General features: G+C 41.7%; 5 protein-coding genes across 10 annotated transcripts; 4 read left to right on the forward strand and 1 right to left on the reverse strand.

Moving 5' to 3' along the window:
• The first annotated feature begins 9084 nt into the window (after window positions 1-9084).
• Window positions 9085-39387, forward strand: pkn2b (protein kinase N2b). 2 transcript variants are annotated; one of them, XM_048252842.1, is made up of 22 exons: window positions 9085-9475; window positions 17285-17585; window positions 22568-22728; window positions 25631-25754; window positions 26822-26970; window positions 28231-28444; window positions 28957-29142; window positions 29474-29583; window positions 32225-32368; window positions 32530-32605; window positions 32754-32928; window positions 33188-33314; window positions 33661-33803; window positions 34168-34243; window positions 34336-34427; window positions 34826-35002; window positions 35275-35337; window positions 36010-36086; window positions 36499-36641; window positions 36813-36920; window positions 37031-37111; window positions 37309-39387. In XM_048252842.1, the coding sequence occupies exons 1-22, from the start codon at window positions 9455-9457 to the stop codon at window positions 37510-37512; spliced, it is 2952 nt and encodes a 983-aa protein (XP_048108799.1). In that variant the 5' UTR covers window positions 9085-9454; the 3' UTR covers window positions 37513-39387. The 2 variants fall into 2 exon arrangements, with proteins under 2 accessions (XP_048108799.1, XP_048108798.1); XM_048252841.1 differs by lacking the exon at window positions 9085-9475 and adding an exon at window positions 14582-14804.
• Window positions 39388-43195: 3808 nt separating this feature from the next.
• On the reverse strand, window positions 43196-58522 carry LOC125301032 (kynurenine--oxoglutarate transaminase 3-like). Of its 4 annotated transcripts, none has more exons than XM_048253283.1 (14): window positions 58504-58522; window positions 57520-57611; window positions 57336-57400; window positions 57105-57249; window positions 54906-55055; window positions 47777-47863; window positions 47546-47671; window positions 47084-47204; window positions 46457-46533; window positions 46168-46257; window positions 45127-45313; window positions 44830-44903; window positions 44524-44610; window positions 43196-44015 (listed from the first exon to the last, which is right to left on the reverse strand). In XM_048253283.1, the coding sequence occupies exons 2-14, from the start codon at window positions 57607-57609 to the stop codon at window positions 43962-43964; spliced, it is 1353 nt and encodes a 450-aa protein (XP_048109240.1). In that variant the 5' UTR covers window positions 57610-57611; window positions 58504-58522; the 3' UTR covers window positions 43196-43961. The 4 variants fall into 4 exon arrangements, with proteins under 4 accessions (XP_048109240.1, XP_048109238.1, XP_048109237.1 ...); XM_048253281.1 differs by lacking the exon at window positions 58504-58522 and adding an exon at window positions 58341-58472; XM_048253280.1 differs by lacking the exon at window positions 58504-58522 and adding an exon at window positions 57963-58187.
• Window positions 58523-58832: 310 nt separating this feature from the next.
• On the forward strand, window positions 58833-66340 carry LOC125300967 (volume-regulated anion channel subunit LRRC8B-like). The gene is made up of 3 exons (XM_048253177.1): window positions 58833-59038; window positions 63597-65687; window positions 65793-66340. Exons 2-3 carry the CDS (start codon window positions 63606-63608, stop codon window positions 66165-66167), a joined length of 2457 nt encoding a protein of 818 aa, XP_048109134.1. The 5' UTR covers window positions 58833-59038; window positions 63597-63605; the 3' UTR covers window positions 66168-66340.
• Window positions 66341-74220: 7880 nt separating this feature from the next.
• Window positions 74221-91388, forward strand: LOC125300968 (volume-regulated anion channel subunit LRRC8C-like). Its single transcript, XM_048253178.1, has 3 exons — window positions 74221-74317; window positions 83656-83798; window positions 87330-91388. Exons 2-3 carry the CDS (start codon window positions 83661-83663, stop codon window positions 89613-89615), a joined length of 2424 nt encoding a protein of 807 aa, XP_048109135.1. The 5' UTR covers window positions 74221-74317; window positions 83656-83660; the 3' UTR covers window positions 89616-91388.
• Window positions 91389-100842: 9454 nt separating this feature from the next.
• On the forward strand, window positions 100843-122595 carry LOC125300585 (volume-regulated anion channel subunit LRRC8D-like). 2 transcript variants are annotated; one of them, XM_048252602.1, is made up of 2 exons: window positions 100843-101004; window positions 117535-122595. In XM_048252602.1, the coding sequence occupies exon 2, from the start codon at window positions 117537-117539 to the stop codon at window positions 120063-120065; it is 2529 nt and encodes an 842-aa protein (XP_048108559.1). In that variant the 5' UTR covers window positions 100843-101004; window positions 117535-117536; the 3' UTR covers window positions 120066-122595. The 2 variants fall into 2 exon arrangements, with proteins under 2 accessions (XP_048108559.1, XP_048108560.1); XM_048252603.1 differs by lacking the exon at window positions 100843-101004 and adding an exon at window positions 101014-101775.
• The last annotated feature ends 21584 nt before the right edge of the window (window positions 122596-144179 follow it).

Raw genomic sequence — 144179 nt, forward strand, 5'->3', positions numbered from 1 at the left:
GCCTTACGCTAAATAATACATTACTGCTGTGTAGGCTAATGTCATTATTCTGTGGCTAACAGCACTGGTAGTCGCAAAGTAAAGTGACGCATGCGCGACTCACATCCGGTAGCGACTAACATCGGGGAGTGACAGCGCCTCGAAAATGTAGTCAGATTGTAGTTTAGAAAATGCTTTACGGCAGACACACCCCCAAACATGGGACCGGCTACTGTAGATATAAACAGCCAGTTGCAAGGCAATTGTTGCATTCATCATGGATCAACCGACAAATAAGAGACCCAAGAAGCGACTGTCAGAGGAACAGAAGAAGAAAAGGGAGTTTGACAAAAAAAGAGACCAGACACGAGTGAACATAGGGCGAGCTTTTGAGGAATGGCGTCAAGTGAAATGGTGCATTCAGAGCACCTCGGAATGACAAGGACCGCCCCCATGGCTACTTTGTTTTTCCGACAGCAAGTGTTCATGTGCTTTGCCATTGGAATGTGTGACAAACACAGATGCCACAACAAAGGTTAAAACATACACTCACTAATCCTAAACAAATAACTGTATTTGCTTAAAATATAGTGTAAGATGCTCGTGAAAGAAAGATATGCAGCTTTCAAGTGACAAAAACGGCAAATTCCCAAGTTCACATTAAAACTGTTGGGCATGAAAGGCCACATGGACTACAAACGAACTACAAGCGTGGCGACAAAAGTGATGGCGAGCCCCTAACTGGGCAACTCTGTTAGCAAAATCTAGCCCCAGTTTCCGACCTCTGACTCACACATTAAGTGACGTGAATGACGCAGAATGATGATGTTTTCACTCTGAGAAAGGTTTTTCCGAAGCCCATGAATGCTAGGAGAGACTCTGAAGACTGCAAAACGGACACCGATTTGGCTTTGTTGCTGTTGAAATTGTAAGTAGTCTACCCTTGGGTGAACTCGTAATGTGGTTTGATAGACCGTTTTATTGTGAGCCCTGTATGTGTTTAGCTTGGTTTCTTGATGGCTAGCTCGCTAGCTAGTGGGGGTTTAGCGTAGCAGTCACTTGCTACCAAACATGTTTGTTTGCGTTCTGAATCCAGGTTCTCGTTGTGTATTTAGATATCTAGATCAGCCTTCGAATGTCGCCTGATCATGCAATATGTCCGGCTGAACATTCCGAAGCTGCAGGGGGAGCTGTGTAGTGAAAAATGAGAGCCCAAATCTTGTTGTGCTTGATGGTGTTTTATGCCCCCAACGTCGTCTTCCAGGCAGCGCTGCCACCGCTGACTTAAAGGCACCTAATCCTAAACCTAACCCTAACCTTATCCCATGCCTAACCCTAGTACCTTCCAGGTAGCGCTGCCTTGAAGACAACGTTGGGGGAATAAAACACCAAGAAACGTTTGGTGTTGTCAAGTGAACGCTCTCAGTTCGGAAGTATGGAGTTCCAAAGTGGGGACCTTCCCACTTCCCAGCCACATGAACGCACTATTATCTGAGGAGCTGGAAAGAGTACAAGATCATTAGAATCCTATCTTCCTCTCTTCCTAATGACATGATGGAGCTACTCTCACCAACATTACAGGACAGTTCTTCTCCTCTCCATGATTTCCTGCCTGTAGCTCCTACACTCTATTATTCTCTGTCAGCATTGGGAATATGTTGTGCCAATGAGTAGCATACAACTAAAAGACAAAAAGATATGAATTCTCTGACCTTCCAAGAGCTTTTAGTTGTTTTATAAATTATCCTTATTATAGTATTTTTTTCTTTAAATTTCATGTTTTGCTATTCTTTTTCCCTCTTGTTTGACACAATTCAGGTTGCACTTTTCTTTTTAAAAAGAAAACTATTTAAAACAAAACTATGTTGTTGTTGAACCCTGACATGTCAAACTTTAATAAATTATTCTATTTAAAGGCGCAGTTATGGATTTCACAGGAAGTCATGTTTGCTTGTGTTTATGTTTATATTTACATTTATTAGCAGGCACTTTTGTGCAAAAAATAGTACATTGTAGGATATTTTAACCAAAGACCAAACAAAACATGCTAGCCAGATAGCTCACCCTTACCTTCAGTATTCCTAGAGAAATTCAACACAGGGTTTTGTTTTTGTTTGGAGGTCAGGCTGCCCCCATTTTGTTGTTTTTTTTACGCTGTATCTTCAAAAGTTAGGTATCTACTAATTATGTACACAAGTTATCTACATTTCATAAAATTTCTAAATATTTTATCTGCATTTCATAAAATGTCTAAAAATTTTTCAACATTTCTGAACATGTAGAATGTGCCCTGTAATTTCTGTGAGTATTCCCCAGTGCACGTTTTGAAGAGTGGGTGCGCACATCCAAAGTAAAGTTTTTCTGCAGGTGCCAGACAATAGAATCAGACAGTAGAAAAAGTGTGGTCTGCACACTGCAACTGCTCCAAAATAATTACATAAATAAATATTCCCCAGTGCCCACTCAAACTCCACAGGATCCCCTGAATACCCATCACCATCCCCACCCAAGCACATGATGTTCCCTGCAAGAATGGAGAGACTGCTACCAGTAGCCATGCAGAGTTTTACTAGCCCAAGATCTTTAGCACCAAAGAAGCGAAGGGCACCTCCACCCCCTTGCCCTCCCCGCCCCCTTCAGGTTTAGAAGGATCTCTTAAGCAGCAGCAACCTCTTAGTTTATTTTCTCAGCCGGCATATAGCATGGAATGTGCAGTGGAAAATACAGATGGCAGCAGCAGAGGACAATTATATGATGCCTGTATTGCACGATATTCTCAGGGTCCCTGCAATATAAATGGTACTGACAGTAGTTTTGAGAACATGCCGGGACCCAGTAAGCCCATGACATTCTCTATTCCTGTATTGACAAGAAATAGAACACAAATGCATCGAGCTTATAGGGTAAACCAGTCCAATCTCCTACCCGTACCACATCAACCTCAGATTTCCCCCATGGATCATATTTCCCCAACACTTACAGCAAAACTAGCACTCCTAAATATCAGATCTCTTTCAAACAAATCATTCTTAATTCATGATCTAATTTGCACACACAACCTTGATTTTTTACTTTTGACTGAGACATGGTTAGATCAGGCAAACAGTGCTGCTATTCTCATCAAATCAGCTCCCCCAAATTTCAGTTTTTTTAGTGCTACCAGAGCAAATAAAAGAGGTGGATGGATAGCCACAATTTTCAAGACGTCTTTTAAGTGCAATCAGTCGTCATTCGGTGACTTTACTTCATTTGAATATCTGTGTGCACGCATTAAGTCTTCTCCTCAGATTTTATTACTGACAATTTACAGGCCTCCAAAACATTCAGCAAAAGTTTTTCTTGAAGAGCTAGGTGAACTGCTATCAGTCGTTTGCATTGCAGTTTGACTGTCTTCTTATATCAGGGGATCTAAACTTGCATGTGGATAATCCTGAAAACAATTATGCCAAGGAATTCATTGCACTAATCAATACTTTCTTCCTAACACAGCATGTACAGGGGCCAACACACTCTCTCGGCCATACCCTCGACCTTGTTATCACAAAGGGCCTCGATGTCTCTACAGCTGTTCAAGACCTGGCCTTATCTGATCATTTCTGCGTGTTCTTTGATGTGTCTATGTCCCCACACACTCAAAACACAGCTATGATGGTAAAAATGAGAATCATAAATGATCAGACAAGTGCTCTCTTTGAGCAAGCACTTTCACTAAAGTCAAGTCAACTGCCAGACTCTGTAGAACACTTATTTGATGCACTTTAATGCAAAAATGGCAAACATTATGGATGACATTGCTCCATTACAATTCAAGAAAGTTAAGGACAAACAGAAAGCACCATGGAGGCAAAATCCAGCAGTTAAACTTCTAAAAAGAGAGTGTAGGAAGACTGAAAGAAAATGGCGTAAATACAAACTTCAGATCCACTATGAAATCCATAAAGAGATGCTCCGCACATATAACTCCGAAATATGCAAAGCAAGACAGTCTTTATTTTCTAACATTATCAATAGAAGTTCAAATAACACTCATATTATATTTTCAACTGTTAAATTAACAAATCCCCCTTCACAATTAGCACCTGAACTTCTCTCAACTAATAAATGCAATGAGTTTTCATCTTTTTTTAAAGGTAAAATTGACAAAATCAGACTCAACATATCTGCTCAATTACAAATTCAACAACCTGAACTTACAGCAACAAACAGAGGGAAACTAAACTTGATGTCAGAGTTCAGCTTGATAGACTACGAAACACTTGAAAAAACAGTACAGAATCTCAGCTCTTCCACATGTGTCTTAGACACTCTGCCCAAAACCACCTCACAGCGGCGGATGTCCTTCAAATTGTAAATGTATCACTGCTGTCTGGCACTTTTCCTAAGTCACTGAAAAAAGCTGTTTTAAAGCCACTTCTCAAGAAGAATAACCTGGATGCCTCCATGCTAAACAATTACAGGCCCATATCCAATCTACCTTTTATTGGCAAAATTATTGAAAAAGTGGTCTTTAATCAATGAACCACCTTCCTAACATCAAATGGGTATTTTGATTACTTTCAGTCTGGTTTTTGGGCAAATCACAGCACTGAAACAGCTCTCATCAAAGTTTCCAATGACATACGCCTCAACACAGATCCAGGTAAATCAGTCCTAGTGCTACTGGACCTTAGTGCAGCATTTGACACTGTTGATCACAATATTTTACTACACAGACCACTGGGTTGGATTTACAGGCATAGTTATCAGCTGGCTAAAATCATATCTACAAGAAAGGAGCTTCTTTGTTGCCATCGGAAACTGTACCTCAACACCAACGTCCTTGACCTGTGGTGTTCCCCAGGAGTCGATCTTGGGACCACTATTATTCAACCTCTATATGCTCCCACTTGGACAAATCATCCAAAATAATTTAATTTCATATCATAGCTATGCAGATGACACACAAATTTACTTAGCTCTGTCACCAAACGACTATGGTCCTCTTGAATCCATGTGTCAGTGTATAGAACAAATCAACACCTGGATGTCTCAAAATTTTCTTCAGCTGAACAAAGGAAAAACTGAAGTAATTATATTTGGTAAAAAGGAGGAAAGACTTAGGGTTGCCACTCTCCTTGACACAAAAGGGTTGAATGCAAAGGATACAGTTAAAAATCTTGGTGTATTAATTGACAGTGATCTAAATTTCAACAGCCACATGAAAGCGATAACTAAATCTGCTTTTTACCACCTCAAAAATATTGCCAAACTCAGAGGGCTGATGTCAAAACATGACTTAGAAAAACTCATTCATGCATTTATCTCCAGCAGGGTTGATTACTGCAATGGACTGTTCACAGGCCTTCCTAAAAAGACTATTAAACAGCTTCAGGTGATACAAAATGCAGCAGCTAGGATTCTAACAAAAACTAAAAGAACTGACCACATTACTCCAATTCTTAAGTCCTTGCACTGGCTTCCAGTAAGTCACAGAATTGACTTTAAAGCACTATTGCTTGTTTATAAATCAGTAAATGGAGCAGGACCTAAATACCTGTCAGACATGCTTCTCAGGTCCCAGGTGAAAAACCTGCTAGTAAAACCTACTGTTAGAACTAAACTTGCGAAGCAGCTTTTATCTGCTATGCGGCTCAGCTGTGGAACCAACTTTCGGATAACATCAAAAAGGCCCCAACTGTAGCCAGTTTTAAATCTAGACTTACATGTAAGACCAAACTGTTCTCAGATGCTTTCTGCTAACTGTGCCGAGTTACAAATTCTGAATCTGCCATGGTAATTATTCTACCTTGTCTTTTATTACTTTTTTACTACTTTTGCCTTTGTTTTTGCTTACTAATTATTCTTTATTTTTAAATGATTTTTCCTTGTGTTTTATGTTTTCTTTTTATTATGATCTTTACCTTGTAACTATTCTTTGACTATATTGCCTTTCTATGCTTTTACAGTATTTGTTATTATTGTTTGGTTTTGTTTATGTAAAGCACATTGAATTACCTCTGTGTATGAAATGCGCTATATAAATAAACTTGACTTGACTACTGTTTCTGTTGCAGGTAATCTTTCATAATTCATTTGTTATAGACAAATAAGCATTTGTCTTAATTGTTATTCTATGTAATTACTTGTTTGTTTGACATTTGATGTACTTTTGCTCTGCCACCAGCAGGTGGTGCCATCATACATTAAAACGTAGGAGTTTTTCTCCAACAGAAAAGTCCTTTGTTCTCCCCACTTCAAACAGGATGTAGATCCCACATGAAGGCCTACCTTTCTGAACTCTAAAAGCAAACACTGCAGCTCAGTCTGCTTGTGAGAAACATCAATACCCCATCAATTACTGTCACTTCAAGCCCATAAATGGCATGGGCCCCTAGACCCCATCCCATCACCCGGGGTCAGTGCTGAAAAAAAATATATACAGCTGGCTAATTATTAGCTTTCCAAAGAGTGCCTAAAAGCTGTAGTTAGCCATTGGCTGCTGAGCAGGTGAGTTAGTGCGCTAGCTACAGGTGTGTGGGGTAGTGTGAGACAGTCTCCCCTTGGGCAGACATTCTGAAGGGATGAGTCAGGCAGCCAGGCTTCCCCCCAGGGTCTCTACGTCACTACTGGCAACTATGAATAGGAGGGTCTGATGGCCAATACCACAAGCAGATGCTGTGGATAGAGCCAGTGTGGGTGATGGTGTTTCTCTTTCTTTACTTCTCTCTCTCTCTCTGATTATGCTGCACTTATCCATGGAATTGTTTCCTTAGGGGGAGGACATGACAGTACCACAGCTGTAGATGTTGAAAATTCCTGTTGATTATGCACGCATGATCTTAAGACCTTGATGCTACACCTTGATGCTACACCTTAATCAAAACTACAACGATACCCGCAAGAGATTGTAGCGGGACTTGAAAAGTCTTCCCATTTTTCCTTTGTGAATGTTGCTTACTCTCTGACCTTTCCTAAAGAGAGCAGGAATGTGGTCATATACCAAATATGGCAATGCGGTGCTTGTTTCATAAAAGACACTGATGGCCTTTCAGACAGAACGTCAATATCATGTTATTTAGAAATCTAGGTTTGTGTAACCTACCAAATGAAAAAGCCTTGGGAGATTATCACCTCTGATACAACAACACGCAGTCTAGCACAGGAAGCTCGATTGTTACCACAGGAAGTGTGTGACTATGGCTGCTGAGTGCTGTGTGTTGTGGTGGAGAAAACCAACAATGGTGGTTACCGTGGTTTCACACAAAGAGGTTTTCACTGCCACAGGGTTCACCAAAATCCCTCACTCAGACTGATCAGTTTTGGTGAACGCACATTCCATGTTCAAATTCCAACCGTTTGTGGTCCAAACATTTAGACAGTTCTCTCTAGCAGTTAACCATTTCTTACCTCTTCAGTTCATCAATGACTTTGGCATTGTTTGAAGCTTAACCATGCTGAAGTCTGTGTGAACATTAGGGGGAAAGTAAACAGGCAAAAGTGACTATGGTAATGGTGTGACCTGTTTGGGGGGAAAAAGGCCGGTCGTGTCAAGAGGGAACTGAGGCGAGCCGCTGACCTGAAGTACACTGACCTTTAAGTAAAAAGGCTTTGTTACAGAATGCAAACACGGGACCACAAAGGCCACAGCAACATCCACTCAGATCCAAACAGCCACATGTTCACTCTAACTCTGGGCCCACAGCTCTATGTATTCACTCAATAATCACAACACAACTAGAGGTACAAAAGCTAGGCATTACTAAAGTAATATTCGACCATATGAACTAAAAACATAGCTGGGAATTCTATGCAGCTGAACAAAAAGCATATTATGACACATTTGACTCGCCCTCAATGTTTTATAAAGGGAACTGAGAAAACGATATTGTGATGATGCCCTCTCCCTTGAAGTGCATGTCAAGCTAAAAACCCATGGACCAAGACATCTCATTTGTTCTAAGGCTTGAGACAATGTAGAGTGTCTGACTTGTCCTTAATCTTCAACAACAGAACGGAGCCTTATCAATGTCTGACTCACGTTTCCAGCAGTGACCAGCCGGCCTGCTTAAGCCTCCAAAAATAAACACCCTCGGGAGTGGACAGAGAGCCACGGTCTACTGATAGCTCATTAAGAGAGGGGCCCTGTCTACTTTGAGTCACTGGCTGATTTCCTCATACTCCACCACAGGGAAGGAGATCATGCAAACTAGACACAGCACAATGTCAGCCTCGTTGTGGCTAAAATTATTCTGATCTCGGGATCGGAAGGCATTTTTGTCTTTCTGTTAGGTAACACTGCCAGTGTGGTGTATTAAACTGCAGCTGAGCACGAGCTCCACCAAATATCTCAGAGTAGTGTATTATATACATCCAATTTTAAATATCAACTGTTAAGATGAATGGGCTTCATTGTGCTAGTGGAAAGGAAAACAAATGCCCATTCAAATCAAATAACTGTGTCAAATAGGTCAACAGCGTCTCTAAATCATTCATTAGCCACATGGATGGCCAGCCTTTAGAGATGGTTAAAAGTGGGGTCTGATTTACACAAAGTATCAAATTTCCCTAAGCAATTCATGAGTGGGGTCAAGCCCCCCTTGGTGGTCCAGGAGATTGCTCTACTACAACACAAAGGTAAGAAAAAGTCCCACAATACATTTCCTTTTGACATGAATGTCGACAATGTTACTATATATATATATATATATATATATATATATATTGGCAAAAAACTTACAAATGCAAACATGATTTTATATCATGGTATAGTATAGGCCTATGTATTATATTACACCCAACCATTTAATAAATGCCTTCCCCTTAGACACACATTGACTTATAGCGTAAAAACATATTTACAACATATTTAAAGCAGATTATTTTTGCTATTATTATTATTATTATTATTATAATGCCTACATGTGGATCCTCTTTTCCTGTTTCCATGGGTCTACATCTAAACTTTTTTTACTGCACGATATGAACTAAATAAACACATGAGCACTATATTTGGCACCATACGCGAACTGCTCCTCCTGGGAAAGTGTCTGCCGCATGCTTGCATAGGGTTTATGATCACATGACTAAAAGTGGATGAATTGACTCTAGCTGAGAGAAAAAGCTTTCCAGAGCTGGGCGCTGCGTGTCTCGGGTGGAGTTCCCCGCGAAGACATTTATATCACCAGCACTCCTTCCCAAAACCATACTTGTGGACTGTTTGGAAAATAACTTTTTATTTTAACGAGTGTTTATTCTTTATTGTTTTACCTGTTTACATTACTTTTATAAAAGGGATTACTGTGAAGGTATTGTCATGGAAGATCTCAGGATTCTCAGCTGAACCATGGACACGTCGCGGGAAAGCTGATGGTCCCGTTTTTATCATTAAAAGAGGAGCCGAAAGGACTAGTTGGAGAGAAGTTGCAAAGCTCCTACTCTCCTTTGTGACTCACCTCCCATCCACTATCCCGAGTTTGATTCAAAGTTAGAAGGCAAGATGGCGGCCGATTCCGTGCAGGTAAGAAAACAAATTTATTTCTATAAACAGAGTTTTACACGTTTAACCACGCGAATATGTGCACACGGAAGTTATATGAACTTTAACTGACGGTCGCGTAAGAGGTTTTGTTCATATTTGTGCGCTATTTTAGAGACGGGATAACCGATACTTCCAGCGCGCAGTTGTGAAGGGTTAACTGGGACGGGGGGATATCTACTTGGGCCTAGGAAATAATCAAACAGCGAACAACTGTTGCTTCACCGCGTTCACTCGAACAGGCGGAAGAATATAGGGCCTATAGACTACAATTACATATGTAGACAAAGTAAATTTATTTTTGCTCTTGAAGATATGTTTGTTTTAGATACGCTCAACAGACATTTAGGTTGGTTAGCTCACCCGATGTTACAGAAACATAACGTAAAGCGTTGGCTATAACGTAATGTTTATGACTTAATGGTATTTCTGGTAGTTTTGGTTAGGCTACTTGTTGTGTTGCAAATAAACTAGTTTTTTTGGGTGTTAGTTAAAAAATGACCATGTCCAGTTTACTTATCGGGTTGTTTTTGACAGGGCTGTCATGGCACCACGTTTCATGAACGAGGCGATACTTTGTTACTAGCTGAGATTGTTTTCCCTTTCTTGCTCATGCCGAGGAAAAGTATCGCGCAGCGAAACATTTCAAAGGAAATTGTTTGTGGTTGTCGGAAACTTCTTCAAAATATTGTTCAAATGCATAGGCCTGTGTTGCCCTGCTCTGTTGTAGAGCAACTGGGCGTTGGTATATTTTTACCCTCTGTCAACGGATCAATATGTTAGTCTGCATTGCAACATGCGTTCGAAATAGCAATAAAGTTGCTTATAGAAATTCAGGTCGGAGATATGTTCAGTCACGCTTAGTTGTGTATGAATACTTCGACCTTGGTGAGAGGAAATCGATGGTCAAGTGGCGTTTCCCTTCCTTTGCGAGGGTATACTGCTGCTGGAATTGGCTAGCAGTCCCCTGCATGTATAGCCTACTGTATTGCTCTAGAATTAGCCCAGTTTTTAAGTTTTATGAAAGACAAATGCATCTATTACAACACCATGCGTTATAATATTGCTGATGTCATCATGAAATGGCATAATTTCTCATTTTAGTAGAACAGGCATCTTCAAACGACATTGAAAGTATTAGGCAAGCAATTATTTTCATTTTTTCCCCAGTGTACACCTTCCTTTAGAACCATGTGGTGTAGTCTTAAACAGGCCCAAGTCTGGTATAAAAAGGTCTACCTCTGCACCTGTGCTGGAGTTGTAAACACTGATTCAGATAAAGTCCACTACTATTCAGACACCCATCATGTCAGAGATGCAAGTGTTGACTGGGACCTAAATAGAACAGGGCTCGCCTTGTGAAGCTTTTATGGTCCCATTACAATTATGTATTACTCACTTGGTAGTGATGTTTCTGCCTGGCGTATTTACATTTTGTACGGTACTTCAACACTGACTCACCCTTTTTTTAGTATCAGTTAACTTGTTTGTTGTCCTGTAGCTATTATGGGTTGATTTGATTTCTGCTCAACAAATCACAGTGCTGTACAGCTTGACATTGTCAAATCGTGGGCTTCCCCTCTTCATTCACAACTAATTTCTGGTATTTTGTGTTTGGTTTATGGTGTAGATCAAACAGTTGGTGCAAGGGGGCACCTATAGAGGCACAAAAACATCCTCTCCTTTTAGCAACTGGTTAACTCCATCCAAAATAGCAACAGAACCAGTCATTAGCAAAGACCATGAAATGGCTCTATACAGCAACGAATTCAAAAGCTTGTGTCATCTCATTCACTGGTGGACAATCATTCTAATTGCATTGCCATGTTGGGCATATTTCATACCCCAACACATTAGCTGATACTCTTGGCGTAGGTTTTCTCACAGTGAATGTGTGCTTTCTGCCCTCTGGAGCTCTCTTCAGTAGTGGTCCTTATCTGTGGCGGCGATCACCTGGGTTACCTAAAGACTGCGGTTCATTGACTTAAGATGGCCAGACCCTGAGGGTGGGAAGCAGGCGGGTGTAGGCAGTAGAAGTTCAAGGACAAGGAAATGGCTTGTTAGCCTCTTAGAAATTACATTGGCCAGTCACTGACATGGGAAGGTGTACGTTTTCAGTCTGGCTGTTGTTGCTGGATTTGTTGTGGAGTTTCGTGAAGCAGATGTTTAACAGTGGCTGAACTGACATGGCTCAGTGCATGTTGGCTGAAAGAATTTGTAAAACAGCACTGCGTAATTGTATCATTTGTGACAAACTTTGTATAATTTTAGAACAGCTTTTCCTGAAGCGGAGGCTGACTTCTGTCTGACACTTCCTTTTGTGGAGATTCTTATCTGCATCTTTTTCTTATGATGGCATAGAGAGAAAAAACAGAGGTCATTTCAAGATGGCAGAAGAGAACTCCAACTGGTCATGTGGTGGTGAAAGGTGATCAACAGGTCGCTGCCAAAACGTGACCCTATTTTTGAGAACTACATGGCTACATCTTTTTATGGGCTACTACAGTTCAGTGACATAGTGATCCTGAGAGGGAAATGATTGTCCCCAGATGGCTGGTGTAGTCCTCTTAATTCCATGCTAGGGAAACATTGGCATAAGGGCATCACAGTACACACACAGTGCTCTTTTGGGGCAAGATGGGCCTACTTTGTTTATACAGCATGTAATGCAAATTATAGCAGTACCTTTATCTGTATATCATGACAAAAAAGGTTTCTCTTTTTTTGTCAGGAAGAGTGCCAGAAATGCGTAAGCCTCTTTGATTGGAAGAGTCTTTAAGTCGTAAAGAGTGTGTAGAGCTTAAACTCCGAGTTCATTCATGCTGTGCTCTTTGCTGTAATTAGCTCATGTGTATGGTGTTTCACTTCACTAGTGTTCAGGGTTGTCACGAAAACAGAAACAGCTGCTTAAAGCTGCAGTAAGGTTTTGTCAAAAACCAACTCGGCCAAACCTAGCCTAGCCAAAAAACAAGAGTTGTCAAACAAACGGCAACAACAACCCAGTTGGTAAAGTTGATAAAGCTGTATTTGCGCAATTTTGGTAACATAGTGCTGGAAAAGTTGCTCTTACTCAGATCACAAAACTACACAATAAATAGCCTCAGTAGCTAGAGAGAACAACAGGTGTTTTTAGCTGACTTTGATCATGTGCCATTAAAATTAATTTTAATGCATTATTTCACCCAATACACACAAACTACATGACCTCTTTCTCTTCTCTCTCTCTCTCTCTCTCTCTCTCTCTCTCTCTCTCTCTCTCTCTCTCTGTCTCTGTATACTATCCATGTGACTGATTGTCTGTCACCACAGGCATTTGTCACCATGCCACATTCAGTTTGCCACTGGAGAATTACAAACCAAGGTGAAGGTCCTCTCTTGAACGTAGCCGTTCTCTGGCAGGCTGTGGGCTTTATGGTCCGAGTACGTGGCCACCTGTTATCCCTTGTGTGGGAATTAGCCGGTTATGCAATCCCTGCTCTGTCCGCTCCGCTCCTGGATCTGTGCGCTGGCCAGGCCGAGTTGCTGGGTGGAGTCGACAGGACTTTTGGGGTTTCTGGATTGGGAGGGAAGCCCTGGCTAACACAATCAGCCCCCCCCACACACACATCCCCTCATCTGTGCTCTGTTCTCTACTCGGTACAGAGGAGTGTGAGTCATGGTTGTCTCAGCCTTTCTAAGAGCCCCAGCTAACTGCTGCAGAGGTAGAGAATGTCAGTTTGTCTCATTTTGGATTGTGTCAGCATTGCCCCATTTGTAGGCATTGTGTTTTCCCCCCTTTTCTCTCAGGACCTGTGGAGTCACGTATGGCTTAGGGGAAGAGTGACATTCAGGATGAAGGAAGTAAAATGCAAATTAGTCTAAGTGGGATTTACCTTATCTTTAAGGTGCTGAAAGTTACATTCAGGTTCCAAACTTCCGCAGGACCATGTTTTGTGTACTGTGTAACAGGTAGCCAGGGATACCTCTGAATGTGGAACTCTCCCACTTGCTTTAGTAAACCAGACTATATGGACATTTTAGCCAAATACTGGTCTGCACAGGAGATATAAATTGTTCTCTTGGCATTTATTTAGTAGTGGCAATCAATGCCAAAGAGTTCAATCTAAAAGTTGTTGACGGTTCAAAATTTGTGTCACTTTCCTTGGAAGCTTTCCATGCACCCCCCACACTGTGTGTTTATGTGCACAATACAGTACACCTTCTATTCTTGACATCAAGATAGGCCTGGAAAGAGCTTAAGACGCCCTGGAGGGCTTGACGTACACATTGCACACAGGATGTTCAGACACATGGACACGCAGCAGTGTTTCCCATACATTGACTTATTTGTGGCGGCCCACCACAATATCAACATTGACCACCACACAATGATATTTCCAGGTTGTACTAAATTGTGCTTAAATCTGATTAGCATAATAACCACGCTCTGGTAATTTGTTAAAAACTGTTGCATTCAAGTTAATTCTGCAAACCAACCACCACAAATGGAATTCAATTCTGTGGGAAACACTGCGCAGTCAGTATGCACATGAGGGGTCACAAATGTGCTGTACCATTTCCTCTATGCAGCTGTTATGACACTAATAGCATGGCATCTGCAGGACGAGGGTTGCAAAGGGAGTGTCGTGTTTTTTTGTTTTGTTTTGTTTTTCAAAAACGAAATTGCATTGTGTGAGTGTGTGTTACAGAAATAAAAGTCTCCTAGACCTTAAAGAGTTCAAAATATTCCATATGTTCAAATATGCCAGCCTTTCAGAAACTCCCAATGTAGTATACTTGTTTTAGAAAATTCCCTGCACTTGCAGCTTCGAATCTCAATCTGCTCCACCCTAACCACTAGCCAGAGCCCCCACCGAACAGGAGGGTCACCTATCAGGTGGGCTCTTTGCCAAAAGACACCTTTGTTTACGTCAGGTAAGGCGATAGAAGCCAGGCACTGCCATACATCCGAGGTCTTTGGCTGTTTTTATTTTAAGAGCCGTGTTAACTTTCCAGGTTCTCTCGTCACTGATGTCCTTAACTAGGCCACGGGCCAGAACATAGGCTTAGGAGGATTTGTGCTCTCTAAACTGTTATGTGGTCATTCTGATGTCTAAGGAACAGCCAGTGAGGATAGCCCAGCGCAAGTCTTCCCTCTTAGTCTGGCACATAGTGGTTTGTATGGGACACTCTGCAGATTCATAGTGAGATTGTGATCCTAAAATCGGATCTTTGCGGAAGCCTAGGAGACGGTTGACGGTTTCAAAGAAGGTTTGGAAAACGACTGAAAATGCGCGATGCTGTTTGTGCAGCTGGAGTAGTGGAGGTGTTGGTAAGCAATCTGACGTATAGGCCATTGTGTTCATGCTCTGCTGAGCTGCCCTGGGCCCATTGTTTATCTTTTAAAATAGTTTGATCTTGGAAGTGGAAGTGCGCTATTGTATGCTTTTGTATGTTCCAAAACTCTTGGTCAGATTTGGAAAGCGTATAGAATACTTATGGAACGGTTTCCAACTTTTTATCCCCTATCTTATGCATAATTACAGCATTCAGAGCGTCTGAAATGTTACACTTCGCCTGCGTTGTCTGAACACCTATTATTTTTGAACACATAGCAAATTTGCCTGTTATTTTTAGTGTGCTGTGGTCGTGCGGGGTCAAGTTTTCTAGTTGGTGTTTTACGCCTGGAGTCAGAAGCCTGAAGCCTGTCTGTGCCGCACCCTATTGATAGCAGAGGCGGTGGATGCCAAGTGGAGTGTTTGCCGTATGCCTGTAAATCAAGCAGAGAGTTGGCTGCTTTAAGGGGGCTCTCTGTGTGTTGTGGAGGTGGGCTGTGCACTCCCAGTTCAAGGAAACTACATGTTTGTGCAAACTGCAGTGGCAGGAGGAGAAAGGTTACAGACCAGCAAATGCACTGACAGGAGTTCTAGCAAGAGATACAGTTGTGCCTAAGTGCTCTTAAAGTTAAAGTCTTCAAAACCAAGTTGTTACATTTAGTTGTTCCATACAGGTCTTGAAATGAAATAACTGAAAATGTGTTGGGATTAGGGTTGCAAAGGGCGGAACATTTCCGGTAAATTTTCCGGAAACTTAGCATGGAAAGTTAAGCTGGGGAATTTTGGAAATATTCCAAATTGGAAACTTTCATTGAATTAAAGGAAATTATGGGAATTAATGGGAATTTACTGGGAATTTTGGGTAATTCATACAAACTGTTTCATATACAAACATTAACATTTTGTTTCGTAATAAGCAATATGATTTGTATGTTTGTATGTTCGTATTTTTGCTTAGCTTAGCATACAAAGCAAGCTAGCATGCTAGCGGGAATCCCATTCTCTGCCTATGGTTTACTAGAATGCTAAACTAGCAACACTGAACTGCCCAAGATACACCACACCACTCCACAACAAAATCCGATTGGTTGGAACATTTTTTCCCCATGAATATGAACGCACCATAGGTTTCTTTTATGTCTAGCAGCCTATGCCGATTGCTGTGTGCATGTGTACAAGGATACAAGGATGTTGATTGTCACATGCATATAGTGCAGGGTAGTGAAATTATGTCTGGTGTGAATTTTGCATTAAATAGAGGAGGGTTTTAACCATTATTAGGGCTGCATAAAAAGATGGGGGGTTTTGTCCACTACATTTAATTGTTCAGGGTAGTTATGAAAGATTAAATCAGGTTGGCCATATTAGAAAATGGGGTTTTGTCCCCATTTAAGTTCCTGTTTATTGGCCATGTTAATCCCCATAATTCCTGTTTATTCCTGTTAATTCCCATATATTCCCGTTAATTCCCATGGAAAGTTTCCAACTTTGAAAATTCCCGGAATTTTGCAACCCTAGTTGGGATGTTCCAGGGTGAATTACACTGAACCAAACTATTGTTAGGTGCACACCTTACGTGTTTGTGTGTGTGGTGTGGGTGCTTTGGTCATGACGTGTGGAGAGGGACCGCATTCCTTGGCATTGTCTGGTCACTGCTGGCTTTTGTTAAGGTCACCCGGTGTGTTTGTGTGCTCGGCCTAGAGCTCGTTGTGGCACTGACAGAGGCCCCCCTGTGCCTTCCCAGCACACAGATTAGCTGTCCAGCTTTGTGCCATTACATAATGGCTCCGTGGCTCCAGACGCACACAAGGCTGCCGTGTCAAGGGCAAAGTCGTCAAGAACCTCTAAAGGGGTCCAGAGACCTGCATAGACTGGCAGCCATGTTGCCCACTCATGAGATCAAACAGAACTACTGTTTGGGTGGGAATTACTTTGCTATGGCCACAAACATTTGTGAAAGATTTAAATGTACACTGACTTCATGTTGTTTTTTTCTTGAAATACTACTTTTGTGTCTACTTTTGCTACCACTTTGTTTGTTTTGTTTCTCTAACATCAGAAGCCTAGTCTAAATGCACTGGCCAAGGACTTCAGCTTTTAGCATTGCAGGTTTATTTTCAGTTGCGGTTATAGGCTAGTTGTTTTGTACATCATTTGGCTCTGTTGACAGTGCAGTGTAATGTGAGTTTAAAGTGATTGCATGTGGACAGAAAGTGAAAGCTTAATATAAACTTTAAAAAGCTTTTTCTGGCCTGTATTTGGAGTTATATACAATGTTCTGGAAAGGCAACATTAAATTAAATGTTCATGAAGACGCATTTAGTCGTAGCATAGTTGCTATATACCTCTTTGGTGGTTTCAAATGATTGAAACGGTTGACTGGTACATCATAAAAAAATCATTAGTTCCTTGTGGTTTGTTTACGTATATTGTAGCTGTTCAGTTGATATACCTTGTTGTATTTCATAATCCATAGGGGGACACATTGGGTCACCAAGTGTCCGAGCGCCTCGGCCTGGGCCACAACCTGGACCTGTCCGACACCATGGTGCAGCAGAAGCTGGATGAGATCAAAGACCAGATCAAGCGCGAGATCCGCAAAGAGCTAAAGATCAAAGAGGGTGCCGAGAACCTGCGTAAGGTCACCACTGACAAGAAGAGCCTGGCCTACGTGGACAACATGCTGAAGAAGTCCAGCAAGAAGGTGGAGGAGCTCCACCAGGAGCTGCAGGAGCTCAACGCCCACATTGTGGTGAAGGACCCCGAGGAGCTTCTAGGTAAGGCTGTGGGCTGCGTCACTGCTGATGGTTCAGGTTGATGTGTTCAGATTGCAGGTTTCATCATAAGTGCCTTTAGTTTACACGGCGACCCCGCCATCGGGGCTTGAAGACGCAAAAATCTGAAGACTCCTTCCAGAGTGTAGAGTTTTGAAGACGACCCGGGTTGCGTCTCCGTCTAAACGGCTAAACCAAAGATCCTTGATCACCTCTCTGGCTAAACTGTCAAATTAGAATCAAATTAGTCTGCGCGTGACGTACCGGGGTTCTATCACACCACCACCCAGCGGTCTGGAATGCATATCCAATTGAATATCACATACTCTTGCGTCTTCATATAAACAAAGATTTCCCCCTGAAAATGCTCATCTAAACGCGAATAAACGCCACTTCTGCGTCTTCTCTTTTTATCGTCACTGTATAAACGTAGCCTAAGTCTGAAGATCATAGTGATGTCAATAACTGTATGTTTTGTTGTTACTTTTTGAATATATTTAAAGGTATGAAAACTGAAATATTTCACTTATGAAAGTGGAAGTATCTCACATTATGAATACACCGTGGGTTTTTCTCAAGTTTGGTTTGCAAGGTCCAGGGGAAGTGTGCAAGTTTGGGGCATCAACAATTAATTGCTTAGTTGTCAACTGTTAAATTAATCAGCAGTCATTTTGGTAATCGATTTATCAGTTTGTCATTCTAAGAAAAACACTTAAAAATTCACTGATTGCACTTTACTGACAGTAAGTGAAATATCTTTTCCATGTGGACAGAAAGCACGAATGTAATTTTTTTTCACCTCATCGATTAATCAAGAGAATAATCAACAAATTATTTGGCTATGAAAATAATCGTTAGTTGTAGTCCTATGCCAGATATATGAAAACATGGGTCTAGTTGACTAATTTCTCTTTTAACATTTTCACCTTGGCCAAATGGAGCAGAGAGAGAGAGAGAGAGAGAGAGATGGCCCGAGTGTGTTTGTGATCCATTAAGCGAGAGCTGGCTATGGGTGGGGGAGAGTGCTGTGTCTGTTAGACGTAATGAGGGCGTGAGTGAGGAGGATCCCTCTGGGAGTTGCAATCAGTGCCAGAGTGTTATTATCCAGCCCTATATGTTAGTCCATGTGTGTTTGCCTTTCTGGGATTGTTTGTTTTGGACACCTTGTGTATATCTTTACTTATTTGTTCACAAGTTCATTTGGTGTAAATGGATAGCTATTGGAGAGTGGACATGCGCTCTGAGGGGTCAAGTTTGTATGTGAGTGTCACGTATTAGACCTTTGATGGCCTATTTCTCTGCTAACGTGTGTGTGTGTGTGTGTGTGTAATTACACATGTCTGAGTTTCCCAGCAATAGTTGCAGTCACAGTGCACAGAAAGGCTGTTGTAATTGGCTGGCTAAAGGCAGGAGTGTACCACTCCTCTCTTCAGCCGGCTGTTTACCAAGAAGAGGAAAGAGGAAAAGAAGAGGGGGCAGTAAAGAAAAAGAGGAGGGGAGGGTCAAGTCAGGAGTAAGAGGTGGAGAGTTAAAACATGGAGAGTTAAAACATGGAGAGGTGAGTGAATGAGAGAAACAGGGCAAGAGAAAGGTAGAGGGAGTATGCCAGAGAGAGGGGGAGAGAGGAGACTTAGGGAGAGGAAGGTTGGGGTTGGTTGCCAGCTGAGGAGATATCTCGCAGTCACAAGGCCTGGCTGGCAGAGAGGGTAAGTCCTGCCTTGGATGTCAGCTGTGTGTGTCAGCCCCGCAAGGCTGGAACCCTGATGAGGAAGTGATTGCATTGACGTGAACAAAGCCACTCCCCCACAAAACCACTGTTTTGAAAAGCACAATTCAAGTTACATGCTGTGGTGTGTGCCCTTTAGCACTTCTTGATGTAAAACTATAAGGCCCTATTTCTACCCCCCGCCCCCATGCAAGTCAGCTGCATTTACATCATGGATTTAATTACTCTAGGCAGTGATTTCAGTGAGTTTGTCTATACTTACAATTGAACTTTAAAAACTGCAAAAGAGTAGTGTAAAATCCTATCCTTGGTGTCGTATGCCAATTTTAAACACACGCACACAGACACAGACACACATGCACACGTATGCTCTCTTTCAAAGGCTGCAGTAGTATGACGAGCTGCTTCTGCATTGGTGTAGTCTGGATGTAGTTAATCCCTCTGCCCACCACAGGGCAAACAGGGTACTTATTAGGGCCACTTTATGGCACACCTGCCCTTTGAACAGCACACGCTTAATTGGGAACTTGTAGCACTTACTTCTCCTAACAGGCTGGCAGACACAAAGCCAAAGCCTCGTCGCCGGGCAGAACACTTCCCAAGCCCACGCCCAGGGGAAGTGTGAAGCCGTGTCATCAGTGCAGAGCCACTCTGAGGAGATGGCTCAAATTCACTTTAGCTTGAGAGAAATCCAAACTTGTTAACAATGTTTTTGTGAATGTGCTGTTCTTGTGAATGATGATACAGACTTAATTTGTAACATTCAGTCGTTACGTGTTCTCAAAACAACAACAAAAGAAACTACTGGAGCAAAGGTTACTTATTTCAGTGTTAAAGCATGTTTTTTGTTTTTACAGTACGTCTCTGACCCCAACATACTATGCGTTCTCCACTCCGTTGTTTGTCGTTCTGAGCACGGGCTGCCTTTCATTTTATAACCTCCAGTTAAATCACAAGCTGTCAGTCCCTTCCCACTGAAAACGGATTATTAACCGGCGTAATGATGGCTTGGCCTGGAGCTCTCATCCTTCACGCAAGAAAACAGCCAAGCAAACTCTATATAGCCCCTATGCCTTAAACTGTAGGCTCCAGCTTTTTGCCCTACATTTATGTGTTTTCATTTTTTTTTTTATCGTCGCCCAGATTACAGGAAGAAGGTCTGAAGTGTTTAGATTTCAGGGAGGTCTCACGGAGATAATGAAGATGGGTCCCGCTCCATTTATAGTTCACTAAATCTGACTCCGATCTCCCGACGGTGATTGCGGTTAAGTGTGTGAAAGGAAGGAAGGCGCGGGTCCATACACGGTTACTGGTGACGACGAGCAACGTGCTAAAACAGAGGCCGAAACTGCCGTGCCGTGTTGCTGTTGCGTGCGATTGTTTCGGTTTTGAGATGATCCATTTCCATTGCGTAGTTAGGCATGGCGACTTGGTCTCCTGGGCTGTGGTGTGGGAGTAGCCGAAAAATGGGAGAGAGAAGGGAGACTCCCATTTCCCTGTCCATGTGAAACTCTGCAGTGGGACACTGACGTGTTCAAGTTTAACAGCGGACCTAATTGAAGTCTGATCCTTTTTTGTGTGATTTTTGTGGTTGCGGGTAATGAATGATTCATTGCCCGTATGACACGGTGTGTAAATGTGTGTGTGTGTGTGAGTGTTTTGCTGGTGCTGGTGTGCCTGTCCTGACACGAGGAGATGATCTCATGCATCAGTACTGCGGCCCCTGCGGAACAAGCTGCTGACTGAAGGTGCACTGGAAGCCCCGTGAGGGCCGAAACAGTGTGCACACACACACACACACACACACACACACACACGAACGCCCTCTCCTCTCGTCTCCCTGAAGACTCTCTGTCCCTTGCGTGTCTCAGGACTCACTCCCTGATTTATGACTTCAATACTCTCTGTCCATCTGCGTGAGCTCAGTACAGTACAGTACACCACAGTGGCTTAATGGGATTTTTCATGGAGCAATTGTCAGCGCATTGGTTTAATAAGAATTCAGTTTTGCTGTTCCACTGTTATTAATAAAAGTTAATTATTGTGATTATGCATTAGGTATTCGTGTGAATTATATAAAGGCATGTCTTGTATTATATGAATTTTGTTGGCATGGTGTGTATTTTCTCCCATTGCATCATCACTGCAGTGTTGGGTTGTGTTGCGTTGCGATGAGCGTTGTGTGGCGTTCGCAGCAGTTTGTTTGGCTCAAGAAAGTTACTGTTTACCCAACCCTCGCACGAGTCATTCCACCCTGGCCAGGACCAAGGTGGTTGTCGGTTCACATAAAGCGCCTTTCACAAACCGGCTTTGGCTGTCGCCTGCAAAGCCGCACGCGCGGGTCCTGCCTGCACACGTACACCCTCCCCCCACCCCTCCTTCACCCACCATGCACACACACACACACACACACACACATGCGCGCACACACACATACACAATATACAGATACGCATGCATCACCCCATCCTCCCCTCCCTTGAATACCAGCTTATTAAAGCTGTCACGTATTGTGTTTTTGTTATGCAATCTCCGTTTTTCTACTTCAAACAACAATGGAGGTGTCGCCCTGAGGAAAGCCCTCTTCTATCTACTGAGGCCCAGGAGGCAATTGTTGGAAGTGAAGGGAGTACGGAGTCGCTGGGTTTAACCGTTTAATGGCCCTGTGGTTTGGTGGTGTTCTGGCAGCTTAACTGTTCAGCTTAACTGTGAAATGTTTTCTTAATTTTTATTGGTGAAGAGCCTCTCTCTCTCTCTCTCTCCCCCCTTGCTGGTCCTTGTTGGATGCCTTGTTTAGACTGTGTTTACTTTTGTTTGGACTTAGTTAGAAGGCGGCTCATAATGCCGGGCGTTTTCTTTATTACAGTTGATCATAATATAATGTGTGTCCCCATCTATTTGCTTTTTGCATCTCTGGTTTTGATTAGTTCTCTGTATAATGGCCTTGTTGCTTTGTAGTGTCAAACAAAGCCTTATTGATAATTAGTTCAAATAAGTGAAATAAACAATCTGTGAGAATCATACTGCCTTGGTGGCAGTTTTTTTTTTACACAGCTGAGTCTCCGTTCCATTTGTCCTCATTTTCGAGAGCTTTGTTGTAGTTGTCGTTCCAGCTTCATGTGTATCTTCATTAGCTATTTCTGTGTGCAGTAAGTGCTGCTTTCATCAATGTCAAAGTATGCTGCTTTTACCATAGAAAGTTTTTTTTTTTCTTTTTTTCTTCTGACTCCTAACGGAGCTCTTGTCTTTGTCCTTGTAGTATCTGAATGTCCCATGACCCCCGACACCCTGAGCAGTGAGGCCCGGACCTGCACCAACAGTAGCCGCCTGGCCGCCCTGAAGAGGCAGAATGACATTGAGCTCAAAGTCAAACAGGGGGCTGAGAATATGATCCAGATGTACTCCAACGGCTCCTCCAAGGTAGACTGCCTGGCTTTGTGTATCTCTGGGTTTCTGTGTATGTCTATGTATGTGATGTTTGACTGAGTGTTTTCACTTTGTATATGTGTGTGTGCATGTGTGTCTTCAATTTGTGTATCTACGTCTTTGTGTCTGCCCATGCATGTGAGGTTATTTGTGTGCGTTTATTTTTCACATGTTTATGTCTGTGTATTTATGTCTGTTATGAGTGGTAAAGGGCCACGATCGTCTGCAGAGGCAGCATGATTTACATAGAGCAAAATGTCTTTACGGGGAATAAAAAGGATCAGCAGCACTTGAAAGCCATTCTGAGTGCAGAATTGTAAACACACACAGCAGACACTGGGAGGGGAAGAAAATCTAAAATAGCAACCTTAAATGTGAAGAATTCAGTCCAACTCAGGAGCCGTCTGTACGGAGATGAGTCCTTTGAAGTGAAGGGGAGATTGTTTAAGTTCCATCCCAAAGAAATGGAAACAGATGGGAGAGAAAATATCCAATAAACCTGGAGAAGTGGTGGAGGGACCTGGATATGTTGGAGAGATAGCAAGTCATCAGTCTGAGCCTGAAATGCTGTGCTGAAAGTGTCTCCTCGTATTAGAAGTCTCATTAACCCTGTTGTACTCTGTGGTTCCTGCAAAGGAAATCTGAGATGAACCCTATATGTCCTCGTACGTGTCTTAGCGAGTGGATCATGAGTATTTACCTCATTTTTATTTTCAGTGTGCATGGAGCCGGTGTTGTTGTTGTTGCTGTCACTGTTGTTTTTGTTGTTGTTTACAGAATGATGACTTGCTCTAGTCCTGTAAAGGGAGGCCACTGTGAGACAAGAAAAATAATATGTGAAGAATTTTCCCAGAGTAAAACCCAGCCTTGACCTGTTGCTTCCTGTAACTGCGACAGCAACCCCCACCCCCTCTGACTGCATCTCACTCTCTCTCTCTTGCTCTGAGCTTTGTTATAGCGTTAGAAAGAGATGGAGAAAAGGCAGCAAGAGTAAGCCCACAGGCCCAGACAGTGGTCTAAAATTAGCCTCTCAGCTTGAACTCAGGACAGAGGAAGTAGAAGAGGACAGGTGATCAGTTAAATCTGTTTACACTCGTTTTTCCCCTCCAGCTTTTCTCTCTCTGTCTTTGTCTTTGTCTTTCTCTTTCTCTCTCTCTCTCTCTCTCTCTCTCTCTCTCTCTCTCTCTCTCTCTCTCTGTCTATCTTTCTCTCTTTCTCTCTCTGTCTATCTTTCTCTCTTTCTCTTTCTCTCTGAGGCCCAGAGCTTCTCCAGCGAAGCTGCCAGTGAGGCATGACCAGGGATTAGGGTGGATGCCACTGTCCCAGAACAAAGCAGTGATCACTCAGGCTGGGATATTGAACCAGATCAGTCCGTGGATCCTTTATGACGGATTAGGATTGTGATCGGGGTTAGGGAAGCCAGATTAGCTGCGTATGACATGAGGAAATGTCGGTCAGTAGGCTGTCAAGCAGCCCATTCGTTTTGTTTTGTCGTCGTATCTTTTTCAAATTAGCTCACTTTCTGTTTTTCTGTGCTCGGCATGTCAGGGCTTTTTCACTCTGTCTCGCCTGCTATCAACAGAGCGTCATTTGTTGAGGAAGTGATATAAGTCAGGAATGTCTGTCATGCATGACTCTTGAGCACCAGGAAGAGGGCTGAGGCAACAGGAAGCTCTTTCCTACCTGACTGTGACCCGAGCTAAGTGACCCGTGGCCGCTTCAGTCACCGTTGCACCGCCACGCTGTTGACAACACACCTCACTCGCCACAAGTATCTTTCCTCTGTGTTTTTCCCCCCATTATTGCCCTGCTGTTTTGGGTTTCTGAATGGAGGCTGTGGGTGAGGATGTGGGTGCGGGAGCGGGAACATGCAGGCTGCTCTTCCCCTCTCTCACTGCTCCGCTGCACGGGCTATTCTAGGTTAGGCCGGTCACATGCTCGGAGAGTTCCTGCAGCGCGTCCTGCAGGAAGTGCCTCCCAGCTGGCGTCAGCAGACGAACTCGCCAGCCTCAGGAAAAGGGCCCACTTGCTTGTTCTCCCTCCACCCCCGCCCGGCATGCTCTGCTCCACTCTGTGACACCGACCGCTCAGCTCCCAGTCAAAACAGAGATTGGAGGATTGGGCCGGACATGAAATCGGCCACTTCTGCCACTAAATTCCATAAGCTCAATGGCATTGTTCAGCAATGCTGTGCCCGGATTGGAATGTTGACCTTAGTCATGGGTTGGTTCCCAGAAGCGGGTATTTCAGTGCACTGGTGAATAACAGACAAATGACACATTTTCAGTGTCTTTCCCATCTGTGGACCGTGGGACATGCATTGCCATTGTTTTGAAATGGTGACTTCTCAAAGATGTTTTGTTTGCTTAGATACCATAACACTGCACTAAACATTATGTGGATTAGCCATAATTAAGATGACTGGATGAGTCATCTGTCTCATAACAGTACTTAAAGTTAGTAAACAGTGGTCTTTTAGATATAAGGGATTCATACAGTTTGTAGACAGTGCTATTTTAGATTTAAGGAATTCACAAAATTAGTTGACAGTGGGGTGTTAAATTATGAATCCCTCATATTTATCAGCTTCTACATTAACTTGTCAGTGAGGCCCCATGCAGTAGTTAGTATGACACTTGTTTAGTAATCCATGTTGTTTTTTGAGTAATTTTATTTTCAAATCAACTTTGAAGTTGAAGTTTTTTTGCTCTGTCTGGTATCAACTCAGTATTTCATGGACACATGCAATTATCATTTCTAGAATATTTGACTGGGGCTCAATGTTGTGTGCACATAAGATTAGATAGTCAAACTAGCATGGCTGACAAAATGGAATATCTTTCAGTAAGTGCTTTTGTCAGAAATTAAAGCAATAATGTCCCCGCTTTTGTCTTAGGATCGCAAGCTGTTAGCTGCAGCCCAACAGATGCTCCAAGACAGCAAGACGAAGATTGAATTCATCCGCATGCAAATCCTCAAAGCCACCCAGGCTAGTGAAATGGGCTTTGAGAGTAATGATGGTACGTATTAGTCCTCTTGCTTCCTGTTGTAACTCGGGGATCAAGAGAATTGTTGAAATATGAAATGACTTTCTACACTCTGATGCTTTACTCATTAGGATAATTGATCATAATTACTGTGTTGGGATTATCAGAATTATTTCTGAATTTTCTTTCAGAATTTTTTTTCTTCAGAAATGCATGCATTCTTGAAACAAGAACATATTTCACAAAAGAACATTGCATTAGCCAGTTATTTAATTACAGCAAAACCAATATCCCACTGTTTCCGTATTGAGAATATTTAATAATGTGTGATACTGCACAATTCAACACTTGATGCAGTAAAACATTCAATAGTATGACATTATCAGATAAAGAATAGACTCGTATGCCTACCTTGTAGCCTGGGAACACCCAGACCTTCACAATTGTACAATTGGGTGTGGGTCTGGAAAAGGTTCATTGACTAACGACTTCCAGCAGGGGCATAACTAGCAGTGAAATTAAACTTAAATTGGTACATTAAACTCTTACCAAATCGTTTCAAAAGTGTAGCAATCTTGTAAACGAAGGTTTTAAATGCAGTTGTTTACGCAGTTCCAAGGTAATACACGTCCATGCCAGATTAGCGATTGTATTTGTGTGCCCGTGTTTTAGGGACATTTGAAATGGGCTTCAATGGCCTCTTGGCCAGACGGACCTGCAGAGCAAATCCCAAATTTGCCAAAAGTTTTTATGGGTATTCCCAGGCTACCTACCTTCTGCTCAAGGCCACGGTCACCGCTGCCCCAGGCTCTTTCCCTAACCTGTATTTAGAATGAATTATCTATGTATACTATTGCGTAGTGCCTGGCAACACCCCTAGTTGTTCTAAAGTCACTGTAAGCTACAGCCTCTTGTGGCTTATTGCTTAAACACACACACATTAACCTAACTGCTGTCTTAATCTCAGTGGTTTCTCAAAACCTCATCTACTTGAAAGAGAGAATCTAGATGGAATCTAAGGAGAATCTAGAATCTAAAGGAGAAAGTCTGTGAGTGCTTTTGTGTGAGTTCTTCATGTGTGTCATGTGACCCCTGTGCAGTTCCTGGCACCAAGCCCATCATCAGTCCGCTGGACCTGCGGCTGGAGGAGCTGCGACATCACTTCCGGATAGAGTCGGCCTTGGCAGAGGGCGCCCGCAATGTCATGAAGCTGTTGGACAAGGTGGCCGAGAAGAAGGGACACTCTGAGGTGAGAGGTCATTTGGATCTGCCCTTAATCAGTTCTCTAATCAGTTTAGATCAGCCTCAGTTCTCCGCACTTCTGAAAAAGGGGCCATCCTAGAGAAAGAGAGAGGGAAATATTCAGGAAACAGTTGGGCATTGATGTCTATAAAATATTGACAGAGACTGGTGACTTTGCTGAGGCTGGGTAGAATTTGTGATGCAAGAGGTCAATTGTAAAATTTAGATCCTTTTCCTCCAGGTTTTCCCCAATTAATTTTGGCACTGGTAGCTAATAAATGTCATGGAGATATGTAGCTTCAGTATCTACATTATACCAAGTGACCGTTCTCGTGCTTGATGTTTATGAGAAGTAGGAGGTTTTATTTTTGTTTTATGGCGTTACCATTGCTGGGTCTTCCCTTGACCTTTAGGATAATGAAGATGAATATTGCATGTGTGTGTCACAAAAAAACTGTTCCCCACCTTAGTCGGCTGCACTGTAAAGCCACCGGTCAGACTTTGGTCGCAACGCCGTGTGAAATGTTACAGTCAGGCTTGTGTAGGTGGGTGTCGATGTCGCACGCCTCCATGGAATGTTCTAGAGCGAGTGCAGCATACTGCAGCCCTCTGTGTCCCATAGGCTCACCCCAGCCTGCCAGTTCTCTATCTTGGTCTCAGCTGCCCAGTGCAAACGGCCAGGGCAGTCAAACGACCGTGCAGTGTGTGTGAGTTTGCACATGCCAACGTGCAGAGGGTGCCTTCAGAATCGTAACTGCAGTGAGATGAGGCTTTGTATGCAGGCCTTGTAGGCTGCTTTCATGGTATTGGTTGATCCAGGTGTGACCTGGAGGGAGGGGTCATTACTGTTGGTGCCTGTGGTTGCAGTTTTAGACCTTTGACCATCACTTCATACACACTGTAGGTTGAAGAGATAAAACATTTGACAGACCACAGACGACTGTAGGTGTGTTTGCTTGCCAGCAGGCCTATAAAACAGGCTGCCTTTAGCCATTGCCTAGTGCTTAATCTGTCTAATCTGATTTACTTACTGTAAGTAGCCAGTATGAAAAATTGACCGCTTGGGTATGGCAGGTATATGAGTATAACTGTATTAGTGTTGGGTATTAGGAGTGAGTTAGTTAGATAGATAGATAGATGGATGGATACTTTATTGATCCCCAGAGGATCTCTCTTTCTCTCTGTATTCAATTGTATTTCAAACATTGAAATTCAAAGTTTTTCTTCATTTTTTCTTCCTTTCCTTTCTGTCCTGTCCTCTCCTCAGGCCCAGGCGGTGCTGAATGACTCCAGTCAGAAGCTGGACCTGCTGAAGTACTCCCTGGAGCAGCGGCTGAGCGAGCTGCCCAAGAACCACCCCAAGATCAGCGAGGTCAAGGAGGAGCTGGCCATGGTGGTGTCGCCTCCGCTCAGCCCACGCCAGAGCATCATCTCCACACACACCCAGTACAGCACGGTGGCCAAGCCGGCCGCGCTCACTGGTACGACACGCCAAGTCACCTGCACGACACGCCAAGCCACCTGCACGGGCCCGTGGGCATGCACACACACGCACATCCTGTCACACAGCCAAAACTGGTGCCTCTCACCTGTGCAGCAGCACACAGAAGAACACACACGCGTGCACCACACACACAGAGTTTTGAATGGCCAAATTAAGCTTAGCCATTTTATATCCACCTTTTGAAAGGCAGGGAGTGGAAAGGAGACTTCCTGTTAGTTTTTATCTTATGATCCAGTTATTCATTGAGTTATATAAACGCTAAAGAGTTAAACGTTCAAACTTGACTGGTATTTAGCAGACACCTTTATCCAAAGCGACACAGACTCACAGACACACAGCAATGGTGTGTTTGGGAATCAAATCCACCAGGCCTGCTAAAAAAAAGAGTGTTAATACCTGTATATAATGCGTTATTCATACACCTGTAAGGCAACACAATAAATCAGTCCTTTCATTAAGTATTGGATACTGTGTGGGTTTGCACAACAGGTACATTGGATGTGAGGCTCATGGGCTGTCAGGACCTGCTGGAGACCGTTCCGGGCCGCGCCAAGGGAGGGACGATGACGCTGCCAGGCTGGAGCCCCAGCGACGCCCGCTCCTCCTTTATGAGCCGCAGTAACAAAAACCGTGGCAGCAGCAGTCGTAACCTCTCCAAGTCCGACGAGCTGACCAGTTGAGTGACCACCCGTCTTTCTCTCTTTCCCTCTACAGTATTCATTTAGATCATTCTGTCTTTCCTGCATGTCTAGCGTAGAGTATATCTTAACGTTACTCAGTAACTGGGTTTTTAAATAGATTTAAATAATTTTTGTAAGTGCTCAGTGGGAAGGATTTTGTGTTGGGGAAAGTGGTGACGACAGCAAGGCCTGAGGTACACATAGCTGTAGAGGGCTTTGGCGTCCTCTCAGCGTGAGCCCAGGCTTTTCTTAGAGACTGATCCTACCCTCTGCTGCTTTGGGGATGGTTGAACTAAACTGTGTGTGTGTGTGTGTGTCTCATCCAGATGAGATCAGTGCTGTGCTGAAGTTGGATAACACCGTGGTGGGCCAGACCAGCTGGAAGCCTGTCAGTAACCAGGCCTGGGACCAGAAGTTTACCCTCGACCTGGACAGGGTATGCGTACACTCATTCTGCTGTGCATATTGACTCCATTGTACTTTATCTCTCCCTCCCACTCCCTCTTGAGCACTCTTGACTCTTCTGCACACACATAACATTTTTGACATTCTGCACACTCTCTCTCGCTCTCTCTCTCTCTCTCTCTCTCTCTCTCTCTCTCTCTCTCTCGTTTCATTTCTCTCTTTCTCTCTCGTTTCCTTTCTCTCTTTCTCTCTCACTCTCACAAACACATACACACACTACTCTTTCCCTTTGTTCCTCTGACCCATGAAAAGCACACTACTACACAAAACTCCCAACACTTTAACTCACACAGTGAATGGAACAACCACGGGCCCTTCTCCACAATTAACTTTGGCAGTGTTAATCCAGGCTTTGGCTCACCCCTCTCACATCCCACCTTCTAAAGGCAACTTAAAAAGGAGTACCGCCGTCGTCACTCCTAATCTGTTTGTTCTCTATCCTCACCCCCGCGCCCCCGCACCCTCGCACCCTCCCGACGTTCTTAAATCCTCTGGCTTGGACAACAGTTTGTGTTACCTGAGCGCAGGACTGTAAAAGTAAACTCCCTGGACCTGAGGCAAACCGCGTGTTGAAGAATAGATGCAATTGGCCACCTCCCACTGGTGTGTCTGCTTTGATCAGCTGGCAGGAGACAGGCAGGAGTGAGGGGTTTTAAGCATGGGGGGCTGGGTGGTATAATGGAGAGAAAAATGCATAGTAATTTTCCATAAAGGTGTCTGCTCCTGGAGAGGGGATGGGCGGGGGGTGGGGGGGTCAGATGACGTCCTGGCTTTTGGATGGGAGAAAAGACGTGAAGGATGAGTTCAGTGGGTTTGCCTTGAAGTTGTTCCAATAGAATGAGCTCATTGTGTGTGTGTGTGTGTGTGTGTGTGTGTGTGTGTGTGTGTGTGTGTGTGTGTGTGATAATTGCCAACACACACAGAGTGTCTATCCAGGTCTTCTTCTAGCCCCTGTGTGCGCGTGTGAGCGAGAGTGTGTGTGTGTTCTTACTAATTTATTTACCCTGATTAGCTCTTATCAGCTATATACTTATACTGGATATGCTCTGTTAGTGTTAGCCCTTAAGCTAAGTGAAGTTGTGTAATGAGGAGAGACTGGTGTCTGGGACGGCTGACTCCTAGTCCTCTCACAAGCTGTCATGGGTCTAGTGCCAAAGTGTTAAGACGTTGTTATTTTGGTCCACAACCCCACACATCTGCTAACCTGGTACTTTGCTGTACACTACAGCAAGTGGTATCAAATAGAGTGCAATTTATAATTCTAATAGTCCAACATGAGTTCTGTTGACTAGTGTTGTGACGCGAGCAGGGAAACCTGATTTAGGAGTGGTGTTTTGCATGATGACGTTTCTGCTGCTTTTCCTTTTGTATCTGTTTGGCAAGGGCTAACATGCAATCTGAGCCAAACTGTCAATCTGAGCCAACGGTGCTTTTGCTGTATCCATTCACAAGTTACCTAAACTGACCTATCCCTTTAGCTGCAGATGCAAGACGTCTTGGCCAACGTTAACAGTGTTATGGTAACCTGAGCAGCAACTTATTCTACTGCCATGAGGGAACATGGTTGTCCAAAAACTGTTGACCAGGAAGAATACCAGCTGGCATAGGGGACAGGACAGAAATATGATCAAGGCTAGTTGCAAAGGATGTTGGCACAAGTGTATTACTGCCTGATGGCTATAGGTGATTATAATGGGAGTTTCCATTAACTTGTAGCATTCTAAACGTTTTAGTTAAGGAGGATATTTTGACTTGTGTCTGTCTGTCTGTTGGTTGGGTTGGTTTGTCACCAGTGTTGCACTTTACTGGCCTTACTTTCATGAAACTTTGTGGAAAGGTGTGGCGTGGGCCAAGGAAGACTTGTGTTGCGCCTACACGAATATGATTAAGCTTCCGCTAACTCCACTAGATGCAACATTAAAGGGGACTGTTGGGCCTCGGGGCAGTATTTTGTCTACGGAGTGCTTTTCTAGTTTGGATTGGTTATGCTCTCTGTATTTAGTGTCACATGTGATAAAGAGAGTGGACCATAGCTGAGAGGGAATAGTAATTTGATTTCATTAAGTCAGAAGAGGTCATGTGAAACTTAAAGCTAAGAGATTTTTCAGCTGAATTCACAATGGCTCTGAACCTGTATATGAGACTTTTTTTTTTTTTTTTTTTTTTTTTTGAGAGACAGAGAGATTCTATAATGTCCCCTGGGGATAATCAAATACACACATCATTCCATGTTTCACAGCAAAAGAGAGTGGGCACAGCACCACATATAGCATATAACATGCATCATATCACCAGTCCACATTCCATACATCGCATCATAACATTCAGGTAGGCACAAGATCCTTTGGAACACAAACCACATAACAGACAGGGGTAATAATTGTCATGCAGAAAGTCAGTAATGTACGATACAAATGTAATATTGAAGTCATTATCCCTTCTAACAGTAGTAGTGTAACTACTTCCTCTTGTGTGTCGGTCATGAACCATGTGGTTTTCATCAGTTGTGGACTTCTTTGTTTTTGTGAAATGATTAATAGAGGCATAGTTGCATGTCTTGTTGTTGGATGCTGTTTGTGCTTACATGTTTGTGATTGCGATTGCGCCCACAGTCACGTGAGCTGGAGATTGCGGTGTACTGGCGCGACTGGCGCTCCCTGTGTGCTGTCAAGTTCTTGCGACTGGAGGACTTCCTGGACAACGAGCGCCATGGCATGTGCCTGTACCTGGAGCCACAGGGCACACTGTTCGCTGAGGTGAGCAATCCACTCTAGGCTGACCCTAGATCAGTACCCGGGAGTAGCTCTCGTGTTCATCATGTGCCAATCATCATTTTCATTTCCAAGCATGAGAAGACCATTGTTTGAGTCTATGAGATTAGCCTATAAAGCCTCCTCCATTTGATCTTGTTTGCTAGGTTACCTTTTTCAACCCAGTTATTGAGAGAAGACCTAAACTACAAAGACAAAAGAAAATCTTCTCCAAGCAGCAAGGTGAGTTATATTGTCAGGTGTATTGTGTTCTGATAATAAAAGCTCCTGGCCTGCAGAATGTCCACATCAGTCTAAATGAAAAGAAAATTGTCAAAACACACACAAACCTCTGTCTTTCTTTTCACTTTTCCCTCCTTCCACGCTGCAGGGAAAACGTTCCTGCGTGCGCCACAGATGAATATCAACATTGCCACATGGGGTCGGCTGGTCAGGAGGGCCATCCCCTCGGTTAACAACTCCTACAGTCCCCAGGTGCCCGACCTGTCAGAGCTGGGCCCCGAGAACACCCCTATCGGCCCCGCAGACTCCCCCACACTCTCCAGGTACACACACACACACACACACACACACACACACACACACACACACACACACACACACACACACACACACACACACACACACACACATACAGGTATAGCTCAACAAGGTCCCTGATTCACGCTCTCAATTCTGTTAAATGTTCTATTTGCAAGTACTTGTAATTAGAGGCACTTGCACAGAAGGGATTCAGTCCTGCTGTAAAGTGTATGCTGGCGTTCAAATAGTTAAAAAGTAATCACCCACCTGTTTCATCTCCAGCAACACTACAGTGACCAAACTTGACTTTGACAAAGAGGACACCCCTCTACACAAGCGTCACTCGATCGCTGTGGACATGCCCGAGGCACTGGCAGAGGGCAAGCTTCCGGATGGAAAAGCAGTGCAGGTACACAGACAGTGTCTCATGTGTCTATGCATAACTCTGAAATTGACGTCTGTGTGTACCCTTGCATTGCAGAGTGATTAGTGTATTTAAAAATGTGCAGTTAAAGGACGTTACTATTTTTGTTATTATTATTATTCATTTCAGGTAGTTTAACTTAGAGTAAATTAACTGTATTTTGTATTTTCTTTGTTTTTATTTGTGCTTCTTTAATTACATAGGTAAATGTCAGCTTCCATTACAGTAAATCTAATAAAGAAGCCCATGTGTCCATTCCTGGCCTGTGTAAACTTGTCGTTCCACTGTGTCCCAATCACCCTAACAGAGTCGTGCTGTGCCCTTCCCACAGGATGCACTGGCGACCTTTGACTTCCTGAACGACCGGCGGAGCAGCATGGTGGTGGGGCCCCCGGGCCACGACAGTCTGGTTGAGGACGAGACCCCGCAGCCGGAGCTCGAGCTCACCGCCGTCCAGCCCAAAGCAGAGATCAAGTGCGCAAACACACCACTGAGTAGTAACTCGCCGCAACACGCAACATGCATGTCTGTGTTTTTAAAGAATAAAGGATGCTTGAAATGACATGAGACAGATTGAATGTAGTTCTGGTACATCTGGTAATGTGTGAAATAGTGGTAGAAAGGAGGGGGTTGAGAAAGGGAATCTTTATGGAAATGTACAGCAACGTTCTCAGTACATAGTGTGTGTCCCTGTCTGTCTTTGAAATTTGATCCATTCACTGGGCATGGGAATATGGTGAAATATTCTTGCTCTTATGTGTGTGTGTGTGTGTGTGTGTGTGTGTGTGTGTGTGTGTGTGTGTGTGTGTGTGTGTGTGTGTGTGTGTCCTGTCTCTAGGGAAGAAGAGGAATTCCAGTTCAGCCTCAACGACTTCAAATGTGTTGCAGTCCTTGGCCGTGGACACTTTGGGAAGGTAACCACCATCAGCTGCAAACCACATTTGTGACGCTTAATTTAATTTTGCTCACTGCTCAGACCTCATGGTTTCTCCTCCCTCTCACCCAGGTCTTACTGGCTGAGTACAGGAGCACGGGGGAAATGTTTGCCATCAAGGCTCTGAAGAAAGGTGACATTGTGGCTCGCGATGAGGTGGACAGGTAATCAGAGTGGACAGGTTGAGAATCTGCCCTGTAATCTGTAGCTTTGTGCACATGAAGTTTACTTTCTGGGTATGAAATATGTTCATGCAAAGGTAACACTAACTAACCATCAACACAATATTGATAGATGATGGTCTATGATTTATGATATAATTTGAAAGCTGTCATTTAAAGTCATGTACAATGTATTAGAAAATTACCAATACTATATGTAATTTGTTACTAATTGGAGTCATTGCTGGATACACTTGTGTTTGTGCATTTTGTTAGTAATTTGTTGTTAGTAATTTGTTTAAATTCAAAATGAATAGGATTGAAAAGCATCTGTGTTCACCGTAAAATGTGATGGTCATTTCTTCTTCTCCTTCTCCCACCCCCAACCATTCCCTGTTTAGTCTTATGTGTGAGAAGCGCATCTTTGAGACGGTGAACAGCGTGCGGCACCCGTTCCTGGTCAACTTGTTCGCCTGCTTCCAGACCCGAGAGCATGTGTGCTTCGTTATGGAGTATGCTGCTGGAGGCGACCTCATGATGCACATCCACGCTGACGTCTTCTCTGAACCCCGCGCTGTGTAAGTGCCCCACTTCACACACCAATAAAGCTCCCTCCTCCTCATATTCCATTTCTCTGGCATTCGTTTTGCTGGACACACACACACACACACACTTTCATTTCTTCATTCATAAACAGGGATGCTCCAAGTTTTTTTAAGTAGATTCCACTTGAAGTCAGATCTGTGAGACCTGTCTGCTGGTGTTCTTTGTTTTTGTGAAAATCTGGTTCTTGGGCCTTATTGACTAACAATGCAATAATGGTTTAACATTTACCATTTTTCTTCTCCAGTTTCTATGCTGCTTGTGTGGTCCTAGGATTGCAGTTCCTTCATGATCATAAGATCGTCTACAGGTAATGTCATCATCATGGAGATTAATTTGATCTCCTTGGCTGAATACTTAAAGGAGAATTCCAGTGTGATATTGACCTAAAGTGTGTTGAAACATGATACCGAGTGTGAACGTATGTCTCATAGCTACTGGAAGAAACTGGAATCCATGCATTTCCACTGAATTATTTTTAGAATCTGATCCCTTATCATACCTGTTCATTCTTACTCGTCGCTCAACTTATCGTGACTAAATTCAAGATGGCTGCAAACGCTAAACTTTGTGAAGATACTGTCTGCATAAATCGTCTTGTAGGTAAACTACCAGTGCTTTTTCAAAGTTCTCAATGTCTTGTTTTAAATGTCAGGGCCCTCGGAAGTCTACCAATGACGTGTGGAGATACATTGCGCCTCGTAAATGGTGTAAAACAGTGATTTATTTGCATGGCTAGCCCGATGCCGAAGCGCCACCATTGAAAAAGCTGTTGGTAGCATCGGCTAACTAGCGCCAGATTTTGGAGTGCAGGGGACAAGCCGAGATGGGCTATGAGACACGTTCACACTCGGTATCATGTTTCAACACACTTTAGGTCAATATCACACCGGAATTCTCCTTTAAGAGCGAGCTTCCATCAAAGCTTTTTATCATAAAAATATTTGACATGCGCTTATACTGCTTGTGTGTCCTCTTTTAGAGACCTGAAGTTGGATAATCTCTTGCTGGATACAGAAGGCTATGTGAAGATCGCTGACTTTGGCTTGTGTAAAGAAGGTAAGGGGGCCCTCAATTCTAGATGAAAAGTGAAGCCAAGATGTGCTGTTTATTTATTTTATTATTGTAAAAGTATTTTGTGTTTTGGGAAACAAAAAGAGCATGTGACATATATAATGGCCAGAGGAATGTGGACACTCATTGTTTCCAAAAGAATCTTAATGTTTCAAAATGACATTTCTGAGTGCTGTACAAAAAGAAACAATGGTACAGAATAAATCACCTGCCTCTGAGCAGGTGATTCATTGAACTCCCACACAAACTGTGTAGCTGCAGCACTAAGCAAATGTTGATGACTCAGTTAGTCAGGTACCTTCTCCCTTCAGCACCCTGAGAGGTGTTCTCCCAGGACTATGAGTCATCGGTGTGCCTTTTGAGGTTTGACCCTTTCGCTCGGCTGGTTTGTTCTCAGGCATGGGGTTCCGTGACCGCACCAGCACGTTCTGCGGCACGCCCGAGTTCCTGGCTCCGGAAGTGTTGACAGAGACGTCGTACACCCGGGCAGTGGACTGGTGGGGTCTGGGTGTACTCATCTTCGAGATGCTCGTCGGGGAGGTGAGGTGCTAATTAACAGAGTGGCAATGAATGTAGACTGTTAGCATAGTAATGTTGAGTTAGCAAACTGTATTTTAAGCAGTGCTGATGGCCCATTAAGAGGGTGTCTGATAAGGCCAAGCAGTTCTGTTGACTTATCTATTTTGTATGTGTGTGTGTCTGTTCATTCAGTCACCATTCCCCGGTGATGATGAAGAGGAGGTGTTTGACAGCATTGTCAACGATGAAGTTCGCTACCCACGATTCCTCTCCACAGAAGCCATCTCTATCATGAGAAGGGTATGTAGGCTGACTAAACCATGCAGATCTGTTATTCCTGAAGCTCCTTTTCTGACAGAAGTTAACATCATTGATACATTATAATTGAATGTGGAATATTGTGTCCACAGTTGTTGAGGCGAAACCCGGAAAGGCGTCTGGGAGCTGGGGAGAAAGATGCAGAGGAAGTGAAGAGGCATCCTTTCTTTAGAGTACGTGCTCCCGCATCCCACATACAGTAGTTGTCTAGTTCAACCTCTTAACCTGTACAACATTTGAGTTATTTTGCTCTTTTGAGCAAAGGCCATGGCACTACTGCTAGAGTTAGCATGTCAGCAAGACTGCTAACAACATGTTAGCAAGTGATTGACTGAGCTTCTGCCTCTTGTCTTTGCGGTGTCTCCAACAGAGCGTAGACTGGAATGGCCTCCTGACTAAGAAGGTCCGGCCGCCCTTCGTCCCCACCATCAAGGGAGCCGAGGACGTCAGCAACTTCGACGACGAGTTCACCTCCGAGGCACCCATCCTGACGCCGCCCCGTGAGCCCAGGATCCTCACCTCCAACGAGCAGGAGATGTTTGGTGACTTCGACTACATCGCTGACTGGTGTTAGCGACTCCCATCCACCCTTCAATTACAAAACGAAAAAAAAAAAAACACCAAACCAAACGTCAACTCTGCCCCGCCCTCTGTTGTCATGTTCAATACTGTGAACCCCCACTCACTGAACAAGCAAGACTCGCCCATCGCAACGAGCGGTCAGGGTCGTCCACCCACCGCCATCCTACATTTTTATGGATTTGCTCGTTTTCTTCCTTTCCTCCTCTTCCCTGTGCCATTGAAGGGACTCGTTTTTTTAAAGGAGGGACATTTTTTAACTAAAATCAACCGAAAAAAATCTGTACCCACAAATATGAGTATATGTATAGGTGTATGCCCTATATGGTATCCATTTTGTCTTGTCGGAGCACTGGGATTGTTTAAAATGGACTCCTTTTGTATAAGATCTCAACTGGATGACTCATGCTTTTGTGTCATTTTCCCCCTCTTGTTGGTATGCTGAGCTTTGTCAAAGTAATACTTTTTTTTTGTCACTTAATGTAAAACAAATCCTCCACCTTTTTTGTTCATGTAAAAAAAAACACTATGTTAATATTTCATCAGCCTCAAAGTCAGAGAAATGTGCCTGTTAATGGAAGAGGCTGAGTGTATCTGAGCGGTTATTGGACTGTAGTCTAGCCTGGTGGGGGGGGGGGGCGTTTAAGTGCTTCCTCTCTCCACATACAGTATGGACTGAAAAAGGACCTCTGTGCACATCTAAGACAATCATTGGCTGTCTCCCCATTCACAACACTACATCTTCCCCTTTTTTATATTTATGTTTTATTTTTATTTTTTATTCTCTTGTTTTTCTTCACCCCATAATGCCTTAAATTCTCTCATGGATGAAGGGCTTACAAAAACGATAATAGTCAGGTACTAAAAGAAAACTACCAAAGCTAGCTGCCAAATACTCCTCCCGCTCAAGGTCTTTAGGTAATCAACAAGACATTGGCCAAGATGGTGAAGTTAATGGATGTGTGCATTTAAAACTTCAAGAAGTTGTTTCACAGTGATAAAGGAAAAAAATGCATTGGGTTTTCAACTATTTGATGGTTTTTTTCCAAACTCTTCCAGATCCCTGTTAACAATCATGTACTCTTACAAAAAAAGTAAGTTATAGTTTTATACTGTATTTTTAGAGTAATAGCATTTTGAATCTGCTGTATGGTATGATCTGTTTTTGTTTTTAATATATGGATGTATGGACATCAAAAAAGGAGAGGGCAGCTCGAACTTGAGAGCGATTCTGAACTTCTCAAAACGGAATGTAAAAATGTATATTCATCAGAATGAAAACAAAGTGTATATTTTTTTTCTTTTGTTTGGCATGCATGTATGCCAAAACAGGCTGTATTTTAAATAGTGTTTTTTAAAGGACCTTTGTAGTCTGGCTCTTTTGAAATATCGCCTGAACTCTGTCCGTTATGGGATGCCATGTGAAGAGGGACTGGCTCTGGTCATCGTTTTTGCAGACTTGGATGTTGACCTCATTATCCTCCCTGGTCCCGTGACATTGTAGCACTTGGGCATTGAAGTATGGAGGCCTGGGGATGCAGACTGTTTAATGATGCTGGCTGGTTGCCCCTCCTTGGACTAGGGCATGTGGACCCACAGTGCATTGGGTGGGCCTGGACTATGAGGACGTCTGAGGTAGCCCCCCACCCTCTCACACACATACAACCAAGGGAACCACACTAACTGGTTCCACTCAGTGGATCACCAAAAAAACACTCAATAGAACTTTCAGCTTGATCCTGGTCGTCTTGTCTACGTCCCATCCACCCCGACCTCTCGTTTTCCTCTACACACCACCCCCCACCCCTTCCAAAGGAGCTTCTGTGAGGAATGTATGCGCTGAATAAACGGATGGAGATCCTGTGTTTTAGAACCTGTTTTCATTGGACTTACTTTTTTATGAGCACACCTGAATGGGAAAGCCTGAACCGAGAGGTGGGATCAGGGAGATGTTAGAAGGGCAGGATTAGACGTAAAAGGTCTAAGCTTAAAGGTCAGAGAGCAGAGATTGGCGGGGAATACTCACCTCACCTTTCCGATGGCTGGCTTTAACAACAGAGAACACACACATACAGAGACAGTTAAGGTAAGTACAACCAGCCAAACTTGAAAAACCAGATGGGAACTTGCAAGGCAAATGAGTCAGTGTTGGTTTCTCCCACGCTTCTGCTGTACCCTGTTTGAAAAGGACAGAAAGGGGAGAACAACATGCATGCACATGAAATGCACACCCCCCCTCCATCCTTCCTCATACACTTACACACGTACAGGGTCCCTCAAATTGCTAGTCAGCTCATAGCAATGTCTGGACACATTCCAAAAAGATTTGGTCACCTGTTAACTGCTCTTGAGCAAAAGACAACCTCCCCAATAAAAATGACAAAAGCTTGCTGAACTGGTCTTGTAGCATAGGTGAGTGTGGGATGGTTGAGGCCAAACCATAGTGCAAGTGGGTGGGAACTGCTTAACACCAGATATGGGATGATTTGTAGAAACATTGAACCATCCTTAGACCAGTTGGATGCCCTCCTGGAAAATGTGCCGTCTTACATTCTCTTACTGTTAATAGAAAAAAAATGAGTCACTGTACACACCCGGCAATGTAACCCCTGCTAAAGCCTCAAGCATGCAAATTTGGTCGGGACTTAAATATTTATTCGTCCATTGATTTACTCAGAGCTCAAATAGTGTGCTAAAAGGCCACCCGTAGACGGTCTCTCCTCCTCTTAGGTGTTTATTCCAACCATAGTTCATCTCACGATTCCAGTCAGCAACATGTGCAGCCAACTAGGAATCACACCAAACTGAACCAGGTGTTTGTAAGGCCTTGGCAGCCACTGCTCAAATCAAATCAAAGTCAAATAACCCTCATATGTGGGCTGTACCTAAGGGGCCAGCAATGGTCAACCAGGCCCAATTGGGGAAGGAGGGTTGGGGGGGGTAGGTCTCAGAGGGAGTCTCCATAGCAACACTGACGGACTGGCCCTCTTGGGGAAACTGGGGACACGGGACACGTTTCCCACACAGGAAGAGGAAAGGGAAACTGGGAAGGAGGCTTGTGAGGAGAAAACTCCGCCCTGCTGTGCCCAGCCTTCTGGGAGCACCAGCAACTCCCTCTATCCGGTGGCAGGAAGACAGAGAAAGGGAGAGAGAAGGGGCCACAGGGTCCAAACAGTGGACACCAGAGAGATACAAACGGGAGGAACAAACAGGGCATCTGAAATTAGTCTTATTCAGAGCTGATAATAGAACTCTCTTTCTAAGGCACTCGGCGTTCCCAGTTTTCACTGTTTAAAAGTTGAAGTGTCATTGGCCATGTAGGCCAGATTAATTGTTTGTGCTGACTCAAGTCCCCTTGAATTTCTATACTAGTGCGGCTCTGAGGAAAGGGCCGTTATTTAGCAGCAAGGGGAATGCAGACTGTGAATTCAGATCGATGCCCCAGAGACAAGACAACCTTGCTTTTCTGTATCTGTCCCCCACAGGGGCAATGAAAACTTCAGATTCCTCACATTTCAACACACACTGAAAATAATGGGTCTTGTTAGATATTTGGAAAATGGCTGTAATTTTCAGAAGATCAACATGTTATTTTCCCATGGCAAACCTGAAGTCAGTATTTCTGATATGGAGATTTAACGCAACCTGAGATGGCTTGTTTTTAGACTTTCACATCTATCAGTTTTAACAGTGATAACCTGGACTACTGAGGACCACTTCATAGAGTATGCTTCCATCTAGTGGCAGACTTTCTGCATTAAACTGAAAACCAACCGGACCAAAAAACTAAGATTACCAACTTACATCATTACACTAAATTCACTTATCACCACTGAACCACAATATCATTAACATCAGAAAAAGACATTACTTAAACTTAATTTTTACACCATATTCTAGTGTTGCAATGTAAGTGTGACATTTACACTAAACTCCTGTTTCTTTATAGGTGTGTCCTTTTGAGTGTGTGAAAAATATATGACCATTTGAAGAGCCAAACCAGAAGCTCAAGTTGACCAACATATACCCATGCTAGTTATTTTACCCTCATAAAACTCTTTGTTACACTGAGTGTTATGAGGTTAAAATAACTAGCATGGATATGTTGGTCAACATGAGCTTCTGGTTTGGCTGCTCTTCAAGTGTAATAATTATTAGCCATACATTCTATAGCCCTATGTCCAAGAATTTCGCTGCAAATTTATGTAAAATGTTTTCACATTTTTATTTTTATTGGACAATTTGTATTGTCCATTTTGATAAAAAGAAAAAAAGACGTAATGGTGGCCAATTGGTTTGCACTGAGACCCAACATTAAACCAGTTTAATAATTTTCAGCATGCAGCTGCTTTATCAATTCAATTAGGCATGAGTATGAGAAATATGTTCACAAATTATGATAAAAAGTCAGCACTTTTGGAATTTGTGCCTTTTTTTTTTAATTCTTTTGAACTCCTAGAGAGTTCATTGGATTTCCTTGACATTTGGATGGAATAAACTTCAAACATATGTGATGATAAATTAGAAAGGAATCATGGATATTTAGAAGATCATAAATGGCAGGAATTTGATTGGCATGAGACGCCACACACCAAAACAGGAAGTGGACATAATTGTTCATATTTGTTTGGATTACCAAATGGTCACTAATAGGCTACTGCTGATTACACCAATGAGTCATTCACATTGGAATAAGTTACTAAGTTCTGCTATGACAACACTGCTCTATGCGCAGTATTCTCTGCAAAAACATTTAATTTCCCTATCTTTACAAACACATGACACAATAGCCTAGTGATAATTCTATTGACCAATGTCTATCTAAGCCAAAAGTACTCCTTATGTGATTGTATTATTCAATTTAAACAGCATTTATACAATTAAAACACAAGTGTTAGGAACATTTGTTGTGATTAGATGTATTTTCACTTAATTAAAACAAACCAAATAGTTTCATTGATATTATCTGTAATGCACAATAACATTATGATTTTCGAATATTTCGAATATATCAGACAGCGTCTACCGACTACTTCTGACTAGTGCAGGGGTGTCAAATATCAGGCCCGTCAGCAGGTTTCATACGGCCCACCAGATGTTTTGGGTAGGAAGGGAAAATTAGAAAAAAAGATATTCACATCCAGTTGTCTTCAACGTGTTACAGTATAAGCAATATCTCTATGATATGATAAATTGATTAAACCTAGCACTACAAACCATCCTCAGCAAGGTATAAGCAGAAAAACTAACATGGAAGTAGGGCATTTGAAGAGAGAAAGAGTATATGACAGCAGTACATTATTGTGTACTGCTCATAAGTGATATAATCAAACAATACCCATGCAGAAAAATGATAATGACAGCCCCCCACGAGGTCTCATTCCAACAAATCCGGCCGACTACCTAATATGAGTTTGACACCCCTGGACTAGTGTGACTTCAACAAATTGTGAGAATGGAAGGTAAAAATCAAGACAAGTATAATGTTGATATCTACCTATAGTTTTAGTTCTATCAATTAAATTAAATTTTAACATACAAATCCAGTGGGAATACACAAGGCAATGGACTTTTTTGGATGAGTGTATTTGAATTTTAAAGAAATGATTAATGTCTGTGGTACCACAGTGGTATAGAACTTGGACTCAACAAAGCAGGAAAACAGACACAAACACAGATAAAATACCAAGCTAGCATGTGTTTAATGCTGGAAGATGTAGATAGTGTATTAAAAGTTTCATGATTTTCTAAATGAAATTAACCATTCTAAATTAATTGCATCTTAAGCAAAACCAGTGACTATGTTGCTAAATCAGGTCTAAAAACATTGGTCTCTACAGAGATAAATCAGAGCCAGCTTGGTTTTTTAAATCTTACAGCAACAGAAAATACTAAATAACATCTTCATTAATGAAAATAAGAGGCAATAATAAACTAGGCCTACCTCTGAGTGTTTAACGCCTTGATTCAAGTTTGTCTGGTTTACACTATGAATGTCATCAGTGCTACAGTATACAATGTTAAGGTCCATGTGTTGTGTCAAAGCTAAATGGTCTTTTTAAATACAAACTGACAGGGCTACAACGGACATGCAACTGAAGTGTTCCATTCGCAGTGTAGGCTATGCTACAACAGTTAGCTTCCGCTATAATTAAAGAAACTGGTTACCCAGATGTGATTGCAGCACTCACTTTCGAAAAGAATTAGACCAGTCTTCTAAAACCATTTTTAAGCTCCAGTAACAGAACCCTTCAGTTGCAAGCCTGGTGTAGCCCGGCTGTAAGGCTTCCTTCAGGCCTTAATGCTCCATGCCACATTCAAAAAATGGCCTCAATCTGATAAAAACATTTTTTTTAACTACATTTCTAAAATCTGATTCAGATCACTTCAGCATGTAGTATGAACGCAGAGCATTGTCCGTTCTGGTCCAGTCAAGCATAACATCTACTTGTTCCAGTTCCTCAGGATAGTCTCGGCTGCATCCAATGTGCTGTCTTGCTGCAGTGGGCATGTAACAACACAACACATGTCAGAAGACAAACTTAAACTAAACAACCTGTTGTATACAAATTATATTAACTAGTCTTTCTAACTCTCAACAGACTTGGAAATATATGTCCACACCTATTTTATACAGTCTATGGTCTCCACCTGTTTGACCATAGTAATAAGAGACTCCCAGTGATCTAGTCTGGATGTTTCCTAATTGTGTAATTGCATGTGCTAATTTTTGTAGCTGTTCTCAGAGCCTTGGAGAGCTCAACGAATTCTCATTAAATGTACATGTACAGTAGATATTTTAGTCATTATAAGTCATCTTTACAATCATAACACACCCCAGTAGTGGAATTACTGGTACATTTGCCATTTTGATTTGAGGGTGTCTAGTTTAAAGGCAAGATATAGTAGGTTACTAGGCCTACAATGAAGACCATGCAGTTATTTTTTCACTTTTAAGCTGATTTATAAAGAACTGTTCCAGAGATTTAAGTTAAGAATCCTTTACCTTGATGAAACACAGGCGTATATATTTCTCAAACTGCCTCTTTGAGTCATCGCCACAGAAAGCAGTTACTGGAATGGCCGCCAGTTTCTAGATGGGGGGGTGGAGGAATTGGGAGAGAGACAAAACAGAAAATAGTTACTCGCTGACGTACTCCTGGGGGAACAGCCTGGGGCATTACTTCACTGCTACGGTAGCTGCTGATATGAGTATAAGACTGATGACAGCATGCTGGGGTTAGGTTTGTGAGCTGACACGCGAAAACTCAAATGGCTTGTTTCACTGCCTCCTCCTCCTCCTCCTTCTCACCTTCTCTTTGATCATCCATTTGATGAACTTGTAGTCATACGCCTCATCGTCCCCCATGTGCGACAGGTCCTTATCTTGAGTGGAACACAGGGAACATGGGAGTGGTTACAGTTTTCATAGCTACATTACTAACACCTGGCTTGTTGGGTTGTGGCTTTGTAATATAGCCCTGAATTTTCTCCAGCATCTTTCAAATTCACACACTGTATAAGGACCGGTTTTGAAATACTGCACATCAAAATACATGATGTATAAATGGAAATATTACATTTCATAATGAGGGATAAAAAGTCTCACTGAGTGCCGTAACGTCCACAATCATGAAGTAGCCCCCTTCTGGCACCACAGGCTCCATGCCGACGGAGCGCAGGATGCTGGCCAGGCGGTCCCTCTTCCCCTCCAGCTCATCGGCCAGGGAGGAGAAGTAGCAGTCGGGCTGGCCCATGCGCTGGTAGTCCATCATCAGGCCCTGAGCCACTGCCTCCTATTGCAGTACCAGCAACAGACAGAGGGGTCAGCAGAGCACACTGAATCAAAGGAGGTGCACCTCTAAATTTGGACGGACGCTGTGTCATTTCCTCTTAATCGCACACGTGGTAACTCACACTACATTTCAGCCTCTTACGATGCAAATTTATTCTGAGAAAATACTGTTTCTCTTCAATGTATCTGTACGCACACACTGCATGTTCAAACTAGAAAATCACACACTGCATGTTCAAACTAGAAAATCGGGCCAAAATCTTGTGTCTGACCAGCCTAAAAGTAACTTTTGATGAACATACTGACATTAACATGGGTCTTTTATATCTGCACAATAGCCCCTTAAAGGCTGATTAGCGTAAGGAAATTATTTCATCAGTGTTGTCGGTGTGTTTACCTTGTTCATAAAGCAACACAATCCTCTGCTGATTGTCATTAACATGATTAATCATTCCTCTTGGTGTATAAACTAACAGTAACATGCACCAAATACTTTTACGCGAGGTGCTTAGCACTGGTGAGGGACTTAAAAATGGAAAGGCGGCGCACACTCCATGGATATATATTATTTTATTGATGGCGATGTCTGCCAGGTGTGCTGCTGTTGGGCCTATACACAGATGCCTGCCATTTTCCTGTTTTTGGATCTGAAGAAGGCCTAAGGGTCAAAGCATCATCAATAAAATAATATTTCAATAATTACTCCTTCTAGACACACAACCTAAGCATTTCACTACATATTGTACTTTGTTGTATATGACAAAAATAACAAACTAACTAACTGAGCCTTAAAAACAGAAGGGTAAACACTAGCCTGTAAGAAGTAGGTCATGGGATAACTCATCGTGCACTTGCCTGTAGTGGAGTAGGACAGGTGTATAGAGTGTTCTGCATGACTGTTTGCAGGTGCTTGATCAGGTGTTCTGGGCCAATAGACCAGCCAAGCTGCAGGACAAGAGGAATAAAAATAGCCTCCACTTTAACCCATTCATGTGATAAGACTTCAGACTTGCTACATATTTTAGGGGTACTGTGACACATTGTTCTGGTTTAAATTCTTCGATACCAAAGACAAGCACTAAGCCTTTCCTGTCTGCAGGCTATGCACCTTGCGAATGAAAAATATGAGTCAGCTGACACACACCTTCCACCCAGTCACACTGAAGGTCTTGCCTGCACTGCTGATGGTCACCGTCCGGTCCCACATACCTGGCAGAGTGGCTGACAAAGCAAACCAAAGTATGTATAACAGTGCAACCTTCTTGTCTCATCTTCTCTCAACACTTACTTAGTGTAAGTAGTCCACACGTACCAAAGTAGTCCACACGTACCAAACCGATCTTTTTTTCCCCCCGTTTTCCCTGGAATCGTTTCAAGAATATTTGCGTCGAAACGGATCTCTCAACACGACACGTTACTTCATATCCCAGTTATGTCATGTATTACATGCTATTATATGCATTACATGTTACTTGTTAATTGAGTAGTGTACTTTGAGAGCAAAGATTAACCAGAGTCAAATTCCTTGTTTGTTTACGCAAACCTGGCCAATAGAGCTGATTCTGAATTCTGGTTAGTTATGAGTTATACATACTGACATACTGTTAACATATTAACATATGTTACTGAATAGAAATGCCAAAACACATTAACATATGTTACTGAATAGAAATGGCAAAAGAGGGTAACAGTTCAAGCATGCAGAAATCCTCTCCAGACACAATGTTTAAATTGCTTCTGTGCTTCTGACGCAGATGACTCCACACAGTACCTATTTTGATATGCTCATGGCCTTTGTAGATGAGCCACTCGTACACCTCGTCGCTGAAGCACAGGGTGTCATGTTTGATGCAAAGGTCTGCGATGGCCTGGAGCTCATCTCTGGTGAAAATCTGCCGGGGGAAGTGGTGGATTGGTCAAACATGTTTCTGTCAGCTTAAAGTCAACAACGGGATGCAACTTCAGGGCCCGGAGGAGAACCAAAACGACACTTTTGAACGACAAATTAGAAAGCAGAGGATTTGTCCGAAAACAGCGTTTTGAAAGATTTTGCCAGTATAGAAAGGTTTTTCAGAGCATGTCATATTGAATAAACCAAATTGAATAAGGCTGTAAACAGCAGAAAAATCAGTTAACTTTACTTTAAAATGACATGGAATGAAACACTAAATGCTGCAAAACCTGAAGTGGCTTGCAGACCCATCTATTCATGGCACAGTTGTCATAGCCTCACCTTTCCTATGGGATTGTTTGGTGTGTTGATGATGATGGCCTTTGTCTTTGAGGTGAATTTGCTGGCAAGTTCATTCTGATCCAAAACCCAGTCTCCGCTGGTGATGTCTGCTTTCTTGCCTGACTTCTGAGTATGGAAACAACCGGGTCAGAGAGTGTCAATTTAGAGACTGGTTGACGGTTGATTCTATGTGAAAGAGCTGTTGAAGTTCACTCAGGGGCGCAAACCTACCAGTCTGAGGGGGATCAATACTGGCTTGCCTCCAGCCATTCGTACCATTGGAACATAGCAATCGAAAAAAGGCTCAATAATGATAACCTGTAATTTCAGATATACACAGGAAATGTATTCAATTCCTTGTGCTATAAGAATAAGATTTCCCACAGTGGCTGATCAACAACCAAGCTTATTTATTATATACAAGCTTATTTATCTTTACACAACATGATGCAGGATACAACAACAATTCAAGTTGGTTAAGTATGCTTTTGCCTAAAGAATGAAACCTGAGGACCACTGCTGAATGGAAAATAAAATGAAGATTTGCGCATTAAAACAATACATTGATGCAACGGTTCTCAAAATGTGGGGCGGTCCCTACTTGTGGGGAAAAGAAATTTGGCAAATTTGGAAAAAGTGGAAAATATACACTCAAAACAAAACTACTGCACACAAACAAATGAACGATCAATAGGCTATCTACATAGGACTACAGCTATCGATTATTTTTGAAATCGAGAATTCTAGCGATTATTTCATCGATTAATTAGATAAAAAATAAGTTTTCGTTATTAAGTGCAATTTATTAATATGCACAACAATCATGCTGTAGGCCAGCGTTTCTCAAACTGTGGGTCGCGGAAACATGCCAGGTGGGGCGCGAACTGACGTGAAAAAAAATGCGCAATGGACGCACTGTTTTATTCATAGGGAAGCGCTCGTGTCAAGGCAGCTTAGTTAGTCCCGACCTACGTGAGATTTTGAACGTTGTTGTGAGAGTGATGAATTTCATCAAAACCCGGTCCTTAAAAGCGCGTCTATTCTCCGCACTTTGCGAAGAGATGGTAGCTGACCAAAAGGCTGTACTGTTTCACAGCGAGGCAAGGTGGCTTTCCCGAGGTAAAGTGCTGTCGCGCGTGTTTGAGCTCCGAGTCGCCTCTTCTTGGAGGAAGAGCGCATGTTTGAATCTGCAAGCACGTTCACTAATGAACATTTCTTGACGAAGCTGGCCTATCTTAGCGATATATTTGATATATCTTAGCGATACATGAGTTAAATATCCAGTTACAAGGCAAAGACAAGCACCTACCTCACCTAGCAAATAAGATTACTGCATTCACCAAAAAAACTTGAGGTATGGGACAGGCGTCTCGATCGCGACAGTATTATGCCTTTGAGATTTCTGAGCGAAATCGCTTAAACGTCTGATTCGGGAGCCTCTTGTGATTCCCATGTGTTAAACAGTAGCCCTACATCACATCCCTGCAAAGTTTATTTCAAAAATATTTCCCAACCAGCAGTGCTCTGTATGACTGGATTATGGATCCATTTAATGCAGCATGTTGGTATTTCATTGAATATATTGTACAATGCTGTAAAATGGCCTATGCTTCCTTATATGTTGCTGGAAAACAGAAATATGTGTGTTATTATGTATTTATTTATTATTATTATTATTATTATTATTATTATTATAATATCTGCTGCACCCGCTGATTTTAACTCTGTTGAAGAGGATATATTTAGTGTTAGTTAGTATAATTTGTATTTTTGCAATTTGTATTTTTGTATATTTTTATATATTGTATTTAAGTGTTAGTTAGTATAATTTGTATTTTAGTATATTTAGCATATTCTTTATCTTCTACTGTCCTTATTGCTTAGTTGTGTTTTTATATTATATACTTTAATTACTCTTTCTGCTGTTAAAGAATGTGTTTGTGTTGTCTGTATGCTGCTGAGACCTTGCATTTCCCCTGGGGATCAATAAAGTAGGCCTATCTATCTATCTATACTTAGAACTTGTCATTATTTCAATAAATTTGACAATTTTAAGCTTGACCTACCACTTTCTTAGAGCGATGAGGGACAGGTGGGGCTCGAGAATGCCCCCTTAATCAAAGTGGGGAATTAAAGAAAACGTTTGAGAACCACTGCTCTAAGGAGTGACTCAGAAAGTCACGCAGACAACTGTCTCACTCTCAAGACACTAACTTACAGCTGTCTCACTCACAGGGTACTTAGCTACACAATAACATAATGGGAATTTGTTGTCTAGCTCATTGGTTCCTTATACCTTATATAGCTTAGGAATAAGGTAAGGCTTAGCTTTTCTATAAGGATCTAGTTTGTTAACTACCACAGTCACCAGTTGGGTCGCGATAGTCTGTAATTTTTAAAAAGTGGGTCCCCAGAAAAAAAGTTTGAGAAACTGTTATAGGCCTAAACTAGCCCTAGTCACTTCAAAGTAAATTCATAGGCTATATTTCCTGCATAAGAACTGCAAATATTTCCTCCAAAACAGCAGTTTTGAAACTTAAAGTAATGCAGTCTCGCTCGCGCGAGAGAGACGAGATGAGTGTGTGTGCTGAGTTTTTAAGTGTATTGCTCACTTGCAATGCTCACTTACATGCATTAGTTTACTACTTAAAATTTCGACAACTTAACATAATTTCGATTCACGACATTAGGCTACAGCCGCTACTAATGCCGTATGGTCTAACTAGCTATTACATTAAAGGGAAACTTGGCAGGATTTCCACCTCTGCTGGAGAAATTGTGCATTATGCTATTTCAAACTGTGGAAAAAGGTAACGATGGATTTGTTTACAAGCTAGCAAAACGGTTAGCATAAGTTTGGCAGACAATGTGGATGTTACAAGGTAAGAAACACGATTTAAAACGAGTTTCTTGTTTCTCACTTCTCTTTCCGGGACGGTAGTTGCAATGTTGCACGGTTGGTTTTCCGCCTGGGGACGCTAGGGGCAGCGGGAAAAGTCACCATTTTCACCGGAACAGGTCATTTAACCATCCAAATGATTTCTAAACAGGTTTATTACGTTGAAATAGTTGCCAAGTTCCCCTTTAAATTAGCCAACATCAGTGTTTACGTTGCCTTGTATCGGCGGTTACGCTTTGGTGAGCTGGTGTTACCAACTGGATGCTTTCGGTTTAGGTGTTGAATCATTGTTGCGGTACGCTAGTTCTGCTTGGCAGTGGACATATTGCGCCTGGTCTTCTTTTCTAAGTTTGAAATGATCCCAAAACGTTGGACATTCTCTGCCTTTTACGGACGGTTTCAGTCATTTCGCCCACTTAATTCTGGGGGTGCATGTCAGTAATAACAGTCCGTGTGTGAAACAATAATCCCTAAGCTGAGCAGGCCACGTAACGCAAGTGATATGAATTAAACGAAGCTTCGAGGCAGAGAATTTTCCTTGATCATTTTTTGTAATCGAATTATTCGAATTACTCGAGTAATCGTTTCAGCCCTAAATTAAAACAACATCAAATCCAGGGGATCAGGAGGAAAACTTTATGTGGAACCATAGTGGGAAATAATGTTTTAATGTCGTTACCATTTTGTTCACTCCTTTCAAAGTGGGACAGGGCTCTACACTAAAATAAAAATTCAGGAGCACTTGTGCGCCCAAGTTAAAAAATTTAGGAGCACAGACAAAAATTTGGGAGCACAGTCAGTTCTGTACTTAACTTACACATAATCTAACATTATACTGCAGCTAAACATGCCAGTGCACCAATTGCGAATATTAAGAATGACTGACAACATTTAGGCTACAGGAAACAGGATTTTAAAGATTAGTGCCTACTTTATTTTCAGTCTGTTCTATTTTCCTACATTTTGTTAATGTAAAATAATATAATGCATTGCCATATTTGCATTTAGTCTGTATATCAAGTATCCTGCCAAATGTAGGCTAATTTATTTATTTGTGAATCCATCTATAGCTAATCCAAATATGCCCATGGTGATCTGACTGCATACTGCCTAATAGACTACTACTACTACTAAAACAGTCCATTTTCTCTTCCACAAAACCCAACATAGGCTAATCAAGGATGTATGTTTTATACTTTTAGTTTTTATTTGAAATATCTGCATTGATGGGGGCAGTAGGCAAATGTTAGACCTACTTTCGTTTTGCACTTCAGCTTGTATTCGGTGTAAACAAACATACATGCGTAGAAGCCTGGAGTTGTCAGTAGCGTTCTACCTTTGAATAAAATGGGAGTATTACGGGAGGGTACTTTTGTGCCGGTTCGTTCGCTACAGCTATATTTTGCATATTGCAGCCAATACGTCAACTGGGCTAAAAGGCATGTTAGGTTACCTTTCCTTCTCTCACTGCATTCTCAGAATCTCATCCTGTTCCTCCTATATCCAATTAATTCGGTGGATAGAAGAACTAATTTCTTCAATCTTTGCATCTTGGCTAGCTAGTCTAACTTTCCGCTTTTTCTGGCTCTTGATTTGATAGAAGCGACTACTAGCGAAGTCACAACGAAACTGCTAATGTTGATGGGAGGTGTAGGGAGGTGATGGGAGGTTTTTATGCTGCATTCGCGACGTGATTCTATGGTTTGCACCAGTAATGTTTCTCGATGTTGCGGTGTATTTTGTAGACAAACATTGACATGGCTAGAAGTCATTCGCACCAGTGCGCCTAAATATTTTTTTGCACTCGTACGGCATCATTTTTACTCGCATGTGCGAGTGAAATGGGCGCACTGTAGAGCCCTGCTGGGATATGACAGAAAGTTTGAGAAGTTTGACAACCATTGCATTAATGCATGGTCAGGGGCCACCCACAATGGCCTTATGGACCACTGGTTGAAAACCCCTGCTATAGCATTCATAAGTTTCATGTAGTCAGGTTAGTAAAGTTTGGAGTGGCACTAAGTGGTCTTCAGAAACAGAATCAGATGTATTTGCCTAGTTACTACAAACAAGAAATTTGTTTCCGGCCTATGCCGTCAATCTCACTTCACAGACAATATACAGAAAATATACATAGAACATACAGGCAAAACAGTAGGCCATATCTGAAATACAATATGGACGATATACAGACCATGTACATATTGTCTAGGACAGAGGTTCCCAACCTTTTTTGGCAGATGACCCTATTTTGAGAGACAGCGCATCTCTCGCCTGGTTGTTTTGATACTTTGTTTGAGCATTATTACCCATGATGATCTCATGTGGGATGTCTACAGTTAAGAACAAAATTATTCATACCCCTGGCCAATATTGATTTAAAGTTGTTTTTCTCTTGACTGATATGTTTGTTCTGACTGAAAATGACACTGCCACATGGCAAAAGGTAGCAAGACAATGTGGTAGAAGCATGGAATCAAAAAAAATAATTGTTTTTGTCTTTTTAAATTTTTTATGAAAAATGGCGTGCAAAATTATTCATACCCTTTAACAATCACTGGAACATCTTTTTTTTGCATTCACAGCTCTCAAAATGGTTCATATAATACCTACCAAGCTTCTCCATGTCTCCATAATGATTCTAGGGCCTGACTCTGGCCTCATGCTCACTTTTGTGACAGATTGAGGTCTGGACTATGGCTGGGCCATTCTAAAATGTTGATATTGTTCTCTGCCATTTCTTGCCTTGTTTGGCTGTATGTTTTGGATCATTGTGTGGTTTAATGGTCAAATGCTGCCTATTGTGGCAGGTCTCTCGGCACACTGCCTGATCTTTTCCTCCAGAATCTTAGGCCTAGTTCACACGTACCAAAACGATCTTTTTTCCTCCGTCTTCCCTGGAACCGTATCAAGAATATTTGCGTCCAAACGGATCCATCTCAACACGACTCAACACGTTATTTCATACCCCAGGTCTATAGGTGGCACTGTTTCTTTACAGAAATTGACCAAAACTTGCACTTTAAAAACAGACAGAATAGGCTACGACGAAATGGCTAGTGCAAGGAAACCAGAATTGTTTGTGTGGCTATCACCGCAATTAGGCTACTAAACACAAGGCTTACCCAAGTTCTAGGCTATTCTGTCGCCACATTTATAATATTGCTATAAAACCTTCGTTAGTAACAGTCAATACTTTTGCCTGCATCAAATCGCGCATTCGTATTCAGTGTGCTACCATCGGCTTAACGTGAGTTCTAAGCTATACTTATATCTGATTTCACTCGACTGTGAATGCATGTATGTTGTAAGACATGTAAAATAAATTAATGACACTGACACTACGCACAAATTAATGTAGCCTAAACTTACACCGCACTTTCCTAATAACTTAAGTTCTCTCGCGTCACTGACAGTAGCTAGAATGCATAAAAAACACCGGGAAAAACAGTGTTCAGTCCACCAAGTCATAAGCTATCGGCGCTGCGCAGCACCAGTTGTGATATTTATCTTACGGAGTGTAATCGTAGGCAATGTCATGTATGAAAACTAGTATATCAATGCAAAGAAATAGTGTTGACATTTCGGGGGAGTGTCAATTTATTTTCATTGTGTCCCCTAGGTTATATCTGTGGCCTGAAAGGCCTTGTATGTGAAAAAAAACTTTATTTCCTTTATTTCCTCAGCATATTGGGTCATACCATAGATTATTATGGCCATTATTTGAACAGTGAAAATAATAATTAAAGAGTTTTTGAACTTTAATGTCACTAATGCTGATTATTCAATGGTTCATTTGAATTTAAAATACTTTCACACCAAAAATTATATATGCGATTAATTAATCACAGAGTACTGTATGTAATTAATTCGATTACATTTTTCAATCGATTGACAGCCCTAATATATATATATATATGTAATGTCCTGGTCAATTGTAAGATAACCAATATCTCAGCCGACCCCCTTTAAATTTTGGGTGACGCCACATGGGGTCTCGACCCCAAGGTTGGGAAATGATGGTCTAGGACAGGGGTTCAGGGGTGGTCCGCGGCCCACATTGCTGGTGGTCCCTGACCATAGATTCAGTAATGTACAATGTATGTTGTTTGGGTCATTGCAGCTTCACTGGGAAAATATAAATAAAAGAAGCGTGATTCACACGTGAGGTCACGTGAGAATCACGCATGAAGCCGGACAATTGAAATATGTACCCACTGTAGTTGCAATGTGGGAATCAGTATTTTTATTCAGTGGTGGTCCTGGGGTTACGTAATTAGTCAGAATGGTGGTCCCTGGGTCACAATCAGTTGAAAAGCCCTGGTCTAGGACAATATACAAATAATATACAGCCGTTTACAAGACAAACAAACTGCATTGAGTGCAATGTGATAATGCAAACAACAGTCATGTGCATCATAGGAGAACAGAACTGGACTATCAAAAAGGAGCTTGTCCTACCTCATCCCCTTCCTCCACCAGAGCCTGCATACAACTGAATAAGGATCCATAACCCCCGACTGTAACTAGGATCTCTTTGAAGGGATCAATCTGCCGATCATACACTTTACCATACACTTGCGATAGGGCCTTGACCAAAGATGGATGACCCTATTTACACAGTCAAACAGAGGAAAGCAGTAAGTTACTGACAGACATTGGTTACAGTTAGGTTTAGGAAACAAGTGTTAGTCATTAATACATAACTATGTGTATGTATTAGTGCTCAATAAGATCTCGATTAAAGGAGAAATCCGTTTTCACATAGATCTCCGTTTCTCGAGGTCACCGAGTACTGTCGGTACGAAACAAAACAAAAACAACCAAAAACAACCAACAGCACACACCATGTACATGCCCACAGAGTTTAGGCTGTAGCTGCCGGGCTGCATTAGCTGCTGGTTGTAGCAACTTGACCTAGGTAAAAACGATTGTTTTCGTTTTGTTTTGTACCGACAGTACTCGGTGACCTCGAGAAACGGAGATCTTTGTGAAAACTCACCGGATTTTCCCCTTTAAGCACAATTACACATGCATTAGGTCTTACTGAATAGGTGATTTATTCTTTGGAGATCGTTGATACGCAACTAGTTATCCTTGATCTAAGGTCTTTGATATATACAGTAGTATGGATCAAAATGGAAACTTTATAGCCTTCTAATGAATTGTCTTAATATGTTACTATTATGTCACTATAAGTCACATATTTAAATAGTGTATTAGGAGCCTTTCTATTTTGGTCCATACTACATATCAGTGACCTTAGGTCAAGACCAATTAGTCGCTTATGAAGGATTTACCAAGAAGAAATGATTCAATGATGCATATTACAAACATTGTTGAGCACTATACATTACCGTAGATATAGCTTATACAGATATTAACAATGTGGACAACATGTATCTCCTAAACTAAAGTGTTACTCTCATACATTAATAACAATGTCACATTGAGAATATTGGGAGCAAAAGCGCAAACATCTCCACTCCAGCTCAATCCACATAAACCTATACATCCACAAAAGGATCCAGGATTACAACTATATTAATGAGTCATTCACTATCACGAGGGTCTTGACTGAAAAAACATTGAAGTTCTTTTTATTTCATGCCATTCTATTATCTTATGACATTAAATGCTCTCCATCTCTATTTTCCCCATAAAGTTGAGATTCCGCTCTCTGTAACCATACCAACAGGTTGCATTCTGATGACTATTATGAATGGCTTGTCATCAACAACCCTTACCAGATAGAACCAGTTCTACCAGGTGCCCCTCCTCCTGTGCATTCTGTCAACTTTTGAATTCCTACAACTATATGAAGAACCTATATTCCATGTGTTAGATCCTGTGAAAGCTGTGTGAGAGAGTTATGTGGGATGTGAGATGAACTATAACCTCAGTCTCCACTCTTATCTCTTCACCAGAGTGTGTGTATGAGAGAGAGAGGGAGTGTGTGTGTGTGTGTGTGTGTTGAGACCTGCTGCATGGAATACTCCTACTTTCCATGGAGGCTAACTCCTACTAGCAGAGGTTGTGAATCAGGACCATTGATTTGATGTAGATCATGTACATTTCTTATGCTTATGCATTACTTTATTATTATATTGTAACCTGTATTTTTCATATACATGTCCTAGATTTATAATTAGGACCAAATTGACTGATTTCTGTGCATCTCTGCCACCCCCCAGATGTGACTCTTTGTGTATGAACACAGCAATGAGAGGCTTTCCAACCTCGTGTCTACTATTTGCTCCAAGTACTCAGAAAGTATTCAATTAGCATAACATTTGGCCAGGTGCAAAGCAGGGTCCTCTTGACCAACAACCCTACAGGTTGTAAATAGAAGGACCAAAAGGCCCATCTAGCCAATTTGCACAAAGGGAGTTACCAAAAAGAAAGTATAGCCATAGCTTTTTTAGTGGGTGTTCATAATCATTAAATGTTTTGTATAGCGGTATATTGTATATACAAAAGCCTTGCATACTGTTACTGTATTGTTACATGCTTTGCTACTGCCTATTATTGAATCATTAAAGGACTTATTTTGCAACAGTTTTGGAAGCTATCCTTCGTTTTTTCTTATAAGCCAAATAAGTATGGCTGCAAAGGAGGCAATACTAAGAATTTTCTATACGAAGACACTAAGATTCTTACAAAGCCTCGTGTGTACTGGTTCAGTCTGTCCACAGCTGCTGCCTGGGCAAGCCCTTCTTTGACATATGAGGGAGGTGGAATATCAGGGTAGCCCTGTCCAAGGTTGACGATGGTTGGGTCTGCTGCCACAGATGTAAAGGCAACCCTGCATATTATAAAGGTCAAGCACATTATGTCAGAGGTGAAATCATACTATAGAGGCAACTAAAATGGACACTAGCCCATACTTACCATACATTCTTGTCCAGTCCCTCAATTCTCTTTGCATGTTTATGTCTGGGGGGTGCCATGGTCATCTTGACAAAAAAAAAAGACATGAATGAGTCACCAATACAAGAAATAAACATATGGCTCTATGGACAGTGAATGCAATACGCTTTCTGAAGGTGGTACAAAGGCAGGCTATGTGACTTACTTGTGTGGATGATATAAGTCTGGCAGGGTTAACTCTGAATAGTGGATAAGTAGAGAGGCAGCATCGAAGTGTGAGGTGTGTGATGTTCATATCTGCCCAATTTAATGTAGAAAACAGCAACACGCAATCGTCAGAGTTCCTTGAGATGCAACAACATTGAGTATACTCACTATCACCACTTTTGGGACGCCAAAAGACCCTTCACGTTTATTGTCAGGACATCTTACCCCTTTTTAGGTCGGCAGAATCATTTCATGTTAACTGCACATTAAACAAACACTTTAAACGTTATGCATTTCAGGACAACTCGCCAATGTTACCTTGCTACCTACCAGTAATTGTTCAAAAGACCTTACTTAACGTTGACCAAAGAGGAATGAACCAATGCATTCATTCGCGTAACTGCAATGCCAGGCAATAGCTAATGTTTAATTCCCACTAACCTGTTTCACGTTCCGTGCAACCTACAAAGCAGCAAGACTGTTATGTTTGGAGAGATTCCAGAATTACGACGTAATTATATTTCCGCCCATGGATATATATACGTTTCCGCCCCTTAGGTTAGCCAATCGTGTTGGTCACGTATCTTCATTTTTCACGGTCACATAAATTGTATTCATTCAAAAAGAGAGTGCAACTTCAAAGAATAAATAATAATTAATTCCTGTTAGCACGTAGAGAATTTTAAGCATAAAAGTCATTCACTCGCTTGCTTGGTGTGTGTGCACCAAAGAACTCAGAAGATTGTTTGATAACTATTTGGCTCACAAAATATACTATTCATTTTAATTGGATATTAAGATAATATTTAGGCTACTTACATTTAACAAATTATTTCCTGAATGAATCTGATAACTTTTAGTTTGTTATGTTATGGAATCCAGAAGACGTACGTCCCACGTGCACAAGCCCGGAAAGAGAGTGTAATGCATGCACTGATCTGAGTGCACGCCAACCGTAAAACATGGATCAAAACCGCCTTACCATACGGGATTGTGTACTCAATCGGAAAAAAAAGTCAACTTTTCTGCAAAAGTCGTTCAATATAACGTCTGAATTCAACCATTTTAATACACAAATAATGGATATGACCTATAAGCACTATCTAACTATGCTTGTAGTGTTAGCGCCAGTCTATTAGAAGGCTGAGGTAGCGCTCTCCACATAGCCTTTGTTTCACCAAATATGGTAAACAGGCGGAGCTACATTATGATTAAGTATCTTTCTCCGCCTATCTAGATAATACTGTGCCCCCGTCCCCAGGTGGCGCCAAATACACGATAAAATAAAACAACACAGGATGGGATGGAGCGTGTGCGACTGGCACAACTTCATTTCGAATCTGTGCCAAATGGATAACATCTGCAGAGTGAAATCTCGTTTGAGGGTAATTTTACGTAATGTTCTGGCCAGTTCCATTCCATCCATCCTTTTCACTTGTTATAAACAGTGAACACTAAGTAAAGCTAAGTCACATTGTTGTGATAAAGATCGACATATCCATAAATACTGAGGAGAGGTAAGATTCCCTTTGAAGTTTAAGTAAGGTTAGCTGTTGCACTCCTGGCTAGCTGGATGAATGACAAATTTGTAGCCTACATCAAATTGTAGTGAAAGCGTGGGTCCTCATCCCACACAACCGTTTTTATTGAACTTTTCTCTACTTTAATAATTTAATATTTATCAGTTGGTAGTTATTCTGCTAATACATACCGATGTGTTTACAGTTACAGAGTGCGTTACAGTGCGTTTTTATGCTAATTACGGCAATCAATGTAGGCCTGGATTAGTAGGACTAACCTAGTGGTGAAAAAGTTCCAATTTAAATGTGATTTTTTTCCACTTAAAATATAATTCAAACAATATTTGTTTCACTTTGTGTGGTGTAGCCTACTGTAAGTAAACGTACAGTAGCCTATCTCACAAAAGTGACTACACTCCTCACATTTTGTAAATATTTTATTATACATTTTCATGGCACAACACTGAAGAAATGACACATTGAATCATGTAAAGTAGTCAGTGTACAGCTTGTATAACAGTGTACATTTATTGTTCCCTTCAAAATAACTCAACACAGGCATTAATGACTAAACCGTGATGTTACAATGTCTCAGGTGTGAATGGGGAGCAGGTGTGTGAAATTTGGTGTTAGTCTCACACGCTCTCATACTGGTCACTGGAAGTTCAACATGGCACCTCATGGCAAAGAACTCTCTGAGGATCTGAAAAAAAGAATTGTTGTTCTACATAAAGATGGCCTAGGGCTAGGCTATAAGAAGATTGGCATCACCCTGAAAATGAGCTGCAGCACGGTGGCCAAGACCATATAGCGGTTTGACAAGACAGGTTCCACTCAGAACAGGCCTTGCTATGGTCGACCAAAAAAGTTGTGCGCACATCCTCAGCATCATATCCAGAGGTTGTCTTTGGGAAATAGACGTATGAGTGATGGCAGCATTGTTAGATAGATAGATAGATAGATACTTGATTGATCCCCAAAGGGATCCCCAACCTGTTGCAGAGGTTGAAGGGGTGGGGTGAGGGGGTCAGCCTGTCAGTGCTCAGACCACATGCCGCATACTGCATCAAATTGGTCTGCATGGCTGTCGTCCCAGAAGGACGTTACAGTGCGTTTATATGCATATTACGGCAATCAATGTAGGCCTGGATTAGGGCTGGAGTAGGACTAACCTAGTGGTGAAAAAGTTCCAATTTAAATGTGATTTTTTCCACTTAAAATATAATTCAAACAATATTTGTTTCACTTTGTGCGGTGTAGCCTACTGTAACTAAACGTACAGTAGCCTATCTCACAAAAGTGACTACACTCCTCACATTTTGTAAATATTTTATTATATATTTTCATGGCACAACACTGAAGAAATGACACATTGAATCATGTAAAGTAGTCAGTGTACAGCTTGTATAACAGTGTACATTTATTGTCCCTTCAAAATAACTCAACACAGGCATTAATGGTGGCCAAGACCATATAGCGGTTTGACAAGACAGGTTCCACTCAGAACAGGCCTTGCTATGGTCGACCAAAAAAGTTGTGCGCACATCCTCAGCATCATATCCAGAGGTTGTCTTTGGGAAATAGACGTATGAGTGATGGCAGCATTGTTAGATAGATAGATAGATAGATAGATAGATACTTGATTGATCCCCAAAGGGATTCCCAACCTGTTGCAGAGGTTGAAGGGGTGGGGTGAGGGGGTCAGCCTGTCAGTGCTCACATGCCGCATACTGCATCAAATTGGTCTGCATGGCTGTCGTCCCAGAAGGAAGCCTCTTTTAAAGATAATGCACAAGAAAGCCCGCAGTTTGCTGAAGAAAAGCAGACTAAGGACATGGATTACTGGAAACATGTCCTGTGGTCTGATGAGAAACCTTCAGTAACTGGGCCACAGGGCAGACAACCACTGCCTTGCTAAAGAAGCTGAGGGTAAAGGTGATGGACTGGCCAAGCATGTCTCCAGACTTAAACCCTATTGAGCATCTGTGGGGCATCCTCAAACGGAAAGAAGGAGCGCAAGGTCTCTAACATCCATGGCAACCTGTGAAGCTCTGGTGAACTCAATGCCCAAGAGGGTTAAGGCAGAGCTGGAAAATAATGGTGGCCACATAAAATACTGACACTTTGGGCACGATTTGGACATTTTCACTTAGGGGTGTACTCAGTTTTAATGGCTGTGTGTTGAGTTATTTTGAGGAGACAGCAAATTTACACTGTTATACAAGCTGTAAACTCACTACTTTACATTATATCAAAGTGTCATTTCTTCAGTGTTGTCCCATGAAAAGATATAATAAAATATTTGCAGAAATGTGAGGGGTGTACTCACTTTTGTGAAATAGGTAGCAACATCTTTACCCCACAAAAGCATACACATTGTTAGGTCCTGGCCTCATGGGACACAGAAGTCACTTTTCTTTTTGCATGTTTAATTCACATTTTCTTTATCATTTTTACCAAATTCACAGTGATATAATAACCTAACTGAATGGAAATGTCACAGTAATATTTCAGTGAAATTAGTAGCCTAGTCTCGCCCCGGACAATCCCACTCAGATGCTCTTTTACATGACATTATTGTGTGGAGTGTTTTTTTCCTCTCAGATGTTTGACCCTAAAAATGATTACATGAGGAAATGGGATTTATATCCCTGAATCATTAAGTCCACTGTTTGTATGAAATGGGAAATGCAATTAAACGTCTTTAGGAAATTATGTCATAACAGACATCCCTTAAGCACCATTGAAGGTCGAAACTGCAGAATTGAGAAACGTGATAATGGGGGAGCACTGGGGAGATGTAGACTGCAATCGCTAAGAAAACACAACTTTCAATGTGCTGTTACAAGTAAATCCAAGAGGTTAAGTACACAGGCTGGCCTATCATCCCAATATCATCCCAAAGGCATGCTGTCTAAAACTAAAAGGCATGTTTACCTTGACTGTGAGATGCTGAGATGCTCAATTGCAGTTGAGCTGAACAGAAGAATTCTTTTTTTATGTCTAATTTTTAAACTGTCAACACTGATTTGCAGAATTTCAACTGCTCAGGATTAACATCCCATTTAGCTGAATCATTTCACTCAATTTATATTGATTATCTATATATTTCCCCTGTTAAAAGTTATTACCAAGTTAAATGGCCAACTTTTAATTAATGGTGTTCATTTGCAAAGTTCACAACGCTCCTGATTTATTTATGGCCTCAGTAAGGCATTAAATATGAATCCTGAAGGATGAGTTTTCTTAGATTATCTCAGCAGTAAGTGCCTTTTGGGTCTAATTATCTAAATTAAAGTGAATTTGTAATGCCTTATTTTTTCTATGCTCTTTTTGCCACTCTCTTTGGGCTTGAAGTCAGCTCTCAATTGGGAGAGAGAAAAAACAGATTCCACAGAGAGCCGTGAAGATGAGCACAGTCAAGAGCCTAGGGCTTTCCTCTGTCGTGTTCTTGTCTTTGGTCTCAAGAAGATTAAGTACATTTTCCTGTCCCCTTTGGTAGTTTCTTTCTCATTAACACTCCATATTTTTATAAATATTGAACAATTATGGCTTAATAGTGCCAGCTTATAAATGTATGGGCTTGTAGATGTGTTATTTACTCGTTATGATGACGCCTGCAAGCCTTGGCCTCAAACTGCACTCACTCACTCACATCTGATGCAATCCACTCAATGCAAATGTGTCCTCTTACTATAACAAAGAAAGTTATTTCATTATAGGCTAATGATGATCAGCAAGATGTATATGGGATTTTAAGGCCTGTTGCATAATGAAAGCATAATTTTTATTTATGTTGTTGGTTAATAGACTGAGTGTAGTATGCTGAATAAGCATATATCAACAGTTTAATTTCCTCTTCATTGTTCACTAGTAGAGTGTTCTGTCAAATCAGTTCAGCAAGATAAGACCAAATTAAACTTTGACTACAAGACTGTAGGAACTGTGTATATTAGCCTAATCATCAGTTATTCAACATCATCTTATGCTATAATTTAATTTCCATGAAACATTCAGTACCGCATTGTAATATCTTATTCTTGTCAAATTATGTAGTTCCAGATTCTTGTCCACTTCAGTAATGTAAATTTAATTAATAAGCTTGCTTTAGCCCAGGCTAATCCCTAAATCACATTAAATGAGGAAAAAAATGGATCTTTTTTGTCAGGATATTTGAACAGCCTCAGGCTCAATATAATTGTTTCCTGATGTATATCCTGTGTGTGCAATTTATGCATTGTGATTGGGCTTGGACATTTTTGGGCTCTGACTAATGTGTTTACTTTAATTATTTATAATATATATTACTTATCAAACATGTTGCTGGTGAACATATGATAAAACTATGTACAGATGCACATTTGCCTAAATTTCAAGTTAATTTCCCAAGGATTTTATCTACTGTGAAAATGAACTTTGCACTTTTAATATATAGACTAACTCGCTCTTCACCTAGTAAGTAAGTAAACCAGTGTGTATATGAACATAGAAGGTGTGTTTATGAGAAACCCGAATGTCTAATTGCCCACTATTTTATTTCTTTGCTTCACCTCAGGTGGGTGCAATGCTATCAGAGGGTGAGCTGAAGAACTTGACAAATGGCCAGTCTCTGTACCGAGTGCTGCAGCCTTGGTGGGATGTATTCTGTCACTACCTCTCCATCATGATGTTCATGATGGCCACGCTAGGATGTACTCTTCAGGTCACTCTCCGCAGATTCATATGTGTGGCGTGTCAGTTGACCCAAAGTGGCAGCTGTGAAAATGCGTATAATCCTGAACAAACATTTACAAATGCCAGTGTTCCTAAGTATTACATCCACTCTCCCCCTGAGGTCTACCGGCTCGACCTGCAGCAGTATTCCTACATAGATGCAGTGTGTTATGAACATCAGCTGCACTGGTTTGCTAAGTTCTTCCCTTATGTGGTCATGCTCCAGACCCTGGTCCTCGTAATAATCAGCAATTTCTGGTTCCAGTACCCCAGCACCAGTGCCCGACTCATGCACTTTATCTCCATCCTCCACAAGTGTTGTGACTCCCCATGGACCACTCGCGCCCTCTCTGAAACCGTGGTGGAGCAAGGTGGGGGAGCCCAGTCCTCAGCAAGTGTCCTCGATCCTGTAGCTAAGGTGTCCACCACCAGTGAAGACAGGAAGCCCATTGGGATGGAGACGATCGGCGTTTTAGACAGGAAAGAGGGAGAGCAGGCTAAAGCCATATTCGAGAAGGTCAAGAAGCTGAAGGTACATGTTGAGGACAAAGATATTATTTACCATCTGTACATGAAGCAGATTGTTGTGAAAATGTTGGTTTTAGCAGTATCTCTGGTATACATTCCTCATGCAGCCTCGCACATTACATTTGAAGTGGACTGTACAGTGGACCTGAGAGCACTTATACCCTATCAGTCTTTTCGCTGTGTTCATGCACTAGCTACCATTTTCTGGTTACTTTCCCTAGTCTACACAGTGATGGTAATTTTGTATAGCCTGACATGCTTCTACAGCTTCTGGTGGATAATCCGTAATTCACTTCGCCACTACTCATTCGATTCGGTTCGGGAAGACAGCATCTACAGTGATGTTCCTGATGTTAAGAATGACTTTGCATTCGTTCTCCATCTGCTTGACCAGTACAACCCACTCTTCTCCAAAAGGTTCTCTGTCTTCCTGTCTGAAGTTAGCGAGAAAAAGCTGAGGCAGCTAAACCTGAACAACTTATGGCCCCGAGAGAAGCTGAGCCAGAAAGTAGTGAGGAACACAAAGGACCAGTTGGAGCTTCACCTCATGCTGCTCAGTGGAATCCCAGATGCTGCATTTGAACTTCAGGACCTGGAGGTGCTGAAGCTGCAACTGATCCCGGAGGCTAGATTCCCCAAGAAACTCACCCAACTGGCTTATCTGACAGAGCTCTGGATAGACCACACCACAACCACTATAGATCCTATGGCCCTGTCCTTCCTCTCACAGAACCTGAGGATCTTGAAACTAAAGTTCACTGAAGTTCAGAACGCACCGACCTGGATCTTCAACTTGCGGAACTTGGCTGAACTCTACCTCTATGGGAATCTGTTTTCAGAGGAGAACTCAGCCTTTGTGAACAGCATACCCAGACTAAAGAACTTAAAGGTTCTCTTCCTGAGATGCAGTGTCTCGATGATGCCCAAGGTGATCTCAGGCTCACTGACCTCACTACAAACACTGATAGTGGACAATGAAGGTACACAGCTCTCGGCCCTCCAGAGTTTAAAAACAATGCAGAACCTAACTTGTCTGAAGATCCTTCACTGCGACCTACAGCGGATTCCAAGCTCCATCTTCAGCCTCACCAACCTTCAGGAGATAGATCTAGAGGGAAATGACCTAAAAACCATAGAAGAGGTTCTGAGTTTCCAGCACCTTCCAAGGCTTTTCACACTTAAGATGAAGCACAACAGCATCACTTACATTCCAGTGCACATTGGTGTTTTGGAGTCATTGGAGCAACTGCACTTCAGTCACAATCACATCAAAACCATCCCCTCCCAGCTGTTCTTGTGCACAAGGTTGTATTATCTAGACCTAAGTCATAACTTCCTGACCGTCATTCCTTGTGAAATACAAGACCTAAAGAGACTGCAATATCTGAATGTCTCCAACAACAATGTAAGTAATGTATCCATTCAGTGGTTGTTTAAATATTGTGAACATAAAATGTATACATGCAAGCATGCAAACATCAGCATTCTTTCCCCTTCCATTTTCATGTAGATTGATGTTATTCCAGAAGAAATGTTCCACTGTAGAACACTGCAGTCTCTTTTGCTGGACCACAACAGTTTATCCGCCATTCCATCACAGGTGAGTGAACTCACCAACCTATCCCTGTTAGATCTGCGTGGAAACCAGCTAGAGAGCCTTCCTCATGAACTGGAGGAGTGTCTGTGTCTCCGGCCTGAGGGACTCCTGGTAGAGGATGGCCTGTTTAACTCCCTGCCTCTCAGCATCAAGGAGGGCTTCCAACGGCCAGAAAGAGAGCACTCCCTCAAGGCCTCGGAGTCAGATGTAGTTGTCAACACCACCAGCTGTAACTTGGTTATCTGTAGCTCAGGACATGGAGACAGTGGACTGACACACTCTGTGTGAATAGTTTCTAAAGAAGATAGATGATGATATGTAAGCATTTTTTCTGTTGGTTTATGAACACGTTCAATCAATCTGTTGTTTAAATGTTCAGTTCAAATCACAAAAAAGGACAGGATTAAGATGTGGAATTAAATGGATGTTACTTATGAAATTATATGGTCAAAGTTGTGTAATTTTCGATGGTTTCAATGATTTTATTTGTTTCAATAAAACAATTAATGTTCTATGAATGTAAAAGATTAACAGATAAGAGCTTGTTCTGAAGTTTAAATGGAAATGGTGCGATCTTTTGTATCAAGAATTTTATTCACCGATTATTAATATGTTTTCTATGGAAGCATATGTGTAGCTTTATTCAAATGAGAATGCAATCTGCAATATGCAATTCAAAAAGACATTACATTATGCAATTGCCAATTCATTATGCAATTTAATATTGCAATTTGCAATAATTTCCAGCAAATTGTATTTTAATCTGCAAAGTGACAATGCAATCCTAAAATCAATTTGAATAATTTTGGTTAAAAAATAGAATAAACATGGATTGAATTGCATTCCATTTTGCCATGGTACTTCAGTCTCAAAATTCAAATGGCAATTCATTTTGCATTTCAATTTTCAATATTCAGTTTCATAATTTAACTGTCAATTCGTTTTGCAATTTTTTTAACTGTCAATTCGTTTTGCAATTTAACGTAGGATTGCATTTTGAAAACATATTTGGCAAAACTGACAATGCCAGCCTGAAAACAATTTGGATTATTTTGGGCAAAACGTTTTGCCATCGTTTTGAGGCATTTTATTCAAATGGAAAAGAAATAGCACCCCCCGTGATTGCATTGCACTTTGCCACGCTCTTTGTGTTGCAAAATTCAAATGGCAATTCGATCTGCAATCTGTCAAGTCACTCGTCAAGGCGGGAACTAGGCTACGTCACTTCCGTGTTTACGTCTTACCCAGTTAGCGTTTGCTATAGACGAGGAGGAGTTTGCAGCTGCACTAAGGTCTCTGGCCGACAGACCCAGCTGTAGAGTACAGTGACAGAGGGGGCATTTGCGATTTTCAAGGGGGCACATTTTTTAACCGTGACCGCGAGTAGGCCTAGTGTCCGTGTGTGTTCTTTACATTAATACACAGGATTAGATGTTAAAATCCCTTGTGCCAAAATCCAAGGTAAAAACACATTCAGAAGCCCCTGCTCAAGTTTAACTTTAAAAAGCACACTACCCACAACTACCAACAAATGGTCACAAACACAATACGAATAGCCCATCCAACAGCAGTAGGTAGTATGCGGCATGTCATTGGGGTTATCAAGTGGGCACCCTCATTCACCGATGTTTCGTTAAGTTAGGTCCACGACACCTCATGAAGGCTTAACAGTGAAACCAGCGTCCTGGAGACACTCCCCTCCATGCTGCCACCATATTACCACATTGAAATATCCAATACCCAAAATACTCTTAACCAGCCCAGGCATGGTCAAGGTTGGCTAGGTTGGTCCGTCCCGTTGATGTGGACTGAACCATAGCCATAAAAACCCGGGCCAACCAACCATCAACCTAGGCACAGCCCATCACAAACACAAAACAAATTAGCCAGTTAGCTTAGCCAGTTAGCTTAGGCCCCATCACAAACACAAAACAAATTAGCCAGTTAGCTTACGCCCCATGCTGCCACCATATTACCACAACAAACATCCAAATACCCTTAACCAACCTAGGCATGGTCTAAGTTGGCTAGGTTGGTCCGTCCTTTTGATGCGGACTGAACCATAAACCATAAAAAACCTTAGCCAAGTACCATCAACCTAGGCACAGTCCATCACAAACACAAAACAAATGAGGCTCTTATGTTGCTGCTGATAACTTTGCCTGTCTAACCAGCTGCATCATTACCCCCCTCCCCCCAGCAATCACCCCCAGCAATCAGTAGCCTACAAATAAGCATCGTATACAACAATTGACCGTTCGTAAAACCCCGCCCATCGAACGCAGATGAGCCAATGGCAGTCCAGGAGCGCCGTGCAGTAACTTCACCTTACGGCTCCATAGAAATGTATTGGGAGCCTTGATATTTGTCCGGTTTTATGGGATTTTATAGTGATATGAGTTGAAAAGGACAGTCAAATGACGACATATGTGGGATTAACACAACACTGATACACAGAAAAATGCCTTTCAATCTTGATTACGTTTTCTGTAATTATGTTAAATTAGATGAAATTCTCTCGTCCCAGCTCTCCACTATTTTAAAGCAAAGGGTTACTCCTTAGCAAACCATAACGAAACAGTGCTCAATGTAAGTACAGTAAGCACAGTCAACTCAATGTAAGTAAGATAAATAAGGATGTTAATTGTTTTCAGCATTGCCAGCATTGTATATAAAATGATTGTCACTTGGAGGAGACTTGTAGATAACTAACGTTAGCATAGTTAGCTAACCGCTGCTAATAACGTGCTAGCTTCGTCACGTCAGAGAAGCATGGGCCTGTGCCACTGATCTTTATAGACAGTGTTGGGCAAGTTACTTCAAAAGCGTAATGCATTATTTATTACTTGTTACTGTCATCTCAAAGTAATTTGTTACATTACAATATTACTGTCTTTGAATTGTAAGGCATTACACTACGTTTACATTACTTTCACCAAAATAACAGGAAATATGGATTTGGTGTTCTCAATAGATCTTCATGTGTTCAATGCAGCTCATTACACGGCAGGAGGTGATGTGGTATGGCATAATGACTGAGCTAAGCTTAAGGCTAACAAAAGAACAATATAATGGTTGCAGTTATGGCTCATGGGACAATGTAGGCCCCAAAGGTCACTCACAACTTAATATAGTAAAATATAGCCATAGTGAAATTGTATGTTAACTTTAAATGGTTCTCATCATTGCTGGTTGCCTTTCCTTCCACTTACAGTGGTGTAGACTTGCAAATAGTTTGAGAATAATGGCTATGATCTTTGTCTGTAAAAGCAACATTTTAGTTATTCTCACTGCTTGAAATGAGAAGTATAGCCTAACCATGTTAGATCTGTTGAATGAATGGCAGAGGTAACTCAAATTCCCTTTCTCAATCTCAAAAAAAAAATCTCAATTACCTCAAAAATCTCAATTACCTCACTTCCGGTGGGCGTGGCTAATGGCATGTTAATGCAAAAGTTGATTGTTTTTGGGAGTTACATACACCCACAAAATTTGGTGTGTGTATCTAAAACTATATGCCAACCACAAGTCACAGTGACATAAGGGGGCGCTATGGAGTTCCGGACGCCCGGTGCCAAGGCTTTTCCCCTGTGTATTCACGGTACCTCTTGACGTGTGTGCCAAATTTCATGCGTTTTCACCGATGGGAAGCACCTCTTTTGGCATCACAATTCATCACATTTTAGTCTGCACAAAATCCCAAATACCTCACTTCCTGTTGGGCGTGGCTAATGCATTGTACATACGAAAGTTGTTCATCTTGGGGAGATACACACACCTACCAAATTTGGTGTGTCTAGCTGAAAGTATGTGCCAACCACTGGATCAATCACCTAAGGGGGCGCTGCTGAGTCCCTGGGCCACGCCCGGGGCCAAGCCTTTATGCCTGTGTAGCCATTGTGATACCAGATGTGTGTGCCAAATTCCAAGACTTTTCATCCATGCTAACCACCTCAAAAATAGCAAAAAGGTGAACAAATAATAATAATAATAATAATAATAATAATAATAATAATAATAATAATAATAAATAAATAATAATCCTTTCAAAAACAATAGGGCTTCACACCTCTCGGTGCTCGGGCCCTAATTAGTGATATAAATAATATAAATATAATATTTATATGAATAAATAGCAATACATGGTCAAATAGAACCATAAATAAATGTAGTGATATAAATATAATATATAAAATATTTATATGAATATATGAATTTTATATATTTTATAAAAGTTTCAATGCTTTCAATGATGTTTGAACCATCCCTTTAATTTAATATCACTGCCCCTTTAAGACCCTGTCCAAGCTAGACTATGCACAAGCTAGTTTTGAACACAAACAGCAGACGCTAATGGAAAATCAATACGATAGACACGAAATCCAGACACCTTGAATTAAGCTCCAAATACATCTCTAATAAATCTCTAATATTGTTCATCAAGAATCAACTCAGTAACATCTTAGCAGTGGTTTTGATGAAGGTGTTTTGAAGACGGTTTTGGCCAGGTTTTTTTTTGCTTGACGAGCTTAACGACGGATCGGACCCTTGATGATTCAGCGTATTGCGAGACAGCATATGAAATGAGAGATATTTCAAGTGGACACTAGATGGCGAGCCTACCCAAGGAAATCTAATGGCAAGGACTGAAACACCGCATTCGGAAACGGTTTGACCTGAACAAATTGAACTGAGCTATTCTTTGATTCACACTGGATATTGACTGAGCTTTTGAACAAATCAAATTGGACGGATCCTCTGAACTGACATTATTTAAAGTGTTGCAACACAGTTATTTAAAGATATTGAATAGATTGTGAATGGGTGAATGTATTAATGTGGATTGGTTAATGTGTATTTTTTTCTTTTATGTTTTCCTGTTAAAGTGAAACTGAAAAGTGAAGCAATTGCACAAACAAAAGAAACATTTAAAATATTTCATTTATACCTGCAAAGAAAGAGTTAGATTCTGTAAAAAGAAAACAGTGTTTCCCACAGAATTACATTTTATTTGTGGTGGTAGGTTTGCAGAATTAACTTGAATGCAACAGTTTTTAACTAATTAGCGCAGCGTGGTTACGATGCTAACTAGATTTAAGCACAATTTAGTACAACCAGGAAAATCATTGTGTGGTGGTCAATGTTGATATTGTGGTGGGCTGCCACAGATAAGTCAATGTATGGGAAACACTGAAACTAGAAATAAATAGAAACAAATAGCTCAAAAATAGCTAAAGCAACTGTTCTAAAAAGCTATTTAGAATTGAAAAGACCGGTCTAAAAAGAAAAACTAACCAGAACAAACCCATATTTAAACCCATTTAAACTTATTTAAACAAGAAAAGATTAAACTTAAAGGATTTGAAAGTATTTATTACACATCTTGTACTGTAAATATTTATTGATCTATTTATTGACCTACATCTCGTACTGTAAATATTTATTGATCTATTTATTGACCTACATCTTGTACTGTAATTATTTATTGATATATTTATTGACCTACATCTTGTACTGTAAATATTTATTGATATATTCATTGATAAGCTTATATTCATTCAGCCGGCTACGTTGTCATGAGTGGATCTGTAGACGAGCGACTCCTCGTCAAGGTGAAAAGCAAATCCACAACAAAAACCATGCTTTCACTTCTGAAATAACATATGTTCTGCACGCATAGCCTACTTTAAAATGCAATTAGGTCGCGAAGACAGTCCGAAACATTGCAAGCTCTGTATGGAGCTGCTTGAGTAGGCTAGCCTACCTGGGTTAGTCGGATCAGCCGGGCGGGCCGGTTACGTTATGTTGTTATGAGTGCGAGTCAGCCGAATCAGCCGGCTACGTTGTCATGAGTGGTAGGCCTGTCAAACTCGATTCCTTTTAAGGATCCGGGTTATTCTGAGTCACTCACTAAACTGATCCAGGTTGAACGAGTCACTTGAGTCAGTATTGCTAAATTGCAAGGAAATTCAGTCCTACTTCAAGCAGTGCAGTGGGGTGCTTCATTTTTAAGTGCCTTCTCATGTTGGATGTGGATCCTCCATGATTTGAAACCAGGTTTTTGCAGTACTTGCATTTAGCCTTTAGAGTTTTGCTCTCCTGGTCGAAGTGCATCCACACATTGTTCATCTTTCTGGTGCTCATGTTGAGAAACCTCTTGAAATTAACCTCCAAATTGTCTTGACACCACTCTCACTTTTCTTGTCACTTCTCTTTGAGGTGTTTTTAGACTTGGGGGTTGGGGACAATAGGTGGGGGATGGGGACTACCCCTTTACCTCCCAATCAGATAAGCCTGTTACTGGGGTAAGGCAAGGGGTACGGTCAAGTACATTACCGCGGCAACTTCACTCATGTAGCTTTCCGTGCAGCCACAGGGCAGAGGGTCAAACAGCCAGATATATTACAAAAGAGAAGGGGGGAAGGGCTTTATGACACTACCTGAAAACATGTTGTCAAGTAAGTCTAAAGAAACCTATTTGAATTAATTGATCTTATTGACAGAGAGGGTAGCCTATATTATAATAATTAATTATTTGTTGTTGTTTTGTTAACAATAGAAAAGTTTGCCCAGGTCTAATGCTACTCTGCTAAAATGTTTATTACCACTACTATATACTAATAGTAGGCTACTAGGAATCTATTTTAATAACGTATTAATAGGCTGCTAATACTAGGCAACTAATATTATTAATAATAGCTATAGCCTGTTAGGTAGCCTAATATAATATAATATAATATAATATAATATAAAATAGCCTAATATAATAGCATCAAAACATCCACCCACTCACAGGAAAGAAAGCAGTTTGAGCCAGACAGTGTATTTATTGTCTTAACCTAGTGTAGCCTAAGCAATTGACTTTCAATGTAGGCTAGACATAGAAACAGGAACATAGAAATGCCCTGCAGTGAATAAATTATTATTATTATTATTACTACTACTACTATTATTCTCATTAGGCCTATTATTATTATCACCTTGACACGAGTAGAAACTATGCTATTGGCTCGTCTACAGATCTACTCATGACAACGTAGCCGGCTGATTCGACTGACTCGCACTCTGATAATGCACGTAACCGGCCCAGCTTATCCGACTGACCCGGGTAGCCTACTCAAGCAGCTCCAAGCAGAGCCTGCAATGTTTCGGACTGTCTTCGCGACCTAATTGCATTTTAAAGTAGGCTATGCCTACGTGCAGAACATTGTATGTTATTTCAGAAGTGAAAGAATGGCTTTTGTTGTGGATTTGCTTTTCACCTTGACGAGGAGTTACTCGCTTGTCTACAGAATGCTAACTGGGTAAGACGTAAATACGGAAGTGACGTAGCCTAGTTCCCGCCTTGACGAGTGACTTGACAGATTACAGATCGAATTTCCATTTGAATTTTGCAACACAAAGAGAGTGGGAAAAAAGTGCAATGCAATCACGGGAGGCGCTATTTCTTTTCCGTTTGAATAAAATGCCTCAAAACGATGGCAAAACGTTTTGCCGAAAATAATCCAAATTGTTTTCAGGCTGGCATTGTCAGTTTTGCCAAATATGTTTTCAAAATGCAATCCTACATTGCACTTTGAATATTAAATTGCAAAACGAATTGACAGTTAAATTATGAAACTGAATATTGAAAATTGAAATGCAAAATGAATTTTTAGACTGAAGTACCATGGCAAAATGGAATGCAATTCAATCCATGTTTATTCTATTTTTTAGCCAAAATTATTCAAATTGATTTTAGGATTGCATTGTCACTTTGCAGATTAAAATACAATTTGTTGGAAATTATTGCAAATTGCCATATAAAATTACGAATGGGCAATTGCATAATGTAATGTCTTTTTGAATTGCAGATTGCATTCTAATTTGAATTAAGCTACACATATGCTTCCATAGTTTTCCCCTACATGTATTTGATATTTTATTTATTTACCTAAGCTATATGTTAAACATGTGTCTGTGTTAGTGAATGCTCTCCTTACAGCCTTTTACAAGCAGGATGTGGTGGTCCTAAGGATAGGCTATATTGTTGAGAGAATGCTGACCAGCTGTAGAGACATAAGGAAGTGGTTTAGCTGTCCCACAGAGAAAGGAGGAGGGTGTACTACCAGCCAGAGGTGACGTTTAAAGCACAAATAGAAAGATTCAAGGTCAGAACATTTCAAAAATAGAAATAAATATATTATGTACACTGTCCAGTTACGGCGTCAATTTCTTGAGAAAAAAAAAACTTGCTACACAATGTATTCGTTGAGCTACCCCAAACTTGTGGTCCCGCCCTTATGCCGTTCGTCAGTGAAGTCTTTGTGAATCAGAGGCACATAACGGTATAGCACTCGGAATATATTCACAGCAGCTACAAGGACATGCCTCCACCTCTGTGTTGGCAACGGCCAAACATCATATAAGAGAGTAAGCTGCCGGGGAAAATATTTTGGGTAAGAACAATGTTAAATTATTATTATGTATAGGTTTTATTTGTATGTTTACCCAGTGAGAAAAGGGCAGTTCGATCAAGTCTTTATCCTGTGTAACCATGCGCTCGGATGATATTGTAACAGCGTGGCATATCCTATGAAACCCTTAAGATAACTTAGACTGCGTAATTGTCGGGGAAGTTGAGAAGAGCGAAATTGTTTCTGTTCTGATCAGATTAGGCTAAATGGTCATTAGGTGAGAACAAATTTGAGACAAAAGTATCAGAATAACCTGTTTTGCAGTTGTGTGCATTGGCGGAGCGAGGGGGTGGATTCGGGGGCTCAAGCCCCGAATCTTTTTTCAAAAGCCCCGAATCTTTTTTTGTATGTGTTTTCAATTTCCAACGATTCTAATTTCTAATTTAACTTTCCCTTGGTTTCTCTATAAATGTTACAAAATGTAGGCTACTATTACTGAGCAAATAGGCTATCCCTTATTTTCAAAGCCCAATATTGACAGATAATCTGATTTCCCACACGATGAGTTTAGGCAATGGCACAGCCGAGATGTAGCGGTTTACGTATAAACCTGGCAGAAAAGTTCAGAGCGGCGCAGTCAGTTTAAACAGCAAACGGTAAGAAAAACTATTGTCAAGACATTAGGCAATTAGGCTACTGTACCCCGGAATACAAAAATAAACTTCAAAAAGACAGAAAGTTTGTTGTACTGTATTCATAGAGTCTCAATGACCGAATCAGTAGATTTACCTGTTGTCAGTTGAGTTCGTTCAATTAATTTATTGTAGGCTAGTATATGAAACGGTGCTACCGGCGGGATTTTGAATTTGCATGTTTCATGCATTTTAGGGCAAAGATGCTTCATAGTACCAAAACAACGATCAAACATTATCAAATGTATCATGACGTGTTGTCACAAAGACTTAGCCTACTCCAATTAGAAAATCGAAACCAAAATCATGTAAGTGTAAGTGTTCTCTCATTGACGCCTGTAGGGCCTAAGGCCTATAAGGAAAATGCGATTTCAGTTTGTAAAATGTATCCCACCCCTCCCCAACTGAATTAGTCCCCCTATGTGAAGCACTAAAGGGGAGAATTCCCCCCATTTTGAAAAATGAGCTTTAAGCCCTGAATTAAACGTAGCTTAACATGTCTCAATGTGTCCATTAGTTTACACAGAATTCACTAGAAGTCATTATTTAAGGGGTTATTTTTCAACATTTTCAACAATAATAATTTCTGGGTGCATGCCCCCGGACCCCCCTAGCTTTCCTGTGTGTCCATGTCTGGCTCCGCCCCTGGTTGTGTGGTTAAGTGCTGAATCGTTACAGATGTGGAAATAGCACGTGTTGGTAATATATATTTTTGCTGATGCAGGTTAATTTACACGCTTGAGTGACTGCCAGTAGGCTATCTGGACAGACTGTCGGGACATCGATTAGGTTAGAAGGCTATTCCCAGCACAGCAGAGAGGGCCAAGCAATTTCCATTAGATTCTGATTTAAGGGTTGTATTTCAAACGACGTTACTCTAAGGTCAGTGTGCTAACTGAAAGTAGCCTACCCCTTCATTCCAAAAATACAGAGTTAGCTTCACACAGCCCACGAATGTCACATGGTGGTTAAGTTTATGGCTTGGTGGTTTAGTAGGCCTACTTGCATTTTATTGTCAAAATCATGAATTTGTGTCCAGTGCCATCTTCATGTTTTGCCTTCAACTTGTTTTCTGTATGAGGGTGTGGTGAGGTCAGTTATGTTTAGAGTTCCCTAGGACAAGGAGTAGGCTAGAGTTGCCATGAGTGTAAACTGGACTTGTCCTTCATTCCAAGAAATATATTGCAATAATGCTATCACATGACAATCAGTGAGGGTGAATAGGATTTAGTATTAAAAGCACTAAATAGGCCCTATGTATGTTACAATGGAACATCTGTCTTTACCTTTGGGAAATGGCTGGTATCTCACAAAACAACACCTATTGTCTTGAAGGTCCTGTATTAGGACAGGATTTTGTATCCTTGGGTCTGGAGGTGACTCAGACATACATTGTCTCTGTCAGGCTGTGACTGAGAGAGCTGGACCATTTCCTGCCAGGAAAGGCTCTGTCAGTTGGATAAGGCTGGTCTGGCTCAACAATGTCCCAACAAAAATTAACGCCACAAGGGCATATCTCTTTCAAAGCGATCAAAGGAAGCCTCACTCAGTGAATTTCAGTCAATTTAGTGTTATTACTAGGGAAAGCACGTCACGGCAACAGCCCTTCAGTGTGATCCAACAGAGAATCTCAGCGAGACACGAGTCCTTGGGGACCTAATGGACTTCTTGCAGTCATTTGGATCACATAAACATCCCTTTATCCTGGTGTGCCCTGCATCCTTCCTCATAAGGTACATACTATTTCCACCAAGCTTGCCAAACAGCAGGTTTGGTGTGTTCAGATATTTTTTAAAAACAGTCAGGAAGGCAGTTCCTAAATGAAGGTCACTGTCATGATAGTATCACCAATGTCACTTTGATTGAAGAGGACGGAAGCAGGTTTTTTGATCATTGAATTGATTGTGCTCTTGGTTTCCCGGATGGAAACAGAGACGCGCAAAAAAAAAATCAGAGGCATGTTGCCTCTCCTGCTGACACACAGCATGTTAAGACCATTACTCAGCAATGGATATTCCAGACATTAAGACCTCTTGAACCATTGCAGCTGGCTACAACAGATGTATAAATATTGTTAGAAGCACTTTAAAAAGTGTTTTCATAAGCATGCAGTGCACCGTTCAAATCAACCAGTCAGGACTTCAGAGCATGTGGTAGACAGAGCTACGATGCTGGAGACTGATAAAAAAAAACAGTTTCCATCTTAGTGAGAGTGCAAGGTCGAAGATGTCGATGACAGAATGATTATGGCAAAGACTGTAGTGGAGTATAATTCTGAGGGGATTCTCCGGGGAGGATGAGTCATTGAGGAGATTAAGTTATTGGAGGTCAGACCAGTACGGCCTCCAGAGTCACCACCGCACTAGTACATTGAGGCAAAAATTCATGTCCAGTAAGAGTTTGGTCAAATTAATATTCAGCATCATTCAAGAAATATGTAACTTGGATAGGACATACTCTCATTCTAGCCAACATGTGAGTAAATGGAAGCTTAAAAAAGGTCCAAATGTTGAAATCTAAACTGTTATGTTTTATTATGTTATTAGAAAATCAATTATTTATTTTGTGGACTTGAAGTATTTACTTTAGTGAAGAGTTCAAGTTTACTCAACACCAGGATCTCCTCTGAGTATATAGCATGGCCCATGTTTTTGTACTCCACAGCATTTCAAGCATGAAACCCCAATTAGAGCTGAACAGATTTTTCAGTTAGAATACAGTGGAATTCAGGCTAGTGTTGTGAGTTGTGTGCTTGTGAGTAATTGCCCAGAACATCCCAGCAGGGAGTGGGAGTCTGCTGGCATGCCTTCTTTTGCAGACAGAGGGCGACCTCCCACCACACTGTTACCTCTGCTAGCCTGCCCTGACCCCACAGACATGGCTGATATCAGGATGAGAGGCATATCAAATAAAGCCATTGTGTTGATAATTGGGAAAGATGCTGATTCAGTTTATGTGTTTGGAAAAAATATCACCTTGTCAGAGTGAAAGGACAACCTAGGTTTAAGCAAATTGATTGAATTGAAGCAGTTACTGCAGGCCCAATACATGTACTGTAAAGAGGAAATGAAACACAACAAATATTTCAGAACCCGTAACAACATGTGAAATTCCTTGTGTTATTGGTTGGGCAGCCAGACCTGTCAACACCACATGCAAGTAATCATACTGAAACAACCTAAACTAGCACATCAGGGTGCACTGCAGCTACCATATGAATACATGCAAATTCTAACCGGCAGCATTTGCCGGGGGTTGTCAACCTTAGTTCCTTCATTTGTGTGCTGTAAATTTAGGCCCACAACAAATCCTGGAAGTTCAGCGGTGGTGTTTGGCATCCCAAACCTACCCCTTCCATCACTGCTTAAGATGCATGATACCAGAAACAACCATACCGTAAACTTCAGGACACACCGCAAGCATTACTGAGATTCTTCCACAATAACCATTAACATTATAAAAATATTAATTAATTGTAAATTGAATTTAACTAACTTGACTAGTTTGTCAGTCTTGATTTATTCACTAACATAGGCCTTGATTTATTCACTAACATAGGCCTGTCTTTAAACTTTAATTGAGTTATCATCAGAGCATGGCACTGAATGAGCTGTATCGGGCCGTCAGTGAACAACAAAGTGAACGCCCGGATGCCTTCACAATCATCGCTGGAGATTTCAATCACGCCAATCTCAAAACTGTACTACCAAAATTTCACCAACATGTAAACTTCCCAACAAGAGGACAAAATACCCTGGACCTTGTTTACACCCCACAGAAAGAAGCCTACAAAGCCAAACCCCTCCCCCACATCAGACAGTCAGACCACATTAGCATCCTGCTGCTGCAACGATACAGACAAAGAGCAAAAGTCACCAAACCAGTTCTGAAGGAGGTGAGAGTGTGGCCGGAGGGGGCCGTCTCACAACTTCAGGACTGCTTTGAAACAACAGACTGGGATATTTTCAAAACAGCTGCCACCCACAACAACCACATTGACATTAGGGCTGCACGATATTAAGAAAACATGCGATATGCGATAACATTATTGAGTACTGCGATAACGATATAATTTGCGATATTTAAATATACTGCTCAAAAAAGGTTTTACACACATTTTTTGAAACCTTCCACCCTTTTCTCCATTCTCAAACTACATTCACAGAATGTCTGACAGTTCTTGCAAAATAAAACGCTGGCCTCAAAAGTTTTACTTCAAAACCAAACAGTGTCAGAGAACTGATCCAGTGTATGATTGAAGTGTTCCCTTAATTTTTTTGAGCAGTGTATTTAATGTTTTTTTTTTTTCCATTCTGCTTGCTGCAAGCATACACTGTAGGGTTGGGTGGGGGTAAATGTATAATTACAGAAATAATTGTATCATTTTTTACATAAACAATATAAAATATCATGTAGCCTAGGCTATATATGGCCTGATGAAAGTGGACAGCTAAGAGACCTACTGACTAGGCTATCGAAGTTATGTGGAAGATCTGCTCCTAATCTTCATAAAAGACGGATGGACAGCCAATCTGAACACTTGTGCACCAACCAGCGGAATATTCCACATTGCCAGCCTTCGATGGGCCTAGCAAAGAAGCTACTTAAGCTATATCGCGGCAGTCATCTCAGTCTCTAACCTCATACGGTGTGCATCCCACGTTAGGCTACCGGCATGCCGACTACGAGGGCAGCGGAAAGTGAAAGTAATTGGGCTGCAATCGCACAGTCCAGGCTAAGAAGTACTTTTACAAATAACGAATCCTGATTATCTCTGTGCTGCTGTCTGGGGCTTTTGCTAAATGCAAATCATGAAATACAAGCCTTACAGACAGTGAAAGACAGATATCTTCTGATATAACGATAACGAAAGAAATTGTTTATTTTAACACGGTGGAGAAGGACGCATTTGCGCTGTGTTTGTAACACGGCATCCTTCATAAAACCAAAATATTCCTATATAACAGACGTGCTTTTCCTTTTAGTCATTAATTCCTCTTCACCCAAGTGTAGCCTACCTCGCTCGACTCACTATCTTCAGCCATCACGACTTAGCTCCCGCTTCAACACCTAAAACACCACACACCTAAACTGGTAGGGGACGGTTCGGTTTGGTAAAATATGTTGACATTCAGAATGTGAATACACCATAGACTGAATGGAATGCACACGGCACAGAAAATGTATCGAAATGTATCGAAAATTAAGTAATCTTTGCGGTATGTCCATCGCAAGCGTTGATATCGCGATAACGATAGATTTTAGATATATCGTGCAGCACCTCCCTCTGCAACTGGCTGCTGGACTTCCTGTTGCAGAGACCATAAGCAGTATGTGTCGGGAACAACACCTCAAGCACTCTGACCCTGAGCACATGGGCCCCGCAAGGGTGTGTGCTCAGCCCCCTGATCTTCACACTGCTAACACATGACTGTACAACCACTCACAGCTCCAACCATCTGGTGAAGTTTGCGGACGACACAACACTGGTGGTAGTGCTGGGCGGTATGACCAAAAATGTATATCACGGTATTTTTCTAAATTCGTACGGTTTCACGGTATATGACGGTATTTTTTTTCCATGCATAATCAGATGTTCACAGCATTTTCTACAGGTTGAGGGAGGAATTGCTGCAGTACATTGACTAATGGTCTATTTTACTGTCATGATGTAGAATAAGTCCACACTAGTGGTAATGCAGTTTTGCATGGCCCCAGAAAATGATGCTGTTTACAAAGAGCCACTCATGATTCTAATGAAGAATCTAATCAGAATGCAAAGACAATTGCAGTCAAAATACAGAACTGTACTGTGCAAATTTCACAAACATCTTGTAGCCTATATAACCAATTCAAAAAGTTGTGCAACTTTATACTTTTTTGAAAATTATACAATTTAAAATGAAACCTCTCTGCTAATATGCTTACTCTGTCAAATAGGCCTATCAGAAACATGTCTTATTGTTATTGTGTGGTTTACATGACGTTAGTGGTAGGCTAACGTTAACTATATGTCATGTGGATGTCATGTTAGCCTGCCATGAACTTCGGTTCGGTTCACTAGGCAAAACATTAACAAAAAAGTTTGTTTTGGTGCACTGATGACAACTAGCCAGCTTGTATTGCTCAGTGCATGTCTATAACATGCTTTACTTGCTACCTGGATAATTTCAGCGAATATTCTTAAGGTGAGATGAATGATAAGCTTATTAAACTTCACTGTGTTTGGTGGGTTGCTAACTAACGACATCACCTACTAGCCAGCTAGTTGCTGTTGAACAATCTCAATAGAATTTTCGTGACGGTAAATCCCTTTCGCAGTATCCCTTAACGTTTTTCCTTAACTAAAGAAACAATTTAAGGTATTCTGTGCAACACCCTTAAATAAACCCCTTATCTAAGCCTTAAGGGTCATACTTCAGGTGAAAAACTTCAGGTGTTTTGTGTTTACCCTCACTATGCCTCGCAGTCGCACCATGCGTGCGTGTGAAAAAAGTCCCGTCTGAAACACTGTCGCTACGGGCGGCGCTCCAAACGTTAGGTAATCAAATACACCGGTATGGCGGTATATTAAAAATTCATATCATAACGAAAATATACACCGGTATACGGTATGAACCGGTATACCGCCCAGCACTAACTGGTGGGCCTCATCACTAAGGGCGATGAGGCTCACTACAGAGAAGAAGTAGACCTGCTGGCTAAATGGTGCAAAGACAACAACCTCCTGCTGAATGTCAGCAAGACCAAGGAGGAGGCCACAAACAACTGCCACCACTGTCCATCGACGGAGATGCTGTGGAGAGAGTGAGCAGCACAAAATTCCTGGGGGTGCACATCAGCGACGACCTCTCCTGGACCACCAACACAGCATCACTGGCGAAGAAACCCCAGCAGCGCCTCTACTTTTGCGCAAATTGAAGAAGGCAAGTGCCACACCTCCCCGCCATGACCACATTCTACAGAGGGACCATCGAAAGCATCGCGGTCCAGCTGCATCACAGTGTGGGGCGGAAGCTGCACAGATCAGAACAGGAAGACCCTCCAGCACATTGTTAACACAGCTAAGAGGATCATTGAGCACCACTCCCTCCCTGCAGGACATTTACACCACCCGCCTCACCCGCAAAGCACTAATGATTGTCAAGGACACAACCCACCCTGCACATGAACTGTTCAGCCTCCTGCCCTCTGGAAAGAGGTACAGGAGCCTCCGCTCCCGCACCACCAGACTTGCAAGTAGCTTCATCCACCAAGCAATCAGGATGCTGAACACTCTACCCACTCTTCCATCACTGACAGCCCCAGCCAGCCAGGAACCTAGGACCCTAGGATCCTGTCTACCCTAAATAAGTATTTTTGTAAATATGCATTCCAGTAATGTCCATAATGACACAGAGAGTACTGATATTAACAAGCAAATTAGATCAAGTGCCTCAGCTGTCCAAACACTGTGTGCCTAATTATATTCATTAGTTCATTGATTGACTTCCTTTGTCGCCTCCTCTGCATTACCACTGCAACGCATAAGCAGCAGTAGGCAACCACAGGAAGGAATGCATCATTAATGTGGGCCAATGATGGGTATTGTGGGAGACCTTTCATTTCCTGTGTGGCTTTGGTTCAGATTGGCTTGTTCTTAAGCTGCATTAGTGCAGCAGCCTGCAGGTGCTTGTGAAACGCCTCAGCAGAGATGACTAATGTTGATGTTTTTAAACATAAAGGACTTGACGGATGACTATCTTACTGCATGTACTGCGTAATGTTGTAATCAGGACTCAAAAATGTACCCACAAGTTGCAATTGCCCTCTGTGCATATGTCTCAGGGATGTGCATCAGTACAGATGAGATGTGTTCACCTTACAAAATTAACATGAACTCTTCAGAAGTTCCACAGCTTAGAATCTCATCTTGTAGGAACTGTGATGTGGGAGGCTATGATATTGTATTATGTGGACTGTATGTTTAAGGATGCATTCAGGCTTATTATGAATATGTCTGTCAAGAATGGAAGAAATAATCACATGTTTGGCAGGGTTAATTGAGACTAACTTGAAAGTAGTTTTCACGGCACTTGATTAATATCTGAATGAATTAGACAGAAACTTATTTGTGATTAAAAAGTCAGTACCCTTGATGATCCTTGCGGAGCATAAATACTGCCATTTCTAGATAGCTGGTGGCTTAGCTCCAGAGGTTTGTTTGACAAGAAGAGACACAGAAAAATGGATTGCTGTTAACAAAAGATGGAGACATCACTACAGGGATGGTGGGAAGTTCTCCAGAGGCATGTCTAATCCTAACAGTGCTCTCCGGTCAGCAACCACAGACCAAACTAAGGCCCTCAGCTGAGGGCTATACAAATAGCATGGTGGGGGTGCTGGGATGAGGGTTGTGTTTCTCTGAGGGGCTCAATGATGTTGATTTTAGACATGTATGACTTTTTGGCCTGCATAAAATGACATATTGGCAAAAACAAGAGGTTAATGTAAGTTCGCTCCACATGACCATTCTCTACCCTTTTCCTTATCAGAATGCATAATCTAATATAAATGGAGCACAGTATCAGATAGCAAATGCTTGTTCCAGAGTTCATTGTACAGGAATTGTAATGTAGTTTTCTTATCAGCAGCTGTTGTTCTGGAGACTTATTTTACACAGTTTTGTGTCGTCTTTTGTCCTGATAGGAATTATGATTCCTGTGACGGAGTTTCGGCAGTTCTCAGAGCAGCAGCCAGCTTTCCGTGTGCTGAAGCCATGGTGGGACGTGTTTACAGAATACCTCTCCGTGATCATGCTTATGATTGGGGTGTTTGGATGCACCCTTCAGGTTGGTGTCATAGCAACAACAGAAGCAGTGCCTTTAAACACGTTCGTAACCTTCCAGAGTGGTCTTTATTGTTACATCTATGACTATGCCCTCATACAACATACACAATTTCATAATATCCATGCACAATATATCTGTTTTAGTGCAATGCATACAACCCCAAAACAGAAAAAGTTGGGACGTTGTGTAAAATGTGAATAAAAACAGAATGTAATAATCTGCAAATCTCTTAAACTCATATTTAGTTGCAAAAATGACACAGACAACATATCAAATGTTCAAAATGACAAATTTGACGGGATGGAGGTAACGAAATGCTGGGAAAGTTGTGTAATGATAAAGAAAACAAAAGGAGGAATGTTTGACAACTAATTAGGGTAACTGGTAACACTATTGGGTATGAAAAAGAGCATCCCAGTGAGGCAGGGTCTCTTAGAAGTAAAGATGTAGGGGTATTCAGAGAATCCAGAGAAAACAAATTGGATAGCCATGGTCTTTTGGACCTCAGACCTGTCATTGTATGGGCTCAGGAAAACCTCTGATAACCATTGTCTATGTTCCTCTATGTGCTCAGTTATATACTCAATTCAAAAACTGCAGCCAAAATTGGAACAGCCAAAATTGTAATGAGACATGATACAGAAAATACCACTGTCTTATCTGGGCCTGAGCTTGTTTAAAATAGACTGAGGTAACATGTAAAAAGGTCCTGTGGTTAGACCAATCAAAATGTGCCATTCGTTTTGGAAATCATGGACTCTTCTGGGCTAAAGAGGAGAGGACCTATCCAAGTATCCAACCTATCCAACGTTTTAGTGCTCAGTTCCAAACCCAACATCTATGACATTGTGGAGGAGCATTGTGCCTACAGCATGGACATCTTGTACATTTGGCAAAGCACAATCAATTCTGAATGATGTATACAGGTTTTGAGCAACATATACTGCCATCCAGGCAATGTCTATTCCAGGGAAGACCTTACATATTTCAGGAAAAAAATGGCGAAATAGATTCTGCACATATTTAAAGTATTTCTCCTTAGAGGAAGAGTCCAGGTGCTAAAATGGCCTTTCTGCAGTCCAGATTTTCTCAAATTAGGTGCGTAATGGAATGAAAAACATGACTAAGAATACCCCATACTGTTGAGCAACTGAAATCCTGTATCGGGGAGTAATGGGACAGCATTTCATTCTCAACACTCTAGCAAATGGTCTCCTCAGTTCCTAAACATTTACAGAATTTTGTTAAATGAAGAGGAGAAACAGCATAGTGGTAAACATCCCAACTTTTTTTTTAAAACATGTTGCTGGCATCAAATTCAAAATTAACAGATATTTTCCATTAAATAGTCAAAATTTTGGCATTTGATATGTTGTCTGTGTCTATGTCCTTTTTGCTGCTAAATATGGGTTTACGAGACTTGTACATTCAGTTTTATTTGCATTTTACTAAACGTCCCAACTTTTTCTGTTTTGGGGTTGTAGTTAATACAAATGGAATGGAGTGTTTTCTGGACATTTTTGAAGGATCTAGAGTATTTTCCCACAAGAAAGTTTCAAGTACATTTACATTTTTTATTAGATGCAAGAACCTGTCCATGCAATTCTCCCATGAGTCATTCTTTCGTCTCATAGTCATTATCACAAGCCCTGGCTGTTTTAAAGCTCACCTGCTGGACAGCTTTCCAGGATATGAAAACTGGAGGGCTACAAACCTCCTATGTGTCAGAGTGGCATAAAGCTCTGTGTTGGGTTGTGTGTAGTCCACACAGGCTGTGGTGGGTGTTCACAGGACAATTGAGGCAAAATTCCAGCACCTCTGTGTGAAATATATAGACCCCCATTCCTTTGTCTTTCTCCATTCCCCATAAACTCAGAGGAAAGAGTCTTCACTATTATGACCTCAGTTCTGGCAGACCAGCTGAAGACTGGTATTTACAGCCAACACCGCCCAGTTTGTCCTCTGTGTGTAAATTCCTGTCGATAATTCCCAATTATTTTTAGATAGGACAAACACCCCTGACAGGAACTCCATGAGTGGGTGGGAACATCCCCCCTCACCTCCCCAGAGGAACAAGTTCAAAGGCAGAACCTTTTAAAAAAAAAAAAAAACAAAACAAAAAAAAAACTTTGCTTGGTTACCGTATGGAAAACTGTGTGGGTATGGTAAATGTAAGCCATCTGATGACTCCCAAAGTTTACACTCGTAACGTCAGCCTCGTCCATGGCAGCCATTATGGTGCCTAATTGACACGCTTCCTGCCATTACGTAGGTGCCTCGTGCTGTATAATGGGAGAGGTATTCACACTCCGTGCCAAAAGGGCCCCATCTGAATCGAGGGGGAGTGTGAGCCGGCTGGGAGCACATAATGCCGGGTGAAAGAATCTTTAGAGCAGTGCAGTGGACAAAATTAGATAAGGGCGGGTGAAAAAGACAGAGGGAGTGCACAGGGACGGACTGGGACTAAAAAAAGGCCCTGGACTTTCTTACAAAAAGGTCCACTACCATTCGCACTCGCACACACATTAGGTGTAGAACTTTTCCAGAATGTCCAGATTGCCAGTCCGCCCCTGGGAGTGCAGTGTGTGGTGTGCGTGTGTGGTGTGTGTGTGTGTGTGTGTGTGTGTGTGTGTGTGTAAGAGAGAGAGGGAGAGACAGAGAGTGACAGAATAAGTGGTAGTGTGTGCACAGTTGGGCTGATCCCTCTTTCCTCAGGGGGCCCGACTCAGCAAAATTAGCCTCTGGTTCTCACCGTCAGCCTTGTGATGTGTCTTCCTCCTTTTCCCCCTCAGCTGATGCAGCAGTAGGTTTTCAGATTTTCCCACTGAGACTGTCCCCAGACAGGCCACATCCGGCCCAGAAGCTAGGAAGTAATTATGTCACTGGATGTTACCGTGCCATCCCACAAGAAGGGAGGCGGAGAAGCCCAGCATTAACAATTATGACTCAGACCCTGACTTTCCAAACTCGTTTGTCTGTAATAATACATTCGCTCAGGCAGCTACATCCAGGAACATCCAATAAAGTGATCTATCATCTGTCAGCTGTGGAGGAGGATTTGGGAAAGGTTGCGTGAAACAACACAGGGCAGGCTCTAGGCTCTTTTATTTATTTATTTTGAAACATTTCAGTGAGTATGTCTCCCTCTGGAGTACACTGGGGTGAATGCAGCAAGTGGACACTTCCTGTCTGAGTCATACCTCTGGTAGGCATATTACAGTAGATCTGTAGTATGCAATACAACAACACGTGCCTCAGGCAAAATAGTATAAATGTCTATTCAAATGTGTTTTGCACTGTCCATCTCAGAAAGTGTTGACTGAAAGACTGACTGAAATGACTGAAAATCATCTTTCTTCCACGTTTTTTTTTACAGTGTATACTTTGAATCATGTTGGCATCATGCATATTTCCAAAGTGCATCAATAGCTTTCCTTATTTTACTTTGTACATTTTATAAATGGGGCAAACTTTAAGAGGTATACTTTTAGATGTACAATTTCTAAACTGTCTGTGTCTTTTCTTCTGCAGGTAATGCAAGACAAAATCATCTGCCTTCCTCAGAGGAGTTCTCCAGTTCTTCCGACAAATCAGACAGGGATTTTGCCAAATCAAACAGAACCAACAAATGAGCCTGCACTCCCCTCTCCCATCTCAGTCTCACCTGTGCCTCCAGTGCAGGAGATGAGGGGCCTGAAGACTAATCTGGACTGGCAGCAGTACAGCTTCATCAACCAAATGTGCTACGAGAAAGCCCTTCACTGGTACGCCAAGTACTTCCCATACCTGGTGCTGATACACACGCTCATCTTCATGGTGTGCAGCAACTTCTGGTTCAAGTTCCCTGGCTCCAGCTCCAAAATTGAGCTCTTCATCTCCATTTTGGGAAAGTGCTTTGACTCGCCATGGACTACCAGAGCCCTGTCTGAGGTGTCGGGGGAAAACCCAGAGGACCGGGAGACCAAGAAGCACTTCTCCAGCCGGCCTGTTCCCAGTAGCGCCTCCCCAGGAGAGGGCAACCTGGTTAAGACTCAGTCTCTTAGGTCCATCCCAGAAAAGATTGTGGTGGACAAACCAGCAGCAGCAAGTGTGCTGGACAAAAAGGAGGGGGAGCAGGCGAAGGCACTCTTCGAGAAAGTCAAAAAGTTCCGAATACACGTAGAAGAAGGAGACATTCTCTATGTGATGTACGTTCGCCAGACTATCCTCAAAGTGCTCAAGTTTGTCCTAATCATTGCTTACAACAGCGTCTTGGTCTCCAAGGTCCAGATTACTGTCACATGCAATGTGGACATTCAGAACATGACTGGTTACAAACACTTTTCCTGCAACCATACCATGGCACATCTGTTCTCTAAGCTCTCCTACTGCTACCTGTGCTTTGTGGTCGTGTACGGATTCACGTGCTTGTATACCTCCTACTGGCTCTTCTACCGCTCTCTCAAAGAATACTCCTTCGAGTATGTGCGACAAGAGACAGGAATCAGTGACATTCCAGACGTGAAGAACGATTTTGCTTTCATGCTGCATATGATCGACCAGTACGACCCACTCTACTCCAAGCGCTTTGCTGTCTTCCTCTCCGAGGTCAGCGAGAACAAGCTGAAGCAGCTCAACCTGAATCATGCCTGGACGGCGGAAAAGCTCCGCCAGCGGCTGCAGACCAACAGTAGCAACCGTCTCGAACTGCAGCTCTTCATGCTCTCGGGCCTACCGGACACCATCTTTGAGCTGTCTGAGCTGCAGTCCCTAAAGCTGGAGATCATCAACAACGTTACCATCCCAGCTGCCATTGCGCAGCTCGAGGATCTCCAGGAGTTGTCCCTCTCCCAGTGTTCGATGAAGATCCACACGGCAGCCGTATCCTACCTGAAGGAGAACCTGAAGGTTCTGCGGGTGAAGTTCGATGACGCCCGTGAGTTGCCCCATTGGCTGTATGTGCTGAGGAACCTGGAGGAGCTCCATCTCACCGGTTCCCTGAGTCCGGACGTCTCCAAGAACATCACCCTAGAATCCCTACGGGAGCTGAAGTCTCTGAAGACGCTGTCTCTGAAGAGCAACTTCACCAAGATCCCACAGGCTATCGTGGATGTCTCCAGCCACCTCCAGCGGCTGTATATCTACAACGACGGCACCAAGCTGGTGATGCTCAACAACTTGAAGAAGATGGTGAATCTCACAGAACTGGAACTGTTGCACTGTGACCTAGAGCGTATCCCACACGCCATCTTTAGTCTGGTCAACCTGCAGGAATTGGACCTGAAGGAAAACAACCTGCGCTCCATTGAGGAAATCATCAGCTTCCAGCATCTGCGCAAGCTCACCAGCCTCAAGCTGTGGCACAACAGCATCTCTCAAATCCCTGAGCACATCAAGAAACTGGGCAGCTTGGAGAGGCTCTACTTCTGCTACAACAAGATCGAGATCCTGCCCTCGCACCTGTTCCTCTGCAACAAGCTGCGCTACCTGGATCTCTCCAATAATGACATTCGATTCATTCCACCCGAGGTCGGTGTTCTGCAGAGCCTCCAGTACTTCTCGGTCACATGCAACAAGATCGAGAACCTTCCAGATGAGCTCTTCTTCTGCAAGAAGCTGAAGACGCTCAAGCTGGGCAAAAACACCCTGTCCCTGCTCTCACCAAAGATTTCCTTCCTGGTGCTGTTGACTCACCTGGAGCTAAAGGGGAATCATTTCGAGGCTTTGCCCCCTGAGCTAGGTGTCTGTCGGTCTTTAAAGCGCAGTGGCCTTGTGGTGGAGGATGCTCTTTTCGAGACATTGCCCTCTGATGTCAGGGAGCAAATGAAAGCCGAGTAAATGGCTTTGAAATTAACTTGACTTCATATTATACCAAAAAATTCTTAAAGTGCATAATATGGTCTCTGTCCTTTCCAGGCGTGGTATTTCCGTCCATTTGTTATCCAGCCTGTGTGTATTAGATTTCATATGTTATGATGGATATTGCAATACTAATGGGTGAGTACATCATTTTATACTCCTACGCTTGGAATAGAAGGGAAAGCCTTCAGATTATCTTTGTAAAGCAAACAATTTGGAAAAAAGACTTAATAATTATGCACACATGTGTTCTTATTATTAGAACGTACTGTATTACTATTGATGCATCACAGAATAAGATAATGCCTTATGGAGTGTCTATGCATGGCACTGAGAAACTTGTTACACTGGATAGAGTGTATACCCCATACATTTGTAGCCTTCTTTTGAAAGCTTGTAGTGCTTATTTTGGCTACAACATTCACCCCTGGAATCACAATTAATGATAGCCCTTGCTAGGATGCATTTGTTGACGTCAAATCAAATTGCTCACAACATTGCAGTGGGAAATTTTTTATGTCATATTTCTATTTCATGTCCATGTCCTCAGTGACATAGTTGGGTAGTAATGCAGTATTATCTGTAAACATTTTGAAGCCTTGCATCACCACTGACATGCATCACCTTATTTGCACTGGAAAAAGTGGCATTCCATTCTTCTCTATTATATTGCATTGTATCAATTATATAGCTGGTCAGCCGAAGTAAAATGTAAGCATTTGCAACTAACTAGTGGCTATATTCAGGTACACACAAATACAGTAGGCACAAGATAAGTTGAACAGACTGTTTTAATGCCAAATTCTTTAGCTGCTACCACAATTGACCAAACTTCAGATGGCTACAATTGTGTGCTTCTTATGTATGCAAGCTTCCTATGATGCCATTGCACAGTTCCAACGTGCCATTGCACAGTTTCCTGACATCATTACTTTCCATTGTGAAACATGATCACAGATGTCGATATGCGTGTCCAGGGCAGTGAGCGGCTGCTTCTCAGGATATTAGAAATTTGATCATCTGAGATTTATACAATATGTACTTTGAGTACTAAGCAAAACAAAAATGCTCGCTGCATCCATCCCACCACTAGCATTATGCATGCGGAGACACTCTCTGGTCAGGCAGATTACATTAGTCCAACCCATGACACAGCAATAGTGTGACTGTCAGCTCAGGGCGCAGTTAGGGCGCAGTGCAGTCGCTGCTTGGCACGACATCAGCAGCAGAGGGTGGTGTAGGATGTGAGGTTGTAACCGCGCCAGAGGAGGTCAGAGAGACAAGCTAGAGCTTGTGTCATGCTCGTGGAGATGGAGACGAGATTGAGTGGTGCCACCCACAGGACCCCGGGAATCAGAACATCAACGTCCTGTGTGCGGGATTACTGTAATCTTCAGGGGTTTGGTTTCTGTGGTGCTCTACGGGTCAGGTGATGCTTCATGTGTCAACAGTTGGTTGTGGATGTGGACATGATTTGAGTTAATTCTAACTATTGCATTTGCATTTAACAAACACTATCTACAGCAGTCTGTTCAGACACACTGGACTTGATCCTATTAGCTCTCCATTAGTTAGGTTCTGGTGGAAATATGGTAGTTGGATTATTTTCATGAACAAAAAAAACAATTTATTTCACCATTGCTGCCTCTAAATGTAATGCCTTGTCAACATGACACTTTTTCTACTACGTTTTTGATCATGCTGTACTGTATGAAATCCACAAGTAAATAAATATTTATTTAGTTTTACCCATTCTGTTCCCTTGGGTGAATTGATTTGCTCAGCTGTTGGTTTAACGTTTAATTTTATGACTGCCAATTTGTATACAGTATATATATTGTCTAGTCTTTACATCAACACTAATAGGTATTAAGATAATCTTGATCCCTGATGTTTGATTTGATATAGATATTCCTAATTAAATCTTGTAGGTGGAGAATATGCAGTGATTCTGCACATTAGTTTCATGTCCTCCATGCACATTAAGAAGAATGAACTCTCTTTGTATCCCGTGCATATGCCTTCTGCTGATAGAGGATTAACTTAGAGCAAATTAATTTGGGCATGTCAACATGATTAAATGTGCCTGGTTGGGGCCTGTGACATCCTGTCGACTGAGGAGAGGAAATGGTCTCAGGCCAGACTGCCCACTAGATAGAGCTCCATATTCTTGAGATCTAAATGGACTTCTTGTAGTCCCCTAGGTGATTGCACTGCACTGAATCTCACAAATGTACCCTTTTCAAGTAAGAGCCATAAGACCCAGCTTCCATAGACTCAGAATGAATCCAGTCCATAATTTGAAACAGCTTCTTGGTATTACTGTCTTCTCATAAGTCATAGTCAGTCAAAATAGTGTGTACAATGTATGCAAATGTATGCAAGCCAGCAGAAAATCCATCAGTTTCTTGAGGCCTTTAACCATCAGTTCCTTGAATAAGCAGAACACATGGAAACCATTATGTGCAACATTGCTCAACGCGTTGCCTCATGCAATGCAACATTGGTGTCAATTTACCGGTAACCCATTTAGCGCTTACACAGTACCCAGTTAGTTAGAAACCAACTAAAAGATTCATGAGCCTACCTGATCTACAACTTTACACATTGCAATATCATTCTGGGCATGCAGACTTCATTATGTCAGAGAGTTCATTCTCTGTCAGTGTACCATGAGTTATAGAAGCCGTTATTTTAAAGGGGAACTTGGCAACTATTTCAACGTAATAAACCCGTTTAGAAATCATTTGGATGGTTAAATGACCTGTTCCGGTGAAAATGGTGACTTTTCCCGCTGCCCCTAGCGTCCCCAGGCGGAAAACCAACCTTGCAACATTGCAACTACCGTCCCGGAAAGAGAAGTGAGAAACAAGAAACTCGTTTTAAATCGTGTTTCTTACCTTGTAACATCCACATTGTCTGCCAAACTTATGCTAACCGTTTTGCTAGCTTGTAAACAAATCCATGTGCTTTATTGTTACCTTTTTCCACAGTTTGAAATAGCATAATGCACAATTTCTCCAGCAGAGGCGGAAATCCTGCCAAGTTTCCCTTTAAGGCAATAGAACTGCATTTGGGTGCTTTAAGCCCACATTCTGTGATTCTCAGTAGATTCGGTGGTTAGTTTGTACTACTTCACAAGTTCAGTTGTGACTTCTTGAGTACATCTCTGATACAGTAGATAGGCTATGAGATGTTACAGGGAGGCACCATAGATGATCTGTTGACTGCGGCAGATTTTGGGCATTTCTCGTAGGAGAAAAGCTGTTGCCCTCAAACACTGCCCACTTTATCAACAGAGTCAGTGCAGTGATGAAGGAATAGACAGATGTGGAAGGTTTACAAAGTGATTTCATGCTTCCTTTAAAGAGTAGCCTATTTTTCAGTATTTTCAAAATACAAAATTACAGCATACAGTATTTTATTTGAAAATGCATTTTAATGTATTTTTGCCCATCCCTGTCTAATGTTACTCCTATGTTTTGAGGGTCAAGGATTTCAATGACACCACATACACAACATCATAAACACCTAAAGAATCACCATGGCAACCTTTCCCACCATAACCGAATTAGCCTATGCTTTTTACATTACATCTCTTGAACCAAACATGAAAACACGGAAAAGGTGATGTCTACTCCTGTGTTTGTATTGTATTGTATTGGCCCACATCCATAGACAGATTATGAGTCACTGAGCCCCTGGGCAGAGACGTGAAAAAGCGGTACACAGGTTGAGCTAAATAGGGCTCTATGATAACATATCACACATAACGAAAACCTGTGCTATTTGACTGAAGGGGCCTCTTTCAGATATGAGGGGTGAATAAATTTTGCTCTTGACGAAGGCTGTCTCTTGCAAATGTGACCTTGCCAACATGGACAGACCTATAGTCTGGATGTCACCAGTTGATCCATAGCCTGCTTTGTGCTTTCAGCTTTGCGCATGTGATAATTCCCCCTGTTACTATGCATAGCCTGCGCAACATTGTTGGCTACATAAGATTCAAACCCAGTGCCAGCAAGCTACCAGTGTTCATTGACCCTGAGTCCTGAATGTGCTTGTCCATATGCTTGTGCAACTATCAGATATGTAGAAAAAACCCTAATTTTAACATATTTCCACTAACTGGATTTTTATGGACTTTAACTATAGTGTTTAGATCAGCAATATTAAAAAATAAAAATGTAAAATAAATTCTGTTGCAATTAGTTTCGTGTCAGACCTTACTTTGCCTGGATTATTGGGGCAAGTCAAAAGGGTGGTGAGTCACCCTACAAACAGGAATCAGCGTGTGGCCTTTCACCCATACTGTAAGTCACGAGCACTGTAGTAGACTGTAGAGGACTTCAGAAGGGTATAGTCACAAATCAGTCAGCCTCCTTCTGTTAATCTCAATTGGGTACCACCACCACTCTATGCTGCACACCTGTTATCATGTACCAGAAGAGAGAGTAATGAAAGCCCTAGTGTGTCAATGCAAAGTGACATGTCTTCTTTGGTGTGAAGATATAGTCTTCATTTGAGCAGTCATGTGTACATCTTGTGTAATGGTAACTGACAGCTGGGCAGAGGTACTGGAATTGAGCTGTTGCGTATTTACATGTATTACAGGAGGTATCTGAGTACAGTCGTGGCTCTGTTGTGGCTGCATGCGCAGAGTGTGACTAACCAGTCAGTGCTAGTGCTACACAACCACACACCTCCATGCTGATGTGCGGTTACTGAGACTGAGCCGAATGTTTGGCATGATCTCATAGCAATATTTCTTGTGATTGTTTAGATGTTGTCAGACCAATAATATTACAATATAATAACTTATAATTAAGTCAATACCAAATAATAACTAAATTCTAAAGACAATTTGTGAGAAAAAGACACAAAATGTATACTGTGCTTTCAAAATACATAGGATTAAAAAAAAAAAACCTCACTGAGTTCTCACTGAGGTCTGAGCTCACTGAGTCAGTGGCAGGAAGTGACGCTGTGAGGTGTCATTTATCATTGTTAGATATCATCCCACACACACACACCTTTTTTTGAGTGAGTCAATGTCACCATTGACACATAAGAGGCGGTTTAACACTCAACACAATCACTGACATGCACCTCTCTCTGCCATCTCTCACTATTTTGTTATTTGTATTAAAAATATTATTATTATTCCCATTATTTTAATTAAGGTTAACCGTCAATAAATGAAGAAGCTTTCAAGATGTTTTATTGTAATTGGTACTCTACCTTTTTCCCATGACAATAAACTTTGAACCTTTCAAAAATAATTTTCATCCAAATCTTACTCAGGAGCCTAGGGGGCAGTATTAAGCAGCTGTATGACCGACGTAAACATTAACCTTACATGCAATGTTACATTACTGGAATTATTTCCACTGTTCACCGACGGTTAATGCTATGTCATGACTGACTGACAAACCCAGAAAAAAATGGTCATTGTGTTGCTTAGTAGTTAATATAAAAGTAAAATGTCATGCAGACATTACAAAACATGAACAGGCCAGCCTACAAAACAGACAACTAAATGATTTATAAACAATAATCATTATCTTGTTTAAATGGCGATGACAAGATCATCTGGGCATGTGATGTAATCAGTGGAATATCCAACCTATTCATGAGTGAAATTCTAGGCTTTAGCCCCAGGGGTGTGTGTGCTCTAGACAAGGCTCTTCTGCCTGAGGTGTGTGAGAGATGTGTCTCACAGAGTGATTGACAGCTGCTGGTGCCAGGCCTGCAGGGCTTCATTGCCAGTAACTCTGTTGTAAAGTGTCTCTCAGCTCATTCACCTGTCCACGGGCCCTTACAGATCTTCACTCCTGTCACCAGACAGATCCCAGAAAAAGCGGATTACCTCATCTGTTTGTATTCTTTGTATTCTGTCTGTGTGTGTGTGTGAAAAAAGAGGAAGAGTATGTGTGTGTGTGTGTGTGTCTGGTTCTATGTATGGGCTCTTACGAGGAAAACATTTTCTTGGTTATCCAATAGATGCTCTTTAACACCATGTTTCTGTGAAACCACACTGATGGAGGAGACGGAACTGCCAGAGATAAGGCGATGGCATGTGCTAAGGACATAGGGTGAGGGGAGAGGAGAAGGAAAGCTGTCGGAAGGAGCAGGTCGGGGTTGGCTGATGAAAGACGATTTGAAGCGGGTGGTGTCACTGCCAACCGCAGGCTTTCATCCCTTACCTGTCAGGTGTTGTGTTGGGCATGTATGGGTAGAGAAAGAAAGAGACGAAAGCACAAGGAATAAGAAGTTAAGAAGAGGCCTGTGAAGGAAGCTATGGCCATTTCCTTTCCCTTTCAATAAATAGAATTAGATATGTGGTAACATTCTATTTATGTAGCACGCCTTAGGGGATGATCCATTTAGCCAGAGTATTATAAGTTCACACATTGTCAAAGTTTGGATCCTCACAAATAGAAAGCAAAAACAACAACAACAACAAATAGATATTACTACACGTTCCATATCATTTAAAGAAATAGCTTTTTAGATTAGCCTTTTCTAATTGAGCTAGAGAGTTTTGAACATTCCACCACTATCCCTCTTCCTCTCTCTGCCTTGCCCAGTTCAACACCTGCTACCACCTAATACACTATATATATATATATATATATATATATATATATACATATTACATATACACTACCAGTCAAAAAAGCTGAGATCATTTGCATTGTTTTTTTTTAATCAGGGTAGCAGTTTTCAGATTACATTATGTGCTTACATAATTAAAAAGGGTTCTCGACTGTTGTTGTAGAAAGAAATGGCTGATCTTTAATGCAATATCTACGTTGCCCATTATCAGCAACCATTCATCCAAAGTTGCAAAGACACATTCTGTTTATTAATCTGATATCATTTTAAAAGGCTAACTGAGAAAATATTGGAGAACCCTTTTGCAATTATGTAAGCACATAATGTAATCTGAAAACTGCTGCCCTGAGTAAATAAACAATGCAAATGATCTCAGCTGGTATTCTGTCTATAATGGAGTGGACTAGACATTTCTAAGTGTCTCCAAATGTTTGACTGGTAGTGTGTATATATATATATATTCGTCAGGAATTCTGCATGCTTTGTTAATTGCATGGCTGGTCTCCAGGTGCTCGATGGGCATTGCTAACAGTGTCATCAAAAGTTCATTCTGGCTCATGAAAAATCACTGCTTATATAATGCACAACAAGAAAATTGAACTCCATTTGGAAATAACATTCTGCAGTACAATTCACTGACACTACATTGGAATCTTTTTAGTCAGAGTTCAGAAAATTAAAATGAGTGAGCACATAGTCTATGTTTGACTCTAGAAAGGCGTGTGCTGGTCTCTTTTTATAGAAGATGAACAGCCTTGCTAAACCCAAATGTAAAAGCACTGAATCAAAGTGCTAAGAATGAGCAATGGTGACAAAATGATCAGAGCTGCACACTGTCCAAGTCAATATTCTAGTTTTGTACATTTTATAACAGTTGTAAAAAGTATTTAATTACATCTTACAGACCCCACATGAAAGATGGAGATTTAAATATGGTACATTGTCTCAGTCTGCTATTTAAGAGAAATAAATTATGTCATAAACCGCAAATCCAGCGTCTCTTTGAAATTTTCCTTCAGTCCCTTAACCACTGCCCTTGTGCAAACCTTCAGAGCTCTCTGTGTTGCTTGTGTCTCTATCTTGCTTGCCCCCACTAGTGTCTCCCCCAGGCTGGGAGGAGGGTGTAACAAGGTGAAGGACTCAAGGCCTGTGCATTATTTATCATCCAACAGCTTGGAAAGCGCTGCAGCGGACAGCCCTGGCCCTGCCCTCTCCGAGCATGAGAGCACAACATGCAGATGGCTGTCGGAGATGGCACATTTGATCTTGAAGAATCAACCCTCCCTGGAGCAGGAAATGTGCGTTTAAGCACAACTCAGTGGAGAGCACGCGGTGGTTTAGAAGCCATCAGTCAATGCTGGAAAACATCCTGATGTGGATGTGGTGAGTGTGTCACTGTGGTGGGGTACTTGGGCACAAGTGAGACACTGCAATTGGGAAGTCAAAGCTGACTGATGCTATGATGATGGAGTGTGTGATAAGCTGGAACTAAATTACAGATGGTCAAGTCTTTCTTTTATTTAAGTGCGTAGATAAACACAGAGAAAAAAGTGTAAGACTAGATAAAAAGTACATCCTGTTCCGGACCATTTTTGTTCACGGGCCCCTTTACACCATTAAGAGGAAGTGTTCCAATGCTTTGGTGCTTCCTTTGTGAGTCCAACCACAAGTGCTTTGCTTTTGTTAGCATCTACATAAAATAACTTAAGTTATTTTTATACATCTTATAGTTATTACTATGATACTACACACCTTCCTATTTCCTGAATAAGTGATGCAACGTAACACTGATTTCTGCATTTTCTAAATCTACCATTTTCATGGCTCAATCAGAAACATGGGCGTCTACTTGATTTGAAGTCTGCACTGTAGACAGGCATTTGGGCGAGCTATTAGTGAGACTGTTAGATCTCCTTCTCTAGTCTCTACTTTCACAAAGACAGACATTTGACTTATTTGACCAAAGTTCATGTGCTTATCATAACACAAGGTGGTGAAAAGGCAACTACACTGACAAGAAGGAAACTTTTTAGGGCACAACACAACTGAGTACAACACAACTGACAACCAAGGGTATCTATGCAACATGCAATGCAACAGTTTGTGGTTTTCTAGTTTTGCACACACATTCCTATGATTGACATGCTAGACAGCCAGTTGGAGTGGACCAAAATGGATTCCCACAAGCCAGTTTTTGTCAGCTTAGATAGCAGCATGCATAAGATGGTTCGCAACACTTTGTGGGCGGGCCAATTGCATCCTGCCTGACTAGCCTTATCTCTTCCTAAACAGAGGATCAAACTAGACTTATCCGACCCCAGCCAGTGGGCCAATGATATAAAGATATAAATGGGGGAATGTCTTGTGGGCGGCGGGTGACCTTCCCCCAAAGTACTCTCCTATGACCCGTTGATGTGGGTTGGTTGTGAAAATACAGCTAGAGCAAATGGTGCTCAAAATCTGGATATGGTTCAGATGGTATATAAAAAACACCGGGACAAGACAGCCTCCCTGACTGCTGTGTGGAAATGCCTGACTAAGTCAAGTCCATGACAAAATCACAATCTATATAAAGGAACACATGTTGTACACACATGCCAGAGGCCTTCTTCTTTCTCTTCACCGGGTCTACCAGTGGGAGAAACTTCTTTGGAGAAACCTCTTGTTTACCTGTACAGACCCTGCCCCTGTAATTATACACCAACCATGTAACCACAAATAGTTTACTCATTTTACTCTGCTCCTATTATAGGCAGTTTCCACAGATTATGATTTCTTTGGAAATGACTGTTTTGTGACACTGTAATGATGTAGTTATAATGTACATTTTCACACAAAATGTAATTAGTGAAAGAAAGGTTGCTTACTTGCTACTCAGGTGTTTTAGTTAAAGTAAGCCAATGCCACTGCATGTCTAGCTTTCTGTCTATGGACCCTTTCAAGAGAGTTCCATTATCAGCATCATAGTTGGCCCCACAAGACTTCCTTTTGAACATTCCATATGTTATCTTAATGCAGAGGAAGTAGATTGGGGCCCAAATAGAACGTTCAAGCATTGTTTTTGTTTTTATTGTTGAAAGGGTCTATACAAACTACTAGTGTGGTGCCCTATACAAATAGGGTGAATAGTGTCTGCACACTCATTCATTAACCATTACTAATGGGCTTCCTCACGCCCACAGCAAGCTTCTTCAGACGATTCGAGGGACTTCCCTTTTATTTTCACTCCTTGAATTTTCATTTCCCTCTGGGGTTGAACCAAGGCAGGGCCCTGGTTGTCTCTCATCTAGTTTGAACTGGCTGGAACCTGCCCGTTCTCTCCCTGCACAGGCGGAGGCTGTGCTCAAATGCCAAGAAATCTCCCCATGTATGCCACAGCCACAGCCAATAGCATACATTTGGAGGTGGGATGTAGGATTCACCTTGTCAGTGTACATTTTCAAGCTTTCATCTGAAGAGATTGTGTGTGTGTGTGTGTTAGGAATAGAGTGAAATGGGGGTCTGTGGTTCTTCACAGTAACACAGAACAGCGGTTCTTCAGTGCTTTTCAGTGTCAGTTCACCTACATACCACATACCTACATACCACATGTCACTCACATAATTTTTTTCTAGAGACAGCTAATTACTTGTCCCATGAGAGAAATGTGATGAGGATGCCAAAGTCTAATAGATATGTATTTATCTAAATTGAATAAGCTAGGAAACTGACCTTTCACATTCACATAGAAATGTTATTGATATTGGCTTACCAACGTCATATTCCTTCAGGGAAGATGTGGGCTACCTGCAGCCTCTGCCCATTTGACAGTATGGTGTCCCAGAAGGACAAGCAAGGCAAAAGCTTTAATCTTCTTATTTGCTGCCATATGGTTGACTCCATGTTATGTGCTGTTGGAAAAGCATGGCATATACCAAGAGGACATATTCTATTACATAAATGCTGATGGACTGGAGTTGAAGGTTTGTATAGGCCTACTAGTGATTACCTGCTGTAGCCTTCATAACATTGTATCTTTATCAATTTCCAGCCAGCGTGTTGATATGATCAACATTGTGACACAGGCCGCCTGATCTGGCCTAGCCTGCTGAGAATATGTAGGGTAATTTGCCTAAAGGCTTCTACATTGTAGGCTACATAAGTGACTGTTACCTTAAAACATTTGTAGCATAATATGCCTTATTGTTTGGGGTTTGTTCTACTGACACCCGTCGTTATTAAGTGTATTAACTATGTGACTATGTGTTCGCTCTGATAGGCCTACACGTGTGGGTGTATAGGCTACATTATTATTCATTAATTGCTGTATTAGGGCCTACGCTATGTCATAGTCAGTATTTGACCAAAGTAGCCTAGGGTAATTAAACTGCTTAGGCTACTTCAACCGTAGCCTGAACACGATCGGGGCTGTTTTCCAGCTGAACTAGCTATTTATTGCCAAAGGCAAAGTTCATTCTGTGATACATTAATAGACCGTCTGACTTTCTTAAGGCGATGGGTCATGGCAACACCCACATTACTATGCAATGTAGCCAACCAGACATGGTTTCCTCACTGACACTGACCTCCTCGATCCTGCAGGTACAAACGCGTCTCTCACTTTTAAGAAACTTCAGTGCCGCCCTCTGCTACTTCCTGTTACCTACAATAAACTGTAGTTTCGGATATCTTCACTCGGAATAAGGAAATCAAAGACGATGGTTAGGCTACACTAATAAATTTGACTGGAGCATTACCCTTCTAGATTAAGGTATGGTGATTTAGTTATATTTCCTATTATATTTCATGTCCATCATATGCAGTGCGTGAACGAGGCGCAGCTGGCAAACTGTTAGGAAAACTGGTGCAGACTGGTTAGCTGTAACGGGCGCACAGCACTACAGTAGCCTACAAGACGCATGTCTCAGTAAAATGGGGCAAAAGATGGTACGCTTAGCCTACGACGTAACAAGACGACGATCGACACTTAAAATAGTAGAACATTTGCTCTTCACTTGCTGTTCTAGCTATATTTCTCTCGACTGGTGAATCTACCGGTAGATAATTTCCAGTTGGCTCCTCGACTGCAGAGGAGGAAAACTTGGAGACACGAAGGCGGATGTAAATAGCACACGCCGGATTTCTTTTGACCGATGAAGCACGCGAATGGTGTGGATGAGGTTTTAATTAACAGTTGATATTGTACTAATGGTAGAACTGGCCCATAGAAATGCTGTGTCACAACGGCTCGAGCCTACTTTCTTCCACGCGCACTGTAAACACGGTGCTGGACCACAATGGCGCTGATGCTTTCTACCGTAGCAGCCTGAAACACGGACCAAAATTAACGGCTCCCGAATCGCGGAGTGGATCTTGAAGAGAACCTGTGTTAACAGTGATGTCCACATAATCAACCTACATAGGCTACAGCTGCTGGACATTTCATGTAACCTCCGTGCACCAAACCGTATTCTGTACCGTTATATGGTGAAGGTGGTGGTAGCAGTTCATGATGTCTATGTAGATGCCGACTAACAACACAGTAAGTAGGCTAACGTTATGTTGTTTTATGTCACAGATCTGCGAGAATGTGCGATCTTTTGTGGTGTGATTTTGACTCATAGGTGGGCTATTCTACTGATCCGTACAGCAGCAGAGCTAGCGCTGGCTGTTGCTGAGTTTGTGCTCGTTTTACAACTGCCATGCAGTCTCCACGCTGGACTTGAATGCAACACAGTAACTATTTGGGCTATTTGTAATGGCTTCGGCACTTTGATCGTAGGTGGTCGCAGTACAAAGAAACTTGGTTACTGCAACCCGGCTCTTTGTATCTGACAGAGAATTCCATTGTTCTTTCTCTGTGTGACTACATTTCAAGAGATGTCAATGAAGTGGTGTGTATGTTTGTAATACGCTTATGTGTCTAGTCGGCTAGCCTGCTCTATGAAGTTTAGGCCGTATGCTACTGTGGATGTGTTCACATTTTGTTAGAACATATTAGCCGTCATCCATTTTATTTTAAAATGTAGGCCTACCCTAAACAGTGTCAGATGAACTGTTTTACAATAGGCAACGAAAGCCTGTATGAAATATGGAATTTATTTACATATAAATATTCTCTTTACTTTGTCTCCTCCCTCCATAGGTGGCCACTGTCATTGTAGACATATGTGGTCCATTAGAATACCATTGAATACACTTATTAACATACTATTTGAGTATTTGCATGTTTTAGACAAACTTTATTATTGGGACCCTCTGTGAGGCTACCTTATTGGCAACAATATTTCAGATTGCTGTTTAGCATTCGGGTAGGCTATATCTTATGGAAGCTGTGACCAATTGCAGTCAGGCACCATGTAGGTTACTGTAGGCTACACCAACTATTAAGAGACATATGGTGGTCCCAGTGTCAATACAATCTGCCTGGGTGCACACAGAACTCCCATTGGTTGCTTGCAATGTCAGTTTAGTCATGCTGTTTGACCACTGACAAATGAGAGTGTTTTTGCATTGCTCTTCTGCTTGTGACCTACTTTGTAAGAAAAAAAATAACCAGATTGAGGTTGAATGAGGTTACCCATGAACGCAATTGGTTTAGTGTGTTGGTGGTATTGTGTTACCAGCGTGATTGTAAAATTGGTTTCTGAACCCCACAGACAGGGTGTGGTCTGTTGTTTCACACTGGTCCATGGTGTACACTAATGGATATGATGCATAGTTGTCTGTGTCCATTCCTTGTGTGCATGTTAATTCCTCACACTACATCTTCAGATATAACATGCATTCAGTTTCAATTGTAACTCAGAGGTATGGGTGTAGGTGTACTTATTTTGTCCTATTCACTTTATGAATCATGCTCAGTCGCTGGCCAGTTTAATTATTTTTTGTATACTTTGCATTACTGTGTAACAATCTCCTTGGAATAAACGAATAAGAGAGGAGATTCTGGGCACATGGGGGAAAAAAAACCTGGAAAGTTAATTTGCCCCAGGGTATCTTGGGTATGTGGATTGTCATCATTGTGGTACACACTGAGTTAGTTGAGTGAGTCAGCTGTGGAAAATAGCGTTGTTTCAGCGAGTCAACGGGGGTGTGACAGAGGGGTCATACAGGTCCTGTAACATCTATTGTCATGTTGATTTTGTGGATTTAAGCCCTTGTTTGAGCCTATTTGGGCTAGTGCAAATGACCTAGCCCAAATACCCATACAACTCTGCATGCAGTGTGAGAGTGTGTTGTGTAGAAACCATTGCTGATTAGTGGCTGTTTCAGCAGAAAACTTCCTTCTTTCCTTTGGCATGTTAATGATTTCCACATGTAGTTGTGACTACACACCTCAAATGGAAGGGTAGACATAAGTTACTTCAAAGTAAACAGTGTAAATGAACGCACTAAGACACACATACACACACACACACATACACACACACAGGTCCTTTCACACTCTCACACTTTGTTTCTCAGAATCACTGGGTGTGTTACTTCTGTCACTGCTGTCGTTGTCAACAACCCCCCAGTCTGGAAAGAATGGCATGAGCCCTCACACGATTAATTGTAAGCAGTGCTGACTTCATGTGTCTGATGTAGATCCCATGTCTGCATGTGCAGTGAGTGCATCAGACCTTTCAAAGGGCCTGACGTAAGTGAGTTTCACATTCAAATTGTTGTACTGCTTTTATGGCATGGAAGATACTCAAAGACTAAAGTCTTTGGAGTAAGCAGAAACAGAACTTTAAGCACATTAGTTCTCTGTCTAGAGTGGTTTTATACAGGGAAGTTTTACCACAAATTAACAGTAGATATAAGTGTTCTTTGAAATCATGCTGTTTCTTTCTTTCTGTCTGGCCCATTTTCCCTGTCAGTCTTCCTTCCTGTCACACTGTCATTACACAGCAGTAATGCTGATAGGTCACTCCACTCACTGAGAGGTCTAGTGATATGGGCCCCCAGACGGCCTAGGATACTGATCAGAGAGTTACCATCAATATTAATGAGTGCTCATGCTAGAGAAGCTTCAGGATATGGCATACACTGTAAAAAAGGGAAAGTCAGGGCTGTCCAATTTATCAAACCATACTATCTTACTATTAGAACCAGTGTAGTTTCGTATGAAACACAACCTTATTATCTTCATAGTCATTCCAATTAAATATTTCAGTGTATGTGATTGAATCATGTAAGGTTAGCTATACTAGCCTGACGTAGCCATATTCAATGCTATTCAGAATGTTAGTCTGATACTGCACCATTGAGACACGATTGTGGGGAGTATGTCAACTGATACAGGGGAAAAATGCCTCTACACACAATTTGAAAAGACCTAACCAATTGGAGCAACGAAATAGGCCAAACAGCCAAAACATCTTTCTTCTCGACAAATGCCTTAATTGCTGTTTTCTGTTTGTTTTTAAACGTTTTACAACAGACACAATAGCAACATCTAAACGTATAGCTTCTTTAGCAAACAAGCTTTTTGTTGTAAACAAAATCAACTGACGAGCGCTCAGGTTACGTGAATAAATAGGCACCGTTGCTCATCTGTCCAACATTGTATAAAGCCCGCCCGGACGATTTGATTGGTTGGCGAGTTTTCAAACTGTCATATACCTTGTCAATGGTGCAAGTCTAGACCGAAATTCCCGATTAATTGCTACCTTGCTTTCACGATTGTGAATGTTTTATTTAAGTCGCGCGTGTTCATTGAGCAGGAGAGGGAGGGAGAGTGAGAGGGAGGGAGCGCGAGAGAGAGCGGGGCAAGGAGAGGGGGTTTACCTCTATAATGTTTGGTAAAGTTGCACACATAGTCTACAATGAAAGCAAGGAGAGGTATGAAATTATTATTTATTTATTTGTTTTTGGACAACGTAGGCTACCGACAAGTAAAGAGGGAGATGTGGGTTGCTTTTGCGGCCGCGTAAGCTGCAAAGCAGTGCAGTTTCAAACCTAATAGTGTTGCCAATTACCCTAATTAGTTGACGAACATTCTTCCTTTTGTTTTCTTTTATCATTAAACAACTTTTCCAGCATTTTTTGTTACTCTCATCCCAACTTTTATGTTAAACATATTTTGCCACAGCAATGAATGTATCCAACATAATCATGTAAGATGAATGAGAAGCTCCTTAGTAGCTTCTGAACCAGGAAGGCAAGTGATCATGGGGTCCCTTGTGCCACCACTTCATTGTGTTCCCATAAGCCTAAACAAGAAAGATATAATCAAGCAGCTATCAGTGTTGCCAAACGTGTTCACATGGGTTTTCGTAATGTTATTTATGCTTAGAAACCAGTAACATTTTGGAGCTGGGTTGTATCTTATGTTATGAGATGAACCATGCTTTGCTCCCACCATGAGTGTGATAGGTTTTGAACATGCACATATCAGTAGTTCCAAATGACATGTTCCCAATCACAATGAGGGCATCTGAATACTGTGGCACAATCTCAAGAAGCAGCAGCGTTGCAATTTATCTTCTAAAAGCATTGACACTACAATATTAATTGCAACATCCGAATGCCTTCTCTCAGTGCATGCCTTAGCCTGTAGGCCTAACACAGGGATGTTGAGGTGACATGTACATGTCATGTAAACTTATTTTAAACTATTTCATTAGAATTGGTTGGTCAATTTGGGTCACCATGGCATGAATCATTTTTGTAAACCGAACAATAACAATAGCAACAACAATTAACAATAGGATCGAATGTGTGAATGAAGTTGACCAGCAAGATTGAATCGGCAATCACTCCACCTTCGACTTAGTAAAATACAGAGGTTTCTGCTCACATGCTGTAGTGTGAAAACCAGCCAATTGGTTTGAGAATGGCAAGGGGAAAGGGGGTTGATCATAAACAAAAATTTCTCTCAGAATTATTTAATGTCTTTGTGTAGCCGCAAGTGGTTGTGATCATGGCACATTTCTTGGTTGCTGTTCACTGAACATTAACCTAGTTGAACACTTCAGTTTAGGGAACACATGTTAACAATTTATGCATATGTACTAATATGTGTATGTATTAGTGCTCAACAACGTCTGTAAGCATAATTGCACATTTAGGATCTTTATTAAACCATTTCTTCTTCTTAATCAATAGGTCATTAATTGGTGATAAATCCTAAACAAGCAACTAGTTGGTCTTGATACAAGGTTACTAGTATATAGCATGAAGGCTATAAAGTTATTGATATCTATTTTGATCCATACTATATATCAATAACCTTAGATCAAGACCAATTAATTGGTTATTAAGGATTTACCAAGAATAAATCACCTATTCAGTGAGAATGACGCTGAATACAGATCTTATTGAGCATTGATACATACGATAGTTACAGGGTTCCCATGGGTCATGGAATTTCTGGAATATCATCATTTTGGAAAGTTAGGCTATTCCAGACATGGAAAGTCAGGGAATTTTATCATTTTGGGGGCAAAGTCATAGAATATCAGGAAATTTAGTTGTAGCAGTTTAAAATTTACTTGTTAAAATACAAATATGTTTCCACTCAGAATTGGTGTATATCTGGTAATTAGCTTTACTGCTTGTTTGGTAGTTGTGGTTAGTTGAACTTTGTTTATATGCCCATTTATTCATCTCCCGCTCTAAAAAGTAAAACATTCTTGAACGCTATGTGACTGTTCTGAAATCTTTGGTCGGTATATTGTACCCTTCATTATATAGTAGGTCATGGAAATTTACAATCAATTTTTTTTTTGTCACGGAAAAGTCATGGAATTTTACATTTCCCTTAGAGTGGGAGCCCTGTATGTATTAATGGCTAACGTGTTATGGTATGTGCAGGCGTAATTTTTTTCTGTTGCCAGCGTCCGTTTTATATTATAATCCTATGGAGTAGACCGTGTTTTCAAATAAGGCTTCTTTAAAAAAAAAAAAAAAAATGTGATTGTCTTTTTCTGCAGCTCAGGGCCCAGTTCCCCGAAAGCATCTTAAGCCTAAGAGCGTCGTAAAGTCCCTCTTACGAACGTCTTAAGATTTGCCGACTGTTTCCTGAAACCATTGTAGCTTAAGAGCGTCATTGAAAACACTTCGTAGATCTCACGAGTTCTCCAGAGTACTAGATTACCGCTAAGAGCGTCTTAACAGTACTTCTCACTGAGGTCACCAACAGGACATACAGAGGAATTACAACTTAGAATACATAATCCAATTTACGTTTCCATTCTTTATTGTGTTTAGCCTACCTGTGATGAATCAGATTTTAGCGTGCAAAATAGCCTACATTTAATGGTCATACTAATGTGATGAAAAGCGGACAAAAATGCAATCAAGTTATAAAACGAGATGTTGCCAGAATAGTTTGACATTATCTTTGCTAAGTGAAGGCTATATTTTATTAGGCCTATGAGGTAAAAAGCAGAGAACGCAACATGTGGTTTAGTCTGTAGCCTACTGCTTAAAAATCTAAGCCTACACATTTCCTCTCTTTCTTACTCGACTTCTTTCTTATCTTCAAACGTGTTCTTAAGTGACACCGCGAAAAATGATTGCATGGTGTAACAATCTAATCTTAAAATAATTACAATTATGTATGTCTCTGTGTGGTATATAACCTACTTGGGATGCTTACATGCAGATGTCAAAGTGTTTCTATTTTCGTATTGATGTGAATTAATGTGTAGATCCGAAGCTTAAACAGTAGGCCTATAACTGTGACGTGCAGTCACCTGACATCACCATCAAATCAGAGGATATTTCAGAACTATTAACGTGGACAGCTCCCCTTAAGAACGTCTTAAAGGAATTATCCGGAGTAAAATGCACTTTAGATCGATTTACGGATGATTGGGAGTACATACGTTGAGTTGACATCCAAATCATGTGATTCGGATGTGTTTTGAGAAAGTTCGATGTTACCGTTTTTAGTCAAAGCTCGTTAGCGTGGAAGTTTAGCTCGTTAGCTACGGACTTTCCCCTAAAGGTGGCAGCAAAGATGGCAACATTTCCGGAAAGGTACTGGCTTGATGAAATTCATTTTGGACTCTCTATCCGACCACATAAAGACCTCGGGATACTTCGGTTTGGCTTTAGGGACCCTCTACTCACTACCACGTAAGTGCAATGTTGTTTGGAACTGTAGAAGAGGTATAAAAATAGCGTTTTGTAGCGGCAAAATAATATGCCCTTCTCACTTCCACGCTAACGAGCTTTGACTAAAAACGGTAACATTGAACTTTTTCAAAATGCATCCGAATGACATGATTTGGATGTCAACTCAACGTATGTACTCCCAATCATCCGTAAATCGATCTAAAGTGCATTTTACTCCTGATAATTCCTTTAAGAGCAGTGCACGCGAGTTCACGCTACGAGCATGTTCGGGAAACAGTCGAAAAAACCAAACGAACGATCGTAAGATGAATCGTAGAAAACCCTCTTAAGAGCGTGTCTCCGTCGTTACCGGGAAACTTGGCCCAGAGCTGTTTTTATAGTTAAGAAATGTTCAACATCTAGCGGAAAAACGCCCTGTCACACTATTTTTGACAGCTGACCAATCACAAGCGGATACTTTGCATATCTCAAAAAGACGCTTCAGGCTGCTTTAAGGAACAAAAATGATGGCAGATTTTTTAAAAACTGAAAAAGCGGTCTCCACAACTTCTCTTGTCAGAAAAAGAAGCCAAGTCGGAATGTACCCATAGTTATTATGCTAACTGCTTGTTAGTTTGCATTGTTACCTGGTTTGAAACTTATGAATACACCATGAAAACCAGAGCTTAGATTACAGTGTTTAAAACACAACACATAAGGAATGGGTTGAAAGGATGCTCATGCAGCTTTGCTGCTTGGCCAGTTCATAAACACTAGCAAGACTGCAACTGGTTAAGAGATATCTAGCAAAGATTAGAGATAGATAGCAAAGATGAAGCCTTTCAGTAAGGGCAGTGATAGCTAGGACAGTTCATAGCAACCTGACCTTGCATGTTCGCTCTCATAATGTATGTGAGCATAGAGGAGACCTGCTTTATCTTCACGGGAGAGTGTGTGTGAATGCAAAGAAGTTGTCTAACCCTTTTTCTGTACTGGGAGTCTGGGACTTACCTGGGATTCTTGTGTGAATGAGTCTCTAGAGGAGTGTGGAGAGTGGTGTGCTCTGCTGCACTAATGTAGAATCAGAATATTTTTGGCTTTCAGGCCTCAGTAGCCAGTTTAGTTGTGATGCTGCCTTCTTATGATCTTCCTGCTCCCCCTCCACCCTTTGTTTTCCAAATGTGTCCTCATTAGTGTTCATTCATTAGCCGCATTCAACCATTATTTCTCACACAACCATTATGTAACATTTATAAAATGCCGAGTTAGCAACATTCTCCCTGGGTTGGTCTGGATCCTTCAGGGGGGAATTGTTTAACACTCTGTAAAGCGCCATGAGACATGTGCAATGTTTTGGCACTCTATAAGTGAAATTAAATTGAAATTGTAGAACTCCCAAATGAATCAAATTCAAGGTATTCTGTAAGCATGCACCATTGTGTAATGTTTATCAGCTCATTTAGATTAGATGGAACTTGGCCACAAAGCACTGATTGATCATTTTCCCTGTCTGATTGTCCTCCCATGATGGCTGAAGAGGGATTGAATGAAGCCATATGATTCAGAAATCTCTCCGGAACCTAACTTGCTCTGTCTCTTGTGTGTATCATGCACAAGAGTCCTTGTTCAAAGATCAGACATGGATTGACTTGGATTCCACTGCCTGTGTCTGCATCGCGAAAATATACTCCAGGGTTTAATTTGTATTGCTTTTATGGCACGACATACCACAAGGCTTTAATTTGTCATATTGGTGGACCATGACAGGGGTGATGGACTATGCAGACCAGGAGTGGGAGAAACAGATGCTTTCGGGAACTAATGAGCAGTCAGGCAGATGGCCTCAATAAGGACCACCATGGAGAAGCACACCATGAAAAACATTTGCTATTGATGTAAATAGAGTCTAGACTAACTGATTCCCCTCTTGTCCGCCTGCTGTTACTCCTCCCCCCCTCTCTCTTTTTCTCTCTTAAGTGAAAGACATTACTTAGCCTACATCAACATTGACACTTTCTCTCTTGCTCCTACCAAGGTAGCAAGAAATGTAGGTGTCATGATTGATGACAAGCTAACCTTCTTTGTTGTTCATGTTGCCCTTTGCCGCCCAGTTGTGCCACTTTGAACTATTTAACTAATCAGGCCGAACCTAACCCAACACGCCGCCCAGCTGTTGGTACAGTCTATGGTTATCTCTTGCCTTGACGACTGCAACATCCTCCTCACCGGCCTTCCATACAAACTGCTGCATATGGTCCAAAATGCGGAGCTTTGACTAGTATAACTTCTGCACTCTGATGCCCTGGTGTTATCATTGATTGATGTAGTATTCATTTCTACCCAAGGTCTCCTCCGCATTGCAGCTTGAATGTTTTTCCTCATTTTTTGTAAGTGGCTTTGGCAGTGTTGGTCAAGTTACTTGGAAAAAGTAATTAGTTACTGATTACTGATTACTTATCCAAGAAAGTAATCCAGTTACTTTACTGATTACTTATTTTCAAAAGTAATTAGTTACTTTACTAATTACTTTACTTAGTTACTTTTAAAAAACACACTAGCTACACAACCTGAATACGCTTTTTTAAAACTTGGTTTATTAGTTTCAAGCTTAACTTTTTGGTGTGTGTACTCCTTCATTCAATAGATGTAAATAAAATACAGCAATAAAATAATTAAAACCAAAGTCTCTATTAACATTTACATCTTTTAACAGTTGCAGTGCAGAGAGGAGTAATGCATTTACCAAAACAGAAAATGCTGTTGCATGCCACATTTAGGCTGTTCTAATGTCAAAGAAGAGTATGTTTGAACTGTGTGTGTGCAGTGCCGCTGCTGGCTATTTTGGTGCCCAAAGCACAAATAAAATGATATTGTAATATATATTAACCCTTTGCAGACTGTGCCGAACATTCCATTTTTTCATACTCGATGGCCTTATGGCACAAAAAGGCTTATTGTATGATTATGCTACATGACAAAGATACAATATACCCACCACTCTAATCAGGAGAAATAGCCCTTTCAAATGGTATAAAATATAATTAATAGGTTTGAGGAGAACATACATAATTTTTTAAAAATATCTTTAAAATTCAACCCCCAAAAACACAAAAATATCAGTTTGTCAAGATAAATCTAATTTTCTCCCAATTTCTATTGTAGATAGAGAAAAAACATAGAGTGTATGGGAGATTCACAATTTTGTCCTCTACTCAGTGATAAAAACAGAATCAATGTGTCACCTTTTGTTCAAAAGTTATGATAAATTTATTAGACCTTTGCAGGCGACCACGAAACATTCCGCTTTTTTTCATACTTGATGCCCTTGTGAGACAAAAAGGCTTATTGTGTGGCCATGCTACATGACAGAGATAAGATATACCCACCATTGTAATCAGGAGAACTAGCCCTTTAAAATGATACATATCATAGTTAATAAGTTTGAGGGTAACACACATTGTTTTTAAACAAAACCTTCAAAATTCAATATCAAAAAACATGAAAATATCAATTTCTCAAGATGAATCTTTATTTTCACCTGATGTCTGTTGTAGATATAGTGTGCAAAGAATAGCCAGTGTTGTGTTCTCCTCAGTGAAAAAAAACAGAATCAATTTATCACCTTTGGTTCAGAAGTTATGATTAATTTACTCATAACAGTAACAAGTAGAATTTTTAAAGAGTAGAATGTTTTCATTTCCCGGTTTGGCATCTGACCTAAAAATACAGATAGGTCATGTAAAAAAATAAGCTGTTTTACCATCAAAACAAGCTCAATATGGGATGTCTTACTGTACTCTGAAGAGGCTAAATCAATTGTGGGGAGGACAGATAAAGGCTGAAAGACAGACTAGCTGATTGTAACTGCTTCTCCGTGTGCTTCATTCTACTATGAAAACAAGAATATAGAGACACTGGCACATGTGTTAGGTTTTACTTAAAGGGGAAATAAATCATTTTATTTAGAAAAGTCTTAAACAATGTGATTAAATAACCAGGAACAACAACTTCAGGTAAATAACATAAACATATGTTTACAAACATGCAGTAACTATTAGAACTACAAGAATGACAAGACAACAGTATAACAAAGATCAACAAATCTTACATGGTGAACAAAACATCAATTCATACTAACATTCACACACATATATATATAAACAATTAAAACGTTAGAAGAAATTCAATACATTTAACAACAATACAGCATATAATTTGATACAATATATAATTATCCATATCATTTGCCCCACACATAAGGTGATACACTAACGCCACATTCACACCAGATCTGTGGTGTGTGCATTGTCACAGCTGTGGCATGGTTGTGTGTGTGTGTGTGTGTGTGTGTGCGTGTGCATGCGTGTGTGTGTGTCCATCTAAGCCTAGCAGACGATGGGGTGTAAATGCTATTGGAGTTGGTGTCTCTGTCTGTGTTGGAAGGATAGGCAAAGTGTATGCTTTCTACCTGACATGGGACTTGACCAAACTCAAAATAAAGAAATTGTCAGATAAGAAATATAGAAATTGAATTATAAATCTAACCAAACTATTATCACTATAATCCCTCTCATTATTGTTATAAGCAACACTCTTATCACAACCAGAAATGTGCTTGCGCCCAGATGGACGCGCACACACACACACACAAACATGCTTACCCAGCTGAGGATGCTGATGATGGAAGATTCTCCTCCTGTAGCACATCATTGTCTTCTTCTTCATCCAGAAGCTACCCATCCATGTCCCATGTCCATGCCATCGTGGTCCTTGGGGTCATATTTGCCATCAGCAGTCGGCTGCTTTCACCCCAGTTGCACGTACTTCTCTCCCTCCATCTAAAATAACAAATCACAGGTCTGATAGTGAATAGGTTGTTTAGTTTTATTTTACATTACTTCCACATAATCTTAATCACCACCAACCATGACTCTTTTCACTAAAAGTATTATTGTCACTGGAGAACTCCAATATTGCTTGGAGAGGTAACATTAGTCTCAGAGCTCACTACAGTAAGTGTTATTGCCTTGGCTAAACCATACATAGCATACCAGCTTACAAGCAAAAAATTGATTTATTAACATGAGTCAGGAGATGACAGAAAACATCTAAACAGCATATGCACACATACACACCGTGCATAGGCTACTGCAGTTAGTAGAAAGACAAAAACACCCCTTAGAAAATAATGTGTTGACGAGTAGGCTTGGGTGTATGAGCTCCCATCATAGTTAGCCACCCAAAACCTCATAATCGTAGCAGCCAACCTTACAGCCTAAAAGCTAAACAATACTAAAACACATTTATAACAAATCTTCAGTCATGTATTCATGAAAACAGCAGTCAATGAATAAAATCCTTTACGTTACACCATCGGTGATCAACACAGTCTTCCGCCGGTAACCTAACATTAACGCGTTGTCATTCATGTCAGATGTTTCTATCTAAGTAAGCTAAGCAACTTGGCTACAAACAACTGTAAATTGTGCTATACATATTACGAAGGAATGAAAGGTTTATTTGACAATAAAATACCGATTAGGTCTACTTGACATAAAGTTGGCAGTCATGAAGCACGGAGTGAACTTTATCTCGACTGGCGTCAAGGACATGTTGCAGCCTCTCCTGATGCTAACGTTACCTAACTTAGCTAGTTTTCTATCAGATGACAAGCAAGCAACATCGTTCAAAATAGAACAAATCGTTAAAGTTTAAGTCTTAGTAGGTCTGTAATCGTGGTTGACATATAGTAGCCCCCAAAAATGACTGAAAATGATGAGTTTACTAAAGATTACGGTGTGCTAAAATACCAGCTGTCATCAGCTGAAGTGAACACACACGATTATGTTACGGCCATGCATACAAGGTGTAATTACCAGCAAAAATAACTTTTAAAAAAACGATTTTGAAGTAATAACATGGATAACAAGTAATAATAACATAAAAGACTTGTTTTTTACCTCAGATGATCCAGTAGTTTCTCCTTTAGACGACGTCAAGATCAGCGATGCATAGTGCTTCCTGCTGTTTTTCTCTAGTGGAGGAGGCGTCAACTCTTGATTTTTCCTTCACGTGAGTAAAAGAAATTAAGCGCCACAAATCCTTTAACCAATCATATCGCCAGAAAGCCTATGATGTGGCGTGTTTGAGGAAGTTTTCAGTGATAAAATTGGTTGGGGTATGGCAGAGTTATTAGACTGAACGTCATCGGTACTGGGGTACCGAAATTAGAATGGGCCGTCTGCAAAGGGTTAATTAAATGATAATAATGACAGTCATTTTAGTTTAAAATATTTCTTAAGAAATACTACTAATTTGATGCAGTTTAACTCATTTATAAATGGTGCGCTGTCACTTTAAGAGCATTTACACAACTCTCATTATGAGTCAATCAACTCCATTAAAATATAAGCCATTGGCTAGTCCACAAACTCCACATTTAGCACAATATTAGCAATAATGATGACTATATTAAGTTGGTGTAAACAGCTAGCTAGACATTTTTTTTTAGTTTGCAATTAAAAGTGATAGCTATCTGAGTGGAATGTGTTTCAATGGCATAGGCTACAGTGCTTCATGTAAATGCTTAGTTTAAGGGAAACGAATTATTGAAGACTTCAACACTCACCAGCCCCATTACAAAACGGCAAAGACCACATTATATTTTTGTCCATTTTGCAAATCACAGTGAATGCAGCCAAAATATTATAATGCCCTGGCTCCTTTTATAACGGGCCAGTAGGCTACAGGGAACCGGTGACGTCCTCTTGAGTCTATTTTCAACTGTTGCAGCATGTCGGGATCTGGGGGTGTCTCAATGAGTTTCACATTCCTGTGCCGGCTTGCTAGGTGCTTGCTCAGATTTGAGGTCGAATTTTTCGCTGTAGACAACATTTTTCTTCCCACGCAGAGTGTACAGCGTTATTGTTTTTTTCGTAATGTCTGAACTGCAATGATTTAAATGCTCCGTGTTCGCGCTCTCTCCTGCACTCCATGTCTTGCACAGGTGTGTCTGTTGTTATGTCGCGCAGCTACGTCATTGTCATGAGTTACAAACATTAGTTTCACAAAGCAAAATCCATACAGCAAAATCCCAAATTCTATTACTGTCTATGGCAAAATCACAGTTTAGTAACGCAGGCTGCTTGCAGGAAAGTAAAGTAATCTCATTACTGTTTTTGCAATCCCTTACTTTACTCGTTATTTGAAAAAAGTAATGGGATTACAGTAACGCGTTACTTCTAACGCGTTTACTTAATTTGGATATAAGCATCTGCTAGATAAATAAATGTAAATGTAAATAAATGTACTTAAAGGTTGTATGAGCGATTTCAGGCCCAAAAATAAATGATCACATTCATCTAATCTTTCCTAACAATCCGCTAGCTGTCTGCTCCATAAGCAGGCCGTCAAAAAAACGTGTCTCTGTATGCAGCCTAGGCTCCGAGATCTGTACACAAAAACAATTACTAACCCACTCAAAGGCAAAATAAAGTGTTTAAACCAATAACCGACGAGATGCGCTTTAAGGAGAGTTTTAATTGCACGGGAGGGAGGAGGAGGGAGTAGCTCTCTGTTTTGTTTGAACAACAGAAGTGACGTATCCCCGCTATCGCTGATACAACCTTTAATGGTACTCTTTCGAAGACCTGTAAACAGACTGTATATTGACAGGTTTGTCCAAGCCTGTTAAAAGGGAATATTCATTATCAAGGAATAAATGCAATTTGGATGTGTTTATCATCAGCCAAACATGTTTCAGTGGATCTATAATTAAGTTAATTGTGCTAAATTACAGAAGAGGAACCATTGGTGTGTGCTTTTTCCTGCTAAGATTTTAAACCCCATTATTTGGTAGACAGAGAAGCATATCATTCTGGTCTCCACTCTCCCACTCTGTTTCATTGATCAGATGTTTTTTCACAGTGCTGTCAAAATTCACTGCTAAATTCCACACTAGAATCATGATCTCCTGTAGAACCAGACATTCCAAATTTAGCGACCAATGGCACATCTGAAATAAACCCCTTTTGACTGGCCTTTACAGTTGATATGTTGACATCAAAGCTAAAATGACCTTTCCTTTCAGGATGAGGATGAAGTTTGAGAGGGAAAAATGGGATAAGCAAAGTGAAAGAACAAAGCAACGACTTGAAAGACCTTGTTAAAATGAAGGAAAGGAATGTGGCTGTTAAAGCTGTAGCAAGCACCAGAATATCAGTGTGGTATATCACTCCCTGTTGATACCAGGTGGATGAGTTCAGGCATGCCATGAGTTTACTGCTTCACAAAACAGACAAGACAAATAGCTTTCTAATATTTCTCATGTCTTCATAGTATAATCTGTATGTTGAGACTTGATGAGAACAATATCAACATGTTTGGTCTAGAATGTTAACTTGTGACTGTACTTTAATCCTATTTTTTCAACAACACATAGTCACATACAGTTATACCATACACATACACATACACCACACATAAAATGGAAAATTCTTGGAATATTTTGCGTTTCTTGTATTTGTTTCTTTCTCACATGCTCCATATTTTTTTAATTCCACATACAGACAAAGTCTAGCCTGTTTTTGTTTTTCCTATCGGGCCATCTAAGTGTTCCGTATAATACTAGAAAGGAATGCACTCCTACTCAGGACATTGTGTCATCACCACCCAATCTTCCTCTTACACTGGTTGAATTAGCTTTGGTTCTCTGGCTGGTGTTATTTCTCAGAGAGCGAGAAGGTCACCTATTGTCTGATTTGTTTGCGTCTGTAGTGCTCTTGAGCAAGACCCCGCAGTGTGAAAGATGAGCTGCTATAGTCAATACGGGCCAATGGAAATGGCAATCAGGACAGGCCAGGAAGACTTCATAAAACATTATTTTTGGCTTCATTTCACATCTTGATCGATATCAGTTTTCATGTGGTCATATTTGTACCCGCGGTGATGGATAATTTAATCAGGAAGAATAGAGTTCTGTGTGAATACTGATTTAAACGAGCTTCAGAGGGAACACATCATGTGGTGTGATGAACAGAAAGACAGGCTAGTTTCTCCTTCCTCTCCTCTGAGGATTAAGAAAAAAGTTCAAGAAGCTTCCTCTATTAATTAATAATTTGAATATAACGCATGATGGAACATTTTTTTTCTGTTTTGAAGGATCTGTAGTATCTAAGTCCTTATAATCAGTTTGGTCCTGAGCATTATTACGATGTTTTGACGATGACATATATTTTCTCTGTTTTTGCAGGAATGTTTACCCTCACAGAAGTTGCCTCTCTCAATGACATCCAGCCGACCTACCGAATCCTGAAACCATGGTGGGACGTATTTATGGATTACCTGGGCATTGTCATGCTGATGTTGGCAATTTTTGCTGGGACGATGCAGTTAACCAAAGACCAAGTAGCATGCCTTCCCGTCCTGGAGTCCTGGGACGAGTCCGACCCTTCCCCAACACCGCGGCCCGACGAGTTCTCCGACTGGGCGGGGACGGGAGAGGGAGCAGGAGTGGGAGCGGGAACGAGCAGAGTGACCCTTTCAGCGGCGCCCCTTGCCTCAAAGGACCAACCTGATAGCGTTGTCCACCAAATCCCCTTCCTGCACACAGGTGCTGTAGGGCAGCCTGAGCCCACAGGGGTCAAAACGAACTTGGACTTCCAGCAGTATGTTTTCATCAATCAGATGTGTTACCATGTTGCTCTCCCATGGTATTCAAAATATTTCCCATACCTAGCTCTCATTCACACCATTATACTCATGGTTAGCAGCAACTTCTGGTTCAAGTATCCAAAGACCAGCTCGAAAATTGAGCATTTTGTCTCAATTCTGGGAAAATGTTTTGAGTCGCCCTGGACCACCAAAGCTTTGTCAGAGACAGCCTGTGAGGACTCTGAGGAAAACAAGCAGAGACTGACTGGAGCTTCATTGTTACCAAAGCATGTCTCTACGAGCAGTGAAGAGGGAAGTCCAAATCAGTCAACACCAATGCTTGCTAAGACTGGTGTAAAGTTCTCTGCTGAAAAGCCTGTTTTCGAGTTTCCAAGTATGACCATTTTAGATAAGAAAGATGGTGAACAGGCCAAGGCACTTTTTGAGAAAGTGAGGAAGTTCCGTGCACATGTAGAGGACAGCGACATGATCTACAAGATGTATGTTGCTCAGACAATAATCAAAACAGTGAAATTCATTTTAATTCTTTGCTACACAATGACATTTGTTGCCTCCATTAATTTCAGACACGAGTGCATACCTGATATCAAGCACTTGACTGGTTATGCAAGATTTCACTGCACTCATAACATGGCTTTCATGTTAAGGAAACTGCTTGTAAGCTATATTGCCCTAATATGTGTCTATGGCATGGTTTGCATATACACCCTTTTCTGGTTGTTCCGACGACCACTAAAAGAGTACTCCTTTGAAAAAGTTAGGGAAGAGAGCAGTTTCAGCGACATACCAGATGTTAAGAATGACTTTGCTTTTCTGCTGCACATGGTGGACCAGTATGACCAGCTATACTCAAAGCGTTTTGGCGTCTTTCTCTCAGAGGTGAGTGAGAACAAGCTGCGAGAGATAAGCCTTAACCACGAGTGGACGTTTGAGAAACTACGACAGCATGTCACTCGAAACACACAAGACAAGCTGGAGCTCCATCTCTTTATGCTCTCGGGAGTCCCCGATGCTGTCTTTGACCTCACTGACTTGGAGGTCCTAAAGTTGGAGCTGATCCCTGAAGCAAGGATCACAGCAAAGGTATCACAGATGATAAACCTCCAAGAGCTGCACTTTTACCATTGTCCTGCAAAGGTGGAGCAAACAGCGTTCAGTTTCCTTCGTGACCACCTTCGGTGCCTTCATGTCAAGTTCACAGATGTCGCTGAGATCCCGACCTGGGTATACTTGCTGAAGAGTTTGAGGGAACTCTACCTGGTGGGGAACTTGAACTCTGAGAACAACAAGATGATTGGTTTGGAGTCCCTCAGAGATCTGCGGCATCTGAAGATCTTGCATCTCAAAAGCAACCTCACCAAAATCCCAACCAACATCACAGACCTGTCGCCACATCTCATCAAGCTGGTGGTGCACAATGATGGTACAAAACTTTTGGTACTTAACAGTCTGAAAAAGATGATCAACCTGGCAGAGCTGGAACTGCACAATTGTGAACTGGAAAGGATCCCCCATGCTATCTTTAGCTTGACCAACCTCCAAGAGCTGGACTTGAAATCCAACAACATCCGCACCATCGAAGAGATCATTAGCTTTCAGCACCTTAAGAGGCTAATTTGCCTCAAACTATGGCACAACAAAATTATTAGCATTCCGCTCTCCATAAGCCATGTCAAAAATCTTGAGTCACTCTATCTCTCACACAACAAGCTAGATGCTTTACCCAGCCCTCTGTTCAATCTGCTAAAGCTGAGGTACCTGGACGTCAGCCACAACACCGTGGCAATAATCCCACCTGAAGTGGGCTTCCTCCAGAACCTCCAATATTTTGCAATCACGGGCAACAAGGTGGAATTGGTTCCCAAACAGCTCTTCAAGTGCACCAAGCTAAGGACTTTATGTCTGGGTCACAATTGCATCTCCACCTTGCCAGAGAAAGTGGGTCAGCTGATGCAGTTGACTCACCTGGAGCTCAAGGGAAACTGTTTGGACCGCCTGCCGGCCCAGCTTGGCCAGTGCCACCTGCTGCGCAAGAGTGGCCTCATCATAGAGGACCATCTCTTTGACACACTTCCCCTGGAGGTTAAAGAGAGTGTTAATCAGGAATAGGGATACACCATTTAGCCACTAAATCACAAATTTGATTCTACTGTCTTAAGTGTTAACCAGTACTAATCATGATCCAGCCCCGAGATAACAAATGGGAGGAAAGCACGCCCTGGGCTTGAATTCAGACAAAGGTTGACAGTGAGTCTCCAGTCATTTCATTTTTCATAAACGAACGCACATTCTGCAGACAATATATCATATGATATATTATTAACAGACAATAACAATGTTACTGTCACTTGCTCAATTGATAAGTCTCAATCTAGTGTTTACTTTTGCTGTGCTGCGGAGGCTGTCTGTCTCACAAAAAATATGCTATGGCATGGGTTTTTTTTTTTTTTTTTTTTAAATATCATTGAATCTCCCAAGCACATATTATTGTGGCAGCCACACATGCTCACAACAAGCTCTCAAGTGATTGGCATCAACATATTGATCTGATCTAACATCATTCCAACATTTCAGGCTGGCATTGGTGTCTGCTACCAATTGTCAGTATTGAATTGGTGCATCCTTAATCAGGAACAGGATTAATCTTGCTGTTTGGTTATGAGTGCATCTGAGTGGATGAGTTTGAGTGCATGAGTGCACAGATGACAAACTACCCTCCCTACCGGCGAGTCTCCAGCCACGTTACCAGTGTGAATGGAGTATGGACTGTAGGTCATAGGGCACAGCAGAAATGAATGTTTTCCTTACTGCTGGTCAGGTTTTAATGAAAGCATGTCATCCGTATGAAGTTAAGCTCAGGGCTGATTTTACTTTAAGGAAGATGTGGGTGTGTGTTTGAGCTTTTAGAATGAACCCTGATAGAATGCTACTCACCAGGCATTCCTTCAGAAACTGGGAAGTAATGTGCTTTCAATAGCGCGTCTGCCAGTGACATACCATTGGTACCCTGTCTCAGTGGTTTAACAGAAAAAAATAATTTATGAGTGAAAACAAACAAAAAATAGATGTAGTACAAGTAGGTGCCAGGGATTTCCCATTGTTCTGCTTTTTTTTTTATGCAGCCTTTTTTCATAATCACTTTTTTCCCTGCCATATTACTTGACCATGTTCAACCAGTTCTGTAAACATGTAGCAATTTAGAGGTACTTTATTACATTCTGAAAATTTTTGTTTCAATCAAAATTTGTGTCCTATGCATGATAGCAAAAGGTAAACATGCCATGGAAACCACCAAACATTTTAAGCGATCAAGTCTATGTTTTTGAGCTCCTTGCTACAGTACGCACTGTTCCTATTGTGGTGGAGTTATTGATTGTATCTTGTAATTTCGTTCAGATGTAACCAGGGAAGACAAATGCACAACATCATAAACCATCAACCAGCAATGACTGATGTGCACACATTTGTAAATACTGTATTGTATACCAAGTGAAAAAGGAGATACCACCCTTCCTCCTCTCCTACACCAACATGGCATGGTCTTTGCTGCTTACAGGGCCCCAATGTATGTGGACCTTTGCTATCCTGATATTTACTCCTTTTATATGACAGCTGCCCGAGCTCAGTCAGTAAACATGCATTAAGCATCTTTCTTAAACTCCCAGCTCACCTGACACCCTTAAGGCTGTTTCGAACTATGAATCACACTTTATACAGCATGCTGAAACCATGTTGCCATTTACTCTGCTTTCAAAGGCCAAGCATTGGAATGTGTGTTTTTAGTTAACAGTTAAAGTGACGTATACAACTGTTTGGCCTTATTATCCATCTTCTCCCCAATCTTGTCCTCCTGTATCTGAAATACTACAGACTAATTCCAAACCTCTACCACAGGAGGGTATAGACATAGGATGGGTGTAGAAATACAATATTTATGTGGTGTCTTTGAAGCAATGTCAATGTCATAACATGTTACAGTTAAGGGAACGACTATATTTAATAATTTTAAATCATTTTCAGCACACACACACACTCCCCTCTTGTACTACATGTCTTGGCACAATTTGGTGCATCTATACTTTGTCCTGAAAAAATAAATGCATTGGATGAAAAACAGGAGAAAATGGTACTCACTCAAAGTATTGCATGCCAAGCCATAATCAAGGGATGTTTCACTTTAGTGTTTAACATTAAATAATACATTAAATAGACAGATGTTTTTGTCACACTGCCACCTCTGAATGCTGCAAAGGTAAAAGGTCATTGTGATTGCATTTCATTTTGTTAAAGATGTGTCTCCCCTTACGAGGTCTGTTAGAAATGAAACTGACCTTCGGAAATGCTAAAACAAAAGGTATACTTATATTTTGGAAAATGTTTTAATATAGAGGAATGTTGCAAAAAATAGTCTTAGGTAGGATATTTGGTAAATTGTTATTTACATGCATATTTTCAAGTATTGTTATCATGTATGTTTTTTTTTCTCCCCTTTATTAAGTTAATGTCTCCACTTTTTTTAACTAAGCTGCCTCTTTTTAACTTTCTTTTATAATGTAAAGTGATTCATTTCTAAGCCAATGTTTTAACTTTCAGTTGTACACCTAAATTAAATCAATAAAAGCATATGTTGTAACATCAATTCCAACTGATACATTCTGATATGAGTTTTGCTGATGTGGAATGAGATTCCAAAAAATGATTGTTGCCTGCATTGCACGCAGCTGCTTGTATGGTTGTATGAGACTTATGCGCTTAGTAGGGTATTGGATTCTGTTTGTTTTGAGTCCAGCTGTGAAGTGTGTCTAGTAGACATACCAAGACCGTGGAGAATGGGAGTGTGACATGACATTACAGTAGTAACAAGTGAATGTCATATGACTGTACAAAGTAGAGCAGTGTCACATTTTACATTCACCTTGGAACGTTTGAGATGATCATGTGGTTTATTTAAATTATATATTACTGGCATATTTTGAAATAAATGCCAATAGATAATTGTCTGATATTGGGTGTACATCTACTTATTGGAGGAATGCATTTTGAGGGATTATCTCATTACCAAATTTCAACAGTTATATACATCATACTGCAGGTGTTCTTTAATAGATTTTCAGATAAATTATAGCATTGTTCAATATTCTTCTGCAACTTTGTTAAGAGAACATTTTAGTCACTGACATATAACAAGGCTTATGCAGTTCATTTGAAAAAAAAAATGTAAGTCTTGCACCATGCTCCAGTTACAAGGGACATTATTCAGTGGAGGGCTTTCTCAGAAACTGAACTGTTGCCAAATTTCAGTTCTCTAAAGTGCTTGACATAACCTTTCTATTGTGTAATTTCCTTAATCTAACTCTGGATGAATCAGGGGAGATTGCATTTCCTCAACAAACGAGATGAATGGATGAATGAGTTATCCATGTTTAGTTTGACATCAGCTGTAGGCCTAGTTCTAATTGTTGCTCAGGCAAGGCGGTTTTGCTTTAAAGGGTGGGTTGATGCTGGAGCACCCTCTGCTGGTAACATTTAGATGGTTTACAAAAATATTGTTGGTCCTTCACATATATACCAAAACGATTTATCAAAATTCTTTAATTTGTTGTCTGAGAGTTTAATTCGATCAAATGCTTCATTCGATCTAATGTTGTACCAATATTTGAGCTCTCCACAAATAATTGGCTTGAAGATTGTAAGGATTAAACAAAGGGATGTCGTGTTTTTCGGTCATTTTCATAGGATGAAAATGGTATGCGGGGTAGTTAGCATGCACTTAAAAATCTATGTGAAAGTAGCTCAGTGTATATACATTTAGTGTACAAAGTGCCAATGTTGTAGGCCTACCATAGATAAATAAATCCAAATCATCGTTTTGCCTCGGGGACAAGAATGAAAACGCATTGTTATACAGCAGTGGTCCCCAAACTACGGCCTGCCAACTCATTTTGGGTGGCCCCCCAAAACATGTCCGTGTATAGCATCTGGCCTGCACGGGAGTAGCCTATATCGTCAAACTGTAACCTCCGTAATTTCCCCATTCATTCTCTATGGCGAGTCTTAACAGTCCACATGTAATAGTCCTTTTGTCCACTGGTGGTTGTTTTGGCGCTGTTTCGCGTTTGCCATCGAAAACGGAATGAAATGTAGGCCTACCTGCAAACAATGTAAGAGGCCTATGCTGATTGCATCAGTGCTCAAAGTATTCTAAACGTTTATCAATTATTTGTTATTAACTAACTAACTTCTATTCAAGTCATATTTCTGGGACTGTCTGGGATAATTATTTCTATTTTTTATTCACACGTTCAAATGTTCTCATCAGGTGAGTGAAAGTTAGAATGGTGGTCATTTCAGATGTGTTTGCCAGCACTTCATAAAACTGTTTAGTTTGATAACTTTAAATTAATTGTAGGATATTGCTTGTTCACAACTTGAGCTATGTATGCAAAGAAACAAACAGAGTCTTTTTATTAGTATTATTTCATTTGAGCTACATTTTACACTGATATGGCATGGTGGCAACATAAACACAGCTAGCAATGGTATTAAATTGCAGTAGCCTATGATTAAATGTAATGGAATATTCAACTAAGGTAGACTGCTGTTGTTCACAGCACTAAGCTATTTATGGTTAATATACTCCGAGTCTCTGGCCCTCTCTTAGAGCCAGGCATAGTGAGATGGCCCTCGGAAGAAAAAGTTTGGGGACCACTGTTATACAGTGTAACCAAGTGTATTTATGTATGAATGAAACATTGTACATCATTGGCACTTTATACACAAAATGACTAAAAACTGTCACGCTGATTTTTGTGTTCTTACTAGCTACCCCACATACCATTTTAATGCTATGAACATTACCAAAAAATGCAACCACACCTTGTTTTATCCTTAATATCCTCATGTGCATTTGTTACAGAGACCTCAAACATTAACTCAATATTAATAAAGTATTATATTTGCAGACAAAATAATGATTGGTGTTGTGTGGATACATAAAAAAAAAAAGTTTAGAAGACCCTCAATGTCACCAGTTTTGCATTTTGTTCCATATCTAGGGCCTTATATAAAACTAATGGATATGACGTGCAAACTTGTAATGGTCCAGTCATACTGAGAACATGTCTGTCTTCCATCCTACAAAGTTTGAGCAGGCTGGGAATAATACTTTTCGAGGTATTAATGCCCAAACATGGCCTCCAAGATGAGGCACTTCTGAGAGTAAAAATGAGAAAAAAATCGAGGGTGAAAGTTTTGGAACCTAAATATTAGGTAGACAAACTTTGAGCAAAATCTAAGACGGTGCACCAACCATTTTCCTGGATTTTGTCTGATTTGACATGGAATGACCCAAGTGCTAGATTATCATTACTGCACAAGACTGATCACAAATATCTACTTCCTCTCTCTCTCAGGTCACTTGAACTGAGACTGCCTTAGGAAGCAATGCTCCACTGCACTGGCCTGTGACTCATGCATGCTGCCTCCCCCCTCCCGTACAGCTCAGGGATAAGGCAGCAGGATCCTCTGGTCCTGAGCTGTGCAGTATTTCCCAGCAATACCCCTTCCCAGAGTTCCCCTGTGTATGGAAGCTTTGCGTTCCACCCGGGCTGATCCTGGGAAGCTCTCTCTCTAATGACACTTGCCACACAGCCCAGGGATCATGGGGTGCTCAACTTAGAGTTTGAAGCACTAATCGATCAAACCCTTCAGATCGATCAGATCGGAGAGGATAAGAAAAGGTACAGCCAGGACCCTCGAAAGGATATCACTCCCTAGTCATCTCAGCTGAAGTGTTTAGTTCCACACTTGTGTCCTAAAGTACCCCTTTTCAAACAGGCAAAATGTAACTCAAGCTGAGGGCCCTCTGAGAACACCTGACTCTACTTTTTAAGTGATAGCCTGGAGCTGAGAGTGAGCAAACTCCACCAGGGTTTACAGTGCCGGGTGTTCCACCCAGTGTTTAAAGTACTGAGCAGTAGTCTGATGATCAGCTGGGGAAGGGTTAGCATTGGCATAAGTGGCAAGAGCCCAAATATAGAAGCTCATCATGAAAAGTGGAACCAGGTGAAATAACACCAAAACAGTCATTTTAGTATTTTGTGTGTAGGCTAATGTTGTTAATTAAGTGAAGTCATGACAGTTTTGCTAATTACTTACATGTATAAAATGGTATTTTTACGTACATCATGACAAAATAGGGCTGGAAATCACAGAGTAACTCACAAAGTCATACTGTCACAATACTTTGCCCACGGTAATGACAGTATTACAATTCAGCGATTCTGCAATACTTGATACATTGCAAAAGGTCATCATGATATCTGTGTAAATGAAAAAGAGGGCAAAAAGCTGATGTATTATTTATTGAATTTCACAATGGATTTGAAACAGTGTATAAAGTTTCAGCTTAGTACCTCTTAAAATCTACAAATATATTTTAAATGAGCAAAAAGTTTTTTTTTTTTTTTTTTTTTTTTAAAGCATAATTCAGTGTTTCTAGAAACATTTCAGTGTTTATGCTTATGTTTATTTATATTGTAAAAATAAATTATACAATATTTTGTCCCACCCCTATGATATAGTCAAGTCAAGTCAATTCAATTCAAGTTTATTTATATAGCACATTTCATACACAGGGGTCATTCAATGTGCTTTACATAAACAAAAGCAAACAGGAACAGCTAATAAAACCATAGAAGGGCGATAGTCAAAGAATAGTGTAAAACGAATAAAAAAATAAAACATAAAACACACAAGGTACAAAAAAGCATAAAAGAGCAATAGTTTAAAAGTGTTTTAAAAGTAATAATTAAAAGACATAAAAACAACATGGAATGATTACTCAGTGATAGTGATACTAGTCAAGCACCCAGTGAACAGCAGCACTCTATGGAGATTCTTAAAGTACCGGTAGTCCCAAACTGTGCGCTTACACATATATTCCCTTTCAGGGCCAAAATTCCCGACCACAGGGCTCGATAGTCCCCCTCGTGGACTATGAACACCCAAATACACTCCATAGAGCTGTAATTCTCGAGCCGTAAAGAATGAGCCGTTACACTCTGACTATGCCCGATCTGGAAGGGCAACTACTTTTCAGAATTTGCAGCACTCTATGGAGATTCTTGAAGTGTATGAAAACAATACATGTTTGTGTGTGTGTGTGTGTGTGTGCATTCAAGTCTCTTTGCATATGTGTGAGAGTATACTGGTATTTGTTATTTATCACCCCATGTCTTGAGAAGGCACTAAATGCTATCATCAATGCCCCTGGTCACATGTGATACCAAAGACCAGCAATCACAGGAGTACATATCCTTTGAAATATCTCTTTTAAGTGGGAGTGCTACCAAACCTTTCCAGAGGGGGGCACTTCTGAGCTCGCACAGGACAGGAAGCTGTGGCGAGGCTCATGGGAAGTGACAGGGAGCGCTACGACGGCCGCCACTGCTCCAGCCCCATTAAGACGGCCCTCCTGGCTGCCACGGTCACCTCACTGATGCTAAACTCCCCCGACGGCTGCGCTGTTATGACGATTCTGTCAGGTCAAGTGGACAGGAGTCCCCCCCACCCCCCTCCACACACACACACACACACATATGCTCAACATACACCAACACATGCACTTCCACACCCACGCACACACACACACAAGCACCACTGTGTATAACATCATTATTTCCATCCGATCAGAAGACCGAGGTCTGGCGACAGGGGTGCATGGCAGAGGCCAGACAGTCCCTTTCCCTACTGTGGCATGCGACGGCTGCCTTCGTTGTCTGATGGCTGTTTTGCCGTGCCAACAGGATGTCTGTCTGTTCTGTGAGTGTGGACAGGAGCCGCACGCTCTTTGCCCTTGCAGCCTCATGTGGTGTGGGAGGTCCATACATGGCAGCTCACGGCTCAAAGAAGCTCATCGGTGGCGACGTTCATGACCAAAAGACAGAAAAAGTCATTGTTTTAACGACTGGACATCTACCGTCGACTAATCCACTAAGGAAATGCCTTTAGGCTGTGAAGGTGTGTGTGTATGTGTATGTGTGTTCACCTGTGAAGTCCCAAAAGGATGATTTACGTGAAAAAAAAACATAACTGGAAAGAGATATCAATGTCAAATGTTCAAAAAACAGGCTTTGTCATTGCTGAAATTGGACCTCCATTGTGACCTGATCAGAATGGATGAGGTCTGCATGTGAAGAGAGGCTATCTTTATGGCCAGACTTCAGCATTACACATGGTTCACATGTTGCGCATCAGGGCCCATATTCACAAAGAATCTTAGGGCTAAAAGCTCCTAACTTATCTTTTCCCAGGAGTTGACATTTTTCCTTCCTCAGCTGCTTTGTAAATAGGTTTTAAGAGAAAACTCTTAAAATGCAAATGGAAATGCTTCTAATGAAAATTGGTGGTGAGATAAAATGCATTGTGAATAATAAAATGAGCCCAGATTTCCATGATGTTAATAATTTGATATTAATAATTTGATATTAATAATTTGTTATTGTGTGTCAGGTTGATCTAGAGATCTATGGGAAGGCCTGCATGTGCTGTATTTGGTTGTAGTATATGGGTTTTAAAGAGGCCCTATGCAACAATTTTAGCAAAAATGACCTTAATTATGCAGGTTGAGAGTCGTTGTGATGGTTCTACAACATTTTTTGGGTCGTTTGGTGGGTGCTTCGTCTCCCCCTAGTGCTTCTCCGCGGAAAAACCGAATATGCAACTTTCTGGTCGAGGTCCAGACACATCCGGATGTAACTCGGCGGAAATACTCGAAAATGTAGTCAGATTGTAGTTTCTAAGAAGACTGCAAAACGGACTCCGACTTGGCTTTTTTGCTGTTGAAATTATAAGTAGCCTACCCTTGGGTGATCTTCGTTTTTGTAATGTGATTTGATAGTCTCTTGAACAATGTGTTTGCTCGACCGTTTTATTGTGAGCCCTATGTGTTTAGCTTGGTTTATTGATGGCTAGCTCGCTAGCTAGTGGGGGTTTAGCGTAGCAGTCACTTGCTACCTAAGCTGCAGGGGGAGCTATGTCGTGAAAAATGCGAGCCCAAATCAGGCAAAAACCCAGAAACGGCGAAGGAATAACCAGACCTGCATAGGGCTTCTTTAAGCATGTGAATATATAAATATATTTGTGTTTTAGAATGTAAATGCGCCTTGGAATATCGGTGACTTTTCAGCATATGAATGTATGCACAAATATTTAATATGTACATGTGTTTGTTTGTGTCAGTGTTCTAATATGTGTGTATTTGGTGGAATTACTATGTCCCCACTATGCCATGTACATGCTTTTCAGTGTATGAGAACTGAGAGTTGCTGAAAAATGTGTACAGTGTGTGTGTGTGGGTATGTGTACATGTATAGCATTGTGTTTATGCACTGCAAGTTTCACATGTTTGGTGGAGCGTATGGTTGATTCCACTCCTACCCCTAGGAGACGAGCAGCATTGCGACGGTGGCACTTTGTAAGCACTTGCACAGATGATACGCCATAATTATGCTTTAATGATTTCTTTAGGGCATCTTTCACTCACTCACTCTCGCTCCTTCTTCCTCTCTCTCTCTCTCTCTCTCTCTCTCTCTCTCTCTCCCTCCGCCACCCTCCCTGCGTGAAACTCATCAAGCCCCCCTTCCCCTCTCCTCCTTCCACCCGCAAATTAAGATGTATTTTGAAAACATTTGGTGATGAAACGTATCTCTATGAAGTGCACTAATTGCGACGTGAGCCTGGTGGTGGGCACGGGCATGAGCCTGGCAGCTTTGATGTCCACTGACACTGCCTCCCCCCATCACACACACACACACACACACACACACATTGGCCCATCAACTTCCTTAGCCCCATGGTTGCCAGGCAGCCATCCGTGCTGATTGGCCATAATTGGGACAACTTGTTTTTAAAAAGGGCATCCGCGGCATGACTTTGACGGCTGGATCGCAGACCCCACAGATCTACCCCCGCCAGCCTCCACCTCACAGCAGACCCCCACACACACACACACACACACCTTCCACCCCTCTCTAATCCCGCTTGTCCGCCTGCCCACCACCACTGTTAGGAGTCACAGCTTCCCCTCAGTGCCCATGGGCACCGAGGCCTTGTCACTTATTAAAGGCGGCTGTCACCACAAAGTGACAGATGTCCTGATATGATCTGGCTCTGTCTTTGGCCCCAGCCTGTCTTGTTAGTACACATAGTTCTGAGGAGGGGGGAGGTGGAGAGAGAAAGAGAGAGAGAAAGACAGAGAGAGAGGGAGACTATGGCTTGAGAAAAGATAGTGTGGGTGAGAGAAAGAGCTAGGAAGAGGGAGAGAAAAGAGGGGGAGTGTGCGGGCTTGTCGTTCCTCTTAATAACTGTTACATTGGTGACTCTTCTGAGGCTCCTCTCTCTTTGTCTCCTCCTGTAATGTGGCCTCTAGCCTGCTTGTCGCCTGTCGCCTCCTGATTCGCCTGACTCCGGAGCGGGCCCTCGCTGTTTGCAGGTTGGCTGCCGCCGGAGCGTCGCCTTAAAATCTCCATTTTTCTCATCCTCGGTTTTGGGGACCCCCTGCCTGCCACGAAAAGATGAGGCCTGAAGTCCTGGGGTAGACACACCTGACACCCCCTCTCCACCCCCCCCCCCCCCCCCACACACACACACCTCCCTCTCCTCGACCTGCCTCTCTACCTCTTCACACAGCCCTCCTCTCCACCCTTTCTCTCCCCCCACCTCCAGAGAGAAGTCCAACCCTTTTAGCTTCTTCCACAGGTAAAATTGCAAAGGACCTCGCGAGGCCTCCAGGTACCCCCTGAGGTAAAATCCATAATGGGGTTTTGATTCGAGATACAAGGGCCTTGAAAATGGACTTCTTTAGCCACCCCTGTGCCTGGCAGAAGGTCAGAGAGGCTTGCAGGTGGAAGGCAAATAGCAGCACTCAAGGAGCGGCACCGAGGACTAGGGTGGTGGTGGTGGTGGGGTTGTGGCGGGCGGAGGACAAGCAGAACAACAACTGCTCTCCGGAGTCGTGCCCCACAGGCACCACTTCATTCCAGAGTTATACTGTTTTAGTCCTTCTTTCTTTTTTCTTTGCCATCTGAAGTTCATCTCTGCATCATTCACATTAATGTTTTCTTCCTCTCCCTCTTTTTCCTTTTCTGCTTCTTCTCTTTCATTTATTTTTAAAGATATAAACTACCTGAATTATAGAGCCTATTTTGTCAATAACATCTTTATGTTCCTCTCGCAGTTCGCATGGGATATGTGTTTCACATTCTGTCGTGAGCGTTGTCGATATTTTGAACTTAACTGGCGGGTAAATATGCCGGTACTACAAAAGTAGGATGTGAGACATTTTAAGCAATATAAATTCTTAAATATCATGATATGCTTTATAAATGGGTGCTATCATAACCTTCTCTGGAATAATGCATACAGCATGCTTCCATTACCAACAGAGGGCGCTCAAACATCAACTATACACACAACATCCTGACAAAATGGAAACAAGCTGGCCTCTGGTAGTTGTGTTCATCTTTGTCTCAATCAGAACCCAGTCTTTTAGCAACCGATATTGGTCAGAGTACTCTTTTCAAGGGCTCAGTTTTATTCAATCATATCAGATTAGGATGAAGAGGAAATACATGAAATGAAATACAAGAAATGTCTAGCTGTGTGTGTGTGTGTGTGTATGTGTGTGCGTGTTTGTGTGTGTATGAAGTATGTTTAGCATACTGTTACTAAAATCTGTTAATTTTCTATCCTTTTTAAAATGAACTGCAAATAAATATGGGGGAAAAACATGAAACCCAAACAACATTTACAAATATTTCATTTGACTAGTCGTCTTGTTTATGTTTATGAAAATATATTGCATTTTAAATACCCACAAATGGCTCATTACTACTTTATTGGTGTACTCATATCTGACAATCTTTAATTATTAATTAGCCCTCCTCTGAGGAAAAAGGCGCTTGGCTCTCTGTAGAGTTGTTTGATTCAGAAGGGGGGGAGGCAGGGAGTCGCATCCCTGGTACCTCTATAATCTTTGATAATCTTCCCATTTAATACACTTAGCATCAGTGTTTCAAATTCAAATGAGGACTTTGCCTGTCTCTCTCAGTGAAAACAGAGGGGCTTGCCTTTTGACCACTTTCTTTCCATCGCAGGCTGTTTGTCAGAGAGAGAGAGAGAGAGAGAGAGATGTGTGTGTGTGTGTGAGAGAGTGCAAAAGAGAGTGGGAGGGAAACAAAAGAGAGAGGGAGAGCAAGGAAGAAGAGAAGAAAAAAAAGCCAGAATCGGTCATTACTGCCGATCAGGGGCCTTTGAAACATAATGCTACCTGACAGTTAAATTCAGGTGTCTGACAGCGGCAAAAACTTGTTGAATTCCCCACAGAAGTTTTTTCCCCTTCTTCTTCTTCTTCCTCCTCTTCCCCCCCTCCCAAACACTCGGCCCCGCTCGCGAGCCGTTTAAACATCTCCGGGAGGCCTCGGCGGCGCGCCACGTTTGAACATGCACCCGAGGGATGCTGGACTGGGAGCCGCGTGACGACCTACAGGTCTCAGGTGCAGACGCCACCACTGGGAGCTATAACTAATGATCCCGAGCGTCATTTCTTCCCTCGGCTAAGGTTGGCAAAATAGGAGCAACGTAAAATGAACTATAGACAGAGGAAAGTGTGAGAGAGAGAGAGAGAGAAACAGAGGGAAAGAAGGAAAGAAAGAAAGAAAGAAAGAAAGACAGGGAGTGTTTTTAAAAAGTGGAATCTTTGCTGGGCTTAATTAACCAGGCTCAGGCGTAGTGAGAGGTGGATTTTTCTCTCTCTCCCTAAGTAACAGATCTCTTTGTCAGATCCATCCTACCTACCCAGCAAAGACCCAGAGGCACTCTAAGAACATACGCATCACCTAGATTTGCCTTCTAGCTCACTTCTCGCTCTCGTTCCCTCACGCTGCCTCTGTCTCTCTTTCTCCAGCGATTGCTCTGTTTCCCCGCTGGCTTCTTTGTGTAGAGCAAGAAGAGAGAGCGTTTTAGAAATCAAATCTCAGTTTGTCGGCATAAACCTGGAGCAGACTTCAATTTGAATAGGTTCAGTGCTACATAATTGTTACTAACGTATGTGCACGCCGCACACACACACACACATTTCCATCTCATTTCCCTGCTAGGTCCCAGTGTAAACAGATGACATGGAACAGTGTAAATGAAATCTCCTGGTGAGTCTGTTCTTCCCTGTCCTCCTTGTGTCTGTATTTGTCCTAATCTACAGTAGCTAATGAAATCACTTGTCTACAGATGTAGGCATACAACCAAAGATACTAACACACTAATAAAGGGGAAAAAATACTTGTAGCTGCTCTTATTTACTGACCTGGCTCCTCCTTTATAATGAACTTAATATTCATATGTTGTTATTTTTTTTTCTTAATAGATTGTCTCACAGCCTCTTTCATTCACTCATACCCCATCCCACCTCAGTTGATGCCTAGAGCTTTGAGCTTAAGTGCACAAAACAAACCTCATCTTGTGTCTTCGGTGACCCTGTGATGGAGCACCGCATTGCCACTGCTGCTCGACGACCATTTGTTAATAGAGTGGCCAAGGAGAGATGCGAAGAAAAGAGCACAGAAGACAGAGAAAGGAAGGAGTGACGATAGCAGCTGCTCACCTGGGAGACACAAGTTTGGTGCCGTCGAGAGGACGACTGCTGTGATGCACCGGAGGAGCTTGGCGTGAACTTATGACAGATGGACACAGAGGAACGAGAGAGACAGTGAAAGTATAGACAAAAGAGGAATGGACAGAGAGAAAGGGGGTGAGCAGAGAAGAGGGTACACAGAGAAAGGGATGTAGGACGAAAGAAAGGAGAGGTGTACAGAGGAGGAAGGTAGGAGGATGTGTGGGAGAGAGAGAGAGGGTGAGAAAGGTAGAGGAGGAGGAGAGAGATTGGGGGTTGTGTTTTTTTAGCAGGGGGAGAGAGAAGGCCCAGCAGAGCCCTGCGCCCCTCTCCCGTCCGTGACTGCCGTGTCCATCAGCCGGGTCTCCCGAGTGCCCACAGAAACCGCCGCGCCGGCAGAAAGAGAAAAACACACACCCCAGGAAAGTGCTTTTTTGCCTCCAGACCGCCGGTGATGGATTGGGCCAGCCGTGGCACACAATGCATTTGTTCAAGAGCAGAGAAAAAAAAACGGAAAGATGTCGGGAGCGAGGGAGGTAGGGAGTGAGGCAGGGAGAGGGAGAAAGAAAAAGGTCTGGCAGAAAAACACTTCCACTTTACCTTTAGTTGGCACTAAAATATTTAACAGTGTGATACCTCCTCTGACATTTTCGTAGGTCGGCGTTGAAAAGGACAAGGAGAGGATGGATAGACACACGTACACATACACACACACACACACACTGAAACACTGGCCAACACATACACATCAAATCTAATACCAATCGAGGAGTGCTAGCTACAATTTCAATTTAGAGAGCTGCGTGTCGTGGAGCTTGGCTCACATTCAGTCCGCCAAGCCAGACCTCAGTTCAGAAATATTTGATTCGGAATGGTTTTTCCCCGAGTCTTATTGTGGGGGTCCTACAGGGAGAGGACTGTTTGGCCTTGATGAGGGGCCGCGGGGCCGCTTCGAACATCTCCCCGCACGGCTTAAGAAATCGAGGCTGGCCCGGGCGAGGCTGCTTGACTGACGGCTCGGCAGCCCTCCCGAGGACCTCGGCCGAGAAAATACCTGCAAGCCCTCAAAAGCAAGCGCCGCTTCTCGCCGCATCAAATAATAAGCAGCCCTTCCTCCAATAATTGTCCCAATTTCCTTTGAAGAGAGAAATCATCCTTGATGCTCACCAAACAGCTTATTTGGGGATTTCTTCTTTTCCATCTAGGTTACATTAATTAATGCATGCTTTTCTCAAATTAGCTCTCCAAGGAGCGATAACTCAAATTCTTGTATTTATGTAAGTAATAGGTCGAGAGGAAGGAGAGGCAAAAAAAAAAAGCTAAACTGAAATAATTATGCAGTCCAACACTTTGCTTTGAGAATAAACTGTATGAAAAAACCCTGATGAAATATGAATGTGTTTAGGGTGCAAAAGTTAGTTAAATATTTACAGCCTCATGTTAGTCTACAACCCCAGTTAAGATGCTAGTCAACTACAATAATTGCTCTGTAGCAAAACTTTGCACTTAATTTATTGGTGCTCACACAAGGTTTTTTAAAACAACATTACAATTCAATATTCCTCAACAGTTTGTTGGAAATAAGCAAAAATGCAATGAATAATTTTATATGAATAATGCAATGATCGGATTTATTTGGGCTTAGTGAATCTCCACGGGGTTTAATCAAGCAGTGATTCAGGTGTGTGTGAGATGAGAGAGCGAGAGAGCCCTGTGTTCTCTTCTCTCGAGTGCATTCCTATATGCGCTACATCAGTGCGGATGGCCCTGAGGGAGACCTATCTTATATCAGGAGATCGCAGATTTTTCACGCCAAAGATGCTGTTCAGCTTCACCGAAAAGTCTGAATTATTAACAGGCCTGTATGTTTTTCAAAGGGTTGATTTAGCTTTTAGGTTTGCCGAGGTTGATGGCGCTGGATGGGTTTCCAAGCTGAAGATGAGATCGCTGCTGTTCCAGCTCTAGTTAGCCCCCCCTATCCAGTCTTTGTCGGCTCAAATGGCCCTTTTACCGTCCGAACATGCTTTCACTGGCTTTGAAGAGTTATTTTTGTTGATGAAAAGGATACACTTCCTCAGGTAACATGAACCTGCTAGAGCACTCCACCCCCTGTAGACCTGCATTCATAAATTTGTCATCAGTAAAGCATACCAGTAGTCTCATGCCTTGGCAGGGCCCTGGAGTTAAAGCAGTAAGCGCTGTGTTAAGAGCAGCGGGAGGAGATATGGACAAAGAGAGGAGCACGGGAGACTGGCCAAGAAAAAGGGCGGAGAGGCTAGTTGCGCATGGCTAGGCTCGCTCAAACCCACACAGAAGTGATAAGGAGTGTGGCTAAGGTTTTAAACGGTCGGCAATCCTGGGCCAGCTCTGTCGATGCCTCGCTTGATTCAGAGATACAGTACAGAGAGGCCCGAGTTGTTAACAAGCATGTATGTTAATGACTCAGTATTAGAACTGATCAATCTGCCCTGGATGCCGGCGATTCTTCATCACTTTGAAGTGAACTCATTGATCGGCCCAAATGTAAAGGCATTACAGAATGCGTCAACAGCTTGAGCAAGAACCAGCAAACCAGATGCAGAGAGTTTTTCCACTTTAGTCAAGAAGAGATGGCTATTTTAAAATGCCCTGTATGCTTCAGTCATCTCATTTGACCAGTAGAAAGTGGGTGGCAGCAACCATAGGCTGAACAAGCATTGCTGTTTTGGGAGATCAAACGAAGCCATGATCTGCAATCGCTGCAGCAGGGCTGGGGTTCAGGGCACTTTACAGTGCTTCTTTTTCGATAGCTGACAAGCGAAGCAGGCGGGCTAGTCAAGGATCCATACATTTATGGAGTAACTGGAGCCGTCTATGCAAGAAAATCTCTCTTCACGGGATACCAAATTGGCTGCCTTTATTGATTTTACTCACTCAATTTCTCCTTGACTAGAACTTATTCATAAATTCATAGTGGATGGAGCACAGAATGAAAATGATCATTTTTCCTCATATTAATGCACCACTTTGGAACAAATGAGGTAAGGGCAGAGCAATTATGTTAAGTCCTGCCTCAAGCTCTCATTACATCAGTGTCCTTGACTTTTTCACACCGTTTTAAAATTTAAACATGTGTTTTGTTTTTCAGCAACCACAAAAAATTGATGACTTGTCATGCCATGCAGATATCTCATCTCAGAGCACCAGAAATGAAGAATATATCAACTAGTTTTAACATCATACTAAATCTGTGAAAGTGGAAACCTCAGAAGTAGCTTGTGGTTCTGGTTGAACCTAATTCATTCTCCAAGAATGGAGCAAGGTTAAGATCAAACTATTATGTATACTACCTGGAAAAGTAATATAGGAACTGGGAGAAGAATATCTAAATCCTACTTTCATTGGGAGTAATCAAGGGATATCTGAAATATCTGCTGGATACATGCACACCCACATCAGCTGACCTGCATTCTATATCCACATGCAAATAACATTCAATAGTGGTATTTGGTAACTACACACAGCGCAGCCAGAAATTATGACAACGGCCTTCATCAAGGAACCATGATAGATTAATGACTATCTTCATAACTGGAACACTTGATTTTCTGAATCCCTGCCATATAGCAATTATTCTCACTATATACTTTGTGTTCTGGAGCAGATAAGTGTGGACATATATATTTCCTCAATTTGAATCACTGCACCTTCCTCATAGGAGGGGAGATCTGAAGAAAGTGAAAGCCCAAAGGCAGACACACAAGGGCCTAAAAGCTCTTTAAATGTACTCAACGACTTGCCTCCCTAGCATGGTTGTGCATTTAAGGGTCAACCATTTTTCAGGATTTTTAATTGATGTAAAAAGGTGTTAATTAATATGCAGTGTCCCAGGGGACAAGTGTTATTTAAGGTTGTGGGAGGCTGGAGCAATTTGCAAAAAGATTGATTTCAATTAGTTTGTGGGTTATGCAAGTCCTGGGAGGTGGGGTGGGTACGGAGAAGGTGGGGTGTTATAGGGTGGGGTGGCGGGTGATGAGTAGTAGGGGCCATTTCGGAGGGTGGGAGAGAGAGGGAGAGGGGGCATGACGTCAGGGACGCTACTGTCACGCGTCTCCGGACTAGTTTTACTCTGCTTAGTTATAGAGAGAGGGGAAAGAAAATGTGTTTTGTCATCAATACCATACTGCCACAACAAATGTTTGTTGTCATGTAACGCGTGGCGGTGAGAGGAATGTGTGCCGTTAGCGGGGAGCTAATTATTGGTGTTACTGTCTGCAGGCTGCGACATGCGGCTGGTTGCTGGAAACTGGAGGTTTGGGGGCGCAGGGAAACCAGTTAATGGATGGAGGAGGATGCTCCCAGGTGGGATATTGTTGCTGCATCGCCCTTGCGCCAGATGTTTTTTTTTTCTGCTCTTGAATTGTTTTGGCTTCGACCCAGGATGAAAAATGGACGGAGGAGAAATATTTTCTTCCACAGCACACAAGGACAAAAGCTGTGCACACATAAAATATTGAGTGTAAACTCCTAACCTTTTGCGCTCAAGAGTATGATAAGAGACAAGGACCTTTGAGTTCCACTACACACTACCATGTTGAACAGCTAATTAAGATGTATTACCATAACATATTAAGGATTCATGCTTTTTGTTCTATAGGGTCCACATGTGCATGTTAGTCTGAAGTATTGATAGCATGCAGTTTTGTTTTTTTACAGTTCAAACCAGAGTGCTCATATAATTGTGTTGTGTTGTTATTCTTTTTTTATATTCTCAGTGTATAGGCTTGAACACATGTCATTACTGTGCCAATGTGCACAAACCATATGGTCCCAGTTATATATTACAGCTGCAGTATGCAATACATTTTAGAATACAAGCTAGCTAGTCTTGACCAATACTATAGATGTCCTGAGAGGAAATCTCCTGTAGGCTACTGGATAATCGTTACTTGAAAAACAAGATCCATAATCACTCAACACATTTTCAAAGGAGCAAGCCCACAGGACCATTTCCTTCTGTCTGTGTTGTGTCCACAGCAACATGGGCTGACTCACCTTGCTCCTCGTGCCTCCCAGTCCTTGCAGTTGCTTTCATGGAAAAGAGGTGAATTTCAGTTGGATCTACAACCACAGGAAGGAAGGACACACAATGACAATGGCAGGACATACTTAGCCTAATGAGGAGAGGAGATAGCCTATGCAGCAGCTACTCGCCCATGCTAAATAGCAGAGAAGAAAATGGGGCAAAAACGGTAGGCCTATGTTAACACATTTACTGCTGTTTTTATTTTGAATGGAAATGTAGGCTACAGTATATCATTTACAGCTGACATTTGCTGACCTTGCACTAAAGCTGGCTTAAAACAACTAGCTTTGTTAGCTATCAAGCCAGCATTAGTAGGCTACAACTACTAACCTTCCTGCATTCTAAATGTCATGTTAATTCGGAAGTTAGGAAAGTTTGCTCACGGTGTATAATAGTTTTCTAACTTTTAAATGTTTAGTTGGTGTTTAGTTAGTGTGCTAGCTATTAACTAGTATTTTTCTTGGTTCAATGGGCAATAAGCAGGGGTGAATTTTATATGAATGACAAGTAATGAAATCTGGTAGGTAGTAGGATACATTCCAATGTTGTACACAGTAGCCAGGCCTACTTGCACAACTGAGATTTAAAACTTCAGTTGTTTACAGTAGATCAGTGAGAAGACTTTCCGGGTATTCGCCAGACAAAAAGTTTAAGAACCACTGGTTTAGATGACCACATCCCCCAAACAATTAAGTTTTAAATCTCAGCTGTGCAAGTTGACTCTGTAGTTACAATGTGTGTAGCCTACTGTGTACAACATAGGCTATAGGCATGCCCACTCTTACCCATCTTGCCCATTGGGCTCCTTTCAATGTGTGTTGTTTGGTAGGAATAAAAAAAAAAAGTAGCAATGGTTCAACATTAGCTGGGAAGACAAACAGAGAGGATCTTTGTAAAGCCCTCCCAGCCATTCTGGGCCTCTCCTCCTCTTCACTCCTTCCTCTTCTGCTCCCCTCCTTCCCACTTTCTCCCTTTCCGTGTAAACGTTGGTGCTGGTCTCTGACAAAGCAGCAGCTAATTAAACCAATAATGTGGACTGGATGTCATTGATAAAGATTGGAGTGGAGGTGCCCACACAGCCACCATGTGTCAGCGGCCGATCACTCTTGTCGCGTGGATCCCAACACACAGCTTTCATCTCCCTCTTGCCCATGAAAAATTCATCCTAGACCTCCAGAAATATTTATAGGCGAAACTTAGAGAGAGAAGCAGGGCCACTGAAAAATTCATGGGCGTGTTGGCCTCCAAACAGTTGCCAAACGGGAGCCTCTTAATTAATTTGATTGCTCTCATTATACAATAAACTCATTTATACAATATTTATCTGCCTCTCTGGTTTATTATTTTTTATTATTCTTTCCCCTTTGACTCTCCACTTCCACCCTCTTATCCTTGGATTGATCAAATAGGCCTGTATGTTTTAGTAGCTGAGAAACCATGTTTATAGCAGCATGTTGCTTTCCTTCCCCTATTTTCCCTGTGCAGAGGGAGCTATAACTTTCCTCTGGGACCCAGGCTTTCAGCCTGAAGGCAGCCTTTTTCACGGCACATTTGAATTCCTCCATGCTTCACACCGCTACCCCATGCATCTTTATGCCATTTTACAGCAAGCTAGGGAAGCGATGGCTCGTTTGGCAGGGCTGGGTGAACGCCTACAGGTGCTGGTTTTACAGTGTGTGGCATGTTACAGGGATTAGAGGTCCCCCCAGCCATAACCCGATCTGGCTCGAGCTTTTGACAAGACATCGCCACGAGGCCCTGTTGACTGGCGCACCATGTGCCGAGTGCCAGCGCTGCCAGTTAGTGCCCTCATTAAGTGCTGCGAGACGACTGCAGCACATGCGCTGCGTAAAGACCGAGGTTTGATGGGGTGTGATGGGCTGCATACATTTGGGATGAGGATTCATGCAATTGAATCATGCAAATTCAGATGAAGAGCAACTGTGAGAGTGAATCATGTTTAATTGATTAGATTGTATTATTTGTAACATTATGATGGAAGCACGACAGTTTGTTTCATTATTTTTCTCGGGGCGTGGGAGATGGGATAGGCCACTGTTGTTGTACATTTTGCCATTATTTATGCCCAGATGGCTTGTAGTTACATTGATTAGGCCTTATATTGCATTTAATGTGATTATGTCCATCCCTCTATCTCTTTATATATGTTCATATTTATCAACTGAAAGAGAAAATTAAGAGCTCAGTTTTGCTCTATAATAATATCAGTTATTGTAATTAATACGTATAATCGTGCTCAATGAATTCTGTTCTGTTTTCTGTATCTATGTAAAAACTAATGCAGCATTTTTATAGGATCTCTACTCTAATGTATTCTCTCATACTGTAGTCTTACAAAATGAAGTGATGGAGCAGGAAATCTATATTGTTACAGAGGATGCAGACCTTGTTTATATGCCAATGTATGCTAGAGAACTCTTCATATGTCATCCTGTGCTGTCCACTGTGCCAAATTGGCACATGTTCACATTTATTTCACACCCTCCCCAGCATGTGGTCTGGTGCACAGTGGCAATGCCCAGTGTGATCTGGTGTCAGTCCAGCTCTGGACCAGATGTGATGGGGGGGAGGGGCTTGGGTTTCAGGAGATGGGTTAATGATGGTGTACAATGGATGTGTGTGTGTGTGTGTGTGTCGGTGTGTCTCCTCCTACCTGCCCTGCCAATGAGGGTAATGTAAGAGGCTTGTGCAGTCTGCAGGGTGGTTGACGGCCTCTGTTCATCATTAGCCCAGCTAAATGCAGGGGCCTCTCTTCAGGGAAGGATGTTCAGATGTTGTGCGTGCCACAGGTGAACACCTCCGAGGCCAGATGCTTGCGGTGTCTCTGGCTAACAGTTTAAAGAGCCTGCATGTCATTGTGTAAGCAGTGGTGAGGGGAACAACAGGGGCTTCACATACTGAGATGTGTTGTAAATGGCTGTGATGCGTGCAGATGTTCTCACATTTGTTCACAAGTATGTGAAAGGCCTACTCAACTAGCTCCTTAAAAGATAAATGGGTCTCTTCAGACCTAAGGACAAAACTCAAAACCTAAAAATCCAATTGAATCAATAAGAAATTAGATTATGAAATAGAGCTGTACTGCCATTGAAACTGAACCCTTAACAGTCCTTTCAAGCTCTGTCAGCACTATAGAGCTTTTCTTTCTGTCACCTGTGAAGTAAAATGAAAAAGAAAGACTTTTCAGCACGTAAAAGGACCACATTTCCTATACAGTAAAGTCAGTGGCAAGTTGGTCGCCAATCCTGTATCTCCTGCTTCACCTGAGCTTTTAGATGGACACCTTTCTGAGGTGTTAGCTGCTGACAAGTGAGTGCGGAAGCGCTGATTGCCTCCTGACCTCTTTGTCTCTTTTCTCACCGACCCCTCCATATTAAAAGCCTAACTTTCTGCTCCGCTGGTCCTAAAAACGGGAACAGGGTGCCAAGCTGAGGAAGCTGTTTGTTTCAGATTGCACATTGGGTACTGGCCTTTGATCTTTCGCACACTCTCTCAGGCTTGGTGACACGTGTCGGCACCATCCTACCCCAAAGGCCCTGGCATTGCAGTTCCACACCAAGGCAGTTAACCCCCCCCAACCCCCCACCCACCCCCAACACGTGTGCCACATCACTCCTTGACCTTTTCTCCATACGCTTTTGATGGAGGCCCTTTGACCATGGCAGAGAGTTCCATTTTAGAAGCCTTTTTTTAATTGCCTTACTCTTTAGACTTTCCATTACACTGAAGAGAGCTGCGGCTCTTTGTTGCCTAGATGGAAAGTGACCAACACAAGCACTGTCCATCTAGGATCATACTGGAGGGGAAAAAAGAAAGAAAAAGGTTACAGATTACAGGAATTCGCTAAAGGTGAGCAGGATGAATGAGATGGCAATAATGTCATAGGCCAAGACCACAGGAAATACTAAATTGACAAATTGATCCATCTGAACATCAATTTTGTTTTTAAAAAGCCAAACTAAAGACATCAGCTCAGATTTAGATTTGGTCAATGTCAGTCCCAGAAATGATCTTTGAGGGCACTGCATCTGAATTCCTACAGATGAATTGGCCCATTTGTCTCTTCAGTTTTAAGGATTTGTCACCTGAAGAAAAGCAAAGAACACGGGGAAAGAGGAAGAGGAACATCATCTCATCAGTTCATGCTGGAGATGTGTCACATGTGCCCTGCCAATCAAGTACAGTGCTTTGATGCCAACAAATTTAATTTCTGAGTCACACGGCTCCTGTTATGGGTAACTTCACACATGCACACACACACACACACACACACACACACACACACACACACACACACACACACACACACACACACACACACACACACAGTTCACATAAATATGGCAAGTGAGTGAGTGACAAATGACATTGTGCTCCCTTCATCACCTTGGGGTTTGTACCAGACTCATGACTGGTGTTGCCTCTAGAGATTTGGGGGCCATCTGACACCCTGTCCTGTGTAAAGCACTTCTGCATTCTATCAAACACACTTCTTACTGTCTGACAGAATTTCCTTTTTGCATTTTAACACTAATGGCAGACAAACGCTCCCTCCAGGAAGTGCGCTCTCACTCCTTACCTCTCACCCTTTCACTTGTGTGCGCATATGTGTGCCTTTTCTCTCTATATTCTTCCTGTTCCCGCTCTTGTGTTTGTTGAATTTAATGGTGTTTACCTCACTGTGGAGCTTCATGTAACTTATTGATTATTTTGGTCCCCACTCGCCTCACAGACATCAGTCTTAACTAACGCTGAGAGGCTCCAAGGCGAGGTGCCTTAACCCCAGTGGGTGTGTATGCAAGGCTTCCTACACACCACTTTACACCCCAGGCCGAGGACAACAGAGTACATGAGAATTCAATTTACACCACTTGTCGATCGATGTAAACATTCTACATGCGCATATGCCATGGAAGACAAGGGACGACCCTCCTGAGTGGCAAAAACTGAAAACTGGAGGCGTCTAAAACCTGATTTGATCTCCCAAAGAAGTGCAAATTAGTTTCAGAGAAGAGAGAGAGAAAGAAAAAAGAGAAAAAAATGTGAGCACTCACAAAATTGCTAATCTCCTTCTAGTGGGAGCTGCGGCGATACCTGCTTTGTTTTAGTGAAGATTCTCTTTAAAGTTCAAATCAGTCTCGATAAAGAAAAATAAAAAAAAAATCTGTCAAATCGTGCCTCTCCATAAAAAAATGAACCTAATAATGCAGATACAGCACAGAGGAAAACATGGAAAAGAAGAAAAATGAACATTCATCTTTCTCTTTGAACAAAAAAATATGGATATGTGCGTTTGAAGGGGGCTGAGAGTGATTCCACCCACCCTCGCTATCTTCACTGTGAATGACTGTGTGTGTTTTAATTAAAGGACCAGTGAAGTGAAGGAAATCACAGTGTGTCTTTGGAGAAATGAGGGCGAGGCTTTTGGAAGGGGTGTGTGTTGGGGAGTGTAGAGAGAACTTGGGGCTCG

The sequence above is a fragment of the Alosa alosa genome, chromosome 9 (assembly GCF_017589495.1).
Source record: "Alosa alosa isolate M-15738 ecotype Scorff River chromosome 9, AALO_Geno_1.1, whole genome shotgun sequence".
Lineage (NCBI taxonomy): Eukaryota > Metazoa > Chordata > Actinopteri > Clupeiformes > Clupeidae > Alosa > Alosa alosa.

Coding starts and splice junctions, on each gene's coding strand:
- pkn2b (XM_048252841.1), top strand. CDS start 14,763: ATGCGCGATGCTGTTTGTGCAGCTGGAGTAGTGGAGGTGTTG. Junction 33,315..33,660: donor CGGATGGAAAAGCAGTGCAG/GTACACAGACAG, acceptor CCCTTCCCACAG/GATGCACTGGCGACCTTTGA. Junction 33,804..34,167: donor CAGCCCAAAGCAGAGATCAA/GTGCGCAAACAC, acceptor TCCTGTCTCTAG/GGAAGAAGAGGAATTCCAGT.
- LOC125301032 (XM_048253283.1), bottom strand. CDS start 57,609: ATGAACATCACACACCTCACACTTCGATGCTGCCTCTCTACTTATCCA. Junction 47,672..47,776: donor TATTGATCCCCCTCAGACTG/GTAGGTTTGCGC, acceptor TTCCATACTCAG/AAGTCAGGCAAGAAAGCAGA. Junction 44,904..45,126: donor TGTGGACGTTACGGCACTCA/GTGAGACTTTTT, acceptor GTTCCACTCAAG/ATAAGGACCTGTCGCACATG.
- LOC125300967 (XM_048253177.1), top strand. CDS start 63,606: ATGCTATCAGAGGGTGAGCTGAAGAACTTGACAAATGGCCAGTCTCTG. Junction 65,688..65,792: donor TGAATGTCTCCAACAACAAT/GTAAGTAATGTA, acceptor ATTTTCATGTAG/ATTGATGTTATTCCAGAAGA.
- LOC125300968 (XM_048253178.1), top strand. CDS start 83,661: ATGATTCCTGTGACGGAGTTTCGGCAGTTCTCAGAGCAGCAGCCAGCT. Junction 83,799..87,329: donor TGTTTGGATGCACCCTTCAG/GTTGGTGTCATA, acceptor TTTCTTCTGCAG/GTAATGCAAGACAAAATCAT.
- LOC125300585 (XM_048252602.1), top strand. CDS start 117,537: ATGTTTACCCTCACAGAAGTTGCCTCTCTCAATGACATCCAGCCGACC.